This window comes from Vipera ursinii (assembly GCF_947247035.1).
Source record: "Vipera ursinii genome assembly, chromosome: 4".
Lineage (NCBI taxonomy): Eukaryota > Metazoa > Chordata > Lepidosauria > Squamata > Viperidae > Vipera > Vipera ursinii.
In genome coordinates, this window is record NC_139514.1 from 29,906,072 (window position 1) to 30,043,837 (window position 137,766).

Here is a 137,766-nt window from a genome sequence, read left to right on the forward strand (position 1 = left end):
ATAATAATAATAATAATAATAATAATAATAATAATAATAATAATAATAATAATAATAATAATAATGATAATAGGACCTTCGCTCCTTTCGCCGCGAGCTAAAAACATACTTTTTTGAACAAGCTGGCCTGGCCTGATGAGGGGATTAGGGGGGGGGGGTTGTATTGTTTTTACTGGGTTTTTAAGATGTATTTTAATATGGGCATTTATTTAATCTTGTTTTAACTTTTGTAATTTTGTATTTTTATTCTTGCCCTGTTCACCGCCCTGAGTCCTTCGGGAGAAGGGCGGTATAGAAATATTATTAAATTAAATTAAATTTAATAATAATAATAATAATAATAATAATAATAATAATAATAATAAACCTTTATTGTCAAAGTACAACATGTGTACATTGAGATTAGCTGAGCCTCCCCCCCCCTGCTCTCTCCCCCCAACACACAGTGACAACAAACCCTCCATCCCACCACACTATGTGAACCAACTACACCACACACCGGCCTCCCAAGTCAATTCTGCATAAGATTATGTCCCATTTAAAAGCCTAACAGCCCATGGATAAAAGCTATTTTTCAGCCTGTTGGTACGGCTGGCTATATTCCTATATCTCCACCGACTATCAATAAGGAGTGCGGAAGTACAGTCTACCGCCAATTTACCTTTTGGTCTCGCGTTTGGAGCCGACCGGTAGTTAAAATGACGTTGTCAGGAGCTTAAAATACGTTGGATTAATGCACGATTCGGCTTTTATTACTTTTGTGCCCCAAAAGTTTTTGCTCCCGGCTTTCGCCAACCGATCAAGGTCCGCTTATTTTGGCTGTCTTGCATTTTCTCCCCCCCATCAGATAAGTTAGGTTTATCGATTGATGCTTAAATTACTTCAGCAAGTTTATATACTATGCCATAATTACAAGAAGGATATTGGACCGATCGATTACATCTGTGACAGGCAACAAAAAAAACTTTTCACGCGTAGTTTGCTAGTGGCGGGCAAAAAAAAAAGAAATACTGTAATTATAAGGAAGAACAAACAAACCTATTTATATGCACTCAGTAGTCAAAACGTGAATTTATTCTCAGTTCTTATTCACGCATAAAGGCAAAGCTAATGGTATGTCTGCACTTTGTCCATTTCCTGCCACTAAGATGCGCTAAAATAGAAAAATCAATTTCTTCTAAAACAGTTCAAATTATAAACTAGTGATAGTTTTTAGCCATGCCTTTGATAATGTCTCATTTGCTATTTTATGAATCCTTTCAAAAGAATTAAAAGGTCTTAATGTACGTTTTTTTTTAAAAAAAAGTAATTATAGGTTAGTTGAACAATCATTATGTTTATACAGGTAGTCCTTGGCTTATGACCACAACTGAGACCAGAGTTTCAGTGGCTGAGCAAAGCAATAATTAAGTGAGTCACGCTCAATTTTATGATCTTTTTTGCCATGGTTATTAAAGTAAATCACTGCAGTTAGGTGAATCATATAGTAAGTAAATCTGGCTTCCCCCATTGACTTTGCTTGTTGGAAAACAGCTGGGAAGGTTGCAAATGGCAATCACGTGACACCAGGATGCTACAACCATTGTAAATACATAAGGTAATTTACAACAGCTGTGTCCTACTCTAGGGGTTAGGGTTATGGTTAGCTGAGGAAGCCAGCATTGGCCAAAGATGCTTCTGTGGTCATGTGGCCAATATGACTATACATAAGGGGTCTCAACCCCCGGTCCATGGATTGGCACCAGGCCTTCAAACCATTTTTGACTCATGGCGACTGCCTAGACAAGTCTCTGATGTTTTCTTTGCAAGATTTCAGGAGTGGTTTGTCATTGCCTCTTTCCTAGGGCTGAGTGCATGTGACTGGGCCAAGGTCATCCAGCTGGTTTGGTGCCTAAGGTGGGACTAGAGCTCACAGTCTCTTGGTTTCTAGCCTGGTGCCTTAACCATTACCCCAAACTGGTTTTCTGAGAGCACCTTTCATTTAGAAGCAACTGTTTGTTATTTTATTAAATTATAATCTAAGAAATTGCGTAGTAGTTTACCCTCATTAATACATTGCCATCCACATTAGTACAAGTTGCACTGTGATTAATAATAATTTTTCAAAATCCCTTGGGTCTTTCTGGTTGGTCAGTTAAAACTTGTTTTATATATAAGAACTAAAAAGGCACTTTTGACAAAAGACAAATGAAAATTAAGGCTCATAAACAGAAATCTTAAATAAGATTACTTCCTCTTAACAAAAAGTTACATAGCATAATCAAAACTACAGAGTACTGTATGTTCATAATTTTATTTGCATCACATTTTCAATGTTTTTATTCTTTTTTATCAGAAGTACAATTAGAACATTTTTATGGGATAGTTTTCTTAATCAGAACAGAACACGTACATATCACAATCTGCATCTCTAATTGTTACAAGGGATATGATCCCCCAGGCCTTGAAAGCTATAAAATTATAAATCTATTCTTACAAAGAACTCTCCAAAGTTGTAATATGTAAATCAGATTATACATTAATTACTTTTTAAAGATATGTAGAGTTTTAAATATGACTTCCAGGCATGAATGAAAATTCCCTGAGAAATTCTGAGAATTGAAATGATAGTGACTAAGAGGAAGAAGTATTATAGTACATAAAACAAACTCCACCCCAAACAGAAAAAGCTACATGCAAAATTAGATTTATTGGTAGATATCTGTAACCAATAAGCCAAATGTTGCAACAATTTATTTTTGAAGATTTGTTACATAAATACAAGGAAGAAGATGAGAAAAACTCTGCATGTGATAAATCAAACATTTTGTATTGCATCTTTTATAACACTTAAGATTGTTCCCATCTAAATCCACTGTTTATTTCTTTATACAGTGCAGTGCTTTGCTGAAGTGTATATCTGCAATGTATATATAATTATTAGCTCTCATTGTGTTCTCAATCAGTCATTTCCATCAATATTCACAGCTCAAGAAAGTGTTTTCACACACACACACACACACACACACAAAAGAAACACATATAAGACATCAAGTGGGTCAGGAACATTCACAAAGATTCACAAATTCACAAGAAAATTCTTTTTTAAAGAAGCTTATTCCAGAACAATATTTATTATGTGTGAAAGTATTGTGATGAAAAGAAGCAGCTTTACTATCACAGCAATATATTTTTTATTGTATTTTTATTTCTTAGTAGCTGGTTTTGGTGACATCAACTTTCAGACTTCCCGTCTTTGGTTGTGTTTAGATGATCAAAACTACGCTGGAGCATAGACAATGAGGTCTTCAGCTGGAGTGATAAAGATTGCACAAGGATTACCCAACAAATTATACTTTAAATCAGAAATGTTATTATTTCCAACCCAAAGCAGTTCTAGGTTTCATGGAAAGTATTTTTTACATTCTATTTTCAGTTGGAGCTCTATTTTAATTATCAACAGTGTCTCAGACTGAGATAACAGCATTCTTGCCCATCATATATAATGCCAATGAAGATCAGCCAGCATTTATTTAAGCTCTAGGTTTCTTCTGTACTATTATTGGTACCAAGGAAATTGTCTATTAAGAGTTCAGAACCTTTTAAGAAATCTCCCTAATTCTAACCAACACAAAATGAAAAAGGGAAAGAATAAAAGCTCTGCCATCTCTCTGAATTTGGCTTTAGCAGTTTCAATCTCCTCCTCCACCGTCCTGCTATTGATAGACTCTCCAATATTCTCTGTGCTTAAGGACTCCTCTAGATCTGCTTCCCTAGCCTACCTTCTTATTTGTCAGCATAATCAGAAAGAAGACCTTTGATTGTTGCAAGATCACTATATTGATAGTTGGTCACCTCATATCCAAACTGTTTTTAAAAGCTGTCTCTTTCTGATATTGACTGGTTCTATGCCATCCAATTCTTTTGGGTGGATCACCAGTCATAGAGCACTGAGCTTTTCAAAACCCTTTTCTGCCTTTCACCCAAATCACGCCCTCCATTTTATCAGTTAGGCGGGCATCTGCTGAGGTCATTTAGCCTCAGATTTTAGCAACTATTATTGAACCATAGGAACTTTCCTGTTCATCCCCAAAGAAGATTGTACAATGCAGCCTTCAACATTATTCTCAGATCAGTGGATTCAGTACAGCAGTCAGTTCATAATGTTACAGCTAGGCCATTCTTGCTGAATATAATAAGAAACTTCTGAACTAAGACAGTTTTTATACCATTAACTTACTATAACCATCAAGAATTTTTAGAAAATAAATGAAAAGGTATGTTGTTTCTTAATCCTCTAGATCAGAGGTCTTCAAACTCGGCCCTTTTATGACTCATGGACTTCAACTCCCAGAATTCCTCAGCCAGGCACGCTGGCTGAGGAATTCTGGGAATTGAAGTCCATGAGTCATAAAAGGGCCGAGTTTGAAGACCCCTGCTCTAGATCAATGTTTCTTAACCTTGGTAGCTTTTAAGAAGTGTGGATTGTAATTTCCAAAATGCTAATTTGGGAATGCTGATAGTCCATATGTCTTAAAATTGCCAGAATGGGAAAAACTGCTATAATTATTTATAATGATCTCTGTCCTTATATATACAATGGCTCAAAACAATAAGGACCAGAATACTTACCTGTTCAAGCAATGCTATAGACTCCTTTAACACCCCTTTCATATGTTGGGCTTGATTCACATTATGATGAGTTTTCTCCTTTGATGCCACATTAAGGGCTAGACTGAGGAAAGAACAGAACATTGAAATGTAATATATTTGCTTCATCAAGCATGTAATTTAATCATGCTCTCCTCTCTATATTAATTTTACTAGAAAATCAACATTGAGACGGTTGCTAGATTATCACATGGTGGATAGAATTTTAGTTTTCTTATCAAAAGTACTAAGGAAGGCTGAAAACTTTCAAAGAGAGAATATTACCATTTTGTACATTTTTTTCAAACCAAAGATACTGTTCTTTTATGAGTACCATATGGGTATACCATCATTTCCCATATTGCTGTGAAAATAATTGATTATAGGTCATTCAAAATGACAGGTGACTTCCCAAGTGAAGTGCCAATACTGCCATAAAAATAAATATTATGTATTCAAATCTTCCATGAATTATCTAGTGAATTCATGTTAATGACAGCAGTTATACTCTCTGTCATGACTTCCTGGCCTTCCCCATTACTAAGGACTTTCTCACTTGTGAAAAAAATATACAATCCAAGCACTCTAAGCATGCAACTTTTCTTTTTTAATAAAAGCAAAGCTTAACTGAAAAGAAATTCCCCTTAGTATGCTTCCCCAGAATGGGGTTGTTGTTGTGGCCCCAACCCCTGAGCCTGTCCTACCCGAGGAAGAGGACTCTGAGGATGATGGGGAGGAACTGGCAAGGCCTCCCTCTCCAGGGCCCTCCCTTCTGGCAAGGCCTCCCTCTCTGGGGCCCTCCTCTCTGGCAAGGCCTCCGTCTCCATCTGAAGGCCGACAGGAGTAGCCTGTAATTAGCCAGGCTGGGAACGAGCCCGAGCAACTGCAGCAGATACAGACTAACGAAGATGAATCATGGCTAGACCCCTGAGAATGATGCAGGGCCAAGCGTTTATGGCAGCATAGGAAGAGTAGGAGGGTCAGGGATTAGCTGAGTCACTGAGCCACACCCCACAAGGTACAAAAAGGGGGTGTGGCTGCTCTCAGAACTTTGTGATGAACAATAATTCAAACAGCTTCTGGTCACACCTTTGAAACTCCATCAGATTTTTCTACCTGTGTGCAACCCTGGTCTGGATTCGTAACAACGCTTATTCACTTCTGCTTTTGGTTTGCTTGCCTCGGCTTCCTTGGATTAATTGTTTGGCAGTTATCTCATTTCAGCGAACGTTTGAGATAACTAGCTTATTTTTGGCTGACTGTGGGTATCTTGCTGCCAAGGCTTTATCGGACAGCAATTATATTGTAGTATAAAGATTTAACCCTTGTGAATTGTGTCTGTTTGTACCTTGAGGGAGGGGGAACAGAACAGTCGTTTGAGTGTGGCTGAATCAGAATTTACCTATGTATTTATACACTATTTCTTCACTATCTCAATTTCTCTTAAGTAAGAGCAATTTACAAAAAATAACAAACCAAAATTAATACAATAAAATACACAAATCAGTCCCAAAAGGTTACTGGAAAAGAATGGTTTTCAGAGCGTTGACATGTGAGCAAAGTGGACGAGACCTGTATCCTGACAGAAGAAAGGTCTAGATCAGGGGTAGGCAACCTCGACTCTTTTATGACTCATGGATTTCAACTCCCAGAATTCCTGAGTCAGCTATGTTGACTCAGGAACTCTGGGAGTGAAGTCCATGAGTCATAAAAGAGTCAAGGTTGCCTACCCCTGGTCTAGATAATGGGTTTAGAATCTTCTATAGTTAAAGCCCCAATACCTTTTTCAAATTCTTTTCCCCAAAATGGAAGGTTAGAGATTGTGGATGCTATTTAATACAGCTGTATCAAGAGATAGTTACTTTAGGAGAGAACGAATCTCTGCTCGTTCAAGGTAGATGTACCTCCCCTCTCTCAAAAAGGTTTAGATCACCTCTCAAATCTAGGCATATGCATACTATCTGGCATTAGTTTTCAAATGAATGCAAGTCCTTTTATCCATGAAGAACCTCACATAAACATCATAGTGGCCATTCTTCCTCCTTTCTACCAATAAAGAGTAAAGGTAGCACTAGGGCCACTAGACTCAAATTTAAAGATGCAGTAACAATGGACATTAGTAAGAATACTTTGCCAATATTATTGCCAAAGTATATTAATAATCTTGAGTACCTAACCATGTTGATTGCAATCACAATTCATTTTCTGCCAGCATTGATCTAAGCTTCATTTTCTGGAACTCCTTATAGAGATGAGGAATCCCTTTGTTATCTGTAATCCAGGACAGATGGCTTGTGGCAATTAGTCGCCTCTGAGTTCCAAAATACAATCTGGTGTGCAGCTGGAAAAAGAATCTAGACATCCCCCAAGACACATCTGAACTGATTAGGGACCTTCAGTGAAATATTTTAACTGGCCCACCACCAATCAAGCAAAGTGGCAATATGCAGATACACCAGGGAATATTAACAGTTTTCTGCTGTGGACGGACCAATGTCCTTAATTTTTATGATAAATCATCAACAAATGCCAAAAATTAACAAAACTCTGCAATATCAGTAAGAGAATATGGTAGTATTAAAGGAGACAATGCTTTTCTTAGATGATTGCACAGCAAATCTCTGACAAATAAAATACCGTCCAGAGGGCATTTCTGTTGAATCTTAGTGGAGAAAGTTATCCATTAGATATCCTGATTGAAGAGGTTGATGAGCTTAATATGTCTAAAACCACCTGGAACTGGTTTGGTAGCATTCCAACTTCAATACAGATCATTTGAACAATTTTAAAGTATTTTTGTTAAGTTGTTCATTTTTCACTAGCTTCAATTTTCAGGTGAACTGCTATTTGTAAATCTAATGTTTCCAGTAACTAGATATTAGCCCACTGTGGAGGAAGAGACAAATGACAAAAAAAATAAATACTCACGTTGTCGACACTTCTTCCTGAAGCTGAACATGGTACAATGACTGAGCTGCATGTTCGATCATTGACAATTTCAGGAACAGTGCCACATTCAGAAAAACCAGTAGAACTAAACTGAAAGAAATCCAGACATAATGGACACTATGGGCACTACCATTTCTAATTTTTGCAAAAGCATTCTTAATAGCAAGAATAATATAAATATTTACAGCTTCATGACAAATTGAGCAAGATAAATAAAGCTTCAGAAGCATAAGGTGTATATAGTACTATAAAACAATACAAACTGTTCTCACAACACATTTAGTCATCTCACATTCAGGCTTAGTGTAAATTAAATTGTGGATAAAAATGTATTTAAAGAAAACATAATCACTATTCTGATAGTTGTTTTGTCATGATTTGCTTACTTACTTTGGACTACCAACTGAATTGTCCAATTTGTGGTTAATCCCTACCTAATTCCCCATCCTGCTTTTCAACCTCTGGATAGAAAAATAGGGGGTTGGAAAGACCACAGAATAAGCTATATCCAGCTGCAGCATGTTTTTACTTTCTCTTCCCCCCCATAAGGTAAATAGACTGAGAAAGCAGAGACAAGCCCAACTATTCCCACCCAAGAGACTCTCTGATCATAATCAAGGGTTGCTTTTTTTAAAAAAAGTGTTTAGAAAAACAGGGAGGCCAGTAAATAAATATTCATGAAGGAGCCTGAAACAATGGACAAAAATGTGAGTTAACTAATGAAGAACAGTTTGTCATAATAACTGTCTTTTTTCCATAATTAACACTGCATTGGATTTAATTATTGTGTGAACATGCTAATAACATGAAGAGTTTAGACCAGGGGTGTTAAACTGCTGGCCCGCGGGCCGGATGCATCATCCCGATATGTTGCGCAAGGTTGACACAAACAAGTCTCTAGGTGAGACGTGACATCACAAGTTTGACACAAACAAGTCTCTAGGTGAGACGTGACATCACAAGTTTGACACAAACAAGTCTCTAGGTGAGCTATGAAGCATCAGCATTCCCACATTGAATTGGGAGATGCATGGGTTGATCACATACTGTACAATCTGTTTGCAGATGATACAGAATAGAATAAAATTCAGTCAATTAAATATGTCTCCCTTCACCTTCCTGGACCAATCCACCTTATATACATTGTCAGGATAATATACGGCAACCATGACTATAATTGATTTTGGTCACTTTGGAGGAAAGACAGAATGCAAATCTACATGGTATGTGCCATACGATATTGACAGTGAAGATAATGTATGTGTGAAATTGAAGAGAGCGAATTCCAAAACATTCTGCCTTTTCCTTTGTATAGCTTTTAGGTGTGCTTTATTTCAGTATTATGTTTTTGTTCAGAAGCTCAAGGGAGTATACAGGGCATTCCCTCCTCCTATTTTTCTCATAATAATCACCATGTTCATGTAAACTGGACTGAGAATGAGCGGCTCAAAATCATCCACTATACAAGGATTCCCTGTATAAATTGTTGTGATATATAGACAATTTTTCCTGTTTTTTTCTGGCAAGCATGATGTTTTCATGCAGACCTTTTATAAGCAGTCCTGAGGCTTATTTGAAAAAAAATAGGAGTCTCTCCCTTTTGCAGAGAGATTCTGTAGCCCAGACATGTCAAACACAAGGCCCGGGGGCCAGATCTGCCCCGCAAAGTGGTTTCATGTGGCCCCTGAAGCCATTCTGGAAACAGTGAGGGAACGGTCCCCGCTGCCTTGGCCCTGGCCCAGAGACCCTCCTTCTGCCAGAGACCCCCAGATCTGTCCCACTCCTGCCCAGGCCCCCATAGGCACCCTTGATGCCAATGATGTAGAGCTGGCCATGCCCACCCAGTAGGCCATATGCACTCCAGCTGCGCCCACCCAGTAGGCTGCGCCCACCCTGGCCATACCCACCCGGCCCCCCGAGGGCAACCACAATGCTGATGTGGCCCTCAATGAAATTGAGTTTGACACCCCTGCTGTAGCCTGAAGAAAACACCTCCCAAATCAAACAATGGCATGGACCAGTACATCTGTGAGAGATCTGGAAGTAATTCTGTATCTTAATTACAAATTCTTAGGTTTTCACTTGGGGCAAGAAACAGGATCCTGCAGATAAGAATGGTGAATAGCTAATTATCAGACTAACAACTACAAACCTTTCTAGGCATTCCAAACACTATTTGAAAAGTATGGGGAAGGAAGACACAGCCTATATTTTCACTTTCACCACTATCACCATCCTCATGTCCAATGAATGTTTAAAGCACAGAGCTTCTTTTATTTCTGATGCCTTTATGTACAACACAGGACTCTGTGTCATTTCTTAAGTGCACTATATCCACATAACTGGGATATAGTGCACTTAAGTCTTAAGTCTTAAGATTTATTTATCTTTTTAAGGAGAGAACAAACCAGATTCTCCTTAAAAGATCCCGGGAATGTCCCCTCTTGCAGTGAGGAATTTATTACTGCATGAACCCACTTACCAGTCACCCTCCTAGAGGCTCTCACCAGACAGAAGGGATAAGGTTCTGATTGACAAGGGGTTGCATTAAAATTGCAGAGGACTCTGTCTACTTCTTTAGGTCCAACAAGGTCAAACTGTTACCATATTACTGGGCAAGATATCCCCCTAGGCATCTCATGCAGACTTGCACTACGAAACCAAGCAATCTTATCTGAAAGTGTTCAACAAATTCTTCTGCACAGCCCTGAAGATGATTATCTGAGCCCCACTGGCCTAGGAGGGATTGGGTGATCCACAACAGGGTTGATGGGTAATACCCTGCAGATGCAATAGGAGCAGAGAAAAGGTGTTGTTTCAGCACTTTTATCGCCATGCGAAAGGTCTTAATAGCAGTTCTAAGAGTCAGAGTCAACCTTCATTTAGCTGCTATAAAAAGGTAAAGGTTCCCCCGCACATGCATGCTAGTCATTTCCGACTCTAGGGGCCGGTGCTCATCTCCGTTTCAAAGCCGAACAGCCAGCGCTTGTCCGAGGACGTCTCCGTGGTCATGTGGCCGGCATGACTAGACGCCAAAGGTGCACAAAATACTGTTACCTTCCCACCGTAGTGGTCCCTATTTTTCTACTTGCCTTTTTACGTGCTTGCGAACTGCTAGGTTGGCAGAAGCTGGGACGAGTAACAGGCACTCACTCTGTTACGCGGCACTCGGCATTCGACCCGCCAAACTGCTGACCTTCTGATCGACAAGCTCAGTGTCCTAACCCACTGAGCCACCACGTCCCTTATTTAGCTGCTATAAGAAGGGTTAAACAAAAAAAGTATCAAGCAAGTACTTACAAAATACTCATTGCCACTATGATGGTGATGGTTTTATTTGTAGCATTCTTCTTTATTCCTGTTAAGCAAGGAAAATATCTTTGAAACATTCTAATTTTGAAATTCAATTAACCTGATTTTACTAAATCCCTTTACTGAAGATTTGTCTCACCCAAAGCAGAAAAACAGTTAAAGGTTTTGGCTGACCTGGATGCTTTTTGAACATAAGAAGCTAACAACTTGCTTGACTTAAACTTGAATCTGGTGACTATATGGACAGGCCCGTGTGGTTTGTCTCTGACTTTTTCTATGTTGTGTTTTGTTTTTAAATTTCCTACTCTAGCCTACAGCTTCATATTTTGGTTAGCCTCCCACCCATAAATTAGGCCAGAATTCCTACTTTGTGTTTTTCAGAGCAGCCAAGATCACTAAATGCTGCTACTTAAATTGTCTAAAATTAGAGTTGAAGGGGCAAAGGGAGATAATACATTAAATTATGCCATATGGATTTCAACACATTCAATGATCTTTTAAAGCAGTTAATACATGGCCAAATCTCATTCAATCTGCTAGAACCCATGTAGCAAGAAAAGCTTCAGTATTCTGGAAAGTAAAATATCTTTCAGTTTGACAAAAAGGTTCATAATTATTTCAGAATTTAAATATGGTGGTACTAGAAGGAAAAATACACATCTACATAAATAATATACCAAGTAGTTTATGTCAATTATTCAAAATATAAGGCTTTGTATGCCAACACATTTTCCTTGAACTTTATTTACAGTTAGCTGCACCACACACACTTATGTTAAAATATTCTGGATTTTTGCATAGGGACAAGCAAGAAAAGCCTGTATGACATTTGTGCAGAAATACTATGACCTCTAGTACTAAAATGAAAAACACCTTCAGTTTCATAAATTTCTGAAAAAAGAAGTATTTCTACTTTAACTCACCTACATTCCCAAGAGCTATTGTTCTTTTGTCTTCTATAGAATCTTGTATAGCGTGTTTAGGAAGTATCTCTTCTGCATTCCGCTGTAAAATCCATCTTCTCCTTCTTAGGACTTCAAGTTTTGCAGGATCCTCAATAGGTTTGTTTATTGCATATTCTTCCATTAGTAATTCTGATTCTACAAATGACTGAATCAGTTATTACTTTATAGTTTCTATTTTTTTTATTTTAAGCTAACCTTCTGAAACAGTATCCATGTGGGTTGAGATTTCTGTTGCCAGAAATCGTAGCTAAATTTAATGCCAGCTAACAATTGTGGGAACTTGGTTTGATAACATCTGGCAAGCAAGTGGAAGGAAAGTGTTTTATGACATTTACAGTTAGAATCATGATGTGTTCCACTTTAATTATATTCTATTGAGTTGCAGTTGCTATTTGTAAGTCAAGATACTTTTTCCCAATCCTCATTATCTACTTAGGACTCCGTCATCTCTCTTAAAAGCTGCTTCTGTGGCTTAGTACAGGGCTTTTCAACCTTTCCACCCGTTGTACCATTTTTAGGATATGGCAGCATCCGAGTACCACCAGTCACCTAGCTCCAGCCATCTCTCGCTTAGGCTTGTGCGGTGCTGCCACCGGTTCAGCTCATTCCCCTCCCCCGCAACCACTTTTCTAGGATGGTCGCGTACCACCTGCCAGGTGCCAATGTACCACAGGTGGTACCCGTACCACTGGTTGAAAAGCCGTGGCTTAGTAGATCCTCTGGAAAAGAATGGGATACGCAGGAGTTCATAGGCAGTGGAACAACAGTATTTGTAGATTGTGAGTAGAGCTGAAAAGGGGATTAGAAATTTGGGAGATTTGCTCATGCAAAGCCAAATCATTGTGAAAATGTGGTTTCACTTTACTTAGAAAAAATGACATCCAGCAAGGTTCCATCTTTGCATGTGTAAGCCATGTCCAGGACACACTGGTATCTATATACACTTCCTAGTCCCCTGCTTCTACACAGAGGATTTTAGAACCTGCACCAATTTTGCCTGGGAAATGGGTCAGCTGACTGTCAGAAGTAGGTCAGATCACTGGATATGGAAAGAGAAAAGCTGTGTTTGATGTTCTCTGAGCTTAGTTATTTGTTTACAGATGTTTCATTACGTGAGTGATGATGTTACCTAGTTAGATAATGGGTTCTGGAAATAAAGGTGGTGGGATGAGCTGATTTGTAGAGTCCCTGCTTTTTTCTTGCCTTATTCCTGTTAGGCATATGGTGTTAGCCTACAATGTTGGGTTGAAAATATATTAACCATAATGTTATGACTTTAAGAAGTTAATTGGCCAATGGGTGTGTAAGTGTTCTCATGGCCATAAGAGGAAGCTAGTAACGTAGCTTCTCTCTCTCTCTGAATTCACTGATCTCTACTATTACTGTTTTTGCTCTGCTGTTGGTTTACTACTGTTGTAAACCTGAACTGTGTATTGACCTCTGGACTGGTAAGAAGACTTTGTAGTTTGGATTACTCCTTGGACTGTTGCTATTGTTTAAGACCTGGACTGTTTATTTTTGACTGTGCATTTTTGTTTTTACACCACCCTCAAAGTAAAATACTTTTTGCTTTTACAACTCAGTGTATTCCTGTGTGTAACTCTTACTACTCTCAGTACCCTTCCTTGTCTGTGCAACTCTTTGGTAGCACAAGGAGACCTCTGCACAACAAATTCCTTAACAATTCCTTTCAATGATCCAGGATTTCATGACCCGCAAATTCAAGAAGAATGTTTCTGTCATGGATTAAGATCCCATGTGGGAGAGGAATAAAGTATTCTCTTGGCTCATTTGTCATGGCAGAAAATGTTGGTTCAGTAGTCCCTATTTCCATAATGTACTTACTGTGGAAACCTATAGTTGCTGCTTTTTTGTAGCAGCCCAACTAATGTGGACTAGGCTCCCATTTAACTGACGTTAGCCCCTATAGTTCTAGCCTTTCAGAGCTGTTGGAAATCTATGGTGACTTATGATGCCTAGGAAGGATGAGTATGGTCTGAGTTTTATAATTCTATAATTAGGTGATTTAAATTTTTTTATCTTAGAGATACACATAAACATATTTCATTACTCTAAACCACCAAGATTCTGGTGATTGAGGCAAGTTATACTTTGAATGAAATGAATTTATAAATTCATGCATGGGGAAGGTAGACTTGCATGTGTGGCTTTCTGCAGCCACTTGCTGTTCTCTCTTTCTGCTTCGTGCCCCAGATGACAGATGATTGAACTGGGTGGGCTAACAAAGTTTTTATTTAATATTTTGGCATGCAAGCGTTTGACCCACACGCTCAAGTTTATAAGACATCACCTTCTCCAACTGGAAGGTTGGACATGGGAAATGTACTCTCTGTATGGCACTCCCTACATTGTTCAGTGTGCAAATGGGCTTGCACACACAAAGTTGAACTGCAGCCAGAGCTCAGTCCTATTTTGTATGGACAAGATGGCAGCAGAAGTGGGATCTGGCAAAATTCCAAATTTTCATGTGCTGTGGGGATAAGGAACTATTTGAACCTGAACTGATGGCCAGCCCAAGTTCATGACAAGAATTTGAGGTAACATTTTGAAATTAATTATAAAACCTTCACCTGGGAAAATGTTATTTTAAATTCTTAAAAGAAAAAATGGTAGCTTGGAACTTTGAAGGATGGACACTAGAGGGATCAGAATGAGTAAAAAAAATTACAATAAAGAACAACATTTAAATTTGACTTATTAATACTGAATGGAGCAAAATACTTTCGCATTGCTGTATTGAAGAACATTCATGAACAATGGACCCAGAAGTTGATTTTAAGAATGTCTGTCATTAAAGATATGCTTTGTTTATAAGATGTTATGGAAGAGGAACTTGTTTTACTGAACAACATTGAGCTGATGACAGGCTAAAAGAATATATTATAAAAGATGTTACACTAGATATACAAATGAAACTGACTGATGTCTTCATAAATTAAAAGAAATGTACAAATAGCAAAATCAAAGGTGTGACTTGAATAGCTTTCCTTTTTCAGATTTAGAAAAAAGACTTGAATTTGAAGAGATTTTGTGAGAAGGGACAAAGAAAATGATGAAAAGAAATAAATTTCTAGGATATTATTTGAAAGGATAAAAGATCAAGATCGTTAAAAGTAAATTTGTATAGTTTATTTGATCAAGGTTAAAATAGATATGTGTTATCTCTGGTAACTTTTTATGAATTTTTGCTGATCAGGATTAAAGAATGGGGCTTTAAGGATTTTATATTAAGTAAGAGATGAAATATGGGGATAATTTTTTGTATTTTAAGAGAAGGTAATGCTACTAAAATTGTTTATACTTGTGATGAAGGGAATATTTATATATTCTTTTTTCTTCATTAAATTATTTTTCCTTTCTTTTCTATTGATACTTTCTTTTTTTCTGCATGTAATATTTTAACTTGTAAGCCATAATGATTATTCTTTCTGAAAATAAAAGCAGAATGTAAATAAAGTAAAGAAATAAAATAACAGATGTGCTGGAGTAGACACCTATCTGAGCATTGAAGGGCAGAGTACATAGGTCATAAAAAGCTATAAATTACTTTAAATTAATTTGAAAAACTAAGTACATTGTTCTTTGCATTGTTTCTTTTAAAAATATAGCAGTTCACTTCACTATATCTAAATAGCCAAGCTAATTAAATATTGTCAAGAATGATGGCAAAATACTCACCAAGTTGTTTAAAATTTTCCTGGATACCTCCCCATGTATTCTTCTCAATTATATTTTTGACAGGCCCCCATGGTTGTTTTTTGTATTTCACATCTGAGGAAATCCTATAACAAAGAAGAATAAGTCTAGCGACTGATTGGAATACAACTATAGGTAAGGTCAGCATTTTCACCCATTTTGAGAACAATTTTTTAGGTCTTCAGTTTCAAGTAAGAAGCTGCATACAGAAAACAAAGCATGATCACTAAGGTAACATCTTGAACACAAATGCTGAGAGCTGAATGAGGAAATAGAGAAAATACTTAGTTGTTTCACAACTCTCTGTTGTAATGTAATTTTGGGTGACAGATGTACAGTACACCTACAAATTTTTAGGGAATATAGATCACATAGCCAATATTACTTTGTTGAAAAAATTCTACTAAAACTTTTGTAGGGGAAAGAAGTGAAACTAAAAAAAACAGCAAACATTTTTTTTAATCAAGAGATAATTTTCCAATCATCCAAGTGTACACATTAAAGTCTGGCATTTCTACACTATCTTGCTCTCCTTAACATATGAAATAAAAACATTGTGAAGAACCAGAATTTTACCAAACTGAGGAAAGCTGTCTTTTATGGTTTCCAATTTTTCTACTTTCATTAAATGAAATGTCTCACCGGAGTCTGCATTTCTGACTGGACATATGAGAGATACTATAACTGTTCACAATGTAGAAGTAATTGTGGTAAGGCACATCGTGTGTCACCACCTCCGAGTCTACTTGGTATGACCGACCTTTGTGGCTTCGTTTATGCAGCATCTATTAAAGAAGCACAGAATAACTCTTTTTTTAAAAAAAAATATTGGTTCAAAAGCTGTGATAATTATTGCACCACAATAAATATAGAAGACCTGAAAGAAAATATACTTTTAAAATGATCATACTATGTATCGGTAGTTGTGTATATATTAACATGGCTTTTCTCAATCTATTGTCTTTAGTAGAAATTGGTCTTCACTTTCTATAATTCCAAGTCAAAATACTGATCAGAAATTATGGGAATTGTTGCTCAAGGACAGCTGGAGAGCATTAGTCTTGGGGAAAACAAGTATAGAACAAGATTAATGATGCCCAACTTTTTCTATTTCCCCCCCTGATATTCTGTCAATGGATATCCAAAGATAGATATCTTATCTTTGCAATCCTTTCTCTTAAAGCTTCATCTGCAACAAAATGTGATGACATGAGCAGTGATGAGCTTATGTCCACATAATGCCTACACTGCACAAACTGTACTGTTTCTAATTTGCTATCGTGCAACTCAGGGTGCTGGCTATTGCCTATAAAGATCTACATAGCATAGGGCCCAACTTTTTGTATACTATAGTTTCTGCCAGTTCAGTGCAATCTGACACAATTGAGTTTTATACCTGTTTTTCTGTTGCAGTTGTAAATTTTCCAATAAGTGGATTATTAAGTATAATTGTGTAAGTCAGGGTCCTGAGTTGATTGCCTCTATTATCTTGGTTCCAAGTAGTTGATACAATATCTAAAGCCAAAAATATAGGTCATCATTGCTGTTCATTTATACAGTATCATTTAAACCATGCATTTCCATCCATGCAAAGCAAAGTGAATTAAACTATGAAATTAAACTATGTGGCATACAGTAATGAGTTTTAAATAGTTAATCTTCAAGTTTATCTTTCTGAAACTGGCTTGAATCATTATGATAAAGAATGAGAAGTATGCCCACAAATTAGTGTGGGTCAGGTTTTCTTTTGATTTTTTTATATGTATATTAAAATAAAATGTTTTTCTATGTACGGTATATTAAAATGTATTTTATGTACATAAAATATACATGTTTTAACCCCATCAAATGTCAGTAGTGGTTAATTCAGTGGTTAATTCTGTGGTTAATATGTGTGGTTAATATGTGTTGTGTTGAGGCAGGAAAATATACAACAACAAAAGAATAGAAAAGTAAATATATAACCAAGCAAATAAAATAAAACAGTAACCACTCGGAAGCTTCAACTGGTGCAAAGTGCAGCGGCACGGACACTCTTGGGAGCCTCCCGATACTCCCATATCACACCTCTCCTCCGTGCGCTGCACTGGCTTCCGGTTGCCTTCCGTGTGAAGTTCAAGGTGCTAACAATGACATACAAAGCCCTACATGGCATGGGTCCGGACTACCTACGGGAGCACCTTCTGCCAATGTCAGCAATATGTAGTAACACTTCATGTGACGTGGCGAGTTTGACACCCATGACCTATTGTATCCAGCTACATTTTGTTAATTCAATATAACTTGCAAGAAATATCAAATTGTGATTTCAGATCCATATATGCTGGTTGCCAATAAACCTTAACTTGTGAACATATTTATATTCTGACAGTGACTGTGTTCAGATAATCACTTCCTAACTTAAAAAAAGTCAAGATATGTATCTTTCTGAACAGGAAAACAAAGCCAAAATACTGCAGTTAAAACCACATTGCATCCAAATGTTCAGTTATATCTAAAGCTGAATAGCCTTCTCTAAAGCCAAGATCTGAGGTAAATTTAAACCATAGTTTGTTTCAGAATGATTATTAGTTATTAATAGATTCTCAATTCAGATGTTATCCAGAAGATATAATTGCTTATGATATTTTTCCCCAAGTCAAGCAAAGGGAAAAGCAAAAGAAGTAGCATTTAGTTGCATGAAAGTAGGCAAGATCTACTCATCTGAATGCAACCATGAAAAACATGGGTTTGCATTATATTTGAACCCAGCCTTTGTATCCGTTGCTTTTAACACAATATTCATCTTGTTAAAAAGGAAAGTAACTTTTTTTCCTCTCAATGTAAGAAGTACAAATTAAAATAGTTTACCTGTTATATTTCTAGTCCTGAGATATGTCTGCATGAAATGAGAATTAGTGAAAAGCATTTCAAACATCTTCTCTGCAGCAATACAGAAAATGCGATTAATAAAGAGTTTTCCATGGAGTTCACTGTTGAGGATGGCTTCCTCAGCTACTGGAGAAGAGTTTAAAACATGGGTTAAGAACTCTAGAACAGTTACATCAGAAAAATATATATCCCAAAAGATGAAACTGTCTGCACTACTTTAAAGGACAACAAAGGTAGAATGGTGTGAGACAATCTGATTGAAGATATCAAATGTAGGTAATGGCCATAGTAATTCCTCTTCCCAGCAACTTTCCTGACTAAAATTCTCTAAATGGAAATCTCAAAGTATATTTTAGAAAACTTCTTAAGCACTTATGGCCCTTTAGAATTAGAGTACTTAATGAAAATTTGTGAGTTTACTTGCCTATAAAATGTGTAGAATTCTAGAAATTTCAGTTTGGAACATTATGTGGGCTGTTACTGAAACTTCACTGTCTGTAAATGGGCTGATGGCGGTATCGTCCCTATCTGCATCACCACCATCATGTGTTGAACAGTGCCTCTCATCCATGGCTATAACAAAGGTTTCGTCAATACTATAATTGGTTGGCCTTGGAGTAGCCAGGGATACTGGGGGGACAATTGATGCTATGTCTGCAGCAGCTTTCTTTCTGATATATTGTGCAGATAACATAATGACATCTTGTTGATGCAAAAGATAAAATAGCAGTCATTGGTAGAGTATGATCTTTGAGTGGTGAAGCACCAGGCTAGAAGCCAGGAGACTGTGAGTTCTAGTCCTGCCTTGGGCATGAAAGCCCAAGGCAGATGATTTTGGACTAGTCATTCTCTCTCAGCCTAAACTCAGTGCCCGGGGTTGTTGTGCGGAAAATAGGGGAAGGAAGGTGTACTGTGGGTGTTTATCCTTCAGTTATTTATTTAGCTATTTATTTGATTAAGTTATATCCCACCTTTACCGTTTTTACAAATAACTCAAGGCAGTGAACCTATCAGCACATCTTCCTCCTATTTATAAAAATAATAAAGGCGGGATATAAATAAATCTTTTTAATGATCTTTAGACAATATTCCCACATTCTTGTTTGTACAGAAGCTCTCCAAACTGACCCTATTGTCCCTTTCTTTCAAACTTGATGGTAATAAACTACTGAAGGAGAAACAGGATGAACAGTTTACCTGTACAGTGTCCTCCAACCTTACACTATCAACTCAAGGTCTTTAGGATCTGTTGCCTAAGGCAACCACAACACTAAGCCATTGTCTATCAGTTTTACTAACTGTAAGATAAGCAAGAGCAGATTACATAGAACATTTGAGCCATTTTGATATATTCACTTAATTATCATGCCATCTACATACTGTACCTAACTTGCTGATAAGAATGTCATGTGGTACTTTGTCATGACATAGAACATTAAGACAGGAACATTATTTACCATCTTCATCACTTTCAGAGCCACTGCTCTTCTCCTTAGGAAAATTCTCATTTACATCCAAGGATTGTACTGAAACTTTGTGTGGTACAACATCAGAAAGCTTCCTTTCTAAAGGAATCAAATAATTTCTCTTGTCTTGTTTATCATAATGACATTCCTCTGGTTCAGCAACCTAATAAAATAGAAAAGCCATTTATTTAAGTAACATGACAATTCACAATCCCGGCTTTCCAAAAGGAAAATACAAAAACCTTCTAAAAGCTTCTAAAATCACTTACAAACTCCTGAAAACACACATATCTATCCATATTTCAAATGTAAATAGTCCTCATGACCACAATTGAGCCCAAAATTTAAGCAAGACATTTGTTAAATGAGTTTTGCTCCATTTCACAACCTTTCCTGTCACAGTTGTTAAGTGAATCACTGCAGTTGCTCAGTTAGTAACACGGTTGTTAAGTGAATCTGGCTTCCCCATTGACTTTGCTTTTCAGAAGGTTGCAGAAGATGATCACATGACATAAATATGAGTCAGTTGCCAAGCAGCCAATGGGAATGCTGCAATGGTTTTAAGTATGAAAAATGGTCATAAGCCTTTTCTGAGTGCCATCATAACTTAAAACTGTTGTATGTTGAGGACTACCCGCAAACATAATTCATTAAAGGGCTTGAACAAATGTGTTTACAGAACTATGAATACTACAAAACTCCATGCTATTTCCATGAGTTCCACTGAAATCAAAGTTCCACAGTAACTACTTCTGAAGTACAGTTATTCCCTGTCTTTATCGAACCATCCAGATACAGTATGCAAAACAGCCACAATGAAAACCAAACAAAAAAGACCTATAAATGAACATCATAAGCCTGTTTCTACCATGTCATTTGTAGCTTTCTGAACGACACGACTGCTAATATTTTGGCTGGTGAAAATGAATTATGATCCAATAAGATCCCATTTCAGCTTTTGTAATGACAGAGAATGTTCAAATTTTCAACTTGATTCTATTTTGCCATATAGTAGGGTGAAATGGAAGACAAACAAATTTAATAAAAAATAAAATCTTTAATTTATAACAGGGATATTATGTTATTGTCTTAGTTGCACAAATTATGTAAATTTTATATTGGGTATACTCAAAGTCAGGCCCATAAGCTAATCACAATACGTCTTACTATTTTTCAGAAAGAAAGTATAACTGTACTTAGGAATGCTAGAAGTTCATGCATCAAATGAGTAAAGAAGTAAATGAGTAAAAATGACAAACAATTCAAACAGTTAATATATTTTGTATAGTATTATACATAAAGCCTGACATTTGGTATACCATATCATATATAGAGATTTGTGGTTGTGTGTGTGTATTTTAGCAGCATCAAATGCCAAGAAAAAAGCACTTGATATTCATGTTTGAGTGAAAGTATAGTGATATAACAAGTAATAACAGGATTTTGTTATATATGACAATATTTTGAAATCTGTTAAAAATCTAAATTTCTAATTATATACAAATTATCGTCATGCTATAATGCTACATATTTTCAGTATATCCACAATAATAAGAATTTTAGTCTACAAGAACATGATAATAATTCACTGCTTGCTTGATTTCAATTTCTCATTTGATTTTGTAGGTTACTTTTTAAAAAATTCACTGAATAATAGGAAATATGTAAGATTAGAATTCATTTCAAACAGAAAATAATGGCTATAAGTAACTCGCTATCAGAAAACGTAACAATAAAGAATATAGCAACAAAAATGTTTTAGAAAGTACACTATGTGCTATTAATTCAGAAGGACTTATTTATGAACCAGCAAGGAATTCATTGAATTACTTTCAGTCTATAAATCTATTTATTTTATTTATTAAATTTGTATGCAGCCCAATTCACTAATACAGTAACTGGGTGGCTTACAATATAATAAAAAGTTTAAAAGTGCTGAAAACAATTAAAATTAGAATAAAAATATTAAAAGTAAAGAACCAAGATGATGGGCAGTCTGGGGATGAGAATCTTCTCTATCTCATCAGTCATCCCCAGTGTGTAGGCCCTGTCAGCCTGCAAGCCAACCAGCAGAACAAAATTTTTAGGCTCTTCCAGAAGGCCAGGAATATGGGTGTGGATCTCACCTGTGATGGGAGAATATTCCAGAGGATGGAGGCCATAGCAACTATGTTATCATAGTTTGGATATAATTTATAACACATTTCATTTAACCAAACTGATTTCTCAAAGAATGAGAAATCTATTAGCTGATAGAAGGCAATATGTATTTTTGTAAATATATAGCTTGCCTTGCATTAAATTATTTGAGTATATTTTTATATTCAGTTATAAAGTTCTAAATATTCTACACAAGTTAAAATATTCCATCCAAGTTTAAACTATGGTGTTTAAACAATATACATTCATATGCAAGAATATGAATAAGTTAATAAAGTTAATAATGCATTTATAGTGAAAAGGAATGTTTTAAAAGCTTACTTCTGAAAGTGAATTTCCAGTAAGAAATTCTGTCTCATCTTCAGTCTGAGCAGTGGATTCTTGAACTAGACCAACAGCTTTAGCTGGTTCCTTATCTCCAGATTCATCACTAAGGCTAGATCTATACAAAAATAAAAACAGTGTTACTTCATATTTATTCTAGAACCATTTGTTAATACAGTGTAATATTGGGTTTAAAGCATAGATTGGAAAAATGTTTGCCTTAAAATATTCAATCATTCTACCATCAAATGATGTCTTTATCTTAGAGGCATCAGTTTATAGAACTTGTCAAAAAGTAATACCATTGTGTTATATAAAGATGAATACTGCTATTTTGTTGCATGAATGAGGAAAAAAATCCTTTTGCTTATCTATAGTTTTATTTTCCCAAACATCTTCTTTATAATTACTCACAGCTAAGATGACTGTTGGGTTTATACGACCATCTCTTAAAAGATTCTGTAAAATGAATCTTCTGTATATAACTGAACATTTTGCATATTAAAAAATGTTTAAATACTACTGCTTCATTATATAGTGACACCAAAGATAAAAAGTTTTCACCAACCTGGATAACAAGAATTAATACATAAAATATCCCTGACAGAATAATTATACCAAATTTATAGCGATAGATGGTCCTATCAACAAAACACAATCTGCAAAAAAGCAAAAATCACAACAACAGTGTGGCAATCTATAATATTTCCTTACCTTAATTGTCCATTCTCTTCAGATGATGAATAAATGTTTTCCATCTCTTCTATATTTAAGCCAAGCTCAGAGCCATAGCTCTGGTGTACAAGCTGCCAGAATTCCTGTTTGGTTAATTTCTAAGAAACAGAGAAAAAAAGTACACTAAGAACAATGGCAAGTTGTTCACAAATTAATTATTGATTATCTAAGTCAAATCATTCTATTAATATAAAAGGACTGCTTCATAACAGCATTCAATAAACCCAGTATTAGCATACACAGCTTGTTTTGGGGCTGCCGGAACTATTCGGTTTTGCCATCTCAACAGTCTTACACACACCCCCATCCAATTCCTGAAATAACACCCCAAGACATTTTAACTATTGAGAACAGCTGCAACTTCTTAACTCATGTTAGTTGTACAAGGTCACATTAAGTCAGCTGTCTTTGGGTTAGAAGCTTCTCTCCTCAAATGTTAAAGAGGCCCTGATCAAAGAACTGTAGCAAAATAGCAAGTGAAGCAGAATGATGTAAACCTAAGAGCAATGTCTTCTCTAAATCAGCAATTTCAGAATATTCTACTGTTGCCCTAACCGCTACTAGATTGTTTTCCTCTGCCTATCTTGTCAGGAGAACATCTGGTCTCGTGCTTCAGAATAAGACAGGACATGTATTTGACCTTCTGTAATGTTACATTTATACCAAATTATCTTTCAGTAGTCTTGTTTTAAGATTAAATATATCTAGCTACTTAGATCCCTTTTCCAATACAGCACTTCATTATTTCTTTAACCACCCTCATTGCTGTAATGTGGGAATGACCTTGGGAGACTTGGAGAAGAGATGCAGCCAAACAAATGGTCAGATAAAAGGCAACTTAGCCCACAACAGGAATGGGATGGAGCAAGCAGCTCAGAAGGGACCCCTAGTTTTGGGGGCTGTAAAAAAGATGTGAGGAGGGCACATGTTATTTCAAAATTTGCAAGTTCCTGTTAATATAACCTTACAATAAAGTAGACTTAGCTCATCTTGCCATGCTTCCTATCTGGTTTACCTCTAAAGATGATTGCCTTTCTCTGAACCCGTTCAAATTTCTCTGACTTCTTCTAAAAACATAATAAGCAGAACTAGAATTTGAGCTCAAAGTTGGGGCTAACCAAAGTACAATAAATATTATGACCCTTTTGATTCATATTCTCTTTATAATGTACTATTGTTTCAACTTTTTCCCCAATTACCAATATAAGCCAATTTAATATGTAACATGAGCTATATGTGTGTTTTTCATTTTAGCTTCCTACATGAAGAATTTTGCACTTGCTTCTGTTAAATATCCTTCAGTTACTTTCAGGCTATTTTGCTAAGTAATGAAAGTTTTGAATGTTATTGTTCTTTTCTAGGATAGTTATCCCAGTTTCGTTCTTTTAAAAAAACTGATAAGGATTCCCTCCATTTCTTCTTCCAAGCTGTTAATAAAAATAGATGCTTAGAGGGCCCACAACTAATCCTTGGAGACGCACGCTCAAAAATCTCTCAAATTTAATGAGGAATTATTGATGAGTGATATTGAGCTATTTTTGAGCCATTTTGATATATTCACTTAATTATCATGCATCTACATACTGTACCTAACTTGCTGATAAGAATGTCATGAGGTACTTTGTCAAATGTCTTGAAACTAAGATGTATTGTCAACAGCATTCCCCCAATGTATTAAGAATATTATCTGATTGAAAATGAGTTAAGATTAATTTGGCAAGCCTTCTTCCTACAAATTCATTCCACTTCATTAAATAATCTTGTTGTTTCATAATTACAAATAAGGATTCAGGGAAAAGAAAGTTGGATTTAAGCTTCTTTCCAACTACATAGAACAAACAAAAAGCATACAAAAATGATGCTTAAATTGGGCTTATTAGTTTAATAGTAGCGCTAAACCATAAACCACTTCCATGTCCACAGAATAAAATGTACCCTAATTAATAATAGTGAATATGCCATGAATGCTAATAGTTTATACGAGTTAAGATCTATTTGAAGACACATATAGTTAGCAAATGTTTACCATGGATGTTCTTTATTATTTATTTTATTTATTTATTTTATTTATTTTTATTACATTTATATCCCGCCCTTCTCCGAAGACTCAGGGCAGCTTACAAGCTTAGTAGCCTTCATTCTATGTATATGCCTGCTTGTTAGGGATTTCACACACACCCCCAAGCGGCATTATTACAAAGTCAGCTTATTGCCCCCAACAATCTGGGTCCTCATTTTACCTACCTCGGAAGGATGGAAGGCTGAGTCAACCTTGAGCCTGGTGGGATGCGAACCTGCACTAATTGCAGGCAGCTGGTGTTACTTAAGGAGGCATTAGCCCACTGCTCCACCAAGGCTTATCCTATGTTTTTATGATTGCAACATAATCCTACTATCAGTCATAAAATAATGAAAGCAGAGCAAACAAGCCATACAAATGACATGTAAGCAAAAATGCAATTTACACAGTATTACACTAAGCCATCTTAGTAGAATTAGCTAGGAATTTTTTTACAATAAATTCTAATACAGTGGACCTCATTATCTCCAGGTTTTGAGTATCCATGGTTAAAAAACAAAGACTCAAATAAATTGTCTATAGTAAATGGTTTAGGTATCTGCATTTTTAGGTTTGCAGTTTTGTTTCATCCATTATTTAGCACATTCACAGAATTCTCCTTAGATTGCCTGGTGATCCTACCAAACTGCTACATTCTGATGTTATATTGTCATCCTCTTTCTGCAAGTTACTTCCCCACAGTGACAATGAGCAATGCACAGGGGAGAACTCTGCTGAGTAAAGTAGCATATGATCACAGAAAATATTGCCATTTAACAACAAGATTAAGCAGATGATTTTTCCTTAATTATGGAATTTAAGCCCCCAATTAGCTTAGGCTCAAACTCCTGTTATCTGCAGTTGCACTATCCATGATTGCATGGGGCTGCATTGTATGCTGAAGCAAAAACAGGCACAATTAGTAGGATCCACTTATACCTAGTTATGTAATAATTACATTATTCCAAAGAGATTCAACAACCATTTCACTGAAATGGTATGAGGTTTCTTGCCTGAGCAAGGGATTGGACTAGAAGATCTCCAAAGTCCCTTTCAACTCCGTTATTCTGTTATTTTCCTGAGATGTAAAAACTGTCCTTCAGCCTCAGAATACAAAAGTCAGCAGAAATTGTGATAAAGATACCCTTGTATGCAATAGTTAACAGTCTAATATAGAGAGATACTAAGCAGGATAAATAGGGAGCACTTTAAAAAAATGTATATTGGCCTTCCCATTACAGATGAAAAATAGAAGAGCAATATAAGAAATAAAGAGAATATAAAGTATTTTTGTCTCTTCTGAATAAAAAGAGAAGGAGAAATACATAAAGTTGAGACTCTACTCAAATTTCGCTGAACATGCAACAAATAAAGACTCATTTGAATGCAGGTGGAACAGATTTAATCTTGTGTTGTGCTACAATGTTCACCACCCTTGGTGTTCCCTGGATATGATGACTTATTTTGTCATGGATAAAGACAGCTATTTTTGCTTTGTTCCCACAATGCAAATAGTGTGGCTTTTGTTGCCACATTGCAATACTGAAAATGGTTTAGTTTTCACTAAGCATGATGTAGGAAACAAACCATTGCTATAAAACTTGTTTTGAAGTTAGAATTACACATGATTCAGGACAATTTGGCTTATTCAATAAACCACAGTAAAACCTAACAGTAGCTTAGTGTATTAAATGAACCCAATAGCAACACTGCTATTATTCTGCAAAGATACTATATAATTAATGCATGACATTCAAGAAGGAGGATGTGATATAACCAGTCACTCCATAACTTTTTCTAGTTTCTTAATAGCTATCAACAAGCATTTCAAGCAGAGATCTCCCATTTATATTTGGAGATGTTAAGAATTGAATCTAGAGCTTTCTGCATTCTAAGCATATATCTACTATTACAGACATGTCAAACACAAGGCCTGGGGGCCGGATCCGGCCCACGAAGTGGTTTCATGTGGCCCCATGAAGCCATCCTGGAAACTGTGAGGGAACGGCCCCCACTGCCTTGGCCCTGGCCCAGAGACCCTCCTCCTGCCAGAGACCCTCAGATCTGTCCCACTCCTGCCCAGGCCCCCATAGGCACCCTTGATGCGAACGATGTAGAGCTGGCCATGCCCACCCAGTAGGCCATATGCACTCTAGCCACGCCCACCCAGTAGGCCACGCCCACCCTGGCCATACCCACCCAGCCCCCTGAGGGCAACCGCAATGCTGATGCGGCCCTCAATGAAATTAAGTTTGACACCCCTGTACTATTAGGTTACGCTCATCTTTTAATGATTCCCTAGTTGCAAAGAAGCAGCATCAGTGCTTGCTCAAAGGCAACCCATACCATCATGTCAGTTCTACACATTAAAACACTATGGCTATGTTCATACAACTTGCTTATCTTAATTATTTACCTAATCACTGTCTGGATTTGCACAATCACTAAACCAAAAACCTATTAAATGTCCATAAAAAACAAAATTAAAAGTAACCATAATTAATATACAAATATAGCTATGTTAGTAAAGTGTTGGTTAAACTTGACTAAGCCATGCAAATATTTTTCTTCAACTCAAATAATGATATTCTTTCTAACTTAAGAATAAGAAAATCTAACTCTATAGAAAAAAATCTATTGAGTCTAAAGAGACTATGAATTTAAGAGCAACAAGTTTCTCATATAAGCCTGAAATCCTTCTTTCCTTCCACATTCATTTACCTGCAATCGTCTGCTTGAAAAGAGATCACATTCATAGATTTGCAATACCAAAGTACATTGAACTTCAAACTGACGCTCAGGAAACTGGACACATCATCAGAACAAAGTTAACATAAGCAACTTCAGGGTTGAAGCAACTTTCCGTCATTGAAAATCAGCACTTCCTGAAGTGTCAGAATTCCTTCTCCTCCTCAAGCCATTTAACTAACAAAGCAAACTAGAAGCCGGCAAGGTAGGTAAAATTTAATATAAGCTTACCTTGCCTGCACAGAAGTTTCTATCAAACAGTGGCAAAATTTACAGAGAGACCCCATTTAAAAAGACTCAAAACAAAATTCCACTTTGAGAGAAAAGTGTTGCACTTATACAAATTCTACTCCTGGCACTCAGAAAGCTGTTAAAAAGTGGGCAGGTCTGATTTTAGTTCTTAAGTTGTTCCTTGTACCAGCCCAGTTTCAGCTCCTCCCATAAAGGAAACAAATCAACAGTCTGTGAAGCACACAGATTAAAATTTCTAAAGATCTAGCAACTGAGGCTTTTTTCTGTCTCTTCCACAGGTTACTGGAATATGCATAAGACTGAACAGATTCAAAGGGAATTTTCTCTTTTGCTCCTCTCCTAAGAACTGCACTAAGTTATTACAGCATCTCCTGGGAGCGATTTTAAAGCTGCTTGTGTGCTAATGTTGCTGATAATTCCACTCAAAATTGGTCAAGCTGTACTTCACTGCAAGAGAAGAACTCAATCTACATTCCTAGGTATAGCCTCCTTGTCAGATTTCTCTTTAACCCTTTTGCTAAGATGCACATAGATACCAGCTTGGTAACCTGTCCCACAGCTCAGGAGAAACAAACACCTTGAATTTTCTCCTGAAAGTGATCAGCAGTAATAAGATGCCATTTGATGTATCTGTCCCCTACCTTCCCATTTTCTTCCTGGATTGATGCATATTGTTGATTGTTGACTTTTCATTGTTTTAAATGTGTGCTTATATTCTACGCTTGATAACATTTGCTTCAAAAGTATTTTCTTTCAGAAAACTGCTAACTCTGAAATTCTGTGCAGATCATTTAATAGAATAACAGAGCTGGAAGAAACTTTGTATGTCTTTGAGTCCAACTCCCTGCCCAAGCAGGAGACCCTATACCAGTGATGGCGAACCTTTTAGAGACCAAAAGCCCAAACTGCAACCCAAAATCCACTTATGTATTGTCGGGTGCCGGGTGGGTGTGGCCCATTGGGTGGTTATGGCTGCGGTGGTAATGGCAGACTGGGTGGGACTAAAAAGTTCAATCAATCAATTCGAACTTTGCGAGATCTTTCCCCCCCCGCTAAAGTTGAAATTGATTAAACCTTTTTTTTTTTTGCACACGGTGGCAGAGGCCTAAAGCGAAAAGGTTTTATAAAACCCAGCTGAAGGCCTAGGACTTGGGTGATGCCGCACGTGCCCACAGAGAGGGCTCTGCGTGCCACCTGTGGCACGAGTGCCATAGGTTCGCCACCACGGCCCTATACCATTCCAGACAAATGGCTGTCCAATCTCTTCTTAAAAACCTCCGGTGATGGACCACCCACAACTTCTGAAGGCAAGCCATTCCACTGACTAATTGTTCTCACTGTTAGGAAATTTCTCCTTAGTTCTAAGTTGGATCTGTCCTTGATAAGTTTCCATCTGTTACTTCTTGTCCTGCCCTCAGGTGTTAAGGAGAATTGGTTGTCCCCCTCTTCCATGACAGTTCCTCAAATATTGGAACATTGCTGTTATGTCATCCCTAATCTTTCTTTTCACTAGACTAGACATACTGAGCACCTATAACTGATCTTCACATGTTTTAGTCTCCAGCTCCCTAATCATCTTTGTTGCTCTTCTTTGCCCTCTTTCTACCATCTCAACATCTTTTTTGTATTGTGGTGACCAAAATGGATGCAGTATTCCAAGTGTGGACTTGCCAAAGTAGTATAAAGCGATGCTAACACTTCATATGACCTTATGATTCCTAGGACCACATTGGCTTAGGGGTTTTTTTAGTTAGTTTTACTGAAAGGTAGTTCGTTTCACTGTTAGAAATCTTTGTGGGAAGAATGTACGTGTTTGCAAGCAAGATTGTTATAAACCTGCACACCTTAAAGGATTATTAATTACCTGGAAACATCTGACCCTGAAATCTATTGAAATTTTTCTTTTCCTATTTTTTCCAGCCATGAAAATCTTAGAATATAACAAAATATTATAGTTTGGGAGTATACAATACCACACAAGAATTCTTAATTATGTATCCAATTTCATCTAAGTACTTACTTTCTTATTGTGTAACCTATTGCTTTCCAAATATAACCAACCACTATAATAATGACCATTTTTTTTTTAAAAAAAGGCTGCGTTACTGTCTTTTAGAATTCAAGTGCAGTAACTGCATAATGCATTTCAAATTCTAGGGTTAGGGTTCACAGACAAGGTATATATATTGCCCGGTGACCCCTAGGATATGCCCAAATAACCCATTTGGAGATAATTTCCCACATCCCTAGTTTTAAGAACCACTAAGGGTGGAGATAATGTTTTTGAAGTCTTTTCTGAATTGGGAAAATCCTGTGCACATAAAGGTTTATTCAGGGAAGGTATATTAACATTATTTTACTACTATGTAGTTTTTATGTCAGCAATGTTTCAAACTTGTGATCGTCTATACACAGAACACCATCTGAAAAAATACCATTTTTGTTTCCATCCAACATTTGGATCTCAAAATGTATTACTGGTACTCCTTGACTCACAACTACAGTTGAGCCCAAAATGTCTGTTGCTAAGTGAGACAGTTGTTAAGTGAGTTTTACCTCATATTACAACCTTTCTTGCCACAGTTGTTAAGTGAATCACTGCAGTTGTTAAGGTAGTAACACAGTTGCTAAATGAATTTGACTTCCCCACTGATTTTGTTTCTCAGGTCACAAAAGTTGATCACATGATCTCAGGATACTGCAACCATAAATAGTCATAAATATGAACTAGTTGTCAAACATCTGAATTTTGATCACATGAAACGTGGAGATGCAGCAAGAGTATTAAGGTTGAGAAAGTCATGTCACTGTGCCATTGCAACTTTGAATGGTCACTAAATGAACTGTTGTAAGTCAAGGACTACCCGAACTTAATTGCAAGTGTTAATATGACAGTAGAGGAATGTTATTAAAAATGTTATTAACAAAAGTAACTATAGTAACTATATTTAACTTTAATTACAGGTACATATAAATATATTTTGGGTTTTGATCTGGCCCCATCCATTACTTTTGAAGTTCTATCTCACCTAACCCAGAATAAGTTCTTCACTCATAATTGTTGGTTGAAATAATACATCTGATAGAAACAAGGCCATGCAATATTTCTGAATTTGGATCAGGTAAAAAATCTAGCCTAAAGATGCAAGCAGAGAAGGATAGAAAGCTGCTTGTTTTTGATGAGTGATTCTGGAATTTCTCCAGCTAAAAGCACTCTAAATCAACCTAAAATTATCTACATAAAAGTGTTTAAAATCTATATCAGTCCATGATAAAGGGCAGATAATAGATGTAAACATATAGAAAAACATACATATTAGCTATCTTATGTTTTCCTTTTTCTTGAACATAGATTATTCCTTGCAGAACCCAGTCAAACTGTTAAATCAAGATAAGGTTCAAAATTTTCATATGGTACTAAAACACATTATATATTGAAGCCAGGAAAATTCTCAAACAGATGTCTAATTTTTTTTTAAATAAACTTCATTTGTCCTTATTTTGTCAGATGCTAATTTGTGAATAAATAAATAAATAAAAATGTGGCAATTTAAATTTAAATTTAAAGAAAGATTTTAACTTTGGGGGTTATATCTAACTCAAAATATTTTTAAATAAATACTCAGGCCAATTTCATGTATTTATAAAGTACATCAAGTCTTCTACCCCTGCCGTCCATATTTATCCATAGATTATAGAGCTACAATTTTAAAATAATTATGTAAGAAAAAAAATCTTTAAAAAGCTGTGAAATATTAGTGCAAATTACCAGTGTATAAATACAAATGGTAAGGCAACAGTTTCAAAGACATCTGACTAGTATTTTTTACTGATACTGGTACTGTTTCATTACAGCATCCAAAATAAGTCAGGACCTTAGATATTTCCCAGCTATATAAAAACTTACCTTCTCCAACAATGCATTTTGCCATAATCGAAACATATTGAGGTAGGTTCGGTCTCTGGCACTGAAGGAAGTGAAGAAAAACTGCAAAACAAAATGGTAATTTGCATGAAAAATATTAAAAGTAATCTACAAATCAGTCAACCTTATTTCAAATAATAAGACATTAAGTCAGAGCCCATGGATCTAAGAAGGACTACATTATACACTGTTTAGCCATTTACAATCCTAAACATATTTACTTATATAAAAGTTTCATTAAGTTCAGTCAGGCTTACTATTATTCTATCTGTTTTTTTGCCTTTCTGGTGGTTACAGAGTATTTACTCCCAAGCAAATGGGTATACTCCAAATGTATATTCACACTACCATAAAAGTAAGTCTCAATAAACTTAATAGGTTCATCAGATCTAAATGGTATATAAAAGATATAGCATATAGTCAAATTCTAACATGATTTGCAAACTATTACTATTATTGTTATCCAATTTATTTGAGGGCCACCTCACAGCAAAATTAAAATTCATAACTTTCCTTTCCAGGTGCAACATAATAAAAGCATTTTTTGGCCCTTACATGCACACACCCATTCACATGTTCTAAAAGCCTAGATGCATTCCTGATTGATAGAGGAAGAGCCTCAATGCAAAGTAAGCACTCATACTTTTCCAAGTATTACTTTATCCTTCCTCTTACTATTTTCCCCAAAGCAACAATCCCCTTAGATGGGTTGGGCTGAGAGAGTGACTGGCCCAAGGTCACCCAGCTGACCTTCATGCCTAAGTCAGGACTCAAATTCAGTATCCTGCTTTCTTAACAGCATCTTAACTGCACACCAAACTGGTTTTGTTTAGTTTAGTTTTGGACAGTCTTCTCCAGGCCCCTAGACATATAGACCAGAACAGGAGTAGGCAACCTTGGCTCTTTTATGACTTGTGGACTTCAACTCCCAGAATTCCTGAGCCAGCCATGCTGAGGGGAAAAGGAGAGGTTTCCAAGCGGAGCCATGGTGGCTCAGGAATTCTGGGAGTTGAAGTCCATGAGTCATAAAAGAGCCAAGGTTGCCTACCCCTGGACTAGAACATCCTTCATCAGGCACATAGTACAGGTAGTCCTCGACGTACAGCAGTTCATTTAGTGACCGTTCAAAGTTAGAATGGCACTGAATAAAGTTACTTATGACTATTTTTCACATTTATGACTGTTGCAGCATCCCCATAGTACATGATCAAAATTGAGATGCTTGGCAACTGACTTACATTTATGACATGATCTTTCCTGCAGAATCAACTGCAGTGATTCACTTAACAATTGTGGCAAGGAAGGTGGTAAAATGGAGCAAAATTCACTTAACAGCTGTCTCACTTAGCAACAGAAATGTTGGGCTCAATTGTGGTGATAAGTTGAGGACTACCTGTAATGGCCATGTCAAATTAGAGTAATGGGAACTGAAGACCTATAACTTTGGAGAGCATGGTGAAAAAAAGATAATTTGGTGTCGTGGTTAAGTCACCAGGCTAGAACCCAGGACACCATGATTCTAGTTCTGCCTTAGGCACAAAGACAGCTAGGTTACCTTGGGCCAGTCACTCTCTGTCAGCCCAAAGAAGGAGACAATAGCAAGCTACTTCTGAAAATGTTGCAAGAAAACTTCACTGACTAGTCTAGGCAGTCACCAGGAATCAACACTGACTCAAAGGCATATGCACACACACCCTCACAGGGAAAGCTAACTAACAAGAAAGACTGGCTTTTGTCTGTTGGAAGGAAGGAAGGAAGGAAGGAAGGAAGGAAGGGAGGGAGGGAGGGAGGGAGGGAGGGAGGGAGGGAGGGAGGGAGAGAGGGAATTGGCTGCCTCAAGAAATGTCTCCATTAAATAGAGATACAAGTAAGAATATTGTACCTTCTCCCCTTCTGTAGCAATTTGGATAGCATTTGGAATAAGCCGAGCCGTCTTCTCTTTTGTCATGAAGGTTATGTCCTTCAGAGCAATAGAAATCTGAAGTTTGAAATACACACAAAATAAGCCATCTAAAAGCTAACACTGAAACTACAGAAACAACATATAAAATGAATATAATTAAAGCAATAGTTTTCACATGGTTTCATTTAATTCAGCATTACTACTCATATCAAAACCCTTCCTTTAAAAAAATTGGAAGAGTTAAAAACAACCTAAACATGTTGGGTATCTTTATGGGTTTCCTTATGAAAATCATACAAACTAATATAGAAATCTTATCATAAAAAGGCAAACTTAAAATTCTTAGTGTGAAAATATACTACCTATGCCAATACTGTCTGTGCATGTGTATGAATGTATGTAGGTATTTATGTGTACATAGAGACAGGGATTTTTTTCTCATAGAACGCTCAAAACGGAGTTCCGGCACCTTTTTTGGATGGAACCTTGTAGGGTAGGCAAGGTGGTTTGTATGACATGGGTGAGTTCCGGCACCTTTTTCTTTTACAAAAAAAGGCACTGCATAGAGATATATGCAATGTATTTTGGATACACACATTTCTTAAAGCAAACATGCCTTACCATAGTCTCCCATCTGAAGATGTTGCTGTAGAAACAGATCCAGTTTTCAGACAGATATAAGCGTCCTTGAACGAGGATATCTTTTTGGAGGGCACAGGCATAATCTAAAGAAAAGTATTATATTTTTATAACATTTTAAAAGTGTAGCCAAATGCTTAATTAAGTTCATCAATAATTATTTTTATTCATTATTTATTTGTTGACTATTTTGTTAAATGATAAAATCATTCCTACATTGCCTGTGCAAATACAGATCCCTGATCTTTACATGCATCTTAAAACATACCTTGATGTTAGCTTAAAGTCAAGATTGCCTAGAGGCAAAACTAATCTTGAATGGAGAGCTTATTATGGGCACAAACCCATTGGACATTATTATAATGTGCAATCTTCTCTCTCATAACTAAGTTCAGGAGAAACTAGATTTTTTTTTAACAGCAAATGGTGGGTGTGTACTATAATTGACACTAATGATTCCAAAAAGGTGACTTCACTGAAACTTCTCATTCTTTCCTAAATAGGTTTGTTAAATGATTTGATTTTCTCACCTTCTATCAGCTATGACATTCTTAGACATGCGAGTCTAAATTATTATCAAAAGCAATAAACTAAGCTTTAGACCTAAATTACTCCTCAAGAAAGCTCTGTAATTTTAACAATTATATTAATTTCAAGAACCTTTTCTAAGCTATATTAGAAAATACTATAAATATTAAGTAAAAGAGTTTTTAATTACAACTTTCAGCTTCTAAATTCTTGCTGTGTTATTGTTTGGGAAAATTAGTACTGTGAAACATGATTCAAAGGATAAAGTCAAAGTATTAAAAATACATGGAATAAGACAAAGATGCACACCTGCTTACATAATTTAATTACAGTATTTGTAGGAAATGGTTACAGATGTACTGGCTGGGAACATGAGTGTGTGCATACTTTTGGATGCAAAAATATCATATTGATTGAGATTTGGAATGATTTGCAGTCTGTGATTACATCATGTAGTTAGGAACATAAATCTATCAAAGACCAAAATAGTTGTGTTTGATGGAGAAATGGAATGGGTAACTGCAAATTATATACAAATGGTGAAAAACTAAGCAAGTAGACAAATGCGTGTTTCTGGAAATATTTATTAAAGATGGAGAAATACAAATGCTGGTAGAAACAGCATTAAGGAAAATTAATGGCCTATGTTGCTGGGAATGTAATGGAAATGAGTTGCTGTGTAAAAGACTCAAGAATGAATTTGCACTGAAAGAAGGTGGGTTGAATACAAAAGTGAGTAAACCACATGAAAACAAATAGTTTAATCACATAGAGAAAATGAATGCGAGTCAAGTTATGAAACAAACACATCAAGGAAAAATGATATACAAGGTCAAGATAAAGGGAAAGATTTGGAAACTCATGATTGGATGGTCCTGAAAAAGAAAGATCAGCATCTTAAAGAAAAGATAACATACGAAGAAATGTATAGATATGGTGGTTTTCAAGAATGGAAAGATATAGAGAAGTATAAGAACAGTGTTGGTATAAATTAGATATATTCCTTCTTTTTTCTTATCTCATATCTTAATTTGTTTGGTTACTATCTCTTATTTGTTTTGTACATGTTGCACAATGTCTTTAACCCAAAAGGGAACAGCATGATGAAAATGTGTGTGTGTGTGTGTTTCTTTTGCAGTAGGTGGAATCTGTGTTGGGCTTCCACATTTTAAAAGTTCTAAAGTGGCATGTTAACCCATCTATGTAAGTATTGCTAGTTAAAAAATATCAGCTATAAAAGAAAGTTTTCTGCCATTATATTTGACATAGTTACTGTTATGAATAAAACAGGACATCAAACCTCTTGTGAGTTTTAAGATACAGAGTCAGGATTTTAACAAGTTGTGGATCCAGAATCATAAACCCTGTCTCCTTTTACCTTGGAGCTACACAGGTTTCATATTCTTTCTATGCTGTATTGTCTCTATCAAAAAAGAAATTACTTCTGACCATTACACAAGTGTTTAAGAGGAAGGACTGACTTCAGGGAATCCTAAATTTTTCTTATTGTTTCTAAAATGGCTACAGCTCTTTTTGTTCTTGAAAATACTTTAAAAACACAAAAATAAATACAAGTCCTTAGGAATTTCAGAATGTATTTCTTTTTTTAAAAAAAATCACCTGTAATAACCTCAGACTCTGCATTACATGTTAAATGGCTGATGAATATGGTTGTGAAACTAACCCAGATTCACAACAATCCTGACTGTCAGCTGTATGTCTAGCAGACTGCATGCATTCTCAAAACACATTCACTTATCTCAAATATAGAATCTACATCATCAGAAGAGAGGGTGATATGCTTTGAATCATGGTCAAAGTCAGATTACATGAGCCTTTTTAACAAAAAGGAATTCAAGTTGTTGAGGTCTGTTTTTGTTTTAAAAACAAGAGAAACTTTGAACCCAAGGCTGGACATCATGGAATTCAACATTTCTCCACAGCTTTAAAATTAGCTGATTGGCATTTCTAATGGAGGAAGGGAAATCCAGATACAGTAGAACCAGAAATATAACTGTTTCAAGAGTTATTTTGAAAGAAATATAGAAAGATTTGGTTAGGAATCTGCAATTAGTCATTTGATTTATTTTGATGTATCCACATTAGTTAACCTCTTAATGGCCTTTTTCTTCCTATCTCTGAATAAATTGGGAAATAGAATATAGAGCATTATATTTTGAATTATGTTAATGAATATAGATTTACAGACTTTAATGAGTTTTCCTTGATAAGTCCCAAATGTGCTTTTTCAAGAGGTAACTGGACTTTTTTGTTTTTCTTTGAAGATATTTCGCTTCTCATCTAAGAAATTTTTGAGAGCTGAAAAACTTCTTGGGTGAGAAGCAAAATGTCTTCAAAGAAAAACAAGACATCCAGTTACATCTTGAAAAAGCATCTATGCCCGGATGACTGAGAATCTCCATAGACATTTCCTTGATAAACTGTAATTCTGTAAAATTTGAAATCAAACAATAAGCAGTTTGTAGCAGACTAGCACCATCCTGTGGTCTTTGAATAGTATTGCATATTATTTTAAATTTTGTACGTTCTACTAAACTAAATTAAAAAAGTTGTTGCCTCTCTGTGAGTTAATCAGATCTGAAAGGTTTTTTCCCTTAACTTTGAATATCTGAATAATGATATTTATATATAAGATATGTACATAATAGACTTAATAATGGTTAATTTTGTTTCTCTCTTGTGAAATTGGCCCATCTGCCTTATCTGTGGGAAAAATGGGCTAATATCCTCCCTACATGCCTCAATTCTACAGGGTCAGAGGCAGAACTGTATAATTTATTTTCCTTTTCAATTATAGTTCATATTAATAAATATTTACATGTCAGGTCCAAAACCAAGAATGATACATGGTATTCTTACAAGCAGAGTTCAGATTGACCATTCTACTACGTGCATCTACAATATAATTTGTGATTATTGGGGAGGGGGGCTGTCTTCACCCTCTTTTTCTCACACATAATACCTGGACTGAGTTGTCTCTTACTCCTCTGGAATGCAGCCCCTGCCTCCTGAAAATCCGCCTCCTTATTTCATTCCATCACATCACCTAAACTTTTGTATTGGAAAGTTCAATTGTATTTTACTGCCTTTCTCCTCAGTAATGTCATTTTTCTTACCCACTACGAGCCTTTCCAAATCTGCCAGGTGTGAGAATTGTTTCTTGAATTCTTCATTCCGATATTTGTAAGTAGAACTTGAGATCTGCAGAAATAATGAACTTTAAGAATAAATGCAGCTTTCCTTTGATTTATTAGAGACAATGCTATATTCAGAGTATTGTCAGGAAGGGTTATAAAAATTATTTTGGACCATGAGTTTTTTTAGTTGATAATTTAGTATTTTCTAATATCATCTATTTTTCATTTATACTATTGCTATTGAAAGATGATATAGAAAATAAGCTTCAAACATTAGTCCAGGCTAAATTTTCTCTTAGATGACAGAGACAGTTAAGAACATGCCTTATACATTCAATAGAAGAATATAATTAATTTCCAATACTGCAAGAAAGATTCTTTCAAATTAAAGGCTATTTTATTCTTTTAATAGACTGATCTGGCTGTTTTTCTTGTGTCTGGGGAAAAATATCTGCCCAGCCCAAGGAAATATACTGTAGGTAAAAATAAAAAATCTGGGGAGCTAGTATTCTAGATGTCCAGATTTGTTAGCTCTTAATATCCCTATTATAATATATCATACCCTAAGCCTTTATAGCATTGTCTTTTTTCCAGTGAGCTGAATACAAAAACATTTTTTTTTAAAAAAAGTTAATTTATATAAGGATATGCTTCTTTTAAGTCAGACATGTCAAACACAAGGCCCGGGGGGCCAGATCCGGCCCGTGAAGTGGTTTCATGCAGCCCACGAGGCCATCCTGGAAACAGTGAGGGAACGGCCCCCACTGCCTTGGCCCTGGCCCAGAGACCCTCCTGCCAGAGACCCTCAGATCTGTCCAACTCCTGCCCAGGCCCCCATAGGCACCCTTGATGCGAACAATGTACAACTGGCCATGCCCACCCAGTAGGCCATACACACTCTAGCCATGCCCACCCAGTAGGCCACACCCACCCAGGCCACACCCACCCGGCCCCCTGAGGGCAACCGCAATGCTGATGCGGCCCTCAATGAAATTGAGTTTGACACCCCTGTTTTAAGTAAAGAATACAGGTTATCCATACTTATCTCAAGAAAAGATTGTGGAATGGGAAGTAGCTCAAATTAAGCTTTTGTTTTCTTAGAGACAAGATACACACATACCTTGAGAGTAATCCACAAGTTGATTTTTCCATACACAATAATTTTTAGTAAAAAACCCCATACAGATTGGAAGGACAAGGAAATAATTCTTAACACAACTGCTTGAACAATTAAAAGGCAACTTTTTCATTCCTAAGTATAAATATTTCCATCTACCTCAAGGACACATGAATAGAATTAAAATGATGTATAATTATATTCTCCCTTTTTTTTACAATCATAGCTATACAGAAATGAGACCTCCCTCATCTGCCCTCTTCATCATTTTTTCTGATCTTAGTGCACTCTTAAACTTCCAATAATCCAAGAAGGGAAAAATGCAAGCCTTTGTAATTTTGCTTGGAAAATAGGAAATCGCATCCCAAGAAAAATCAGTTTCAAGCAAACTGTCTCTGCTCTGTTTACTCACAAAGCTTAATGTGCTTTTCCTTCAAATAAAAAGAAAACCACAGAATGAACACAAAAACCAGGCTAAAGATAATCCTGGGTAAATTTCTCTGACCTCACTACCACAGGAGGCTCTGCTCTACCTCCCAAATATCCCACACTGATAGGTGCTAAAAGGGACTGAATCAGCATCCAGAATAATCTCATGGAGTATGTAAAATGGCATTCCACCCCCACACAGCTATACAACATTTATTTTGGCCAGTGCAGAAGCAAGCCTGTTTACACATTTGAGACAGAAACAGCAATATGTAACTGGGATAACCTGACTTGTTTTTTCAGAACATTCCGATAATGAGGGTTGCGCTGAATAAACAGTAATGGCTAAAGATCAATCCACATGCTGGCTATAGATGAGACATATATTCATATTAATGGAATCCAAATGTGGTGCAAGGTCCTTGTGAGATACCTGGAGAAAGATCTTGCTCAGTGATCCTGTTGAATCTAAGTAAACATTCAGGCTTCTCAGTGTTGTCAATGCAACTACCTTTCAATCAGACCCTTGTTCCTCCTGGTTGGTAAAACCTTCTAGGACAGTGATCAGCAGGGTTCATGCAGTGATAAATTCCTCACTGCAAAAGGGGACATTCCCAGCACCTTTTAAGGCGGCCCTGGTTTGCCCTGTCCTTAAAAAAAAAATGATTCCACCTGCCTGGACAATTTTTATCCAGTCTCCCAGCTTTCCTTTTTAGAGAAAGTGATAGAAAAGTTGGTTGCTTGGCAGCCTCAGAGGGTCCTGGATGAAATGGATTTCCTAAACCAGTCAGGTCAATCAGGTTTCAGACCTGGCTATGGGACAGATCATCCATTGGCCACACTTATCTCTGGCGAGGGCGGGATGGTAGTAGTGCAGTCATCCTGGGTCTTCTTGACCTCTCAGCAGCCTTTCATACTATTGATCATGATAACCTTTCTCCAAGGCTGATCCCAATTGGTATTGATAGGGAATAAGAGATCCAGCCCTCAGCCACTCTCTTATGGCATACTGGAGGGCATGGCCATAAGACTTGGCCATCATCTTAGTGATTAATATTTAGGTTATATCAGGGGTAGGCAACCTTGGCTCTTTTATGACTCGTGGACTTCAACTCCCAGAATTCCTGTGCCAGCACAGCTGGCTCAGGAATTCTGGGAGCTGAAGTCCACGAGTCATAAAAGAGCCAAGGTTCCCTACCCCTGGTTTATATCATAGGTAGAACTAATTTCTTACCAACATAGTTATTGGACATTATGGATGGATCATGCATGGAGACTTACAACTACTTGATGGCTCATAAACTTTATAATATTTGCTATCAGTATGGAGATTCTGGGAAAGAAGCGTATTCTTGAATAATATATCCCACACTTTATACTACATCGCAATTTAGATGTTGTGTATAGGGGTGCTATTTGCTTTGCATTAATATTTTAATATATTTTATTCTTAAGTCTATATTTTAAACTGAATTGTTAATTTCCTTACTGGAATTTGGTGCATTTTGGTTGTGGTGCGTAGAAATCACTTGCTTATTTTGAATGTATGTGGCATGTATGTGCTGATCTCAGATCCTTAAGACCAGTTGCTCTTTATAACCTACTAGCTATGGACTAGAGGGACGCAGTGGCTCAGTGGGTTAGGGTGCTGAGCTTGTCGATCAGAAGGTCGGCAGTTTGGCGGGTCGAATCCTGAGTGCCGTGTAACAGAGTGAGCGCCTGTTACTCGTCCCAGCTTCTGCCAACCTAGCAGTTCGAAAGCACGTAAAAATGCAAGTAGAAAAATAGGGACCACTATGGTGGGAAGGTAACAGCGTTCCGTGCGCCTTTGGCGTCTAGTCATGCCAGCCACATGACCATGGAGACATCCTCGGCTTTGAAACGGAGATGAGTACGGCCCCTAGAGTTGGAAACGACTAGCACGCATGTGAGGGGGAACCTTTACCTTTACCTTTAGCTATGGACTAATTATCAATTGTTTGGGTTCTCTTCAGTTTATTACTTTTTTCATGGCTATTTTGCCAGAACACTAAAAAACATTGTGAAATATTCTCTCTCTCTCTCTCTCTCTCTCTCTCTCTCTCTCTCTCTCTCTCTGTGTGTGTGTGTGTGTGTATTGTGTTTGTGTGCTTGATTTGCTGCATTTCTGATAAGTATCCGAGAAAATTATGCAAGCTCAGCTAACAAAATATATTCAGGAAATATTTTATGCAGCACTATAAGATATGTATTAGTTTACACAAATCTACAGTTCTGTGCAACAATGAATGTAATGCCCCACACCCAAACAAAAACTCTTTTAGGCACTTTTAGCTCAAAAGAAAGAAAGCAGCTCTACCCATCTTCTTCTTCTTGTCTCTAGAGAATAAATCAGAAAGTTTTTTTACCTAGTTATTAAAGATAATTCTCCATACCATACCCAGTTTTTCTACTGACAATATTCCCTTGGGGTACAGCCATCACATATGCTATGAGCAATGTGTTTACTTCCTTGCTGTGCCTAAATAGAGGAATACTTTAGACAAACAGTCAAATGTTCCCAACTTTCTGGGAATGCTGCCCAAATACCATAGTTCTAAACCACAGTTCTTTCCACAGTTCTCCTCAGGTTACCTCCTTCACCATAATTTCCTTCATCTCTAGCACTCGGACAAAAAATCAGGATGGTATGTAAAGGGCATAGAGAATAGCTTAGAAGGACAGGAAGAAGAGATGATACCAGATCAAGAAGCTCAGGTCAAGGAAATTATGTGAACGCAGCAAACATCTCAGACAAGCCTTCTTCCCCCAGTTCCCAAAGATAAAATGAGGGAGGGAAAGCACTTTCAGAGCTGCATGATTCTGTTACAATAGCTGTTACAATAAAAATAGTACTGACCCACATGGCTGTCAGGACCCACCCCAAACCACGTCTTAGGAAGACAAAATTCTTGGAGTCAAATCTATTCCAAAAAGAATCTTTACTATGACATACTTGGTTGTAGGAAACGAAACAGGACTTAATATTTCCACGAAGTAAACCCTTATAAAGAGTTCCCGGTTTAACCCCCCTTAATCCCCATTTGGTCAGTCCCCCATCCTTCCTCTCGTATCATCCATCTCGTGGGAAAAAGGAAGTTAGGACCCTTCATGTTTATTGTTCTCTTCCGTGACAAAAGCCAGATGCTAGCCCCCCCTTTTGTTTCCTCAGTTCAAAAGGCTTCTCCTTTCCTTTGAAATGCCTATTGCCGGTTCAATACACATTTATTCTCTTCTCTTCGGGAGATGGCAGAATCCATGGGATAATGTTTGAAACATTCCATTTATGAATATGATATAAATGGATTCTGACAGGCATTGCTTTCTTAGCTTGGTTTGCTTTATTGTGCTAACACGCTCCAATCATGTTTGCTTAAATTCTCACCGTTTAACAATTTGGTGAGGGCTGGAACCCAGCAACAACTGGAGAACAATCCATATGTTGCCTTTTGTATATTGAACTGATTTGTAACATCCATCTTCCTCTCAATCGCTAATGGAAAAGTGTTTCAAGAGTTCAGTCTGGATGCTTTACTTACAGTCATTTTCCATGGCTCTTCATTTCCCCAGAGTTCCTCTGGGAAGAGCAGTCTCCTAAGCAGAAGATATTCTTCCTGTGGGGCACTGGCAGACAGAGGTCTGGACATTAGTGAGATTGAGTCTCCGTCTATGGCCCAGCCTCACTCTTACTTGTCGAGACTGGAGAAGAAAGATTTTGAAACATTTCAGATTAACTATGTACCAGTTGGGCAAGCAAGAGTTTTTGCCTTCTGTGTGACTAGGGAAAACAATGCTCAATGGAATCAGATACTTCTATGACATTATTTTTCCAAGATGCAGGTTATCGGATTAGTAATGCAGAAGCACGATTCTTCACCCAGTAGCAGAGATGCAAAATAATTGATGTTGAATTGTAAGATATGGGCATTAGGTATTGAATAAAATGAAAAGAAGGGGTTATATATGTGTAATAATAATGGAGAACGGGACATTCCTTGTATATTAATATTAGTATTAGTCTTCTTTCTTAACATCCTTACCTGTAGTCCTCTGCTAAATGTCCCAAAGACATCATAATAATTCCTGAAAATGGATGTTTTCAGTAGTGCAAATGTGTTAATAGTTTGGTTGTATTGTAAAATCCTCCTACTGTGTAGTAAGTAAGTTAGAGTAGTAAGTCTGACTTAATTCTGGAGAAAACTTTTTGGATTAGTTTCTTTGAATGCTTTTTTATGACTCTCAATTTATATGGACTGTTTTTATAGATTTTTTTCATAGAATCATACAGTTGGAAAGGGCCAGAAAAGTCATCAAATTCAACACTTTCAGTGACAGATCCTCTACAGTTTATCTGACAAAAGACTATCCTGCTTCTGTTAAAGACATCTAATGAACAACTCACCACATTTGCGGCAAGCAGGTTCCACTAGCTGACTGTGTATAGTCAGGATGTCTCTTCTGAACCTTCTGTTTGTAGCTGTAACTCACTTGTTTTGATCTTGTTCACTGAGGCAATAGAACATGGGTGTCAAACTGCTGGACCACGGACTGGTTGCATCATATGGAGGCCACGCCCACCCCAGCTCTGGCAATGCAAAAAAAAAAGTCATGATACATCATGACGCAGCAAGTTTGATACCCATGCAATAGAGAATACTTTCATTCATTCAGATATATCAGATGCTTGAAGAGTTATATCTCTTCTTAGGCATCTTTTCTGTACACAGATTGTTTAACTATTCTTCTCAGTGCTTCGTTTCAGGCCCTTCATCTTGCTAGCCTTCTTCTGAACTTACTCCAATTTGATACTGTCTTTTAGAATTGGAGGCAGCATGGTACTCCAAAGGGATCTGAACGAGGCAGAATTTGGAAAAATTACTTCCTGCGATCTGGACCCTATGTTCTTGTTATTACACCCCAAAATAACATTTGCCTTTTTAGTAACTTCATTGCTCTCTCTTACACACCTTACATATTTTTCTGACAGTTAGAACAATTAAATCAGTGGAGCAACCTGCCTCCAGAAGCTGTGAATGCCTCCAGAAGCTGTGAATGCTCCAACACTGGAAGTTTTTAAGAAGAGACTGGACAGCAATTTGTCTGAAATGGTATAGGGTTTCCTGCCTGAGCAGTGGGTTGGACTAGATGACCAACAAGACCCCTTCCAACTTATTATTGTTATTGCTATCATATTTTATCTATATCTTAAATTTGTATTTTATTACTATTTCATCTTAAATTGTATTTTATTTTAATTCCATTTTAAATTGTATTTTATCAAATTCCATTTTGGATTGCTTTTATCAAGTTTTGGTGACAGTTTGTTGCTGGAACTTTGCACTTTGATATGGCCCAAGGGCTAATCAATAAAGTTGTTGTTGTTATTGTTATTGTTGTTGCTGCTGCTGTTGTTGTTGCTGTTGTTATTTCCTATTAAGATGTGATACTTGACATTTCTTCTGTTGAATTTCATCCTATTCATTTAAGTCCACTGCTCAGACCAGCCTTGGTTTCTTGAACATTACATTTTCATTTAATACATGAGCTGTCCCTTTCAATCTTATATGATTTAAAAATTTAGCAAAAAAATTAAAAGCACAGGGCCCAAAGTAGAGAATTGTGGTGATCCACTTGATAATTCCTTCCAAGTTGAAGTACAGCTACTAGTGAATCAAGTGTGATTCTATCTAACAGTAGTATCATATTTTACTATTTTCTTAGCCAAAACATAAGGCATTATTGAAAGTTTTCCTGAAGATCAGATATACTGTGTGTATTATATTATTGTTACCGTCTTCAGTCAGTTAGATACCTTGAAGTCTCTCAGGTTATAAAATCAATCCCAAGAAGGGGGAGATTGTAATGATTTACCAAACAAGAGCAATATAGATGATTAGGGGACTGGAGGCCAAAACACATGAAGAATGGTTGCAGAAATTGGGTATGTCCAGTTTAATGAAAAGAAGAACTAGGGGGTGACATGATAGCAGTCTTCCAATATCTAAGGGGCTGCCACGAAGAAGAGAGGTCAATCTATTCTCCAAAGCACCTGAAGGCAGCACAAGAAGCAATGGATGGAAACTGTTCAAGGAAAGAATTTAGAATTAAGGCATAATTTTTGAAACAAGACAGCTGGGGTCACAATGATGAAAGCAGAATTGCTCCACAGGTTCTGTCCATTTTGAGCAGAAGTAAGACATTACAAAACTTGCAGAAAAGGGAGCTTTTACTCATCTCACCCCTTTCCTTACCTCCCCTTGGGTGCCTAATGTATCAGGGACAATATGTGCTCAAATTTCCAAGCACTCCATTTTATGTGTTCCAGTTTTCTCTCAATTACTTAGCATTCCACATTTGTCCCATTATCTATTCCCATTGTGCTATTTTGGATATATTAGAATTTGGCCTTATACGAGGGAATCTTCCTTAACAGAATTGAATAGTCTAGACCAGGGGTGTCAAACTGACGGCCCACAAGCCGGACACGTCATCCGGAAGTTGTGCCCACCCCATTGTCAGCAATGGCAAAACTGTCCCGATACGTTGCATGACGTCACGTGACATTGCAGGTTTGACATGTCTGGTAGAGCAGTATTTCTCAACTTCGGCAACTTTAAGGTATAAGTTGCCAACTAAACTAATTGAAAAACTTTGCTTGTTGGGTGAGAGGCAATAGAGTATCCTTACAAGTCTGTGTAGCAAATATCCAGAACAGAAAAAGTTCCCATTGCAATGAATATTATTGCACCTAGCCCTTGAAGCCTGGAGGCTTCAACTGGTGCAAAATGCGGCCGTGCGGGTGCTTATGGGAGTATCTCAATACTCCCATGTTACACCACTCCTGCGCGAGCTGCATTGGCTTCCGGTTGCCCTCCAGGTGCGATTCAAGGTGCTGATAATCACCTTTAAAGCCCTACATGGCTTAGGCCCGGGGTACTTGCGAGACCACCTGCTGCCAATGTCAACCTCCCATCGCCTGGTCCGTTCCCACAGAGTCAGCCTCCTCAGGATGCCGTCGGCCAGGCAATGCCGTCTGGCAACCCCCAGGGGGAGAGCCTTCTCTGTGGGTGCACCGACCCTCTGGAACGAACTGTCCCTGGAGCTGCGGACGGCCCCTGACCTTCAGTCCTTCCGCCGTGACCTAAAGACCTGGTTATTCCAACAAGCGGGCCTGGACTGATCATAGTTTTTAAATTTGGTTTTTTCTTGGTTTAAATTGTTCTTATTTCTTATATTGTTCAATCCTCTTTTAATTTTTGTATTTATATCTTTTAACTTTTTATTGTTGTGACCCGCCCTGAGTCCTCAGGGAGAAGGGCGGCATATAAATTTAATAAACCTTTAAAACCTTCAAACCTTTATAGAAATTAATCTCAAAGATAATCTGAAAAAGACTTCAATTAACAGAAGCCTTTTATTTCCATACAAGTCCCCACATAAAAGATTTAAACTAGCAAAACTAGCCTTCTCTAAGTACCCTTTAGAGGTTTCCATCCTATAGAAGTTTCACTTTTAGTTCCTTTTTTATATTTTAACCCAATATAGTATGGAAGGCAAAACATTGGAGGGATAAGCTGCTAGTGGCTATGTAACTTAATTTGGACTCTAATTTTCAAAATGCCATCCATCCTTTATTATAGTGCATGGTATCTGTTGCTTTAAGATACACATTCACACGGTGCTTCCTCATTCCTCCTCTACCTGGTGGGTGGATGTTTTGTCTCTTGGTTTTGTTTCAACCAGTCATTAAAGTTCTGGATTTGGCATGAGAAGATGTAGTGTTTAACACCATCTTAATAGAGAACGTAGTTGAATTCCAAGGACTTTCTTGCTGTCTAACCTTCAGGTAGACTTCAGCACCCAAGAAGCTCAAAGTGAGTATAAATGAGTAGGCTAAGCCAGAGAAAAATTCTGTCTTTATTGATTAGCATGGTGAAAATGTTAAAGGAGATGCCTCTAACTATTCACAGCTGGAGATAGCAGGGGTCTTCAAAGTTGGCCCTTTTATGACTTGTGAACTTCAACTCCCAGAATTCCTCAGTCAACTGGCTGAGGGATTCTGGGAGTTGAAGTCCACAAGTCATAAAAGGGCCAACTTTGAAGACCCCTGCTCTATAGCCTCAGTTCTTTGTCACTGCCAGTCACTTGACATTCCTCCAAAGTAAGGGGTGACAAAGCCTAACTAATTTTTTTACTTCTTGAGGTAGTCTTTGGATAGTGTCAGGATAAGGGGGAAAAACACTAAGTCTATCTCACTCATGGGCTGAGGAGAAGATAAAAGCAACAGATAGAAAATGTTCCAACCATGCATTTTTGGGTGATAGGCACAAGTGGCATAATAGTGATAGCCTCTGATTAGCTTATAGTTGGCTACAAGTTACTCAGCCCACAGCCATAATGGCTAGCAAAGCTTTATTGTTTCTTGCAACTAGGAACAGGTTAATTAGAAAACTTCCAAATGTCGTAAACCCTATAAATTAGTTGATATAAAGAGGGGGGGAAATCTTCCACGCCATTCCTTTTTGACAGAGTAATACTTTATAAATGACCCTTTTTTCAATTCATATAATGGTAGATTATGTGAATGACAGTTTATTGAGAAATTGGTTAATTTTTAAAATTGCACAAAATTCTTTGCCCTTCTGCAGAGGTGAAAGGTAGTAGTGAAACTAAATCCTCCATTTTGGAACTTGTCTTCTTTCTAGTGTTGGGGGGGAATCATTACTAAGTGTTCACAAAATAACAGATGACAGCATTTTCTACAGAGGGGATTTTAATAAGGCAGAATTCCCATTTTTACTTAAAAGCCTGCGTGGAGTTGTCTTGGATGTGTAAGACATGGCAGAAAGACAATTTCAGGTAAATGTTTTTAAAAAATGAAAGAGAAAAGGTCTAAACATATTCAACAAGCAATCTCTTTGGTAATACAGTACAGTACTTCTATTTCTGGAGCATCAGAATCTATCCTAAATACAATTCAGTCATAGCAATCATGTTCCCCTATGCCAACTGAATGTGACAAGAGCATCAGCTGTGTGTTTTGCATAATGGCCGGTTGCTTAAGGAAATAAAAAAAACAAGTTCTTCCAGATATGCAGACGAACTTTGTCCACCTTCGCAAGCCTACTATTTTTTTTTTTTGCATGATGCAGAGATGAATAATCTCAAGCTCCAGGTTCACATGTCACTCTCAGATGTCTTTAATGCAGAACCAAAACCCCATCTGTCCAGGCACTTTAGGTATTCAGCAAATTAAAAATGTAATAAACACATCACTTTTCACCATTTTATGAAAGTGATAAAAGGCATCTGAAAATAACTTTTTAAATGTGATTCATTGTCTTAACAAGCTAGTATTACACACAGTAGCACTGTTGTAATGATGACACAATCACACTTCCTCCATAATATAATTATCTGAAAAAAATCTCATTTGGTTTCCCTACTTTATTTGCACAATAATTCTCATAAAACCTCTACATTTCAGAGAATACTGTGGAATTTTAAAATAAGATTTTTAAATGCATAAATTGATTTTAAAATGTTCTTTCTATAAATGGGACATGAGCAATAGTATGTTGGTTTCCATGACTGACTATTTTAGATATCTTAGCTCATACTGAATAAGTATGCTTAGATTTTGGCTATGTTTGTGGAGTACTGTCCCAAAGGGGTAAAATGGGTGAGTTTATGTCATTATCACCAGCAAAGAATGCTTCATATAAGATGGGTCAAAATGGTGTAACGTTCCTAACCTACTGTTTACTGTCCAATTTAAAGTTACATGAAAGTTGTTGTTTTTGTATAGATTTTATTAGTTTTTATAGGGTTAGGAATAAAGTGGGGTCGGGGTTGGGGTTGGGATTTGGGTTAGGGTTATGATTAGGGTTGGGGTTTTTCCAAATAACATTCTCAATATTTAGCAAACAGCATAATGTCTGGGTTCATGTGTTTAACAAACAATAATAGATAATAGTTAATTATCATAAACAATATGTTAATCACTCAATAGCCTTCTTCTTGCTAATATATATTCAAAATTACATATCACTTTCCTTTCTCTCTAACTCGTTTTTTTAGCCATTGATAGAAATTATCCCATGTTCTAAAATACACTGAGTCTTCTTTCTCTTTTATCTTTAAAGTCAATCTATCCATTTCTCACACTCTAGAATTTTCTTAATTAGTACTTCTTCAGCTGGTAAATTTTCATTTTTCCAATGTTGGGCAAATACAATTCTTGCTGCCGTTAGTACGTGAAGTATTAAATATCTGCAATCTTTCTCGTAATCAGCTCCTATTATTCCTAATAAAAATAATTCTGTCTTTAAAGTCTATTTGTTTTTTAGTCATTTTCTCCAACCATAAATGTATTTTAACCCAAACCCTTTTTGCTTTAGGGCATGTCCACCAGATATGATAATAAGTACCTGGTCTTTGTTTGCATTTCCAACAGTTGTTTGAAGTATTTTTAAACATTTTTGCTAATCTCACTGGTGTCATATGCCATCTGTAAAACATTTTATATAAGTCTTCTTTATATGCCACTGGTTTAGTTAATTTAATATTTCTTTCCCATAACTTTTGCCAATCTTCTAATTCTATATTATATCCAAAGTTCTTTGCCCATGTTATCTTTGTTTCTTTTACTTGTTCTTCCTCCACCTTTAAGTTTAACAGAAATCTAAAGAGTTTCTTAATCAACTTTTCATCTGTTTTTAGCAGTATCTGATCAAGTTTTGTCTGATCTCTATAAAATCTCATTGTTTTAACATCTTTTTCATATCTTGTTTGAATTTGCAGATATGGCCACCATGCTAGATCAATACCTTGTTCTTGTAAATCTTATCTGTCTTTCAATTTTCCTTCATTGTCCAAAATATCTTTATAAGTCACAACTTTATCGTAATTAAATTTGGCTTGGTAATTAAATTAAATTTCCATTGTTGAAAGCCATTCAGGTATCTTAATATAATTTTTTTCTTTTATTTTTTCCCATTCTGAAAGAAGTGCATTCCTTATAAAATGGTTCTACAATATGGGTGCTGTGGAATGAATCTCCCTTCCCCAAGCCCGATTTCTACCAGCTGGGGAGACCAATAGGACCGAAAGTCGCCCCATAGAGGCGACTGGCCAAAGGGTGAAACTTTGCAGATGCAAAGGAGCCCTCAGGACTGGCAGGAAGACAGGCTGATCATACCCATGCAATCTGCCAGAAGCAGTTGATCGTTGGAGACAATAAATTTTAAAGCAGAAGGCAAAACAGCTGATCTGGGTGAGACTACTTTCCTAATCTCTCTACAAATGGAAATACTGGTTCTGGGAAACAGCATTCAAAAGCAAGAAATCTCCAAGCTCCAGGGAGGGGGGATTTTTTTCCTTAACCCTCTGTCCTGAACTATAAGCGGCGGTTTAAGCTTTGGGGAAATTAAAACTGACTAATAATAATATTGTGAAGATGACTGAGGCATAAAAGAAGGATAACTTGGAGAACTTTTGGATTTATAAATCTTTTTTTGTTTATTTCTTGTTTGGAAACCATTGGGTTTTTAACTTCTTAAACTTTTTTTAAAGTATGGTGGGAATGGACATCTAATGACATCAGGTGGCAAAACTGAGAACTACATGCAGCCTTACCTTTCTTTTTGTGTTTATTTTACTGAGTTGCTCTGATTGGAGTAAAACTTGGCTGTATGCCCAGACATAACTTATAGTTTAAACATTTTGGTGTCCTTGGAATTTAAAGTCCTGAAGATTATGGCTAGAAAAGACTCTTTTTGGATTGCCCTGTCTTACAGTATGGATTACAATTATAAATAAAAACTGTGAAGTCATTGGACTTCCCTGGATTACAAATACAGCTTGACCTGGAATTTTTACAAGCTGTTTTGAAAGACTGAATAACAAGAAATACCTCCAAACAGAATACTTTGGATTACAAATTTTGGTATTTTTTTCTTTTTTTTCTTTTTTCCCTTTTGTTCTTTTTCACCATTTACTATTTTTACTGTTTACCTCTCCTATTTTTAGGAGCCTATTGTATTATAAATTTTGACTTACTTGGTGGATTACAATGTATGATTTAAAGATAAAGATGAGCACTCCTAACTTATCTAAAGTTGGGGAAAAAAGGATCTTCTGCTCCCTCTTCGGCTTCTGCAAGTCCAGTCTATCAGAGATCAATTGATACAATGCTTCAACAAGGAAAGGCTAATACCTTCCAAAAGGACACTCAAGTGACCCTACAAGCAATTCAAGAGGCAATCATTATTCACATGGTGGTCACATTGAGAAACCATGAGGAGTTGAAAAGTGATTTTGATAAACCGAATAAAAAAATTAACAATATGGATTCTCAATTTGAAAATTTTAAACAGATGATCACAGATAATCAACAAAGAATTTAAAAAATAGCAGATAAATCAACTGAGGTTGACCAGAAACTAGAGGTTTTAAAAGATGAAAATCAGAAGTTGATCCAAATAAATGAAGAACTAGAAGACTATATAGCTGGGATGGAGATGGAAAGGGCCTCATACCTTTTAACATTTCAAAATATAATGGAAGATAGGGAAGAGGATCTCTTAGGCTTGATAACCTTGGCAGACGCATTAGGAACTGGGAAACAGCAAATGGAAGGAGACCAGATCTATCGAGTCAACTCAAATTATGCTAGAAGAAATAAAAGTCCCCAGGGAAGTACATGTTAGATTTCTTAAAAGATCTACAAGAGATGAGATTTTGAGAAGAGACGAACCTTTGAAATACAAAGAAAAAGAAATTATAGTCCTCAAACAAATTGCTAGGAGAACAAGAGAATCCTGAAGAGAATACCAGTTTCTAACTAGGAAATTAATTGAAAAAGGAGTGAATTTCAGATGGCTGATTCCAGAAGGGATTTTAATTTACTGGGATACGAAAAGATATAGATTGGATACGCCACTTAAAGTAATGGAATTCTTCAACAGCCATACAGCATTTTTGGAAAGAGGTGAGCCTGAATCCTGTACAAAGAGAGAAACAAAGAAACAGGAAGAAATGGCAGTAGAAGGAGCAGTCAAACCAAGAGAGGAGGAAGAAATTAAAAACACATATAAAGAAGAAGGAGCAAGACCAAGAGATCAGAGACAAATAAGATCGAATAGAAAATTAAGACCTACATATAATTGAAAGAGATGGAGGAGAATGGGATTTTGTCAATGAATATAAATGGACTAAATTCTCCTTCAAAAAGGAGAAAAATCTTTATACGATTACAAAAATTAAAAATGGATATAATTTGTCTTCAAGAAATACAGATTAAGAGACAACATTATAAGTTGTTAGAACAACCGAAAGTTGGTAAACTTTGCTTTAGCACTTCAAAAGAAAAGAGGAATAGCTTTATACATTAAAGAAACGATGAACCGCAAACAAATCTACGCAGATGAAGAGGGGAGAATATTCATGGTGGAAATAACGATGGATCAAAAACAGATACTGATGGTAGCAATATATGCACCAAATGATAAACAAGAACAATTTTACCAAAAACTATATAAAAATATTAGATTTAAACTATCAAAATCTTTGTATAATGGGAGACTTTCATGCAATAACATGGAACTTTGGACTACAAAAGCGCCAAACAAGGGAGGAAAAAAAGTAAATATATTACCTAAAGCGTTTTTTAAAATGATAGAAGAACTCTGTATCCAAGATATATGGAGAGAAAAAAATCCAAAGAAATTACAATATATATTTTACTCAAATAGACATAAATCATGGTCTAAAATTGATATGATATAGACATCTTTGGAACTTAATACGATGATACAAGAAATTGAGATAGAAACTAATGTTTGGGCAGATCATAACCCAATAAAGATGACTTGGAGAGGAACTAAGAAAAAATTAAGATGGTCCTTGAATAAATTTATATTGAAAGGAAAAGAATTTTTACAACTATCGACAAGGAAATGGATTTTTTTCTTCAAACAAGAAAGAAACATCGCTTCAAAATATGCTAAAGCATATTTCAGAGGGTTGGCTATAACTTATATCGCTAAAAAGAATAAAGAAAAGAAACAACAATAGTTAAAGTTGAAGAAAGAGTTCAGAAAGTTAGAATCAGAATTACAAAGAGATCCACAAAAGATTAAAAGGGATAAACAGAACTTCTTTGAAAATACCAACAGGCTGGGGAGATGGTTAGCATACAGACTGAAAAAAGAAAAAGAGAAAAAATTGATAAACAAGCTGCAAGATCAAAAAGGTGAATTACAGTTACAAAATGATACAATTAAAAAAATATTAAAGATTATTATTAGATACTTTATAAGGCAGAGGAAATTCAAAAAGAAAAAAATACATCAGTACTTAAAAAAAGCAGACTTACCAAAAATTCCAGAGAATATTTGAAACATATTAAATGGAAAAAATATCAATGATGGAGTTTATAGAGACTATAAAAAGGCACAAAAAAGGATAAGACTCCTGGCCCAGATGGATTACCTGCAGATTTTAAAATCACTGCAAGATGTATTAAGTCCGATCCTGAAAGAACTGTGTAATGAAATTCTCCTGGAGGCTAAAATACCAAATACATTGACTGAAGCCAACATTACTTTAATACCCAAAGAAGACTCTGATTTAATGCAAATAAAAAGTTATAAAAGTTATATCACTATTAAATGTAGATTACAAAATCTTCACCTCAATAATGGCAAAAAGACTAAAGAAATTTTTGATCGAATTTATACATACAGACCAAAATGGTTTCCTACCTAAAAGACAGATAAAAAATAATTTAAGAAAGATTCTTGATGTGTTAGAGTACTATGAAATTCATTCAGGAAAACAGATGGCTTTAATATTCCTTGATGCACAGAAAGCGTTTGACAATGTAAACTGGCAATTTATGTTTCAGCAATTTCCAGAAATGGACTTTGGAAAAAACTTTATAAATGTAATCAAAACAATTTATTGTAAACAAACAGCCAAAATAATTGTAAATGGAGATCTTACAGAAAACTTCAATATTAAAAAGGGCACAAAACAGGGATGCCCACTATCTCCATTACTATTTATACTAAAATTGGAAGTACTGAATAGAAACATTAAACAAGATATAAAAATTAAAGGACTGGAGGTAAAAGATGAAAAATATAAACTACAAGCATTTGCAGATTATTTGTTTTTCATATTGGAAGATCTATTGGAAACAAGCACTAAACTTCCAGAGAAAATAGAAAAAATTGGAGAAATGTCAGGGTTGACAATAAACAGAGAAAAGACTAAGGTGCTAACAAAGAATCTAACAGAAAAACAAAAAAATCAACTAACAAAAAAAATGAATATTCAAATAGTTAAAAACGTTAAATATTTGGGAACTTATCTAACAGCAAGATGTGTAACAATAAAAGAACATAACTATGTAAGACTGCTAAAACAAATAAAATTGGATTTGGAAAGTGGAAAAACTTCCAACTTTCAATGTTGGGGAGAATAATAACAGTGAAAATGAGTATCTTACCAAAAATACTCTTTCTATTTGAAACAATTCCTGTAAGGCTGAGAAAAGCCTTTTTTGATGAACTGAATACAACAATATTGAAATTTATCTGGCAAGGAAAAAAAGCTAGAATTAGAGTGAAAATGCTACAAGAAGCGAAAGAAAGTGGAGGATTTGGACTGCCGGACTGGAGGTTATATTACCAAGCAACTATTTTAACATGGCTTAAAGAATGGATAATGCTTAGGGACAAAAGACTATTGTACCTATAGGGGCATGACCTACAAATTGATTGGCATGCCTTTGTGTGGTATGGGAAGAATAAAATACAAAGTTATATGAAAGTTTTGATTGACTAAAGCCATGATGGGAGGCAGAAATCAATATTTATGGCCCTATATCTGGTGTTAATTTCTTTTTCTAGTTTTCTGCAATTCCTGGAATGCGGTTTTACACAAAGGGACTATGTGTATCTGTAAGAGAGAGCATGCACTGGTCCTAGAATGCTCCTTTATTCTTTAAAAAAGGGAGAGACAACATTGCCCTCTCAAAGTAATCTGATACTTTGCAATTTTCAGCATTTCTCAAATAAGAAAAAAGGGGGTTGCGAGACAATCAGCAAGTTCCAAAGAAGTTCTAGAGATTGGAACTCATATGAGGTAGACAGATAATTCCCTGATAATATATCTACGAAGTTGAGCTTGAAATCCAAGCTTTAAAACGTTCCTCTTTATAATCCTCTCACTGAGCAAAGACAAGGCTGGACACCTGTTGACGTAAAGAGCACAACCAAGGCTGTTTTCTTAGCAACAAGAGTGGGGTGGTTTGCACCTGCCTTCTAGTAGGACTTTTTCATGGCTTCTCAGTCCAGTTTAGAGTCTTCAGCTTTCCTGGACAGCTCTCCTTAGTTCCCATTTTAAAACAAGGATAGCCATAATAGAGGAGAATATTTGTAGCTTAGGGTTGAAATGTGGAGTTGCTAATGCTCTTTGTGCTTGGTTGTTTTCTTGCAGTGCAAGATGACGTTACCTAGGTTTGGGTAATGAAATATCTGCAAGAAAACAACTATGCTCAGAGACAACAAGGAGCCCTCAAGGATAGCCCCACCTTGCTGCTGCTCTATATCATTAGTTCTTTTCTAAAATTCTCGCCTTTCACAATCCTGTTAATAAATTAGTAAAAATAGCTGTCTACCAATAACAGAATTAAAAAGCATTTAAAGGGCAGAGTATTTATAGCAGATGACACTAGATTCTTACCTTCCCCAATTTTTAAACATCCAGAAAAGCTAAATGTATATCAACAGACATTCTAAACTGACTTCAAATTTATCTGTTTTCTATATAAATACAGTAGGCATGGATCACTATTTTGCAGTTTATTATTCCTAATACTGAATTAAATACTATGCATCCAGATAAACATTTATAATTTATGCATTACAGATTGAATATTAAATGTCAGAATTTCTCAGAGCTTTTGCCAATTATGATGCTGCATCAAAACACAGTTTTAGATATTTATGTCTCGAATTATCTAAAATATCCACATCCAAATATTGCCAAAAATGCTGTATTTTCCACCCCCATAAAAAGTAACAGTATTAAAAGCTTCCTCTAAAATATAAGAAACAATAAAAACAACATGCAACCAGCAGAGAGAATAAACGATCAGCAATATTCATTATCACATAAGTATACTCTCATAAATACCGTTTTTAAAAAAACAAAAAACAAATCTTATTTAGAACATTGGGAAATTAGTACCAGGTATGCTTGTTGGGTAAAGTGAATTTCTGACTTGGAATTCCCCTACTAAGAAGGCTCTATCCCATCCAATGTACTTCTAATGGCCTGACAACAAGCTAAATCCCCCTTCCTCATTTGAGAACAATGGCTGATACAGAGTCATAAGATTTCACAGAACCTACCTTGAAAAGTGGAATATGTCTTCTAAAAGCAAATCAGCAACAAATCCAGGGAAATGACACAGCAAATATTCCAATACATAAACATAAGGTAGTGTATGTGCAGTGGTAGGCATGTCAGGGTTCTAGAGGCATGCTAAGTACCAGTACACATAAGAATTGGGAATATATTCTTTTTTTGTTTTGTTTTTTTCACCAGATTGACCAGAATTGCATTTAGGAACAGCTGAGCTTGCCATAAAACAGCATACAGTTTATAGTTTATTAGGAACTGACTGCTTTTTATGTTTGAGAACATACAGTCAGATTATTAACACTCATGGGTTTGTTATGAATCCATTGGAAGAACATGCAGTAGTCAGCATCTAATCATCTGGCAAATGTTATGGAAGCATCTAATTAACATCATGTAAGATGAAAGAAATTAACGGTTTGCTACAATTAGACTGAGTTTAAAAGTTAATACTGTATTTTAAATGAGGAGAGTGTTGGCACATGATCTAACTCATGCTAGCTCATTTCCTTCAATCTGTTTTTATGACCAGTCTAGTCATCAGCCACATTGTCAGGCAAGAAAGGAAATAGAAAAGAAATCATTCGTGATTATCCCTTGACATCTCTTTCGGTCAACAGAGGGGTGAGGCAAGGGAGATGGGGAAATAATCAACACAGGGGCATGGTTTGGTGACTTATATGGAGACCAAAAATTTGCATTCTTGTTTCATGGTATGATGATAACATGGACAACAATTAAATACTTATAGAAGAATAAGCTGTTTGCAATGGAAAGCATAAATATATAATTGGCCTTTAATAATTAAATTCTCAAATGGATCTTTTATATTTTAGATAATCAAAGAGTAATGATATATCATAAACTTAGTCTCATCAACAAGGCACTTTAATAAGCCATTCATAGTCTTAGACAAAATAAAACTTTCTATACAGTAGCCTCAGAAATATAAACACACACATATACACACACCAAGCAGAAGACAGTTAGCTTGTCACTTATTTCTCATGATTATTTCAAAATTCTCTTTTGAAAATTCATATCTGTTAGGTTGGCAGCATTGTTTCTTTCTAATTTCTAATGGACTAAACCACAGTAAGTCTCCAAGGGAGCAATTACAGTTTTATGAAAACTTTTAAAGACAGTCTAGCCTACCACTAGGACTTAATTAACAATTCTTGTTCTTAATTAACAATTCTTGTTCTTCCTTTCCACACAGTTATATTGGATAGCTGAAAACAATGTTCCCTGCAGAATGTTTTCCTAGTATTCCATTCAAGAATCAACATTAGCAAACATGCAAAATTAAACAAATCTTTTATTATCCTTCTAAAGTTCAAGTTGACTTCAAAAGATCTAGGCAGTTTTTCTGAGTAAATACTTTTAAAATTTTAAGAACTTCTCAGGGGTATCTCAGAAAATGGCTACCACAGAGCGGATGACTGGTCACAGAACATTTATTACTAAAAAAAACTGTTTCCCCTGTGATATGTGTACTCCATTGTTGTTACTTACCTCTGATTTTCTGGACAAAGCATGTTTCAACCATTTTTATTTTCAAACTGAGTTGACGTGTCCTATCAAGTGGATCTCACAGCATTTTAGGAAAATAAAAGTAATCCTTTTTGTAGCATGCCAGATTCTAATGTATTATTTTAAAAAATCTTTTAAAAACATTGCTGGGCAGGGAGCTTGGTTAACATTGGGGACACACAGTATCTCCAAATCAGTGTTTCTTCACCTCAGTAATTCTAAAATATGTGGATTTCAATTCCCAGAATTCCTCCAGACAGCCACTAACTCTGAAAATTGAAATACATACATCTTGGAACTGCTGAGGTTGAGAAATACTGCTGCGAACAATCCTAGGCTCATGGCTATTGCACTGCAATCCCATATAAGATATTGCTTTTATTTTAAAGAATATTGGTAGTCTCATTTCTACATATTAGCCCAACATAGCTTAAGTAAAAGGCCCACCTGGCAGGAAAAAATGACTAAAGATGAGGAGCTTTCATAGATGGGCATTTCTATTAATTCCCTAGCATCATTATCTCAAAAGCCCAACTGTGCTCCCACCTGAAGGTTTGCTTACCTGTAGCTTAGATTCAGGGAGTAAAATAGTTCTTACTCTTAATCATCTCATTCCAGCCCAAGAGCAACTGTGGGATGCTAAGAAACAAGCATGGGACTAAATCCCAAATTGCAGCTGATTCACTTCATCAACTCGGATAACTCACTTAACTACTGACTCAGATTTCCCATGCCCAGAGTATGATTAATAATTCAAAACTCTAATCAACAGATAGCTGAGATAATGCTTCAATGTCGGGAGCAGTTCAGCTTTTGCATTGTTAGAGCAAACAGATCCTGGGTATTGCATGGTTTACAAAAAAATACATATTTTAAACTTGAGAGATTCTTGCCATCTTGCAAATGTAAATCATTTGGAACTTAACATTTCAAACTACAGCTGACATTTATATAATCATGATTTTTTAAAAATATAATCATCAGGGCTAGGATAATAGTATTGGAGGGCTGAGTTAGGAGAGATTAACCTACTGCCTGTTAATCATATATATATATGTGATATAGCCTATTCTGTAATAATAGTAGTCTATAAGAGGAATCCAATTCCATCAAGTTTGATTAGAAGCTTTCAGCAAAAGATTTTTGTCAACAGATTTGTAAACGCTTAAGTATATGAAACCTATTGAATCACTTGTACCCAGTGCTTGTTAACATATTAAATAACTCTAAAAGGTTGTTGCAATCATATCACAGAAGATATTTATTATGGAAAGGCAGTGTAGCAGTATTGCCCCCATTTCCCCCTTGGCATAACGTTTCTTTTTTAGGGCTTAGATCTTTCAGGGAAAGTTTAGATTTTTCCATTTTATTTCTCCCTAACTGCTTAGCTGCTTTCAGTCCATCAGCTCTTACTTCAGCTTTTCTCTGCTTTACAAACCTACGAAGTTTATCAAAGTGAGGACTTGGTCATAAGTTACTTTTTTATCACCATTTTAACTCCAAATGGTTGCTAAATGAGGTAGTTGCTGAACAAGGACTATTTAAAGCTATTCGACCCTGGTTAGGTACATGTAAAAGATCAACTAAGAAAGGCTCATTCTGCCACCTATAATGCTTTCCAGTTATTTGTCTGAAACAAGATAGTATACTCTGAAGTTTGTAATTTTTTGTCTCCTCCCAAACATGCAGGTATAGTCTATTCATGTTCTGTTAAATGTGAAACTGACATTCTTGGAATTTCATATCTTGACAAATAGATTTCTATTAACTTCTCAAATGCCTCTCCTTCCCATCCCCAAAATGTTCAGATTTGGATATCAATGAAATTCTTTTACATTGGAGATTAAGACAAATATCCCTACTTCTTCTAGAAATATCTATTACTTTAGCAGTTCCTTGAAACATATGTTTTCTCTGTTCCAATGTTTCTTTAGTTTGTTTGCTGCTTGAGAAATATTTAACAGTCTATTTTTATTTTTGTAGCTGCAGAATTATATTTCATAGTTTTAGTTTTCCATAAACTAGAGATGAAGTAGCTAATGCTATGATGTTGTGAAAGTAGGGAGGTAAAAAAATCTATTTTTGAACATTAATTCAAAATTATTGGGCTTCTAATATGCCTAGCAGCTCCCTGAAACACCTGACTTTTGTTTGGGGCTTTCCTTCGTCCATGACAGCCATTTTGTGAAAGGACAAGCCTTCTCCCATGACAGACATCACAAAGGTCCATATGATTGATTATTCCAATCTCGTTTCTCCTGCAACAAAGCTAATAACTTAGTCCACCTTGGAGACAGCTATCTGTAATCCATGAACCTTAATATTCTTCAAGGAGAACTATTAATTACTTTATTGTTTAAATGAGATGTATGGTATTGGTTTGTTTTATCAATTCTGCCAAAATTTTAAAAAACAGTAATTTTGAACTGACTTGAGGAACAAAATATACATTTTAAGCATTGCAAAGACTTAAGGCAGCCACTTTGCCCCTTAAAATCTTTATTTTCCAACATAAAAAACCCCTGAAAAATAAGCCCCACCCACTTCAAGGCTGTTCTTGGAGCCCAAAGAAATCCTAGGGTCCATATTCTGCTAACTCCTGTTCTTTAATTTACAATATAATCCTTGACTCCATATGACCTTGAAAATGCTTAGCTCTTTTTCTGTTCTCATTTGACCATAAATTAAAAATTACCTTAGTTTTTTTTAAGGACCCTTAGTACCTTCTATTAATTACTAAGTAACCTTTTAAGGTTTTTAAACATGCTGTGAAATTTTGTTTTAGTTACTTGGAGCAATACCCTCTTAATCCTCTTTTTCAGTGGAGGTTTACTTGTATCTCACTGCCAGGGACATTTTGTTCTGAAGTCTCTGTACCAGTTGGCTATACTGTAACTCTATATCCAGGGCTCACCTGACCATGATAATTTATATAGAGATGAATCTCGACAACAAATAGTAGATTACTCAATAATGTGAGTTACTATGATTACAGGTATTTCAAAATTAAATCCCAAATTCAGGGGAGTGTATCATTCTATCTATCTAAATTCAATAAGATAAAAATCAATAGTGTAAGAAAAAGAAAAAAAATTATACAAAGAAGTAGCTTCCAATCTTTACAGCAATTAAAAGTACATTTCTAAATTTATCTCTTGCAGTGGAGTGTATCATAGTGTGTTTAAGATTATAACCTCAGAACTGATGGGTACATTTTATTTATTTCAGGTACAAGCTGTACAATTGTCCATAAACTTCAGTTATCCGGGATATAAAAATATCTACTCAGAAGTTAATTTCAATTCTTAGTATGATAAAACATGCAGCCTGAACACGTGAGGAAAAGTCACAAGACAAGAAAGGGTCAGTTTGGTCTAGTGGTTAAGGCACCAGGATAGAAACGGGGAGACTATGAGTTCTAGTACTGTCTTAGACATAAAAGCTGCCTGGATGACTGGGACAGTCTCTCTGTGTTCAACTCCCCTCACAGGGTTGTTGTTGTGGGAAAAATAATAAAGGTGGGATAAAAAAAATCTAAAATAAAAAAGGAATATTCAAGTGCAATATAAAAAACCAAGGTAAATAAATAGGAAAACAACACCCAAAGTCTCCCATCTCTCTGGAATAGCCAACTTTAACAATGACTTAGTATAAAATATAACAGTGAAGTCATTTCTTAGTTACTCAACAAAGAGACACACTAATACATTACTAAGTACACATTTTCTCCAAGGCAGAAGAAAAGGTTGACTAACTAAACAATGTAAAAAACACACATCCTTGAATAAGAAAACACTTCTCTAAAATGGGGGTGGCAGAGGGAGAATGTGAATTTACCCAGAAGCTCCAATCTGCATTCCAATTATATGGAGATGTGGGCTGCATTTTCTCAGTGCAAACACTAAGATTCTCTTCTGAATCCACCAGTATGTGGCTGATGAGGCCATGGTCTGCTTCATGAAGGGCCTGTAAACAAGGAATATAATATGGTATTTTAATGAGACAAAGGTAAAAATCCAGAAGTCCTAAATAAAATGAGAGGATCAAAGAATAAGCATCCCTTGCTCCCTAGATTAGAGCATTTAATAGGTTTTTCTCCTCCAGTTCAATGCATTTTATTATTCTTGTATATAATCAACAATCTACTATGTTCCATATTTTATCATTGTTTTCCTCAGTTGTTGTATCTTCAATTTTATTTTTAGTACACTTTGAAAGGCTTTAAAAGCTTATTGTATTATAAGTTTAATAAGTGAAACAAACACCTGGAGAAATATGTTTTCTTTCTAGACACCATGTTATTTTGGACAATCCAAAACTAAAAGGGTATGGGCATATCTTTCACACACACACAATATTTTTACATACCAAAGAAAGGAGACATTTTACATTTACTAGTTAAGTTTACAAAATATGTAGAATCAAAATATTCTAAATCACATCACACCCTTTTAAATTAATAGAATAGAATAGAATAGAATAGAATAGAATAGAATAGAATAGAATAGAATAGAATAGAATAGAATAGAATAGAATAGAATAGAATAGAATAGAAGCTGGAAGGGACCTTGGAGGCCTTCTAGTCCAGCCCCCTGCTCAAGCAGGAGGACCTATACCATCTCAGACAAGTGACCACTAGCCTCTTCTTAAAAATCTCCAGTGATGGAGCACCCAAGATTTCTGGAGGCAAGCTGTTCCACTGGTTAATTGTCCTCACTGTCAGGAAGTTTCTCCTTAATTCCAGGTTGCTTCTCTCTTTGATCAGTTTCCAACCATTGTTTCTTGTCCTGCCCTCTGGTGCTTTGGAGAATAACGTGAGCCCCTCTTCTTTGTGGAAGAAAGTACTGGAATACTGCTATCATGTCTCCCCTATTTCTTCTTTTCTTTAGACTAGCTAGCCAAACCCAAGCCCTGCAGCCATGTGTTAAGTCTCCAGGACTTTGATCATCTTAGTTGCTCTCAACATCTGTTTTGTAATATGGTGACCAAAATTGGCTGCAGTATTCCAGGTGTGGTCTTACCAGGGTTTCATGAATCAAAATATTCTAAATCACATCACACCCTTTTAAATTAAGAGTAGCTGACAACTAGAACCTGGCAAATCTATAGTTTGTTATGCTAAAGATACAGAAGCGAGTGAATGAGAGTCGAGGCCAAGACCCAGCGGGACAAGAAAAGTTTCGGCGATCCTAGCCGGCGACGGAAAAGGCGATCGAGAAATAACTTTCCGCCTTTTCCTTTTCGGTCTCCAAAATGACTCCGCCACTTTTTCAGCAACCGTCGCCGGGAGACGGAAACGCGGCTGCTGTCAAGAGGGCGGCTGAGAAGACAGACGCCCACTTTCAATCCGGCATCCCCAAAGGCCATCCGTTGTTTTTAATTGTACGCTAAAGTTTAAATCCAGCTGCCCGTAAAAAGACGCGGACCGGGGAAAGGGGGAAAAGACGGCGCCTCTTACCATGGAGAGAAGAAGAAGGATGCAGCCCGCAAGCGGACCCGAGCGCCATTCGCTCGCAACGCTTCTCTTCCCCCTCAGCTTAAAGGGCCAGCAGCACCAAAGCAGAGCGGCCTCGCAGGAGCTCTCTCGGCCGAAGCGGCCCGCTCTCCCGAAGACCAACCGGCGGGAAGGCACAATCGCACAGTAAGATTCCTGGACTCTGCTACGGCTACTCTGAAAAGAATCAGCCCTCACCCGGCCAAGTTAGAAGCTACTACTGTGTGATATGGGCAGCAGGCAAATTTAATAAAATGTTGCCAGTGAGTCTGAGCAGACAATAGAATTGAAATCAATCTGGAAGTTCTCCTTTTTTTTGATTTTGAAAAAGGAAGGAACGTACTGTAGGAGGTGTACCACTTTTTATCCATACAAAATTTTGGAAAAAAAATATTCATTCTTTGTTTTCCTGTCTTTTTTGCTCGTTTAGAAAATTAGTAAAATGAAAATTAATCCATCATTTTCAAGTGATTATCCTTGGTGAAACATAACGAAGAAGAGTTGGGACTACAGCAACAAGGTCGAACCTGTACGCTTTTTTGACTTTGCAGTTTGTTCTCCATCATTGGAATGGTGTATAGGCTAAATCAGGTTTGATGTATTAAAACATAAAAGTAAATTCTAGATTGTTTTCAGTCCACATGGCTTATATCTAGTAGTGAAAAGAATATTTCTGCATGTTATTTATTGTACAGTAAATTACATTTGCCCTCAAACTGCACTTAAGCATAATTAACTAAACAACTGTTTACTCAACCCGGTGTCCATTAGTTGTTCAACATGGTCTGATTATTATTTGATTGGTTTTTTTGGAAGGGAGGTGGGTTTCTCTGCTATGTTTGGTTCCAGATGAAACCATGGGTTTTTTCCCTAAGAATCTACTGGTCAGTTCAACTGAGGTATTAGTTTTGGCCTGGAATTGGCAGGTGACAAGGGCCTTGGATTGCTGCCATGTGACCTCTGTCTTTGTCAATCCGAGAGGGTTCCTTGGTTTTCTCAGCAGATCCAGAAGATAAAGCAACAGAGAGGTTTAGAGTGCCATTGGAGGAAGACAGTCAGCTAAGGTATGCTGGTTGGATTCACTGACTGGCTTCCTCCAATGGGGATTTCATTGCGGTGACAAGTCCAGCAAAACTTACCTTTTTTCCATTCTCACTGTACCCATAGATATCCATCCAACTGCACTCTTTAAAGTTATCATTCATTAGTATGGAGGGATGGGTCATGGAGCCATCTTCTGGGTTTCTGAGAAGAATATCCTAGGTACCTGGTGGATTAAGTTTCTCAAGTTCAGTCAGAGTTAGATTCATACTGAGCAGGTCTGGTTGAGATGACAAAATAACAGTCTTGCTTCACTAGCTGAGAAAAGTTTGATTGTGTGATTCCTTAGGAACTAGCAAGATCCTCAAGAGTATTAACATGACCACGTATTTGGTTAGATCCATGTCCCTCTGGATTGGTGAAAGCCTCCCAGAAGATAATGTAATGAGGTCCATTATATAATACAGCTTCTTTTAAAGAGGGTATAGTATATACCCTCAAGAAGCATACACTGAATCCAATAGTTCTTGACAAATTTTGTCCAGGCTTAAACCTCTCCTTTCTGGCAAAGTTTGAAAAGAAAATAGTCAAGCTGTAGCTTCAGAGATCCCTGGAAGATCTGGATAGACCTTTTCTGCTGGGTTTCAGGTTGGGGCATAATGTGGAGATTAGACTGGCTGCACTTGTGGTGGTTTTCTTCTTTCTCCTTACTAGTTCCTGTTCAAACTGATAGGAAAAAAGTGATAGAATTCAAAGCCATTTAATGTATTAATGGAGTGCCACAGGACTCAATGTCCTCGTGTTTAACCTACATGATGCTACTGAATAAAGTCATCCATTGGTTTAGAGGCATCAACAGCATGCCAATGATACTCAGATGTTTTCCCCAATTCAAGGCTGACCAAGAGATGCAAGATTTGTTCCAATGCCTGAAGGCTATTGAGGTCTGGGTGTGAAGTAGCAGACTCATGTCCAACCTTAACAAGGCCAAATGACTGTAAATGTAGGGTTTAGCCAGATTTAGGGAATGTTCATCGTTAGTTGGAAGGCATCCTTCTCCTTTCAGGACTGATGTAGAATTCAGGACTGGTGTAGAATTCTTCTGGAATTTCAGCTCCTGTTCAAAGAGCAGGTGGCAGCTGTGACAAGGAAGACCTTTATACAGATCCATCTGGCATATCAGATGTGCTCATTCTTATATTGGGAAGCCTTCCTCATGATTACCCATGCCTTGCTGTACATGGGGATGCCCTTAAAGACTGTCCAGAATGTGGGTGTGCAAGCAATAACAGGAATACCTCAATATAGTCATGTAACAAGCCTTTGTAAACTACACTGTCTGCCACTAAGCTTCTAGGCACAATTCAAGATGCTGGTGATTAGCCCTGCGTGACATTCATTAAGAAATGTTGTCTGATCAGCTCCTAGAAATGTGCCTTTATTGTTGCAGTATCTACCCTCTGGAACTGGAATGAGTTGAACAGAAGAGACCCTCTTGATATCTGAACAGCCCCCTACACTGCTCTTCTTCAAGCAAGCCTTAAATATCTAGAATTTCCCTCTAGACATGGACTATGGATGGCTCCTTTGGGGAGAAGAGGGTGTGGCACATGTTATGGGTTGTTCTCTCTAGGTTAAGTATTTCGCCTCCCTCAGTGGGTTTTATATACTGTTTTAATTCTCTCCTCACAATTGCCTAGAGTTGGACAGCCTTACTAATATAATTTATAAATACTTTCCCTAAAAACAAATTTAACAGCATTTCAAAGACCATTTCCTCCCAGTATTAAGTACTAATCATTCATTACTGCAGCATATTCTTCATATAAAAACTACAACAGAAAAAAAAAGTTTTCTGGTTACAAGTCACTGAGCTAGAGAAGTCTTCCCTAATATGGCATCCATAGACAGAATTTCAACTTCCCAAATCCCAAAGTGGTATAGTAGCAAAAAGGTTAAGATCTATTGTCAGTATCTTTATGCAGATTTTATTTCGTGGGATTTATGAAGCTTACTAATAATTGAACAAGGCATGGTGCTGCATTTTTATAGCTCAGCACATCACTCACAACTAGCTTTAAGAAAAGGGTGCTAAATAAATAATTTGCTAATCACCCTAAGATGATTTTAACTAGAATTTTAAAATAACAAACAGTATTTAAATACTGTATATATTTGTACTGGGAGCATTTTTCTGCTCTCATTTTGTTCACATTCTTCATGGGTTCTCCCTCCCCTTCTATGAATGCATTATGGCTAGAATATATTTATAGAAAAGCTGGTATTCACAGTTTTATCAAAAAATGTGTTGCCAGAAGCTTCTCAAGTCATAAGACTCTGTTGGTGAATTAATTGAACTTAATAAAAAACCTGCAAATATAAATTTAGACCTGGAATACTGGCATTTGTTCAAAAGGGGAAAATAATGTAAATGTTTCCAGTAAATAAAGTGCTGCTATTATGTTGACGTAAACTCCAAGGTAACCATAGGTTCCTATCCACTATACCAGAATATTTCACATTTTACACTATTCATGATGACCTCCCCCAGCCCTCTATAGTATATAAAGCATAAGAAAGCATTGGTTTGAGAATAAAACTGAAATATGGTAAAGAGAGATTTTCTTCCCATGTTTATCATTTAACTGCTTTGATCTTCATATACCAACAGCACACCAACACTTTTTCTCCTCAGGTAGAAAAAGGTTGTGTACAAAGAAGAGGGAGCCAAGCTATTCTCCAAAGCACCTGAAAGCAGGACAAGAAGCAATGGATGGAAACTAGTCAAGGAGAGAAGCAACCTAGAACTAAGGAGAAACTTCCTGACAGTTAGAACAACTAACCAGTGGAACAACCTGCCTCCAGAAGTGGTGAATGCTCCAACACTGGAAGTTTTTAAGAAGAGACTGGATAGCCATTTGTCTGAAATGGTATAGGGTTTCCTGCCTTAGCAGGGGGTTGGACTAGATGACCTCCAAGGTCCCTTCCAACTTATTATTATTATTATTATAACAACTTTTCATATTCATAGAACTGATATTAAATACGTCTCGGGCTATTGTGAGGATTATATTTCTAGGATGGCCTTATTCGTAATAAACTAGTGTAATTGTGATTTTTAGAATCCAGATCTCTGGGTTCTCATATCATACTTATCTGTAAATTTCCACAATGTGAAGACTAAAATGAAGAAAGGCTGAAAAGAGAAATGCAGGTGTGCATTTTTTGAGGAATGTCAAAAAAAGAAATACGATAAGAATCTGTGGAGAATGTCAGAGGAATATGAATTTCTGTATGTGAGCTTCTGTGTGTTCAACTTCAAATGATTATAGCAATCCACTATGTGGACTTTAAAATGAGCCACGTCTAAGAGTCATTTCTTTGAAAACTGCTGTGAGCTCAGCAAGAACCACAAAAGCTACACGTTTCTATAAGTGAGGGACAAGTGAGTCAAGGATATAATAAAGAGGGTTTTGCTCTATCTTAAATAGCCCTACTAAACCCGCCCTCTTCAAAAGTATGGAAACTACAACTCCCAGAATTACCTATGAGCGTGAGACTTTTGGGGTGTTGCGATCCCAAACTGGCTGAAGAAAGGGAGAGGGGATGGCAACGCCCCAAAAGTCTTGTTTTGGAATGCTGGGGTTGGTAGTTCAGCAGAAGCCCAGACCAAACAGTCTAGTGCGGTGGTGATGAAACTATGGCACACGTGCCACAGGTGGCATGCAGAGCCCTCTCTATGGGCACGCACGCCGTCGCCCCAGTTCTAGGCCTTCAGCTGGGTTTTATAAAACCTTTTCGCTTTAGGCCTCTGCCACCATGGACAAAAGAAAAAAGGTTCAATCAATCAATCAATTTCAACTTCTCACGGGGAAAAAAAAGATCTTGCAAAGTTGGAATTGATTGATTGAACTTTTTAGTCCCACCCAGTCTGCCATTACCACTGCAGCCACACCCACCCAATGGGCCACACCCGCCCGGCACCCAATGATACATTTGAGTTTTGGGTTGCAGTTTGGGCACTCAGTCTCTCACTGGTCTAGCGGGAAGGCGCCCCAGCAGCTTGTATTCAGGGCACCACTGCAATGTTGTCTGAAGGTGTTGGACCTCGGCATCCTGTCATGGGCGATCCGAAGACACTTGGCAGGCTGCGGGCATCTTGAATTCAGGGTAGTCCTCTGGGAGACTCACCGTCAGAAGATGGCGCTGTTACATCAATGTCACAATAGGACTGCGTATCTTCCACCAAGTGGCAGTTTGTGATAGAAACAAGCGCCTCGCACCTCTGCCTTCGTAAAAAGCCTCCGTAGTTTCCTCGCGCTGGAAAGTCCTGGAAAGTTTTTATTCCTTCCCCAGGCAGAAAGAGGCTCTGCTTAAAGATTGTGTTGCTGATCCCATTTGTAGTTACTACATGAAAACTACATGGACCTTGTAGGTATCTTTGTTTATACTGTGTCATAACCTTACCAGAATGGTTATGTTCCAACACTTTGTCACCTTCAGTCAGTCCTTCTGCTATAAGAATAACTCTAAATTAAATTGGCTTAGTTGTAATATGTATTTAGAATTGTCATAATGCTGCGAGCAAGTATATTTGAGCAAATTACACTAGTCTTGATGGTTAAAGCATGACTCAAATCTCAGGTCAGCAATAAAAAGTCACTGCTGTTATTGTGAATAATTTATCAAATGAAATAATTATTGGTATTGACCAGCCAATACATGGGCAATTGGCAGCTAAATATAGTACATTACAATGCCAGGAAGAAGAAATAACAAAAGTTGTTGCAGAGGCTTAAAACTAAAATATTACAAACTGCAGTTTTAGCTTCCCCCCAAAACCCCATCATTCTAGGAAAGCAACAGTACAAATATGAAGCTTTTAGAACAGGGGTGTCAAACTCAATTTCATTGAGGGCCGCATCAGCATTGTGGTTGCCCTCAGGGGGCCGGGTGGGTATGGCCAAGGTGGGCGTGGCCTTCTGTGTGGGCGTGGCCAGCTCTACATTGTTCGCATCAAGGGTGCCTATGGGGGCCTGGGCAGGAGTGGGACAGATCTGAGGGTCTCTGGCAGAAGGAGGGTCTCTGGGCCAGGACCAAGGCAGTGGGGGCCGTTCCCTCACTGTTTCCAGGATGGCTTTGCGGACCACATGAAACCACTTCGCAGGCCAGATCCGGCCCCCGGGCCTTGTGTTTGACATGTCTGTTTTAGAAGATAAAAATACCAACTAACTTTTATAGCTCAAGCAGAAGTGATTATATAAGACCCTCTATAAGGAAAAGACTGTTCCCTAACAAGTGTAAGTGGATAGTGGCAAGAAAGGACCATGAGTGGATAGATCATCCTCTTTTTCAGAAGGAAGATATTGTGTACAGGAAATCCTCAACTTACAACTATTTGTTTAGTAACCATTCAAATTTACAACGGCACTGAAAAAAATGACTTATGACTGATTTTCACACTTTTGACGGTTGCAGCATCCCCATGGTCACATGATCAAAATTTGGATGCTTGGCAACTGGCATGATTATGTGATTACCTTTTGCAACCCTCTGACAAGCAAAGTAATGAGGAAGCCAATTCATCTAACTAACGTGTTCCTAACTTAACAACTGCAGTGATTCACTTAATAAATGTAGCAAGAAAGGTTGTAAAACGGAACAAAACTCACTTGACAACTGTCTTGCTTAGCAATAGAAATTTTGGACTCAGTTTTTGATCATAAGTTGAGGGCTATCTGCACAGTATGGAGTCAGAGAATATTCTGGCAGTGGAGGAAAAGTGGGAGCAAATTGCAATTTTATAGTTTCAGATCAAATTTACAGAAATTTATAAAAATTCTTGCCACTGGCCCAGTTTTAAATTACCAATCAGAGCAGTGTGCCTATAAGAGCACCTTGTATGGCAGTGGTGTGAGGTGAAGTTTGTTTCAAGATAGCCTCATGTAGTCATTGTAAGTGCTACCACTTACAATTTTACCAGGTAACAAACAGGTAATTTCTTCAGCAAAAGAAATTGATTTTAAAATATGTGCAAATAATAATTGGCAAAGAATAGTTTCTTTGGGCAAAAGATTCTATTCTACTAAACAAATATTTTTTTAGAAATAAACAAAAACTATGGTATATAATATTTGAAATTATCTGTAGATTATAGTATTATAATGCTAAAATATAGTGGAGTCTCAGTTTTATATTGATATTGTATATGCTGATTGTAGATCTATAGATATACTATTTTTAAAGGTAAAAGTGATAATGCCTCACCATAATTGTATACGATAATGCCTTTCTAATAAAATCAATGCCAGGTCTGATTATATTGCAATAATGCACACTCTTTAAACAAGTTCTGATATTGCAATATAATCACACCTGGCATTGATTTTATTAGAAAGGCATTATCATATACAATTATGGTCAGGCATCATCACTTTTAACTTTAAAAATAGTATATCTATAAATCTACAATCAGCATACACAATATCAGTATAAAACTGAGACTCCACTATATTTGTAAATTTGTTCTTATAGTATAGCACAGTGACACTAAATTTGATAGAAGACCTAAAATCTCTTCCAGAATTAAAATCGGAGTGAAACATTTAATGCTAAGACATCTTCCTTCTCTAGGATTATATTTGGGGAAACTTTTCAGATTTCACCCCAATTTTAAATCCAATGGATATCAGGTTTTTACAGCAATTTTCATTGGGTTTACTCCATTTAAGCAGAAAGTGGAAAAATGTTCCTTTGATTATACTTATGTATAATTAAGATACAGAAGTCTCCTGAGAAGCATATTTGCCTGCTTTTCATGGGGTCATTATGGACATGAGATCTTCAAGAATTTGGAGCCAATGTACTTTTTAGATTCTTTATAGAGTACCTACTTCCAGGAGTACTTTTAATCTGATAAACTGAGCTCCTACCTGTTGAATGATCTATGCACAGTTATCCCTTGACTGGTAATTTTCTTTATCACAGATTATAGTGTACTACCTGGAAAATTTATATTGCAGCAGCTCATTTATTATAAGGGATCCTAAGTAGGATCCTATATATTTTGCATGAGTCAGTCTGTAATCACTATATATCTGCTGTTTGGCCTGATTCGAGTTACTAACTTCAAAACCAAGGGTAACAATTTTTTTGAATTATATTTCTTCTCTGTGTCCAGAGAAGCCACATTACAAAATAGTGAGAAGGGTACAACCAAGTGGAAACATAACTTGAAAATCATTTCCAGCTGATTGGTTGCTTCCTTCCCATCTTCATATTTGTCCCCCCTTTCTCCACCCATAATTTCCTCCTCCCTCACCTGCCCTACCTTCATCACATCTTCCTCTTCCTGGCAGTGCCACCATCCACTCATCCCATCAGTTTGCCCTGTCCTGTTTTATCTTGCCTCCTGCCTTGGCCAATTTGCAACCAATGTCCTCTCCTCCTTCTCATTGGTGATCAGCAAAGGAATTGCTGCTTTGGCCAATCAGATGCTCCAGTCTACACTGGGTAGCTTTAAGCTGGCCAATATATATATTGCAGGTGTCAGGTCTTTTTGGTGGCTGCCCCCCATACTACAACTTCTTGTCTTCTGAGTTATGGAATCCCCTGGACTCGTTTAAGAAGTGGCTATTCCACAGAGGGTTTGAATCTAATGGGATATGGGTTACTTTGCAGTTAGTATAAGACCATGGAGGACTCCAAGAAAAAGATGAGTTGGAAATTATGGTCATATTCTATCTGTAGGGCTAACAGATTTGAACTGTAAAAGTCTTGTGACAATTAAATGACAAGTAAAGTGTTACAAAAAACTAACTTTCTGATGAACTGGAGTTTTTCAACCAGATCTGATTACCCTGGATACAATCCACAAAGATCACTGGATTACCAATAAATAAAAGTGTCCCAATTTAAATCTTGTTTTTTGAGGGAAAGGTTGATAATGCAGAACAGGGGTTCCCAACCCCCAGTCCATGGCCTATTGGAACTGGACCGTGCAAGTAGTGGGTGAGCATGCAAAGTTCTCTTTTAAACAAACAGCAGGCATATGCACAAAACCATCACCTCCCCCCCCCCCGGCAACTGCCACTGCTGTCCACAGAATCAGAAAGGTTGGGGACTGCTGATGTAGAACATGTTAAGTAGAATTCAAATGACTAACCCAAGGTTTGTTTGTCACTTGGGTGCCTGACCAATGAGAAATGGGCTTCTGATGCACTAAAGCAGCGTGCCCAACCTTTCTGCTTTGCAGACAGGTGGGGGAGAGAAGGGATGGTTTCACACGAGTGGCAGGTGAGCACACGTGCAGTTCCATTTGAAGAAGTGGCCACTTCTGTGGCCCAGGGGTTGGGGACCACTGCAGTAAAGCCTGAGCAGTAATCTTGTGATGTAAAATTGTGATATTCATGAGACAGTAAGTACTTTCAAAAAGATTGCTGCTTTTGATCAAGCTAGTGAGATTGCTAGCCACTAATCGAAAGATCTGACAAGGTTAGTAGCAATAGCTTGTCAGTATGGATGAAAACATAATAGCTTTTCAGGTCAATATAAGTTAATAATTATATTAAGGTAAAGGTTCCCCCGCACATGCGTGCTAATCATTTCCGACTCTAGAGGCTGGTGCTCATCTCTGTTTCAAAGCCAAAGAGCCAGCGCTTGTCTGAGGATGCCTCCATGGTTATGTGGCCAGCATGATTAGACGCCAAAGGCGCACGAAACACTGTAACCTTCCCACCATAGTGGTCCCTATTTTTCTACTTGCATTTTTTACGTGCTTTCGAACTGCTAGGTTGGCAGAAGCTGGGACAAGAAACAGGCGCTCACTCTGTTATGCGGCACTCGGGATTCGACCCGCCAAACTGCCGACCGTCTGATCGACAAGCTCAGCGTCCTAATCCACTGAGCCACCACGTCCCTATAATAATTATATTACAGACTTTGAAAAACTGAGACTGGGACACCAAGTAAGTGATCTGAGAGGAAAGGGACAGAAGATGGAGGAAGGAATAAGGATTGCACCACTACTACTTCTCTTCAGAATATCCTCTCCTGCTATTACATTTCTGACTACACTGACAATTAGGGCTTTTTTATAAATGGATGTTCAGTTCTGTACTATGCAGGTTACTATTTACAAATTGTATGGGGAAAATGGAGTAAAGGTGGGGAAAGGAGAATAAAACTTTCTGAAGAGTATTTTACATGCAAATATTTTACTACTTAAAGCAGGGACTTAGAAGCTTGATTAGAACCAATCATAAATACATACCTTGTGTCACATATTAATAGGCTTGGGTAGGATAGTCAAGAAATGGCACCCATAGAAACCACATTGAAGTTAAAATGGTGATATATATGATGACATGGACACAAAATACTGCCAAAAACATCAGTTTAAAATAGTATCGACAGTTTATTAAGAGAATTACAATAACCAAAAAAAGTCACAAGGTAGGTTTAAAGAAAGTAATTGGGTCATAGTGGGAACAAATTAAAATTGGATAAAGCCAGCGTGGGAAAGCAAATATGCCTGAAAAAAGAGATTTATTTATGCACTTATTTATATCTAGCCTTATTTATTTTTATAAATAACTCAAGGTGGCGAACATATCTCTATTTTTCCTAATTTCATAGCCAAGATTTTAGTTAAATACATAGAAAATAAAAATGTATCCTAGTGTTCTTCTATTTAAGTAGTTGCTTTGCCTAGAATTCCAGGGTATTATATTCCTGCCTGTATCTTGGAAGTTGGAGGTTTAGATTCCAGGTTCGCCCTCGCAGGCCTGCTCACTAGCCAGCTGCTATTTCAAGGGAAAATTCAACAAGCCTCCCAAACTTTTTTCTATAAATCTATTATGGACATTTTCTGACATGACAGGATTCATCAATGGTCACAGTGCCCAATGTAACCACAGCCACAAAATAAACTTTTTACAAAAGTTTTTTTTAAAAATCCATTAACACACTCAGTCATATGGACATTCCTGGATGCCAGCTACTGAAGGGCTGAACTGAACAGTGTCTGACATTCATATGGATTAACAGGACTACGACAACTTAAAGAATCTACAGTGGCAAGCATACCTAGTAGTTGTGAAAATGGATTTGATTTAGAGCAGCATCCCCCTTCTTATATTTTTGACAGATGCCTTGGTGACAATTGTCATTCCTGATCTTTTGGTTACTTTGGCTAGCGATCTGTAGTAAAAAAAGATTGTTGAAGATGCTACATTGCACGGGGCTATTTTGTCATCCTTCTGTAGATCTGTTTTAGTTTCTAGTGAACCTTTTAAAATTTACTGTACAAAACCATATCCAATAGAAAATGAATTGTTTACTAGCAAGAGAGCACTTATCTTCTACTTTTGCACTTGTTACATGAGTAGTCCCAATTCCCCCCCCCCTTTTTTGGTATTGTACTGATTTCCATTGCTGTTTTGCATTGTTCTCTCACTTTCCTCCTTTTTAAAACATATTTTATATTTGTATAAAATTATACTGTTTTTCAAAACAGTAGAATCATACAGTGGGCATATATTTTATCGTGTTAGCTTCTTAAACTGGTAGATGCACATCAGTAATACAAATGTTCATGTGCACATTTTCCAAGCTTTCAGCATACATTTCTAAATAAATGATTCTGCAACACTGAAACCCCTCTGTATCTGCCTGATGATCACCACAGGGCAGGAATGCTATATTCCTCTGCTGACATCAAATACAGTAGTCTGAAGTATGATTCATAATTTCAGAAAATGTGCAAATAAACACCGCCATATTAAAAACAAAAACTCATCAATTTTAAATTGTTTATTATAAAAATCTATTAGTGCCTATAGCCACATGAAGGATATATTTTACCACAAAGATAATCTGGCCAGAATGTATAGCTGTTATTGTATGGTGCAAATCTCCAACACTGAGCTGCTTCTTTGTCACACTGGCAAATTATATTCTGACATCTGTCTAGAACGGCATCTGAAAATAGGAATGAAAAAGATACTACTGCTTGTTTTGATGAAGTAAGCACAAAAATGAAGCAGTCCTGCTTATCTATGAAATTGGCATTTATTAAGATACATAATCTCAAAAGATAATGGATTTTTCTGTTTGAACCTTTTTTGAACACCTCAAAATGGTTAAAATGAAATTCATACTGCTTGAAGGCCATTTTGGACATTAAAAAAAGAAAAACAAAATTCATGATTGGGCATTAAAGCATTGGCTGGGTATAACAAGTCTGCATTAGCCCTCTATATCTTACAATTACATACAGTAATGTGTTTTCAATGTATATGTTAAAACAATGCACTGTACACTCCCATATTCATTTTTATTTGTAAAGCCCTATCTCACATATCCTCTTTTAAAAACAAACATTTTTCTAGACATTTCTATGAAAACTCAGCTTGGAATTTAAGAATCAAAAGAGTCATTCAGGAGGAGAGGGTCCCAGCAACAGAAATCTCAGTCCAGAAATCTAAACTTCTCAGTTTTATGAAGTTTGAAAAACTAAACACCTCCAGTATTTGAGGTGTTGCCACAAAGAAGAGGAGGGTCCAATTATTCTCCAAAGCACCAGTGGGCAGGACAGGAAGCAATGGTTGGAAACTAATCAAAGAGAAAACCAACCAGGAATTGAGAAACTTCCTAACAGTGAGGACAATCAACCAATGGAACAGCTTGCTTTCAGAAATCATGGGTGCTCCATCACTGGAGGTTTTTAAGAAGGCACTAAACAGTCACTTATCTGAAATGGTATAGGTTCTCCTGCTTGAGCAGAGGACTAGACTGGAAGACCTTCAATGTATTCTATTCTATTCTATTCTATTCTATTCTATTCTATTCTATTCTATTCTATTCTATTCTATTCTATTCTTCTATTCTATTCTATTCTATTCTATTCTATTCTATTCTATTCTATTCTATTCTATTCTATTCTATTCTATTCTATTCTATTCCATTCCATTCCATTCCATTCCATTCCATTCCATTCCATTCCATTCTATTCTATCCTATCCTATCCTATCCTATCCTATCCTATCCTATCCTATCCTATCCTATCCTATCCCTAAGTGGGCAAAGGATTTTAATCCTGGCTGCTCCTCTGTACTCTGAGGTAAAACTGTAATTTTTAAGAAATCCAAGTCATGGTACTCTGTTAAGAGTGATGGTACGGTGTTTAGAAAGCAGTATTGTAGCTAACTCTGCCCACAGCCAGGAGTTTGATCCTGACCAGTTCAAAGTTGACTCAGCCTTCCATCAGAAGGACCAAGGTCAGTAAAATGAGGATCCAGATTGTTGGGGGCAATTTTCTGACATTATAAACCACTCAGAGAGTGCTTTAAAATACTTTGGAGCAGTAGATAAGTCTAAGTGCTATTGTTATTACTGGTTACGGAGGTTGATGATCAAAAGTTGCTCTTTATGTTGAGAAGTGTCCAAGAGGAAGGGCCACAGTAGGCAGGGCACTGGAGAGGGCTGGGGTTTTGCACAGTTTTCAGAACTGGTTCGTTTTTGAAAAGTTCTGTGAACCAAATCCTACAGTTTCAATGTGTCATGAGCCTCAAAAAACAAAACTGTATCATTATTTTTAGCCATCACAGTCAAGGTGTGGCTACAATGAATGGCCTGCATCCCTGAAATCACTGGATTTTGCCCACCTGTGGTTTATGAATTGCAGCATATAAAAATCTATAGCAATTCAACACTGTTTATATATTTTACATATTTACATATTTACCAAACTTTACCGTTCTATCTTCAAACTAATCACAAACTTTGGAAAACTGACAACATGCTACAAAAAGCTTAACTAAAAGTACATGACATAATTTAGCATAAGACAGTATATATCTGTAGTCAATATTCAATATAGGCCTTTTTCTTACCACTACTCTCCACAAAAAGATTGAGACTGCTTTAAAGTTATATGTATGTTAACTTTCCCATCCCAGTAGTGGCCTGGAGAAAAGAACTGGAATGTCCTAGCATCAGGCTTAGCAAAATGGGGAAAAAATGATACTTTGGCTAGGCTTAGGATAGTAGTACAATACTGTTTTTGATCAAACCTCATTTAATTAATTAAAATACCCAACAACAAAATAAATACCCTTCCACAATCACTTTTAGCCTAGAGAAAGATTTAATTCCATTACTATTACACTGCATCTCTGTAAGCTGAAACCTTCAGGCAGCTTTGCAAAATTTTGTTAGCATTAAAGTTGCTTACAATAATGCAATGAATCTTCCAAGATCTCTGAGAAAAACAATAGGATCTTCTAAAGTTAAAGATGACTTTTTCACCTCTAGAACATCTGTATGTACTTGTGCATCTCTAAGGTAAGGTAAATAAAAATAGTGACATTCAGGTTGCACCTTACCACATATCACAGTATTGTTCTGACAAGTCCATTTATATCTCTGTGTTTTGGGGTAACAGCCTTGTCGTTGTGCAAAGTCGTAACAGCAGTCATGTCTATGGCAGCACCTTTCAGCAACAGAGACTGATTAATACCATTGAGGTGAGCCCTGAACATCAAGCAGAATGTGCAGCAGTGTGAAACTCTATCTCTAGTTTTACAGTTCTCTGGTGTGTGAGACATTTTCAAGCCCAATCAAGTACTTCCATGAAGCTCATGAATCTGGATATTTTAAGAACTAACCACTTCTCTGAATTCAGTTTCTTAGGAAAACATAGCAACAACGTTTATTGTTTACAAATACATATTATTATATATGTAAGGGGAAAACATTAAGTATAATATTTCAAAATAAATGCATCTCTGGTTCCACTGCCCTTGAGGACCACTCGGAGGCTTCAGCTGGTGCAGAATGCGGCCGCGCGAGTTGTGATGGGGGTCTCCCGATACTCCCATGTAACACCTCTACTCCACGAGCTGCATTGGCTTCCGGTTGCCCTCCGGGTGAAATTCAAGGTGCTGGTGATGACCTATAAAGCCCTGCATGGCTTGGGTCTAGGATATCTGAGGGAACACCTGCTGCCGGCATCAAGCTCCCTTCGTCCAGTGCGCTCCCACAGGGAGGGTCTTCTCAGGGTGCCACCGGTAAGAGATTGCTGGCGGATGACACCCAGGGATAGGGCCTTCTCGGTGGGGGCGCCTGCCCTTTGGAACCAGCTGCCAGTGGAGCTGAGGACTGCCCCCGACCTCCGTTCATTCCGCCGGGACCTGAAGACCTGGCTCTTCGAGCTCTCTGGCCCAGGCTGAGGATTAATTTATTTTAATTGGGGTTTTACTTATACAGGGATAAATTTAATATTTTTTTAAAACTTGGTTTTTTAACTTTTGTATTTTGGTTTTTAATCACCCTGTAAACCGCCCTGAGTCCTCCGGGAAAGGGCGGTATATAAATGTAATAAAATAAAATAAAATAAATAAATAAATAAATAAATAAATAAATAAATAAATAAATAAATAAATAAATAAAATAAGAGATCACATGGTCATACCTTTTCTTCTATTGCCCTTTCAATTTAGCGACATTATGACGACATCCAGCATAATAAAGGACAGGGTTTGTACTAATCATGTTTCTGCACTGAGTGCTCACAATTATTTTGTTATTTCTATACTATTATTTTCCCAAATAGCAATAACAGTTAGACTTATATACCACATCATAGTGCTTTACACTAAGCGATTATCAGAATCAGCATATTGCCCTGAACAATCTGGGTCTTCATTTTACCAACCTCAGAAGGATGGAAGGCTGAGTCAATCTTGAGCCGGTCAGGATCAAACTGCTGGCAGTCAGCAGAATTAGCCTGCGATACTGCATTCTAACCCCTGCGTCACCGTGGCTCTTGACTTCATTAAAATGTATTAAATAGAGTGGAATTAATTAATTCAGCTGAAGAATGTAATGGAAATATGAACTTAACAGAGAAAGTAGTAGTGTACGTACCAATCTGTTTCATCTACAGGCCATCCACTTCCTCCTAGACCACAATAGCATCCGTAACTTGCATAGAGGAAAGGAAATCGGTTTGTACCACATTTTATGGTTCCGTATAATTCAATTAGTCCTCTTTTATTCACAAAGTGTTTTTTTCCAAGAACGCTATTCCATGCTGCAAAGGCAGAAATTAAGATTTTACTACACTTGAATAGCTCAATAGTTTTTTTAATCTGTTTTTACATAATCTGCTTCTGCATTAATATATACAGTATACAGTATTATATGTGTTTGGCTGGAGCATTGGGCAGCTGTTAGAAAGAAGAGGAAGTTTAGATTAAGCTTTGGGTTGGTGTTGCCTCTCTCACATCTGAGGCTATTTAAGATAGCATTTAACTATAAATCAAAGTATTTTAAATAACCTACTTGAAATAGTACTTTAGTATGACCGGGAAATGTGCAGCAATGGGAAAAAAGACATTTGAGACAAAGAAAGGGAGAATACTATAAATAATGAAAATGGAAGGGCCAATCAACTTTTTGTGTCATCCCCAACTTCCACTGGCATATGGTCATGAGGAAATGCATCCCTTTCAGAAAATAAATTGCCCATTTATGTCCTCAATATTGCTCAAGGCTTTGAGCAAATCTGCATACAGAAAGATGCACAGCAACATTGCTATTTTGAAAGAACCAACTTTTTCCCCATGCAATAGTTTTCAACAAACTCCCTTCCTGCACATGGTGAAAGATGAACAGGGTGTCAGGACCCACCCCAATCCACGTCTTAGGTAAACAAAAACTCTTGGATTCAGCTCTAGTCCAAAAGGAATTTTTTACTAGGACATGCTTGGTTGTGGAAATACAAGACAGGACTCAGTATTGTTTTAAAAAATTGAAACTCTATAAAGGGATCCCGGTTCAACCCCCCTTCCCTCAACCCCATTTGCTCAGCCCCCATCATTCTACTTCGTGTCATCCCTTTCGTGGGGAAAAAGGAACTTTGAATCTTTATGGTTATTGCCTTCTTCCTCTACAGAATTAAACAAAGACACAGGCCATATGCCTTCTTCTCTAACCCTCCCTTTTGTTCCCCCAGTTCAAAAGGTTCCCTTCGTCTTTGAAATAACCTAAGGCCGGCTGAATCCACATGTGCTCCTCCTTCCTCGGGAGATGGCAGAATCCATGGGGGGGGGGGTAATGTTTTAAACATACATTTATGAATGTGATATAAATGGATTCTGACACAGGGCTTTCAAGGGACTCCTTATAGGCAATATGAATATACTATTTATCTCATAACATTTGCTATAAACTATGTGTATTAATTTTAGCCTGCACAGTTATCAAGAAATGTGAAAATTAAAACCATGTTGGGCATGCAGCAAATGATTGGGAAACACAACAAAGTGGAAGGAGCAACCTTTCAACCTCCTGATTTGAATAGAATTCTTTGCTGTTTATCCTGGGCACATTTCCAAGACAAAAACAAAATTCAAAACTGAAGAACTGTTTTAAAATTGACTTGCTTGTTTTTCAGGACATTCCTTGACTATCAAATATGCATGCCTGAAAATGCAATATTCTATTTTTGTTACACATTATTCAACCTTTATTTTAAAACTAAAGACAAATATGTGATTTTTGCTGTAAGATGAAAATAAAAAGCTTAGTAGCAAATGCAACATCTGAGTCATAACAGGCAGGCATATATATGCTTATGCTTATACAGAAATAGTCAACTTCTACTTCCACCTAAATCATATTATGGTATTAAAGTATTAAAATTTTAAAGCATATAAATATACATTGCAGAATTGCTCAAAAGTCATAGAGAGAAATACATATGTGTGTGGGTTTCTGTACAATCTCAAAGCCTAGCAAAATCTTTCAATTTATTAAAAGAATTATATCCACATTGAGATAGGCATGGTGATAATTATTAGTACTGAATACTCAATATGTGAATATTTACATATTGCAAATCACAGATTTTGGCCTCCAAAGAATTAAAAAGAAACAAAGGCTGAATTTATTTTATTTTTTTACTGATTCCTGACACCCATCAGTTAAATTCAAAATCAAGTATCATCTCAGAAAAGTTTCAGTTTTTTAAATCAGCAAACTTTTTCTGCTAACATTTGTTCAGTCCATTTCAGCCTACACATGAAATAAACCTTTCTACAGAAACATCACTATAGGAAGATGGAAAAATAGGTACACTGATATTTAAAGAGACACAAATACATAGAGGTGGGGTATATATTCAATGATGAGAATTGTTATTTGCCTTTCTGCTGAAATACCTATTGAACTAGTTTCACCAAAGTGATTTTAATTGTCTAATAAAGTGTTTAGATACGACACCCACCTAACTGGAATAAGTATAATCTTCAAGTAACAAGTCTCTCTCAGTTTGCAAATAAAACAGATGTACTATTCCCTTACTGTTTAAATACCCAGACAAGTTATTCGGACATCATGAAGTGTTTTCATGACTGAGGACAATATGAAAAAAGTGTGCTTACTCATCTATTCATGTCTTCCTTGCTTCACTTGAATATAGCAATGTAAGGCTCATGTAATGCATCGTCAGCATTAAATGAGGAAAACAGAAGGGGGGAAGGATCAGCATTTCTTTCAGACCAGCACTTCCATCATTTTACATTTCACTGGTACTCACCTGCCTGAAACAGCAGCAGTCTCACCAACTGGTGTTTCATATGGAGATCAACTCCATATGACCCCACTCTGTCTGCACACCTACAGTCTGTGTAGACTGTCCCTGTAGTTCTGCTGTTAAACTGAGCCAAGGAGTGGGTGTGTATAAACAGTCTTACTGGATGCTCCTTTATAATTACTCTCAGAAATAAATATATGAATCCATAAATTTCAGACACTTCCTTCTGAGGAAAAAGAGATCATTATTCAGAGGCTGGAGGAAGGACAATTCTCTGATGCCAGGGCTTCTACTGTATTTGCAGATTGTTCCTTTCATCAAGTCTTGGTAAAAAGAAATTTGACTGGATCTGCTAGACAGGTCAAGATATTACAACCACAAAGCTGGGATTCTTTTCTTTGCAATCTCCAACTGACCTCACCATTTGTTTCACAGCTCTTAGTGTTAAAGACTTACTTCTGTAATAGGTATTGCCAGCATTTAAGCTAAAGAACTGTTAAAATAAAGATCTTTTGTCTTAATGCTTGAGATTTTAGCAAGCTGTTTAAAGTGAAAAATGTAGTTCAAAATCTATTTTTGAACATTAATTCAAAATTATTGGGCTTTTAATATGCCTAGCAGCACCCTGAAACACCTGACTTTTGTTTGGGGCTTTCCTTCGTCCATGACAGCCATTTTGTGAAAGGACAAGCTTTCTCCCATGACAGACATCACAAAGGTCCATATGATTGATTATTCCAATCTCATTTCTCCTGCAACAAAGCTAACAACTTAGTCCTCCTTGGAGCCAGCTATCTGTAATCCATGAACCTTAATATTCTTCAAGGAGAACTATTAATTACTTTATTGTTTAAATGAGATGTATGGTATTGGTTTGTTTCTTCAATTCTGCCAAAATAAAAAAACAGTAATTTTGAATGGATTTGAGGAACAAAATATACATTTTAAGCATTGCAAAGATTTAAGCATTGCCCCTTAAAATCTTTATTATTTTCCAACATAAAAAACCCCTGAAAAATAAACCCCTCCTACTTCAAGGCTGTTCTTGGAGTCCAAAGAAATCCTGGGGTCCATATTCTGCTAACTCCTGTTCTTTAATTTACAATATACCGGTAATCCTTGACTCCATATGGCTTTGAAAATGCTTAGCTCTTTTTCTGTTCTCATTTGACCATAAATTAAAAATTACCTTAGTTTTTTTAAGGACTCTTAGTAATTTCTATTAATTACTAAGTAACCTTTTAAGGTTTTTAAATATGCTGTGAAATTTTGTTTTAGTTACTTGGAGCAATACCCTCTTAATCCTCTTTTTCAGTGGAGGTTTACTTGTATTTCACTGCCAGGGACATTTTGTTCTGAAGTCTCTGTACTAGTTCGCTATACTGTATACCCAGGGCTCACCTGACTAAGATAATTTATATATAAATGAATCAAATAGTAGACTACTCAATTCTCCTTCCTATGCTTACAGATATTTCAAAATTAAATCTCACGTTCAGGAGAGTGTTTCATTCTATCTATCTAAATTTAAAAAAATAAAAACTAACAGATGCTAATACAGAGTAAGAAAACAATGATACAAAGAAGTAGCTTACAATCTTTGCAGCAATTAGAAGTACAATTATAAATGTATCTTTTGGAGTGTATCATAGTGTGTTGTAGATTAAAATCTCAGAATTAATGGGTACATTTGATTTATTTCAGGTACAAGCTGTATAATTGTCCATAAATACCAGTGATCCAGGATATAAGACTATCTACTCAGAAGTTAATTCCAAATTCCTAGTATGATAAAATGTACAGCCTGAACATGTGAGCAAAAGCCACAAGGCAAGGAAGTATCAGTCTGGTCTAGTGGTTAAGGCACCAGGATAGAAACGGGGAGACTATGAGTTCTAGTACTGTCTTAGACATGAAAGCTGCCTGGATGACTGGGACAGTCACTCTCTCTGTGTTCAACTCTCCTAACAGTGTTGTTGTTGTGGGAAAAATAATAAAGGTGGGATAAAAAAAATCTAAAATAAAAAGGCATATTCAAGTGCAATATAAAAAATTAAAGGTAAGTTAGTTGGAAAACAACACCCAAAGTCTCCCATCTCTCTACAATAAACAACTTTAACAATGACTTAGTATAAAATATAACAGTGAAGTCATTTCTCAGTTACTCAACAAAGAGACACACTAATACATTAAGTACTATTACTAAGTACACATTTTCTCCAAGACAGAAGAAAAGGTTGATTTAACTAAACAGTGTAAAAAACATACATTCTTGAATAAGAAAACACTTCTCTAAAATGAGGGGTGGCAGAGGGAGAATGTGAATGTACCCAGAAGCTCCAATCTGCATTTCAATTATATGGAGATGTGGGCTGCATTTTCTCAGTGCAAACACTAAGATTCTCTTCTGAATCCACCAGTATGTGGCTAATAGGTTTTTCTCCTCCAGTTCAATGCATTTTATTATTCTTGTATATAACCAACAGTCTATTATGTTCCATATTTTATCATTGTTTTCCTCAATTGTTTATCTTCAATTTTATTTTTAGTACACTTTGAAAAGTTTTAATAGCTTATTGTATTAATAAGTTTAATAAGTGAAACAAACACCTGGAGAAATATGTTTTCTTTCTAGACACCATGTTATTTTGGACAATCCAAAGCTAAAACGGTATGGGCATATCTACACACATACACACACAATAAACAGACTCTAAAAAAGATGTTGAGATTCTAGAAAGAGTACAGAGAAAAGCAACAAAGATGATTAGGGGACTGGAGGCTAAAACATATAAGGCACAGCTACTGGAATTGGGTATGTCTAGTTTAATGAAGTGAAGGACGAGGGGGGACATGATAGCAGTGTTCCAATATCTCAGGGGCTGCCACAAAGAGGAGGAACTCAAGCTATTCTCCAAAGCTCCTAAAGGCAGGACAAGAAGCAATGGATGGAAACTAATCAAGGAGAGAAGCAACCTAGAACTAAGGAGAAACTTCCTGACAGTTAGAACAATTAATCAGTGGAACAACCTCCCTGCAGAAGCTGTGAATGCTCCAACACTGGAAGTTTTTAAGAAGAGACTGGACAGCCATTTGTCCGAAATGGTATAGGGTTTCCTGCCTGAGCAGGGGGTTGGACTAGATGACCTCCAAGGTCCCTTCCAACTTTATTATTATTATTATTATTATTATTATTATTATTATTATTATTATTATTATTATTATTATTATTATTACATCCCAAAGAAAGGAGACATTTTACATTTACTAGTTAAGTTTACAAAATATGTGGAATCAAAATATTCTAAATCACATCACATCCTTTTAAATTAGAATAGAATAGAATAAACAATGATCTTTGCTGAACTCACTCGCCTCATCTCATCATTGAAGCAACGAATCCAGTATTTAACACTGGTGATGAAGGTGGGGTCCTGCTCCTCCAACTGAGCTAAAGAGTCACTAGGGGAGAGGCCAAACACTCCTGGCGGGAAAAGCAATTCCCCCCCTTACGGTCGGCCTAGCACAGCCATGCTAGCAGCCTAGCACAGCCATGCTAGCGACCATGCGCCCAGAGGACCAGTCCCTGGGCAACGGAGGAGCAGGATGCAAGACAACTAGCCCCAGCCGCGAAGACCAGCAGCAATGGCCAAGGTTGGAAAGCTGGAAAAATTTGACATAGCTCACCCAGAAAGATGGTCCTCGTATCTATCCAGGGTTGAGAACTATCTTTGTGTGAATCAAGTTGCCGAGGACGGCCTGAAGGCCACTACGCTACTGTGTGTGCGCGGCCCAGCCACGTTCGACATCGCGGAGAACTTGTTCACGCCAACGCCATTGGAGTACATAACGTTCACAGACCTGAAGAAGAAGCTCAGAGACTACTTTCAACCCAAGCTGTCGGTAATCACTTGGCGCCATGCATTTGAACATAGAGATCAGCAACCAGGTGAAACAGCATCTGAATTCATCGTGGCCCTGAGGCAGGCCGCACATCTGTGCCAGTGCTCCGACATCGAGGAGAGGCTATGAGTCCAGCTTGTCTGCGGTCTCTGGAATTGAGAGTTACAGCAAAAACTCTTTGCCAAAGAGACTCTGTCATTCCCAGATGCGCTGAAAGAAATCATGGCAGACAAAGCTGCCAGTGGGGCCGTACGAGCCATGCAGCCCGCCAAAACAGCACAACACAAGGAAGCCCTCCACCACGAGGACGCCGAACACACAGAAGACCCCGAAGACGACACAGAAGTCGACAAGCTACAAAGACACAATGACCAACAGTTTCACAGCAACAAGCAACAAGGGGCAACTTACAAGGCAAATCCCTTCCTTAGGTGCCCAGGGTGTGGCGGCCGCCACCAATGCTTGGACTGTAGGTTCCAGACAGCCACGTGCCAGGCCTGTGGAAAGACTGGCCACATCGTGTCCATCTGCAGAGGTCACCAGAGGGATCGGCCATCGAATCGCCAGTCAGATATTCTGATCAGGAGAGGTACCAGGGCCCTGGGACAGTATAGCATGGGGTTTTGCTCCAGCCACAGAAGCATTTGCCGTACAGGAGCTTGCTGCCCTATTAAGCCAAAGTTTAGACTTCAGGTGGAGCTGCAAGGGGTTCCGTGCAAGATGGAGCTGGACACGGGCTCCACCGTATCTATTATTTCACTTGAGACATTTAATTTTGTCTGTAATCGCAGTAAGAGATGGGCCAAGCTGAGGCCTTCTGATATTATACTAACTGATTTCCAGAATGCCAGAGTCACAGTCAAGGGTGAGGCCACACTAGCTGTTAAATTTAAGGGGTTTTCTGGGCAACTGGACTTGTCATAGTAGGGGGTCAGTGAATGAGCCTGATTGGGCTTGATTGGTTTGATGCACTATGCATCCAAGTAACCAGAAACAACCGGACGCAAGTCGCGAGTCTAACAACAGTATGCAAGGAATTCGCAGATGTGTTTGATTCAGCTCTGGGGACATACACAAGCCCATCAATAACATTTAAACTAGATCCTACAGTAGTGCCAGTCAGGATTAAACCTCGTAGGGTGCCATTTGCTCTTAAACACAAGATAGACGCTGTGTTAGATAAACTTGTTGAATAGGGTGTACTGCAGCCAGTAGAAGGGGGTGAATGGGAGACCCCAATCGTAACACCACTAAAAGCCAACGGGGAGGTCAGAATCTGTGCTGATTACAAATGCACAATTAGCCGTGCACTCAAACAGCATGCATACCCGGTGCCAGTAGTAAGCCACATCCTGGCATCTTTGCAAGGTGGTACAATCTTTGCAAAATTAGGTTTGGCTCAGACCTACCAACAGCTTCCTGTTGATGAGGCCACAGCTGCGGCACAGACAATTGTAACCCACAAGGGGGTGTTTAAAGTAAAGCGCCTGCAATTCGGGGTCAGTGTAGCCCCCAGCATTTTTCAGGGCATTATGGAACGGACGCTCAAGGGCATTCTGGGGGTTTGCCCCTATTTTGATGACATGCTCATCGCCGGTGAATCCACCGAGGTGCTAGCAAGGAGGCTCAGAGCCGTCCTTCAAAGGCTGCGTGAAGCAGGCCTCAAGCTTAAAAAGAATAAGTGCAGTATTGGAGTACCTTCAACTGAGTTCTTGGGTTTCCGTATAGATGCTGACAGCATCCACCCTGCCGAGTCTAAAGTAAAAGCCATTCATGCGTTCCTTTTTAACAAGGCCGCAGTGGCAGAGCCGTTACGCCGGCTCTTGGACAAAAATGCTGCATGGAAGTGGACTAGTGTTCATGAAAAAAGTTTTCAGGAATTGAAGGCTCTTCTGTCTGTCAGTTCCACGATCACCCACTTTAAGGAATCGATGCCGATATGCCTTGCTTGTGACGCGTCCCCATACGGGGTGGGGGCTGTCCTGAGTCACTTAGAGAGCAATGGAACTCAAGTTCCAATTGCTTTTTATTCAAGGATGCTGTCCTCCGCTGAGCGTAATTACACTCAAATCGACAAAGAGGCCATAGTAGCTGGAGTAAAAAAATTCCACGACTACTTATACAGCACAGACTTCACGGTCTTCACAGACCATAAACCGCTATTGAGATTATTCACTACAGACAGGCAGACACCCCATATCTTATCCCCTAGGATGCTAAGATGGTCCATTTTCTCATTGGCAGAAACAGCAGCAGATAAGACCCTAAGCAGAGTACTATCTTGGGTACACACGGGGTGGCTAGATAAAAGCCCAGGTCCTGAGTTTCAGAGCTATTTCACATGAGCTCTCAGCTCATAAGGGCTGTATTCTTTGCGGGAACAGGGTCATTGTTCCCACCTCATTATGGGACAGGGTATTGCAATCACTTCATGAAGGTCATCTGGGTATTGTTTGTATGAAAGCTTTGGCTAGAAGCTATTTATGGTGGCCAGAATTAGATAAAGCCATTGAGGCTCAAATGCATGGGTGTTATACATGCCAGCAATCGAGACCTGAAATGCCACACACTCCCATCCACAGGTGGGAGGAGACACCCCCTCCAGTTGAGGATTCATATAGACTTCGCTGGGCCCTTTCAGGGACAGCTCTTCCTTATAGTGGTCGACAACCACTCTAAATGGCTAGAAGTTATACCAATCGCAAACATGATGACTGCTAGGACCATCCAGGTGCTTAGGAAACTCTTTGCAATGCACGGGCTGCCAGACATGGTAGTGTCTGATAATGGGGCCCAATTTACTGCGGCAGAATTTCAGGCTTTCCTGAGGGCAAACCTCATTAGGCATGCAACATCGGCTCCATTTCACCCATCTAGTAATGGTCAAGCCGAACAAATGGTGCTCACCATGAAAGAATCATTAAGGCATATAGTGACTGGGGACTGGCACCACAGACTAGCCGACTTTTTGCTCTGCCAACATTCCACGCCATGCACAGCAATGGGTAAAAGCCCAGCAGAGCTGCGCTGGGGGAGGCAACTAATCACGAAACTGGACAGGTTGCACCCAGACCGGGTGTTGCAGCGGAGGCCTCTCGCCCCAAACCGAGGGGGCTGCAAGTGGGCGATGGGGTGTGGGCCAGGAACTATGGACATGGGAACTTGTGGGTGCCAGGGAAAATCACCAAAATGTCAGGCCCTCCCTCATGTGAAGTGGGCCTAGAGGGCGGGCGAGTCGTCCATCGCCATATTGATCAGCTTAGGAAGCGTTTTCCAGAACGGCCACAAAACGAGGACTTCATCCCAGGTCCCATCCACAGACCACAAACCGGCAGCCAGGCCGATCAATCCATAGGCTCTGAGCTCCCAGGCAGTCAGAACAATGGGGAGGTGTCCGGAGGGGAGCAAAGCCCAGGAGTGCAACAGGGGGCCTCTGACGGAGCAAGCCAACCAGAACACTACAGCCACTGTGCTAACTCTGCGGAGCAATTGGACTCTGGAGTGGGCCAACCAGAAAGGGCCAGCCAGAGAATTCCGAGTCAGCCAGACTTGCTTGAACTTATGGACTCTGGTCTATCCAGCACGGCGGGCAAGCTGGTAGGCCAGGGAGTGCCTGGCTCTCCCAGGCATTCCACGAGGGTTCACAAGCCTCCTTCATATCTACAAGATCTTGTTCTGAAATAACTGAGCTATAATGTTGTTTGTATTATTCATGTGCTGCTAGCCAGGAGACTCTCTGTATTAGCCAGTATGGAAAAATATGGACATTGCATATTACTGTTGTACCTCTGTTAAACTTGTATTGCTGTGATCATTCTCCTTTTATGTTATAATGTATGTACATTCTAGGGGGGAGGGGTGTAATGTATTGGGCTTTGTCTTGCTAAGGGAATATCATGTGGGGTTAATTGCTGGAAGGTTGCTCAAACAGGGAAGCTGGCTAATGGCTCCCAGCTCTTCAGACAACCCATCTCCAGCGCTGCCATTGGCTGCTTCTAGAGCAGCAATAGGTTGCTTTAAACCTATTGGCCGCTGCCTAGAGGCCAGGGTATAAACTGCTGCATTCACAGCCCTGTTTCTCAGTTCAGTTCCTGCAACCAAATAAACAATGATCTTTCACCTCGTCTCGTCATTGAAGCAATGAACCCAGTATTTAACAGTGCGAATTATATAACTAAAAATCAAAAATAGTGGTTTACATTCAGGGCACGTGCATCTGAGATTCCTTTCATCTCAGCATGTCTGGCTTAGTTCAGTGCAACACTTGTTTTGCAGCTGTCTTTCACAGCATTCTTTTCAAACTGGGAAACTGTCCTATCTGTACACAAATCACTAGTCTACAAGGACAGATTATTTCTAGGGTCTGTAATCTGTGCTCTTCAGGCAGAAATTAGGTGTTCAGTTCAGCCCTTCTACTCTACTGAGCTTCTGCGCTATCAGCCCCCTGTACCACAAAGATCCTGCAGGAGATTGTCGGATCTCGCAGGGTGTGAACCATAAACACAAAGCTTTTGCTGTGTCCCTGCATAACAAATACAGTGCCCTTGCTGACCTTAATAGGGACATTAAGGAAACAGATCAAGGGAGTTGTGATGATAACTCAAATAAGCAGGGGACTATGGTCCGAGATGAACTTGTTTTTGAAAGGGAGAAGTGCGAATCAGGTATTACACATCAGTCATGCAAGAAGAGAAAGGTACCCAAAAAGAGAAGCCACCTTCTGGTTAGTGATTAAATTATAAGGGATGTAAATTTAGGAAAGGATACAGAGGTTTCAAAAGAGGTCAGATGTCTTCCAGGTGCTACTGCCAGTAGGGACAAGAAGTGTATTTTCAAAATAAGTCAACAATTCCAGCAATGACTGTAATGTGGATGCTATTGTACATCTTGGCACTAACGATCTGTCCCAAAAAGATGTACTCTGTGTGCAGAATGATTTCCAGAGCTTGGGGCAGGAACTCAGCAGAATAGGCTGTAGGCTCACTTTTTCAGAGGTCTTCAGTGTATAAGGAGCAAAATGGAAAAGGCCAGTATATAGCAGAATTTAATATGTGGCTAAAGGAGTGGTGTAAAGGAGAAGGCTTTGGTTATATTAGTCACGATGTCTGTAGCTGGTCCAATGAAAAAATGTACAAAAGAGATGGTCTGCATCCATCCAAGAAAGGGACTGAGTTACTTGGCAATAAGTTAATTTAATTTTAAATTTTAATTTGTTTTAATTGTGGGCTAGTCTTAATTTAATTCTATTTTAATTGTATTTATTTGTATTGTTTCAATTCGCCCTGTAAACCGCCCTGAGTCCTTCGGGAATAGGGTGGTATTTAAAATCAATTAAATAAATAAATAAATAAATAAATTCACAGCTTTTCTGGAGGAATATTTAAAGTAAACAACGGGGACAGTGAGTTAATTGATACAGAACATCACTGTCCCCAGCAATCTAAGAAAATAGGGGAACTCAGGCACCAAAGAAGTTATATAGCAAGTATACACAGGGTCAGTCATAAAGGACTCAAATGTCTATACATCAATGCGCAGAGTTTGAACAGTAAGCAGGGTGAACTAGAGATTCAGGTAAATGAGGGCGGATATGATATTGTTGCCATTACGGAAACATGATGGGACGAAACCCACAAATGGAACACACAGCTTTAAATTATTTAAAAGAAACAGACTAAATAAAAGAGGAGGAGTTGCTCTCTATATAAGAAATAACTTTATCTCTACAGAAATAGAGTACAACAATGATGAAGACTGTAAACTTGAATGCATTTGGGTCAATATAAAAGGGGGGAAAATGACATTGTCATAGGTGTATACTATAGGCCGCCCAACCAAGCAGAGGAAATAGATGAACTTTTTGCTAGTCAGCTAACTAAGGTATGTAGGAAGCACATCACAATAGTAATGGAGGACTTTAATTACCCTGATATCAACTGGGAGACTGCTGTGTATTGGAGTGTGTATTGTATTAAGCAATAGCTTAACAGATGACAACTAGAAGAGGCTGTACATAACTGCCGCAAGGCGTGGCTTAGCTTTCGGCGGGAAAGCCTGGTTAAATTGATTGGCTGTTAGCTCAGCAGCCAGAGTATATAAAGGGCACAGGCAGCGCATTCTTCTGCTGGTTCTTCTCTACAAATAAAGAGCTGAATTCACTGCCTGGCATCGTCTTGTGTGTGTTAACCCACTACACTTCAGAGACAAACTGTACCAAGTGGAAGATCAAACAGATTCCTGACAAACCTAGCAGACAACTTTCGCTCCCAAAAAGTAGAGAAGGGAACTAGGGGATTAGCTATATTGGATTTAATTCTCACTAACAGAGATGAAATGATAGAAGGTGTTGAAGCCACAGGAACCTTGGGGGGAAGTGATCATGCAATATTGGAATTCAACATTCTGGAAGCACAAGCAATAGAACACAGTCAAACTAGAGTCTTGGACTTTAAAAGAGCTAATTTCAATAAACTTAGAGAGACCTTGGAAAGAATTCCATGGATGAGAATCCTAAAGGGGAAAACAACTCAAGAAGCTTGGGAAATTTTGAAAAGTGAGATAATAAAGGCCCATTCTAGCACAATACCAACAAAGAAGAAAAATAACAGCTCTCAAAAGAAACCAGCATGGCTGCATAAAGAACTCTCTGATAAATTGAAAGATAAAAAGGACAAGTATAAGAAGTGGAAAAAGGGGCACATAACTAAGACAGAATATCAGCAAATAGCATGTGCCTGCAAAAATGAAGTGAGGGAAGCTAAGGCTCAAAATGAACTAAGGCTTGCGACCAAAGTCAAAAATAACAAAAAAAAGCTTCTTTCAACATATAAAAAACAAGAAAAAGGTTAAGGAAATGATTGATCCATTAGTGGGGGAAAGTGGCAAGAAGGTGACAAGCAACAGGGAGAAAGCAGAACTATTTAACTCATTTCTTGCATCTGTCTTTACACAAAGGGAAAAAACAGTCCAACCTACCAAAAACAGTGCCATAAAAAACAGAATAGAAACGCAAGTTAAGATAGGCAAGAAAACGGTAAGTGAGCATCTGTCCAGTCTAGATGAGTTCAAATCACCAGGACCAGATGGATTACACCCCAAGGTTCTCAAGGAACTGGCAGACATGATCTCAGAACCACTGAACTATATTTTTCAAAGATCCTGGAGCACTGGGGAACTACCAGAGGACTGGAAGAGAGCTGATGTAGTTCCCATCTTTAAAAAAGGAAAAAAAATGGATCCAGGAAACCACAGACCTATCAGCCTGACCTCAATACCTGGGAAGATTCTGGAAAAGATAATCAAACAACAAATCAGCGAACACCTTGATGCAAACAAAGACATCGCTAAAAGTCAACATGGGTTTGTCAATAACAGATCATGCCAGACAAATCTTATTACATTCTTTGACCAAGTGACAAAATTAGTGGACCAGAGGAATGCTGTAGGTGTAATTTACTTGGACTTCAGTAAGGCATTTGATAAAGTAGATCACAACCTACTACTTGATAAGATAGAAAAATGTGGGTTAGATAGCATCACCACCAGATGGATTTGTAGCTGGCTGACAGGCCATACTCAGCATGTGGTCTTCAATGGAACTGCATCTACATGGAAGGAAGTGTGTAGTGGGGTGCCCCAGGGCTCTGTTCTGGGCCCAGTGCTCTTCAACATCTACATCAACGATTTGGATGAGGGAATAGATGGGGAACTGATCAAATTTGCAGATGACATCACAGGAATAGCCAATACTCCAGAAGATAGGCTTAAGATACAGGAGGATTTGGACAGACTTGAACACTGGGCGCTATCTAACAAAATGAAATTCAATGGTGAAAAAAGTAAGGTTCTACATTTAGGCAAGAAAAATCAAATGCACAGGTATAGTATAGGTGGTACCTTGCTCAATAGTAGTAACTGTGAGAGGGATCTCAGAGTCCTAGTGGACAATCACTTCAATATGAGCCAGCAGTGTGCTGCAGCTGCCAAAAAAACCAACACAGTGCTAGGCTACATTAACAGAGGGATAGAATCAAGATCACGTGAAGTACTAATACCACTTTACAATGCCTTGGTAAGGGCACACCTGGAATACTGCATCCAGTTTTGGTCACCACGATGTAAAAAAGATGTTGAGAGTCTAGAAAGAGTACAGAGAAGAGCAACAAAGATGATTGGGGGACTGGAGACTAAAACATATAGGGAACAGTTTCTGGAATTGGGTATGTGTAGTTTAACGAAGAGAAGGGTGAGGGGTGACATGATAGCAGTGTTCCAATATCTCAGGGGCTGCCACAAAGAAGAGGGAGTCAAGCTATTCTCCAAAGCACCTGAAAGCAGGACAAGAAGCAACAGATGGAAACTAGTCAAGGAGAGAAGCAACCTAGAACTAAGGAGAAACTTCCTGACAGTTAGAACAATTAATCAGTGGAACAACCTGCCTCCAGAAGTGGTGAATGCTCCAACACTGGAAGTTTTTAAGAAGACACTGGACAGCCATTTGTCTGAAATGGTATAGGGTTTCCTGCCTTAGCAGGGGGTTGGACTAGATGACCTCCAAGGTCCCTTCCAAATTATTATTATTATTATTATTATTATTATTATTATTATTATTATTATTATTATTACAGCAGCCTATTCTTCATATAAGAACTACAACAGAAAAAAAGTTTTCTGGTTCCAAGCCACTGAGCTTTATTTTGTGGGATTTATGAAGCTTACTAATAATTGAACAAGGCATGGTGCTGCATTTTTATAGCTCAGCACATCACTCAGGACTAGCTTTAAGAAAAGGGTGCTAAATAAATAATTTGCTAACCACCTTAAGATGATTTTAACTAGAATTTTAAATAACAAACAGTATTTAAATACTGTATATATTTGTACTGGGAGCATTTTTCTGCTCTCATTTTGTTCACATTCTTCAGAGGTTCTCCCTCCATTTCTCTGAATGTAATGACCAGAATACAATTTTTATATTTATATATATACAGAAACTTCTCAAGTCGTAAGATTTTGTCTGTGAATTAATTGAACAAAAAAAATCCCTGCAAGTATAAATCTAGATCTGGAATACTGGCTTTTGTTCAAAAGGGGAAAATAAGATTATAAAAACTAACGTAAATGTTTGCAGTAAAGTAAGTGCTGTTTTATTCATTATATTGACATAAATTCCAAGCTAACCATAAATTTCTATGCACAGTACCAGAATAACTCACAGTTTACACTATTCATGATAACCTCCGCCAGCCCTTTGTAGTACATAAAGCATGAGGAAGCATTGGTTTTAGAATAAAACTGAAATATGGTAAAGAAAGCTGTTTCTTCCCATGTTCACCATTTAATTGTTTTGATCTTCATATACCAACACTACTCCAACACTTTTCTTCCTCAGATTGGGAAAAGATTGATGGAGCAACTCTGCACATTCATAGAACTGATATTAAATGCATCTCAGGGCATTGTCATGGTTATATTTGTAGAATAGCAGTATTTGTGGTAAACTAGTATAACTGTGATTTTGGAATCCAGATCTCTGGGTTCCCATATCATACTCATCTGTAAATTTCCACAATGTGCTGGGCTAAAATTGAAGAAAGGCTGAAAAGAGAAATGCAGGTGTGCATTTTTTGTGGAACGTCAAAAAAGAAATACGATAAGAATCTGTGGAGAATGTCAGAGGAGTATGAATTTCTGTATGTGAGCTTCTGTGTGTTCAACTTCAAATGATCATAGCAACCCACTATGTGGACTTTAAAATGAGCCATGTCTAAGAGTCATTTCTTTGAAAACTGCTGTGAGCTCAGCAAGAACCACAAAAGCTACAAGTTTCTACAAGTGAGGCAATACGCTCAACTGAGGGACAAGTGAGTCAAGGAAAATAATTAATAATAATAATAATAATAATAATAATAATAATAATAATAATAATAAGAAGAAGAAGAAGAAGAAGAAGAAGAAGAAGAAGAAGAAGAAGATGATGATGATGATGGAAGGGACCTTAGAGTTCATCTAGTCCAACCCCCTGCTCTGGCAGGAAACCCTATACCTATACTATATAATAAAGTGGGTTTTGCTGTATCTTAAATAGCCCTCCTAAACCTGCCCTCTTCAAAAGTATGGAAACTACAACTCCCAGAATTACCTATGAACGTGAGACTTTGGGGGCGTTGCCATCCCAACCTGGCTAAAGAAAGGGAGTGGGGCTGGCATGCTTGTTTGGGAATGCTGGGGCTGGTAGTTCAGCAGAAGCCGGGACCAAACAGTCTAGCGGGAAGGAACCCTAGCAGCTTGTATTCAGGGCAACACCGCAATGTTGTCTGAAGGCGCTGGACCTCAGTATATCCTGCCATGGGCGATCCGAAGACGCTTGGCAGGCTGCGGGCACCTTGAATTCAGGGTAGTCCTCTGGGAGACTGGCTGCCAGAAGATGGCGCTGTTACATCAACGTAGTCACAATAGGACTGCGTATCTCCACTAAGTGGCAGTTGGTGATAGAAACAAGCGCCTCGCGCCTCTGCCTTCGTAAGAAGCCTCCGTAGTTTCCTCGCGCTGGGAAGTCCTGAAAAGTTTTTATTTCTCCCCCAGCCAGAAAGGGGCTCATTCTGGGCAACCTGGGTTTTAGCTCCGTCGAAGGAGTTACTACGGCGAAGAAGCATCAGGACGCCTGCAGAGCTCTTTTTTTTATTTTACCAAAAAGGAATGGAAAAGATTTCCTAAATCTCTGCAATAATACTTCATAGGTTTTAAAGTACACACAAAGTAATACGGGCAACGAGGTAAGGTTGATCCTCGTCTAAACTCTTGGAAGAGGAAATGACAACTTAAGATACAATACCTATTTTTGCCATTTTTTTTTAAAAAAATACTATGATAAACATCAATTTATTGCTTCTTTGAATACTCATTGAGTTGTTTGGCTGCAGTCTCTGTCATCTGTTGCTTCATAGTATATAGAAGGGAGTCTTACTAGTGATTCTTCTTTCCTGAATTTTAATCCTGAGGTTTATTATCATCAACAGTAAATCAGTTCACCCCATTAGTAGGCCAAACTATGGGTGGTTAGTAATGTACTATATTGTGAAAGTTCAACCACTGGATGGTTTATGGTTCAGTGTGATTTGCAACTCAGGTTAATTCAATAGATCATGATTCAGTAAATTATGAGTCACGTTCCTAACACAGCTAACTAGTTCATGATAAAGACCACATTCAAAATTTACACTGTAGGCCAGGGGTGTCAAACTTGCAATATCACATGACGTGTCACAACGTATTGTGACTTTTTTTCCATTGCCGGCAATGGGGTGGGCGTGGTTTTGTCATGATGCATCTGGCCGGTGGGCCGGTACTTTGACACCCTGCTGTAGGCAGTTCAGTACAGGTAGTCCTCATGAAGGCTCACGATTGGATAGAGCACCCTGTTTTTCTGAAAAAGGAAGGCATGGAGTACAGGAAATCTTCAACTTACAACTATGTGTTTAGTGACCATTCAAAGTTACAATGGTACTGAAAAAAGTGACACATGACTGATTTTCACACTTAGACAATTGTAGCATCCCCATGGTCACATATTCAAAATTTGATGCTTGGCAACTGGTATGATTTATAATGATTGCAGTGTCTTCTTTTGCTACCTTCTGACAAGTAAAGTAATGAGAAAGCAAATTCAGTTAACAATCATGTCACTGACTTAACAACTGTGGCAAGAAAGGTTGTAAAATGGGCTAAAACTCACTTAAGTGTCATGCTTAGCAACAGAAATTTTGAACTCTCTTGTGATCTTAAGCTGAGGACTATGTGTAGTATGGAGTCAGAATATACTGGCAGTGGAGAAAAAGTAGAACAAATTGCAATTTCACAGTTTCAGATTAGATTTACATAAATTTATGAAAATCCTTGCCACTGGCTCAGTTTTCAACTACTAATCAGAGCAGTGTGCCTGTAGTAGCAGATTCTACTCTGCTACAAAAATGTATTTTTTGTAAATAAAATATGTGATATATTATGTTTGAAATTAGCTGTAGATTATAGTATTAACATGCCAAGATACAATTTGAAAAACAGAATTTAATAGCTCTGCAATAGTCATGACACAATTTAGGATTTATCCAGAATGAGTCTGTTCTGTCCCAGCCTATGTGATTCCTTGTTATGCTCACAAGGAGAAACCCCTCTTCCAAGAAACAGGCAGGAACCACAAGAAAAAAAAGACCTTTTATTCTCACAGACCTGAGTCAGTGTCCAAGGCAAACAAACACAGTCCACAGAAACTCAATCCTCAACACGAATGGTTGCCTTCAGCAACCAGCATCTCCCACACCTTCCCTTTTATAATTTATCCAAGGCGTGGCTTCCTAATGCCTTCTCCTTTGCCTTTGGAGCCACCCCATTGCATTCCTGAGTCCTATTCACTTCTCTTGCCTGTGCTTTTGTGCATCCTGGATTGTCCCAACTGGTCTTCATCACTGTCCAACTCAGGCTCCCAGCACAGCTATGCCTCAGCCAGAGCGCGAGTAGAGGGGCCAGGTTCCTTGTCCGACTGTAAGTCTTGGAGCTCCTCAGAGCCTTCCTCTGACTAATGTCACTCCAGGCCCCTTCTCCTCATCTGATTCCTATGACTCAGCTGTTGGATCCATTGGCTGGCGACGAATCACAAAAGAGTCAACCTCAATTTTTTCTCCAAAATAATTTCAATTTAAACCTTAGAATACATAGCTAAAGTTAGGGATTAAATGCATGAAAATTTGTATTGATGCACAAATATAAGCCTGCCAAGAATTAGAAGCTGTGTCTTCTAGGTCACAAGATACAACCTCCAAATAGGCTTTGAATTAACAACCATTTGCTGTAAATGATGTGTTGGATGGAGAGGTGATTATATGCCATCTAGAGCAGGGGTGTCAAACTGCCAGCCCACAGGCCGGATGCATCATAGCGAAACTGTGTCCACCCCATTGCCGGCAATGGCAAAAACGTTGTGCTACGTCACGCCACGCCACGTGACATCACAAGTTTGACACCCCTGATCTTGAGTAAGAGCCCAGGCATGTCAGCTAGTTGCAATTACTTGATGGTAAATAAAATGCATTGTTAAAGCTCTGACATTGAAAATAAATTGAAATTAAGCCGCAGCTGTTCCTTTGGGCAAAGATTTTTTTAATAATTACTATTGGTCCTCCCTGGCAATGTGCAAGTTTACTTGAGCTATTTTCAAAACCTCAATTGGATAAAGGCAAAATTAAATCAGGAAGGTTGAAGAAAATTCATTCTAGGAAGCTAAAAAGTGTTATTCAGGCCTACTCTTTGAAATGTTACATCTCATCTTTCCTTCAAAATTAGCTTACTTTATATGCCCTATAGAATTACAATAACATCAAGAAATGTGAATCATACTTGTTTCATTTTAAGGCCCCAAATCCATTATAATTCTCATGATATAAATAACTGGGACAAATGTATTTTCCAACAAATTTAGGGGATGAGCGGTTTTGAGAAGAGACTACTTGAAAATCTATTTTTCAAGTGCAAATTCTGGGTTTAGCTGAGAGACTGTTCTTAACATATTCCCCACCTCTCCCTGCAGCTTTGCTGATAGAGATTAGCACTTTTCCAGGCAAGGAGCTTCAGCAAGTCCAAAAGTGGCACTCCTTTAGGCAACAGAGAGCTATGAAGAGAGCTGTGGTAACATTAGTAAGTGTGACATTTGCTGGGCAGAATGTGAGTTCCTATTCTTCTGCAATACCAACAGGCAAACTTTTTTTGTTTGCCCACATGCTTGGTACAAAAGGCAAAAAAATAATGGGTACATACTCAGCTGTGTATCAAGAGATCCCCAAATGTTACCTCTGGGCAATGCCCTCTCTTCTGATCTCTCTCATGTTAGGTAAGTAATTATTTTAGCAAATATTTCCTTTTATTTAAGAAAAATGACAATGGCATTTTCTTCTCAAATTATTGCTAATGATAAACTTAGGCATTTTTACCTTCTTGGGAGTAAGCACCACTAAACATAGGGAGATTAATTTTGAATAAGATCAGGTGTTAAGTGTATGTGAATCTGATTTCTTCACCCACCTGTCTCATAAATTATTGTATAAAAGATTACTTGAACAATGTAGAAAACCTTTTGGTAGATAACCTTTGTATTTTTCACCTCTATCATATACTTTCTAGTTTGCACCTGTTCATTTGTTTGCATGTTCTTCTATAAAATCTAATGGCTTCATTAGAGACGTTCATGGAGACCTAGAAAGGAGAGAAAAAGGAGCAAGTTGGTCTTTGTATCCTTGGATTAAGGGGATTCTGAGAGGGTTAGCTGCCTGTCTAGGACTAAGAAAATATGCAGCCTCTATTTAGGCTGAAGTATAGGAGCATTAATATCTTTGAATGCTACAACCCCAGTGCTTTCATAAGACAGAACAAGCTACCTCAGGAAGCTGGTTTTGGATGTCATGAAAAAGCAGCTATTTGCTATTTCTTCTCACAGTACTTTTATATTTGAGATGTTCTGTTTCGGTTGCCAGAATAATTTGGCTAGTCTTGAATAGCATGCACTTTCACTGGTGAGCTGATTGAATATTCCATTTTACTTCAAGCAAAAACAACAACAAAACTTGAATCGGCTCTGGGCATTTTATCTTCAGATTAAGCCAGGGGTGTCCAAACTTTTTTCAAAGAGGGCCAGATTGGATGAAGTGAACATGCTGGAGGGCCGAACATTTTTCCGAACATTCTTTGAACAATTACAATTAAATGCAAATGAATTATTTTATGCCAAGTTAATTGAAAATGGCATACTTTTCATTTTATAACATAAGATCAACTGACAGCTGAGTTTTCACAATGTATTTTAAATAAATTTAAAAAAAAACTTACTGTGTGAGCTGTTACCAGAGAGTCTGACCTTGTCAAACTTACTTTGACTGTCTGGTAACAGCTCACACACTTCCACCACTTCACAAATTAGCACAGGGCCCTACCTACCCCTGTCCAGCTCCCCACATCCCAGCCCATAAAATGGCTGTGAAACACAGAATGCGCGCACATGCACACACACACACACACACACACACACACACACACACACCCGCCCTTCCCTGGATGTCGCCAAGGCCCAGGGGAGCCAGAGGGCTTCGAAGCCAGGGCAGCTCCAGTGGCAAAGAAGGCGCGCCCTCGCTGCACCGGCACAGACGCCGCGCCAAGCCCGCGGCGGGGGGAGGAGCGTGGCGGTTCGGCCAGACAGGAAAAGGTGCGGGAAGTGGCCGCCGCCTGGTAATGGCGCCCGGGCTCACAACGTGGAGGCGGCGAGCAAGCACACGCTCAGGGCGAGGCGGCCGCGGTCCGGTGAGGGAAGACCGCCGAGGGAGTGGCTGGCCGGGCTGCGCTGCTGCCGAGCGAAGCTCGGCCGGGGTGCCCGCTCTGCTCTGCCTGGTGCCAGCTCAGAGACTCCACCCGCCAGGCACTTCTCCCGCTCAGCCAGGCCAGGCGCGCACCGTCAGCCTCGCTGCGCCGGCACAGATGCTGCGCCAAGGCTGGGGCGGGGGGGAGGATCATGGCGGTTTGGCCAGGCAGCCGGCCCTTCAACCCACTGGAGGAGTGGCAGATCGGCGCGCCCGGAGTCGGGAAAGCCACTAGAAGGGGGAGGGGAGTCACCTCTCCCCGCCGGGGGGTCGCCCAGCCCGTCCCGGGAGGCTGACATTTCTGCAGCTGAAAAAGTCGTCTCGGATTCCATGGCGGAAGGTCACCCCCGGGAGTCCAGCGCCAGGCAGGGCTGAGAGAGGGAGGGGGGGAGAAAGGGAGGGAAGGAGAAAGAGAGAAGGAAGGAAGGAAGGAAGGAAGAAGAGAGAATGGAGGCAGGAGAGAGGAAGAAGAAAAGAGAGAGAGAGAGAGCAAGAAAGAAAGAAAGGAAGGAAGAAAGAAAGAAAGAAAGAAAGAAAGAAAGAAAGAAAGAAAGAAAGAAAGAAAGAAAGACTCGGGGGGGAGTCTTCTGCAGGCGTGCCCTGGCCCCCTCCCCTCCCCTCCCTCCCTCCTGCGGCCCATCCCCAAGGCGGCGCCCGCGGGTCCCCGGACTCACAGCATGCAGAGGGCGAAGGCACCGGCCACGCTCTCGCTGTCGCGCACCAGGAAGCTGCCGGCCCGCCTGGCCCACGCCAGCAGCTCCTCGGCCGCCGCCCGGCTCAGGTCCTTGTGGTACCAGAGCGGCCAGCCCAGCACCGCCAGAGCCCCCACGCCCGGGAGCCCCAGCGCCGCCGGGGCCGGAGCCGCCGCCATGGGCAGCCGCGGCGTGCAGGGAAGGTGCTCAGCGGGATGGGCGGGCAGGCCAAGACCCCCGCTGGCCACCCCCGCCTCGCCCACAGTGCCGCATGGCCCGACCGGAGACCCCCGGCCGCTCAGGGCATGCCCGGCCCAGCGGCTCCTCCTCTGGGCTGCGCTCCGGCCAGGATGAGGGCGCGATCCGCTTTCCGCGCGCTTCCCCTGCGCACTGGAGCCGCCCTGGGCCCCGAGCAGGCCTGGTGGAGGAGGAGGAGGAGGCGGAGGAAGCCGCATGGAGCCCCAGAGCCTGGCTGGCGGGGTGGGGGCGGCAGCTGGGCCGGCCTGCGCTTCCTGGGGCGGCCCCTCAGCGGGGGAGGTGGGAGCAGCTCCCAAAGGGGCGGCCCTCAATCAGAAGGGAGGGCCGTGGGAGGGCCGCATTTACATACAGCAGGGAGGGCTGTTGCGGGCCGTATTAAACCGCCCCGCGGGCCGCAAATGGCCCGCGGGCCGGACTTTGGACATGCCTGGATTAAGCCCATAAAAAAGTTCTTAACATATAAAGTTAGAGGTTCTCTTTCATGTACAGTACTTTGTAAATGATGCATATAGAGCTGTCATTTCAGCTTTATTCATTGTCCATAATAAGTAATATTAAATATTTTACACATCAAAATTCTATACACTTTTCATCTATGCAAGAGGATTTTAATTGCTGATAACTGTAAATACTCAGATACTACAGCAGCAGTATTTGCTATATTGATATGCATGATGTGGTTTTAGTTACTTGTAATCTTAGTAAACTCAAGTCAGATAGATTGCTTGTGCCAATGTGGACACAGCCATGCTGTTCTTGTCAATAGAACAAAAGTAGCTTGCCAATGCATTTTTCTCTGATATTGTTGCCTTCCCATCCAAATACAGGTAGTCCTCGACTTACAAGCACAATTGAGCCCAAAGTTTTTGTTGCTATGAAAGACATTCATTAAGTAAGTTTTGCCCAATTTTACGACCTTTCTTGCCACATTTGTTAAGTCAGTCACTGCAGTTGTTAAGTTAGTAACATGGTTGTTAAGTGGATCTGGCTTCCCTATTCATTTTGCTTGTCAGAAGGTCGCAAAGGGTGATCACATAACCCTGAGACACTCCAACTGTCATAAATACGAGTCAGTTGCCAAGCATCTGAATTTTGATCATGTGACCATGAGGATGTGGTCGTAGGTGTGAAAATCAGTCATAAATCACTTTTTTCAATGCCTAAGTGTACTAAACAAATCAGAGCCTATTTAATTTCCGAATGCGACAAAGTGAGCCAGGGACCGCCACCTGTACAGAAAGTGATTTTCTAGTATTGGCATTATGGACTTATAGTGAGAATTACCTAGTGCTACATCCCCCTTTTGCCTTATAGTACATGAACAACCAGCACTTTCATAGATAGCGCTGGTGGAAGAGAAGCTTTTGCTTCTGACTGCCTGTGTGATTTCTTAGAGCAAAGGATTCTTCTTCTGTGATGAATTAAATCTTAGAAGGAAGAAGGTAAGAGCTGGGAAGAGAGTCCGGGAGACTAAGAATAAAAGGAACAAAGAATGAAAAATCTCAAATCAAGATAAAATAATCCCGGCTTCTGGTTTGCACTCGCAGCGCTCTTGGACACGCAGGAAGAGCTCTCTCCCTGCTGTACAATCCTTCTTCATTGGAGGACCCTGAAAAGGGTCGAAAGTCGCCCTGGAGGGGCGACCACCTCAAGGAGACCCTCCTGTGATCATGGAAGGGCGGCAGCCCTCCACATGAATCCGGAGCAGCTCCTTTTGGCCCAAAGAAGAAGAGACTGGCCATCAACATGGCCGATCATTAAGCCCGAAGAAAGCAACATTAAGAGTGAAGATATCAAAGGACTTCAAATACAGTATGTTGAGGATTCAGCTAATCAGACAATAACAACATTAGCTACTACTTTCTACCTAACCCAGATGGAAATGGAAGAAGAAAAAGATCAGACTGAATTAATGACAATTATATTACATTAAACATCAAAAACTGAGCTATTAAAGCAATATTTCAATGATTATAAAGGGGACACAAGCTTGGCAAAACTGTCATTTGGATGGTCTGCTTGGATTCAGATAAGAGGTGGAGGAAGAAGGGGAGACACATTTAAAAATTCAAAGGCACTAAGATGGAAGTCTGATTGGCACAAAAGGAAGGCGAGAGTTAGATTTAAAAATTTAGACATCTCTTTTTTGGGATTTGCAAGGACAGAGCTTAAAAAATCTCTCTTGATGGACTAAGGGGAATCTTTAAAATTATATAAACTGATTTTACATTTAGGTTTTAGATCTTTAAAGGAAAACAAAATTAAGCTTTTAGAATAAAATTTTGAACTATACTATAGAATTTAGAATCTTATAACAAAAGATAGTATTTTAATAATTGTTCAACGGTTAAGACAAAAAATATTTTTCTAATAATTGGTGATTTGTTAAGATGAAAACTAGACTTTACTGCTAAATCATAAGAATGTTTTGTAATGAACAATGTAAGTTTTGTAGACGAGAATTATTCTTTATTGAAATAGGGAATTGTGGGTTCCCAAAAATTAAGCTTTTTTCTCTATATTATAGGCTACTTTAGAATATTTTATTGCAATTAGGTAAAACTTAAAAACAGGATTTTGATATGTATTAGTGAAATTATATTGAAATTTTTGTCAATTGACTAGGTCACAACTAGAAATGTATTAACTTGATTACTTTGACTATGTGAAAACTAAGAGAATCAGAGAGGGAATCTTTATTGATGCAACCTGAACTATTTACAAACAATTTGTTATTTGTTACTTTTGACAACCCAACCGCCATATTGCTTCACAAATATATGTATAGGTAAATATTAAAAACCAATAAAACTTGTAATAAAAAAAGATAAAATAATCCCTACAAAAGGGATCAATGAAAAGGAACCGACTAGAAAATAATGTCTATAGGAAATAGAAGCAAGAAACTGCTAATGAAAAAAAAGTGCTGTATCGTGTGAGGAAGACGAGAAGATGAAAAATGTTGTGAGGTTAATCAATAGATAGAACAATTAAAAAATTATATAAAGTTAACACTGTCAGGAAATCAAGAACCTGAGAAAAATATTTTTTCACAATATTAGAAACTGAAATGATTTACTTAAGTTAAATGCAGGGAGACTCTGGATTGAAGAGAGAAACTTTGGAAGTATGCTTTACAGAGAGTATGCTTTAAAAATGCTATGGAGGAACAACTATCATGGCCTGCATGTATGTTTTCTGGATGCATTTGGATTAACAAATGTTTCTGGACTAAATGGGCCTCTGGACTGATCCAGTACAGCTCTTCTTATCTTCAAGAATGATGTAGAGCAGGGATGTGAAACTGCCAGCCCACAGGCCAGATGCATCATGGCGAAACCATGCCCACCCCTTGCTGGCAATGGGAAAAAAAGTTCTGATATGTCATGACACCTCACATGATGTTGCGAGTTTGATGTAGAGCTATAGATGCAAGGAAGAGCTGTGTGCTAAGGACAAAAAAATAACAAACAAGGGACAAAAACCTGTAAATAACTGCCTCTGAAATCTGACAGAGGACTCTTTCTCTTATAATCAATGGTAGCAGAAAAGATTTTTCTGTGGCCCATTCTCTCTGTCTCTCTCTATGGTGTGTGTGTGTGCGTGTGTTAGTCATATCATTGCATGCATCACAGATGAAAATAGGATCCACTAGCTTGCTTTTATATTTATAGGAGATGGACAATAGAAATAAATACCTCTGGTCTACTGACCTTTTGCAATATTAAAAGCCAATCCTGCATTGTGACCTTTATGATGAAGCCCCAAGAGAAAGAGCTGGAATATGATATCACAGATGTGAATCACAAGCTTCCTCCAATGCTAAACACAAATACACACTCTTCAGAGAAATCCTGATATTGCAACATAATCAAAACTGGTATTGATTTAACTATTAGAAGGGCATAATATATAATTATGATCAGGCATCACTTCTATATTTAAAAATATTACATCTATAGAGACATCAGTATACATATAAGGAAGGGAGGAAAATTTATGATGGTCCCTCCCAGCTTCCCCCAAGCAACTCAGTCAGGAAACTGGCAGAAAGTTGGAAGTCACTCCTGCTCCCACTGCTTTTTTGCCTGTCCATGATCGTTCTCTTTCTCTGTTTAGGTAAGGAAATATCTCTGATGACACAGCAGGGAACAGGTTGTCTAGTAAGGATATAAAAATGTGCACCCGCAAACACGTGTATATATAAACAGACATCTACAAACATTACGGGATGTGAAAAAATATCATAATTTAAATACATTTGTGCTGAGTCACACCACAGTTCAATAGTCAGAATAATGCTATTGCTTTGATTTACTTTGAAGTTCTTGGTTTTTTTATTTAAAATGCTTGTTATAAGATTCATTAGCTAAATGTGTTATTTCTTATTTCATTCTGTTAAAACTGTCTATAAGAGGCATTTGGAAGAAACTGTTTTAACTATTTTCTTTTTCAGACCCTGCAGTTTCTTCTTCCTGCCACATTACTCCTACCTTACCTCCACATGCAAATTTTGAATTTGCAAGAGACTGACAAAAATACAAATGTACTGGCAGTTCAGAACAAATTTTACTAGCAGGGCTACACAGAGTTGCACAGATGATCCCTCATGACTTTTGATTGAGCTCTTTGGAAAGAACCAATTTAAAAAGTTGTTGTAGTGCAAGGAATAGCCTTTTCCAAATGGGGAACAGTGGCAACATTAAACTGAAATTAAACACACACTTCAGCTTCTATAGTGATTGATAAAATATGCCCAGAACACAGTAACTATCATCTGAGAATAATATGTCCAGGAAGGAGGGGAATCAGCAAACGGGCAACAAATTTTATGTCAGGATAATTTTCTGCTGGTTAGGAGTGGATCAATGCTACTTCAAATGCCCCTTGAAACAGTGCTTTTACTCCAAATGCCTTCCTCAAATTTTGCTTCATTTAAATTGTGTAGCCAAAATAGGGGATAACAATACAGTTGGTTGTCTGCAAATGCTCTGAGGATCTTTCCTGTGAAATCCTGAAGATGTAGGTTAGACTTACGTTTCAAATATATTTCTTTCGTAAACACATATAGTGTAAATCATCACTTTCTCATCCCTTCATTTCTTGATTTTTCTAATCTACTCTGAAAGAGATCTTCCATTGAACCCCTAAACTATATAATAAATCCCCCCCTTTACAAAAACTTCCCTCTGAAACACATTGCTTTGCTGATTGGAAATAATGGGAAGGGCTAGATAGGGGAGTGTCAGTTTGAGGAAGACTACATTCTGAAAGAGTCCAAAATGTTGATCTGTCTGTCTACCTTTGCAGTGCATTATGCTGGTGTTTCTAATGCCACACAGGAGAATACAGCCACTTCAAGCAATTCCTCTTTCCATCCTATAGAGTTTTGGATGGAGACAATGACTGCTGAACCATTTCTGTCTCAGACTCCAGAAAAAGAGAAAGCCAAGGAAGGTGAAACAGTGGTCTTTGGATGTCAGTATCACAGTCCCCAAGGATCGTCTTTGAATAACCTCACAGTGAAGTGGTATAAGCGGGACGGAAAAGGACAGAAGGATGTCATGGAAAATAATGTCACTGCCCTGGAAAACAACACTAGAATTTTCATGGCTGGGAATTTATCAGAAGGTGATGCTTCACTGACTATCTTAAAAGTGACAGCCAGTGATCATGGCACTTATTACTGCCAAGTGATTCTTTCCAATGGTGATGTGGTGACCGGTGATGGCACAAAACTTAGAATCCAGAGAGCACTAGGTAAAATTTTGTTCTGCTTTAAAAAATAAAATGATTTCAGAGATTTTCTAGAATGCTTGCAGGTAGACTATCTGTTAAATAAATTATGGTGATCTTCTCCTCCTCCTGACACAAGGATAGCCTAACAAAAGCCTTTTCTGAAAACACCTGAGGGGCATTGAAAAAGTAAGCCACTTGGCTTTAAAGATCGTAGTCTGAGCATACGTGTTTAATCATTTATTTTAAATACGGTAAGCTAGCTTCACAAAGCTCATTAAACCATAAAATATGGTTTACAAATTACAATGAGAAAATGCACATAACTTAAACCATATAAAATAAATCATAATGTGTAAATCTAGCCATTGCACTCTGACTACAGATCTAGGCTCCAAAGATCTGGTAGACTATTAGATGAACAGAATAGAAAATATCAGGACATTTGGGTAATATTTATTTTCCCATAACAAAGTGTTTAAGACTTTACAACAAATAAACAAGAGAACAATGCAAATGCAAAACAAAACCATGTATGCTCCACTTTGTGTTCCCTCTGAAGATGTGACCAAAGGTTTAGTTGATTCAAAGTGCAGCATCCTGTTTGGTGGTAGCAGATATAATCACATAACTAATGCTATGGTCATAGTGCTGGCTACTGGTTTGCTCTAGGTAAAATTAAGAATACCAGTTTTTATCTTTAATGCCCTAAATGACTTGGTTTCCAGGCATTTGTAAGACTATTCCTTCTGAAATGATTTGGAGTTCTTGAGAGAGAGAGATGCAGTGAGGATCCTCAAATCACATGAGTTAAGGGGATGGGGGCTTGGATGTCAGGTCTTCTTGGTGGTTGCCTTCTTTTGAGGTATGGAATCCCCTGGACTCACTTAAGATGTGGCTATTCCACATCTTGGATCTAATGGGTTCTGAGCTACATTGCAGTTCGTTACTTTATTTAAAAATAATCTTCCTTAGTTTCATGAAATAGAGTTTGTTCAAATAGAGGTTTGGTTGTTTGTAAACTGCCTTCAGTTTCAGGAAGAAGTCAGTTTATAAAACTATAAAATGGAAAAGCATGAAATGTTGTACAAGCAATAGACATCACACTTCAAAATAAATGCAGATATTTTAAACTTAATGTCCTCAGCTACATAAGTCAATTAAAAGTTCCAAGTGAACAGAATAGTTCATACCAGAAACAGCTTGGAAATTGATACAACTGAAAAACAGATATGATATTTTAAAACCTGTCCATTTTCAAATTAGTGGTCATTATCTTTCAGTTGTGAATAATTTTGGAAATAATTTTTCCATAAAAATATCCATATGTCTAACACGTTGGAGGATTCCAAGAGAAAGATATGACTTGTGCAATTATGCTTATATTCTATCAGTAGGGCTAATAGATTTGAACTGTAATAGTGTTGTGACAATTATATGACAAGCAAAGAATTGCAAAAACGAACTGCTTTGCTGCCATGTTCTGGTGCATTGGAGTTTTGCAAACAGACTTGTTTAGCTATAATCCACAAAAATCACTGGATTACAAATCAATAAAAGTGTCCCAATTTCAATCCTGGTTTGGGATCAAAATGTTGACAATGTAGGACATGTTAAATACAAATTCAAATGATTAATCCAAGATTAGTTTGTCAGTTGTATGCCAAACCAATGAGAAAAGGGCTTCTTATATGGTAAAGACTTGGAAATAATCTTGTGGTGTAAGATTGTGTTGCATTAAACTCCCTGCACATCTACGGGCCGCAGCCCAGCAAAACTAGGATGGAGACATCGGCTGGCCACAAAGCTGGACCGTCTCCATCGGGACCGAGTCGCACTGGACACAGTGCAGCCCAAGCCCCCGAGGAACTTGCAAGTTGGCGACCGAGTTTGGGCAAGAAACTATGGACAAGGGATACCGTGGGTGGTAGCTGTGGTTTGTAAGTTGTCAGGACCACTGTCATACGAAGTGGTCCTGGAAGATGGTCAGGTGGTTCGCTGCCACATCGACCAATTGTGCCGGTGGCAGGCTAATCCCTGGTTGCCGACAGGGAGGAGAGCCAGGAGCTGCCTGACAGCTGCGATGCACCGGAGCCTTCTGTTGCTTGTGAGACAGAGATATGGAGGATATGTTAGCCTCGAGTGAGTCACCCCTGAGCGTAGGAACTGCACCCATAGGACAAAACGTGCTTGCGGACCAGTTCCCCAGTCTGTCTGGAACTGCTCCGTCCACAGACTTAAGCACAGGTCTACCCATCCAACCCAGCCGAGAAGACACTGGTCTACCCATAGTGAGCGGGTTAAAGAGCCCCGGTCTACCCAGCCAGTCAAGGGGGCTAGTAGACCGGGAACCACTAGCAGTAATGCGGTGATCAGAACGGTCGCGGAAGCTTCCTATTTACAGGACTATGTATATTTTCTTGATATGTGAGTCATTTAGGGGGAAGGGGTGTTGTGTATTAATGTAAATTCATAAAGGAAGTTATAAAGGGTTAACTGTGTGTAGTTCAAATCCTTAACAGTCTGTCTGTCTACGACTTTGCAAGCTTGTGTTTTAGGTAAGAATGTTCTCTTTAAACTCATTGGTTGCCACCTAGTGGTGGTCCATATAAATAGATGTCAAGTGGCTGTTAGAGCTGCTTCTGAGTTGACTCAATAAACAAACTGTTACTTTCACCCTCATCTCTTCAATGCCTCACGGATCCCAGTATTTAACAGTTACATTTGTAAAACAATCATTAACAATTGATTTCAATAATCCATAATCCACATAATGGTTTCAGTTTATTTCCTCTTTTCCCAAAATATCCTCTTTTGGAAACGCTGTTAATACAATTCTTATTGTTTTGATAGATAATTATATATATATATTTTTCCTAATATTCCTAAAAATAATCACATCAATATAATATTTCTTTTCTATCCATTGCCTTATCATAGATCCTGTTACAGTCCTTATTTTAGTTTGTTTCTCCCACCAAATTCTAGGTATTCTTACTGGTTAAGTTTTTTTTCCAAAAATTAATTACATTTAAAAACTTAATTCTATTTTTCCACATGAACCATCTCACACTTTTACATTTCATAAGGAATAGATAAAACAATGAAAAAAGGAGAGTGAGAGTAAAGAAACATAAAAAATAACATACTACTTAAAATATATATCCCTCCTAAACTAATCTATATTTATTTCCTAAATTTCTTATTCTTTTTAACCATAATTTAAAATATGTTTAATCTTTAAACATTCCATTTAATACATGTAATCATCTAATCCTTTAACTCTTATTCAAAACATTTTTATCCATTATAATTTTCTTAAATTCAATCACATTTAAGTATCTAAAACATTTCCTTTCTCTAAGATTTCAACTTTTTTATATTACTCATATCAAGAAAGAGAACAAAAATGGAAAAAAGCATACTATATTATTTAGGGAATTCATCCCTCTTAGAATGACATATATATTCCAAAACTTTTCTATTTCTTTAACCATATTCAAACAAATGTTTCTTTTTTAAGTATTCTCTCTGGTGTAAGTCCCATCATCTATTTTCTTGGTTTCCACTTTACTCTTTTTTCTTTCCCCAGTATCTTTCTTAATCAATGTATTTTGCTGAATCAAAAAGTTTTTTCCATATGTTCGTAAATATTGCTGTAGATATAAAAAGTAAATCAGGTGAAGTGACTTTGTACAGAGCTTCTGCTTTTCCATGTTGTTGAAAATCTTTTTCTTTCTCTCCGCTTCTCTTATCATTTCCTTTCTCTCCAATGTTCCTGACATCTCTACAGTCCATTTTATCCAATCTGTTTTCTTATCCTCAGATTTATTTTGTAGTCTTAAGGGTTAAGTTCTTTTTTTCCAATTCTTGTGAATTTTTCCCCACTAGGATTAAATCATGTTTCCTTGTTTTGTTAAGTTCCATTTTTAAATCTCTATTCTCAATTCTATATCCATTTATTTGTTTTATCTGCTCCTTCTCTGTTGTTGTTTTCTGGGAATTTTGTTGTAGCGTTAACTTAGAAATAGATAGATTTATATTTTCAAAGTTATTTTGGATTTCTTTGTGGTTTAAAGTCATTGTTTGAATTAGTTGCAGTATACTATATATCTCCTCCTGTGAAGTATTTATGCTTTCTTGGTATGTTCTTTCTACATGTCTCTGAGAATTTGAGTTTTTCTCTTCCTTTCTTTTCTCTGCAAATAGCTTTAGAGTCCCAATTAAATAGATATTTGTAATCCAAATATTTCAAAAAAGATTTTTTCCCTGAAATTTATAATTCTCTTTTTGTCTTCAGCCCTGATTATTGTCTTTTTTTGTCACAGCTGTTCTTTGTAGTATTGCTTCTATTTTTTTTCTTTTGGTTGGCAGGGAGGAAAATATGGTGGTAATGAATACTAATGAAAACATTAATTGTGGGTTCACTCTGGACTGCCCTAATTGGGTAGATCAATCCTGGCATTAACTTCTTATATAAATATGAAAAAACATCAAAGCTTGAACAGAATAATACTTCAATATTTAATCAAGTTCCTGTAGTGATCCCACAGAAACATTTTCAGTAGCAACATTTTGCCATATGGACTCTCTTGTGGAGTTTTATGTTGAATGCACTACTTTTCTGACTAAGCCATGAATTTCCCCTTAGGATGGCTTGGTATAGAAGAATCGATTGGAACAATCATTGGTGTGGTGGCTGCTGGTATTGGAGGCCTGATAGTTCTGATTGTAGTCTTAATTCCTCGACTGCGAAAGTGTCTTCCATGTGCTAAAGCAACAGTCCATGAAGGTAGAGTATGAAATGCATGATCATTTAATAAAATGTTTGTGATTCTAATAAATGCAGGGCATCTGTGTGGTCCAAGCACTTTTTTGGCTTGTTCAGAATTGTGACCTAAAAAGTTATGTAAACATATTTTTGTTGTTTCCTAAAGATGTTTTGCCCATTTATAACAGTCTAAGTGTAACATTATTCTTCAGTATATGATATCTTGCATGTGAAGTGTTAATGAATACTAAAATATAGGAGCATGCCTTTACCTAAATAAATAAATCCATTCATTTATCCAGGGCAGTGTTATGGAATTTCCTCCCTGCTGAGCTGATGTCCTATCTGCCCATCCATGTGTTAATATAAACAAAGCCAGCATATCAATTTCCATCCCCTTTGCCAATCCCTATATACCATCTCTATTCTGAAATGTTTGTCCTGTTTTATAAGTATGATGATAATTATAACCAAAGTGATTTGTTGCCTTCCTCTGGCTTTGTTGCTATCTCCTTTCCAATTATCAGCCAGCAAGGAAAAGACCCATTAATCAGGATCCAGCAATAGATATGGCTGGGTTGTATTTTAAGACTCACTATCTCTTTTCTAGCCTGGATTGCCTTTTGCTCCTTCTATACCCATTTGGACATTTCCCAAGTTGAAATAATGTGATTTTAAACATGTATAGGAAAATGCCATGGTCAAAAGTTGCCTTAAAGGCAGACATGGCTTTATTAATTTGAACTATATGCACTTATATGAGAACTGAATTCAGGAAACCCAGATTCCAACACATTCTCTGCCATTGAAGTTCTCAGGATGATGTGGGGCCAATCTCTCTCTCTCTCCCCCCTCTCCCCCCACCGATTCCACCTGGCTGTTATTCTGAGAAAAAGAAATAAGAGGAAGGAATATGATGCATGGCAATTTGGATTCCTGAAATGAAAGTGGGATGTAACTCTAACAGATAAATAACTTACAATAAATTGGAAGGTTCACAGATATTTTTAAAGAATCTTTCGTTTGAAAATGTGCTCATCTCCCAAAGAAATAAAAAATTAAAAGCTACAAATAAAATGGAGAGGTAGAAAACAACTTGGGTATTTTGTAACTGAGCACCCCAACATGACAGCTTCTAATAAACAGAAAATCTTCTCCGTGGCAGACATTTTAAGAGAGCAGCCATAACATTTCAGAAGATCCAAACATGCTAAAGGTTTTCCAGCTCCAAGGTGACTACCCTTAATCTATACATAAAAGTAGATTATAACCTGTTTATTTTATTCTATTCTAAATTTGATTTTAGTTGCAATTGCTTCTGTTTCTGTGTGTTTCTGTATCACATTTATATGAATGGTTTTGGGGTGGGGGAATACATTTCATACCAGTTTGTATGTATTTTTAAATTGTTGACAACCTAGCAAATATACTGCATTTAAAATAAAAGCACTCTGATAGCAAGAATATCTTAATATTATGAGGAGGAAGCCTGGATATTCTGTAACAAGTACAGCACCCAAGCCACAAATAATAATAATAAAAGAACTTGAAAAGCTGCATCTTAAATAATCTTAAATACCTGGAAAGGATGGGACTGTAAAACAAATCCTCATAGAGCAGGATTACCCATTGTTTAACTGTGGTTTATTGACTAAACAATAGCTGATTAAAGCATTTTGCAGAGTTTACAATCAGCAATGACTGGATTCATAGAAATGTGCTAGCATCTTCTGGCTAGGAGCTTCTCCAGGCATGTCAACATCCTTCTGTCAAAGGAGCTGCACTACTGCAAAATCCTGATGGGGTCTGTAGAGGAGTTTAAAGCCTGCTGTGAAAGCTTCAAAGATCTTTTCATGTTATGCTATATTTCGTCCTCCCCACAAAAACTCTAAAAGTATGCTGCATATTAAAAAATAATTTTTCAGTGGTTTATTTTGTTACTGCAACTGTTTTCATTCCATTTTTTAAAAGTGCCAATAAAATATTAGCAACAGTTTTGAAGCAGAATAAAGACCAGTACAAATACTCAAAATGCAAACAGAGTGATATAGATTTAGTTCATGAATGACATGCACTTTGAGGTGGTTTCATATGTTCCATTTATAAATGCTGGAGAGTAACTAAGGATTACTATTTCAGTTTCCACAACTCAGATATGTTGCTACAATATATATTATCAGTGTAGGCTATAAACAGTATATTTTATCTTAATTAACACATGGTTAATCTGTAAAATTAATTACCACAATTATGGTCACTAACTTGGATGGCTTTAAAAGGGAACAGGAGAACAAGTCTCTTAAGAGCAATTAATCTTGAAGAGTCAGTGCTACTGACAACCAAGGCAGCAAACTTTGAAATATCAGGTGCAAGAGGACAATTGGAGAGGTGTATCTTCATGTCTTTCTTAGCAACCCTGAGACTTTTGATTGGCCACTGCGAGAAACAAAATGCTGAACTGAAAAGACCCTTGATCTGATCAAGACTATTACATTCTTAACTGTAAGTCTTAGATCATAGCGGTATATTAATGGATAAAGAAATAGACAGACACATGCCTGTGAAAATTCACTTGAAAATGCTTTGGGTATTTCTAGATGGGCTTTGACTTCTTTATTTGTAGAAATTGAATTTGTCTCTGACTAATTCCATGCCTAATTTTCTTCTCCAATTTTTTTCTCTTAATAATCACAAAGAGAAGAAAGGCAAAATTATTGCAAAATGCATTTTGATTGGCATTGATTCCTACATCTGGAAGAATTTTCAATTCATTTATATTATTTGTCACTATTTTATCTTTACTGCTCATTTACTTTCTTCTTTTTCTTCCCCCCTCAGCATAATTTGGAGCACTGGACTAAAGAATAATATCAGTTATGTCAAGAATTACATAGTCAATCAATAGGAGAAAAACTATATGTTCATATATTTTATTTTTTAAAATAGAATAAAATGTTTTAGCATTATTTTAGATCATATGATTTTTTTTAACAAAGTATGAAGTTTATTCATAGAATGAGTGTATGAAAAAAGTTTACACTTTTAGGTTAATTTTAATCAATGACTTACTTGTCAGTATGGATGAAAACATAATGGCCTTTCAACTCAATATAACTTAATAGTTACATTACTGACTCTGAAAAACTGAGACTGGGAAACCAAGTAAATGATTTGAGAGGAAAGGGACAGAAGATGGAGGAAGGAATAAGGACTGCACCACTACTACTTCTCTTCAGAGTATCCTTTCCTGCTATTACGTTTCTGACTACACTGACAATTAGGGCTTTTTTATAGATGGATGTTCAGTTCCGTACTGTGCAGGTTACTATTTACACATTGTATAGGTCAAATGGAATAAAGGTGGGGAAAGGGGAATAAAACTTTCTGAAGAGTATTTCACGTGTACATATTTTACTACTTAAAGCATGCATTTAGAAACTTGCAACTGGTAGAAGCAATCATAAATACACACTTTGTGTCATATATTGATAGCTGAGGACTGGAATATTTTACCAAGATAAACAAAAAAAATGGGAGCAACTGTGCACGATCATTTGCAAAAGCAACCTCATTTCTGCATATAGGGGAACAGGCTTGGGCAGGATAGCCAAGCAGTGGCATAGAAACCAGATTGAAGTTAAAATGGTGATATATATACTGGTATATTGATGCAGACATAGAAATGCTGCCCAAAACATCAGTTAGAATAGCAATGACAGTTTATTAAGATTATACAATAGCAAAAAGTCATACAGTGTTAGGTTTAAAGAAAGAAATTAGGTCATGGTAGGAACAAATTAAAATTGGATACAGCCAATGTGAGAAAGTACATATGCCTGAAAAAAAGATTTATGTATTTATTTATATCGTCTTATTTATTTTTATAAATAGCTTAAGGTGGCGAACATATCTCTTCCTTTTTCTCCTAATTTCATAGTAAAGATTTTAGTTAAATATATAGAAAATAAAAATGTATGCTAGAATTAATCTATTTAAGTACTTGCTTTACCTAGAATTTCCAGGGGGTTAGATTTCTGCCTGTATCTTGGAAGTTGGAGGTTTAGGTTCCATTCATAATAGTAAAGTTGGAAGGGACCTTGGAGGTCATCTAGTCCAACCCCTTGCTCTGGCAGGAAACCTTGTACCATTTCAGACAAATGGCTATCCAGTCTCTTCTTAAAAACTTCCATTGTTGGAGCATTCACAACTTCTGGAGGCAGGTTGTTCCACTGGTTAATTGTTCTAACTGTCAGGAAGTTTCTCCTTAGTTCTAGGTTGCTTCTCTCCTTGATCAGTTTCCATCCATTGCTTCTTGTTCTGCCTCCAGGCGCTTTGGAGAATAGTTTGACTCCTTCTTTGTGTCAGCCCCTGAGATATTGGAACACTGCTATCAGGTCACCTTTAGTCCTTCTCTTCATTAAACTAGACATACCCAATTCCAGCAGCCATTCCTTATATGTTTTAGCCTCCAGACCTCTAATCATCTTTGTTGCTCTTCTCTGTACTCTTTCCAGAGTCTCAACATCTTTTTTACATCGTGATGACCAAAACTGAATGCAGCATTCCAAGTGTGGCCTTACCAACGCATTGTAAAGTGGTATTAATACTTCACGTGATCTTGATTCTATCCTTCTGTTAATGCAGCCTAACACTGTGTTGGCTTTTTTGGCAGCTGCAGCACATTGCTGGCTCATATTTAAGTGATTGTCCACTAGGACTCAGAGACCCCTCTCAGTTACTACTATTGAGCAAGGTACCCCTACCTGTACATTTGTGTGTGTGTGTGTGTGTGTGTGTGTGTGTAGATAGATAGGTAGATAGATAGATAGATAGATAGATAGATAGATAGATAGATAGATAGTGTTTTAACTGCTGTATTGCAGTTCTACTATTATAATGTAGAACGCGGCCGCGCGAGTTGTAATGGGGGTTTCCCGATACTCCCATGTAACACCTCTACTCTGCGAGCTGCATTGGCTTCCGGTTGCCCTCCGGGTGAAATTCAAGGTGCTGGTTATTACCTATAAAGCCCTACATGGCCTGGGTCCGGGGTATTTGAGGGAACACCTGCTGCCAGCATCAAACACCCTTCGCCCAGTGCGCTCTCACAGGGAGGGTCTGCTCAGGGTTCCGCCGGTAAGAGATTGCCGGCGGGTGACACCCAGGGATAGGGCCTTCTCAGTGGGAGCGCCTGCCCTCTGGAACCAGCTGCCGGTGGAGCTGAGGACTGCCCCCGACCTCCGATCATTCCGCCGGGGCCTGAAGACCTGGCTCTTTGAGCTCTCGGGCCCAGGCTGAGGAGAAAATTATTTTAATTGGGGTTTTTAATAGTACAGGGTTGATTTAATATTTTTTAACTTGGTTTTTAACTTTTGTATGTTTGATTTTTAACTCCCTGTAAACCGCCCTGAGTCCTCAGGGAAAGGGCGGTATATAAATGCAATAAAATAAATAAATAAATAAATAATCACTTTTGCCTTGCAGCCCCAGGCTAGGAGCATTAAGCAGGCTCAAGTCGCAACTGCCCACTACAAATTCAAATTTCTTTTTGCTGACAGTTAAACATTGTGAAAGTTTCACATTGCACGTGGCTATTTTGTCATCCTTCTGTAGGTCTGTTTAGTAAGCATTAAATTTACAGTACAAAAACATATACTATATAAAATGAATTGTTCACTAGCAAAGAAAGTGCTTCTTTTTTTTAACTTTTGCACTGAAGTTACATTACAGTCCCCGTTCTCTCTTTTTTTTGTGATGTACTGATTTCTCTTACTGGCCTCCTTTTAAAAAAAGATTTGATATTTGTGTAAAATTGTATTGCTTTTCTAAACAGAATGGAATATATGGTGAACATATATTTTTTCATGTTAGCTTAAGCTGGTAGATGCACTTTAGTAACACAAATGTTCATATGCACATTTTCAAAACCTACTGCATATATTTCTAAATAAATGATTCTGCAACACTGGAGCCCCTCTGTATCTGGCTGATGATCATTAGAGGGCAGGAATTCTAGATTCCTCTGCTGATATCAACCGTTTGTTAGATATTTGCAGTAGTCCAAAGTATGATTCATAATTTCAGAAGCTGGAAAAGTATAAACGATCAGGAAACCTGTAGCCTTTAGGTTGAAAAATGTGCAAATAAACACTGTAATATTAAAAAAAAACTCAACAGTTTTTAATTGTTTATTATACAAATCTATTAATGCCTGTAGCCACATAAAGGATATATTTGGCCACAAAGAAAATTTGGCCAGAAGGCATAGCGCTTATTGAATGGTGCATATCTCCAACACTGAGCTGCTTCTTTGTCGCAGTGGCAAATTATGTTTTGACATCTGTCTAGAACAGCATCTGAAAAAAGGAATGAAAAAGATACTACTGCTGGTTATGATGAAGTAGAGCACAAAAACAAAGTAGTCCTGCTTATCTATGAAATTGGCATTTATTAAGATGTATAATCATAAAAGATAAAGGATTTTTCTGTTTGAAATTATTTGAACATCACAAAATGGTTATAATAAAATTCATACTGGTTGAAGGCCATTTTGGACACTAAAAAGAAACAAAATTCATGACTGGGGATTAAAATATTGGCTGGGTGCAATAAATATGCATTAGCCCATACTATCTAACAATTACATAATATCTTTTTCAATGTATATGTTAAAACAATGCACTGTACACTCCATGTTCATTTTTATTTGTAAACCCCTATCACACTCATCCTCTTTTAAAAGCAATCATTTTTCTAGGCCTTTCTGTGAAAACTCAGCTTGGAATTTAAGAATCAAGAGAGTCGTTCAGGAGGGCAGGGTCTCAACAACAGGTGACTCTCCAGAAATCTAAACTTATGAGTAATACGAAGTTTGAAAAAGAAAACACCTTTTTCACTAAGTGGGCAAAGGATTTTAACTCTTGCTGCCCTTCTGTACGACATGCTACAAACAGCTTGATTAAAAGTTAGTACAAGACAGTATGCTTTTGTATTTCTTGTTTTAATTACCCTATAAACCGCCCTGAGTCCTTCGGGAAAGGGCGGTATACAAATCCAATTAAATAAATAAATAAATATAGCTGTATTCAATACACAATATAGCCGTTTCCCTCACCAGTAGTCTCCACAAAAAGACACAAATTGCTTTAAGTTAAAGTCATATGTGTGAACTTTCTTGTCCAGTAGTGGCCTGGACAAAAGAACTGGCATGTCCTAGCACCAGCCTTAGCAAAATGGAGACAACAGAATGATACTCTAACTCACAAGTCTGCAGCCCGCGGCTCCAGAGCCGCATGCGGCTCTTTCAGCCGTCTCCTGCTGCTCCCAGTCCTCTGCCATGTGCAGTCCAAAAAAAAAAAGGGACTAAAAAAGTTCAACCAATCAATTCAAATGTGCAGGGTAGGTGCATATTTTGCCTTGGCTCCACTCTTCAGTCAAACCCTGTTCTGCGCAGGTACACGCATGCGCACACATTTTTTGCGGCTCACAGTTTTTCCTTTTGTGAGGGAACCAGTTCTAAGTGGCTTTTTCACTGTTTCAGGTTGCTGACCCCTGCTCTAACTAGACACAGGATAGTAGAAAATACTGCTGTATTTTAATTAATTAAAATATCCAACATTAAAATCAACACCCTTTCACAAACACTTTTAGCCCAGAGAAACCCTTAATTTAATTACTATTACATTGTATTTTTGTAAGCTGAATCTTTAGGCAGCTATGAGAAATTTTGTTAGCATTAAAGTTGTTTAAAATAAAGTCTGCTAGCAAGCAGTGTTATGAATCTTCCAAGAGAAAACCTTTCTCGCTGAGTAAACCAATAGGATATTCTAAAATTAAAGCTGAATTTTTCACCTCTAGAACATCTGTATCTGCTTGCGCGTCTCTGAGATAAGGTAAATAAAAATAATGAGATTCAAGTTGTACCTTACCACATATCACAGTATTGTCTTGACAAGTCCATTTATATCTGTCTCTTATGGGGTGACAGCCTTGTTGTTGTGCAAAATCATAACAGCAATCATGTCTATGGCAGCACCTTTCAGCAACAAAGACTGATTAATACCATTGAGGTAAGCCCTGAACATCAAGCAGAATGTGCAGCAGTGTGAAACTCTATCTCTAGTTTTACAGTGCTCTGGTGTGTGAGACATTTTCATGCCCAATCAAGTACTTCCATGAAGCTCTTCGTAGTCTGGATCCTTTAAGAAGTAACCATGTCTCTGAAGTGTCTTAGGAAAACACAGCAACAGTGGTTTGATGTTCATAAATACATATCGTGTATATATGTGGGAGAAAACATTGTGTAATAATTGAAAATAAATACTGCTCTAGTTCCACTGCAGCAAGAGATCACATGGTCATACCTTTTCTTCTATTGCCTTTTCAATTTAGCAACATTATGATGTCATCCAGCATAATAAAGGAGAAGGTTTGGACTAATCATATCATGCTATTCTTCTGAGTGCTCACAATTATTTTGTTATTTGCTTCCCTTTTTCTTATCACATTATACTATTATTTTTCCATATATTTTTGTCTCAAAGTAAATCTGACCTCATTTAAAGTGTATTAAATAGAATGGGATTAATTCAGTGGAAGAATGTAATGGAAACAGAGAAAGAAGTGTCGTACATACCAATCTGTTTCATCCTTAGGCCATCCATTTCCTCCTGGGCCACAATAGCATCCGTAACCTACATAGGCCAAAGAAAATCGGCTTGTACCACATTTTACGGTTCCATATAATTCAATGAGTCCTCTTTTATTCACAAAATGTTTTTTTCCAAGAACACCATTCCATACTGCAAAGGCAGAAATTAAGATTTTACTGCATTTGAGTAGGTCCATACAATAATTGCTTTATCTCTTTTTATACAATGTGCTCCTGCATAAATATATACATTATGCCTGTGTTTGGCTGGAGTGTTGGATAGCGGTTAGAAAATAGAGGAAGTTTAGATTAAGCTTTGGGTTGGTGTTACCCCTCAGCTCTTTCAGAAAGCAAATTGCCCATCTACGTACTCAGTATTGCTCAAGGCTTCAAGCAAGCCTACATGCAGAAAGTTGCACAGCAAGATTGCTGTTTTGGAGGAACCAACTTCTTTTTCCCCCCATGCAATAGCTTTCAACAAACTCCCTTCCTGCACCAGATAGTGAAAGATAAACAGGACTTTCAAGGGGAGTCCTTATGGGCAATATGAATATACTGTCTATCTAACAAGATTTGTTATGAACTATGTGTATTAATTTTAGCCTGCAGAGTTGTCAAGGAATATGAAAATTAAAATCATGTTGGGCGTGCAGCAAATGAATGGGAAACACAACAAAGTAGAAAGAGCAACCTTTCAGCCTCCTGATTTGAATAGAATTCTTTACCGTTTATCTTGGGCATATTTTCAAGACAAAATCAAAACTCCAACTTGAAGAATTGTTTTAAAATTGACTTGCTTTTTCCCCCAGGAGATTTCTTGACTATCAAATACACATGCCTGAAAATATCCTATTCTCTTTTTATTACACAGTATTCAACCTTAATTCTAAAACTAAAAACAAATACGGTATATATGACTTTGTTGTAAGAAGAAAATAAATAACTCAGTAACAGTTGCAACATCTGAGTCATAACAGGCAGGCATACGCTTATACAGAGTCTACTTCTACCTCTACTTCTACTTAAAGCATTAAAACTTTAAAGCATATGGATATATATATTACAGAATTGCTGAAAAGTCAGAGAAAAAAACTACTCTCACTGCTAGAAAAATGCATGTTTCTGTCTCTCCCTCTTATGTGTAAGTGTGTATGTGTTTGTGTGTATGTAGAATCTCAAAGCCTAGGGAAAAAAACTTCCAATAGTCAATATAGTTCTTTCTTAAAAGAATTAATTTTTAAAAGAATTATATCCATATTAAGATAGGCAAAGTGATAAATTATTAGTACTGAATTCAATCTGTGAATCTTTACATATTGCAAATCACAGATTTTGGCCTCCAAAGAATTAAAAAGAAACTAAGGCTGAATTTCATCTTTTTTAATTGATTTCAGCCACCCATCAGTTAAATTCAAAACCAAGTATCATTTCAAAATGGTTTCACATTTTATATACTGTGGTTTCACAATTGGCTTTTGAGTAACAGTATTTGTTCAACAAGGCAGTTTTGCTGAAACCTTAGCAGTTTAAGAATTCAGAGAAGGCCTTTTCTTTTACCTGGAAAGATTATTAAATAGTCTCTTAGAAAAATATCTGGAATTATGTTGGTCTATAAGGGTTCTTATAATTTCATCTTTCTTAACTCTGGAGTTTGGACTGATGTATTTTAAAGTCCATTAGTTTAGAAATCTTCAAATAATTTTAAATACCTTGTGGTAATGGTCTTTTGTTTTTTATTTTTAAACTCATATGTCAGCTATCTTTCCAGAGGCAGCTCTGGGCAGCTTACAATCATTCAAATAAAATGCTATATAAAACATTAAAACAATAAGTAGGGATCTTAAATTTAAATTTAAAATTCAGTTAAAATAAAATTGACTAGTATTGAAAGGGAACGAGCAAAGTGCATTCGGGGAGGAGATGGAGTATTATGCAATCCATTAAAGGTAAAGGTTCCCCCGCACATGCGTGCTAGTCGTTTTCAACTCTAGGGGCTGGTGCTCATCTCCGTTTCAAAGCCGAAGAGCCAGCGTTTGTCCAAGGACGTCTCCGTGGTCATGACTAGACCCCAAAGGCGCATGGAACGCTGTTACCTTCCCACCGTAATGGTCCCTATTTTTCTACTTGCATTTTTACGTGCTTTCGAACTGCTAGGTTGGCAGAAGCTGGGACGAGTAACAGGCGCTTAGTGTTACGCGGCACTCAGGATTCGACCCGCCAAACTGCCGACCTTCTGATCGACAAGCTCAGCGTCCTAACCCATTGAGCACCGCGTCCCTATGCAATCCATTAGTTACCCCAAAAATGGCCCGCCCCAATTAGGGCACCAGGCCAGTTGGTGCAACCAGGTCTTCAAGGCCTTTTAGAAGGTCAAAAGGGTGGGTGTGAATCTCACCTCAGGGGGCATGATGTTCCATAGGGTTGCAGCAATGGCAGAAAAGCTGCTTCTACTGGACCCTTCCTCCCGAAATCCCTTCATTGACAGGGTTCACAGTATCTCCCTTCTGCTAGTGCAGGTGGGCAGGTCCCATCGGGGTGAGCCAGTTCCTTAGATCAGTGCCCCCCAACCTTTGGGCACCTGGGACCAGTTCTGAAGAGAGAGGTTTTTCTGCAGACTGGAGGTGGCATGGTTTCGTGTGCTGCCTGCATCCCATGAATGGGGCTTCACTTGTTTGTGTGGACCGGTTTCTGGCATGCCGCGAACCAGTTGTGGTCCATGGACTGGAGATTGGGGACCCCTGCCTTAGATAGCCTGGACCCATGACATGAAGGACTTTAAAAGTGATAACCAATACCTCGATTTGTACCCAGAAGCAAAGTGGCAAGCAGTGCAGCTTGCGGAACAGCGATGTTACATGGGTCATCTTAGGGACCTCAAGAACTGTCTATGCAGCTGTGTTCTGCACTGGCTGAAGCTTGCAGATACTCTTCAAGCGTTAGCCCCATGTAAAATGCATTGCAGCAGTCCGGGTGTGAGATGACCAGGGCTTAATTGACGGAGTGTAGGGACTCCCAATCCAGGAAAGGGTGCAACTGTCATACTACACAAAGTGCTGCAATGGGTCTCAGCCAAAACTGCCAGCTGCTCACTGAGTAGGAGTCATGAGTCCAGGAGAATCTCCAGACTGTGCATCAGGTTTGTCTGGGGGAGTGCAACCTTATTCAGAACTAAAGATGTTAAAGTCCAGAACCAGAAGCTCCACATCTTACTGGGTTTATTAACCTGCATGCAACATTTTGGAATCAATGTCTCTAGTATCTGATATTATCGACTGTCATTTTTTAAAACAACATTTTTTTCTGCTGACATTTGTTCATTCCACCTCAGCCTACATATGAAATGAACCTTTCTACAATAACATCACTGTAAGAGGATAGAAAAATAGGTACAGTGATGTTTAAAGAGACACAAATACATAGAGGTGGGGGATATATTCAGTGATGAGAATTGTTATTTGCCTTTCTGCTGAAATACCTATTAACCAGTTCCAGCAAAGTGGTTTTAATTGTCTAATAAAATGTTTAGGTGTGACACCCACCTAACTGGAATAAGTACAGTCTTCAGGTAACAAGTCTTTATCTCAGTTTGCAAGTTTTCATTTACAAATAAAACAAATGTACTTATTCCCTTATTATTAAAATGCTCAAACAAGTTATGACATCATGAAGTGTTTTCATGACTGAAAACACTATGAAAAAAGTGTGCTTACTATCCATGTCTTCCTTGCTTCACTTGAATATAGCAATGTAAGGCTCATGTAATGCTAATCTTTAGCATTAAATGAAGAAAACAGAAGGAGGAAAGGATCAGCATTTCTTTTAGACCAGCACTTCCATCATTTCACATTTCATTGGCACTCACCTGCCTGAAACAGCAGCAGTCTCACCAACCGGCGTTCCATATGGAGATCAACTCCATATGACCCCACTCTGTCTGCACACCTACAGTCTGTGTAGACTCTACCAGTAGTTCTGCTGTCAAACTGAGCCAAGCAGTGGGTGTGTATAAACAGTCTTACTGGATGCTCCCTTATAGTTACTCACAGAAATAAATATATGAATCCATAAATTTCAGACACTTCCTTCTGAGGAAAAAGAGACCATTATTCAGAGGCTGGAGGAAGGACAGTTCTCTGATGCCAGGGCTCCTATTTGCAGATTGTTCCTTTCATCAAGGCTTGCTAAAAGGGAATTTACATGCAAGTGAGCAGAGCGCAGAGTGGTAGGAATGGCCAGGGACATACCATTTCACACACCCCACTGCCTCCGCAGGCTATTTAGCAGCAGTGATTTTTGGGCCATTTGGGGTGGTGGTGGTGGTGTGAGGGACAGGTGGCAGGAAGTCAGCAGAAGCCAAGCTTTTCATACCCCCTGGGATCTCAGTGCAGCAGCAATAGGGGATGTGAAAATGACATGCTCCTGGCCCATTACCTCTCTGTCACCCATCCCAGCCACCACAAAACAAATGGCTCAAACATCACCACTGCATCCAAATGGCATGGCAGCAGCAGTGATGGTATATGTGTGTGAAAATGGGAAGCTTCCAGCTGCCACCATTGCTGCTCTGCATTCTGCCCACCCAGTCTGTCTGGCTCTCCTTCTAGCTGCCTAAAACTGGGTTGAAAGGAAAATAAGCTTGTCAAAGAAGACTTTAAACCCCAAGATTTAGAGTTCCCAGAATGTCTTGTTACTGTCCACCACACTCCCTGATCCACTTGATCGCTTATATTTTAAAATAATAATTCTATCATCATCATCATCATCATCATCATCATCATCATCATCATCATGAAACTGGCATGCTGTAATGAAAAACAGTTTTCATCAACATCTGTATTTCCAGGAACGTCACTGGATTCTTAATGAGCTATATAGTTTTTCTCCTGAATTTTTAAAAAAAATGATAATAAAAGTCAATACAAACAAAATTCAGAAAGGAAAAGAAAAATAAAGAAAGAAAGAATAGAAAGTGAAAAATAAAAATAAAAAATAAAAAAATATTTTAAAAAATAGTGAAGTGACTTCTGATGTTCATTATAAGTAAAAGCAAACTTAGTAGTTCTTCGCTCCCCTACAAGGTAGCCCTACAATCTTTCTCAGAAAATTAAATTGATTACTAATTACAGGCTAGTTCTTTGTTCTGAAGTATGGCACTTGCTTAAGCAAAATACTACTCTAATAAAGCAATAATTGTTAAAATAGGTATGTCCTTCATGGCAAAGAGATTTGCCTCTCCTGACGCTGGTAATGTGTTCTCTAAATTCCCAACATGTTCACCAGCCACAAAAGTTGGTATCTCTGAGCTAAATGCAATAAGACAATGACAATGAAGGAAACAAAGAGAATTATACAACTTTTAAAACACACACATGCCCAGGCCCTTTTTTTGCCATAAAACGCTCAGAACGGAGTCCCAGCACCTTTTTTGGATGGAACCTTGTAGGGTAGGCAAGGTGGGTTGTATGACATGTGTGAGTTCCGGCACCTTTTTCTTTTACAAAAAAAGCACTGCACATGCCCATGCACACAAAAGAGAATTTTTAGGACTAGAATGGACAGATCAAAAGCAGACTGGAAGATGAGACAGAAGAGTTAAGCCTGCTTACAGTACAATTGAGTTCTGCCCGGAAGCCATTGTAAGAAGTGGATTGGTTACCTAGTAACTTCTATATGCATCTATCTGCCTTCTAGAACTGTTCATGTGAATGGACTGAAGGTAGGAAACAAATTGATGTTATATTAAATACTGCAAAAAATAAAGTACTAAGAACAAAATATCAAAGATAGGAGGGTATAGCCTGATTTTAATCCTCTGACAATGCAGAATTCAAAATAATGGTTTTAAATTGTAGGAAATGAGATAGTGACAGAATGTTTGGAAAGTGAGTATCTCAGATGATGGTTTCCCTACAATTTTTGGGCTCTATGCCATGATCAATAACGTAGACATGATGTTCTATAAACTAGTACTCTCACAATGCACATTGCCAAAACCTGACTCATCCCACCTAAGAAAATAGATGTGCATGTTGTCACCCTCACTTAAGATTGGATGAAACTTGCATTACAAGTTCAGACTGCATTAGTGGGCCTTTTCCTACTGGAAAACCTGCCTGCCATGTCTCTTCAGTACCAGCTCCCAGTTAACACTTCATTTACCTAGCCAAAGGAATGCCTTCAAAGTCAATTTTGCTGGCATATGCAGGATTTGCTGGATTAATATACCTCATGGCTTGCTAGAACAATGTGTGCATTGCTGATTAAGCACTAAAGTGAACAGAAAACCTGTAAGGCTTTTCAGTTTATTTATAAATAATTTTTAAAAATTACTTGCAACCATACCTCTAGCAGCTTAATGAGGAGAATGCTTTGCAGATACAACCACATGTGGACAAGGCTTGGGCACTGGGTGTGTTCTTGTATAGGGGTGGAGACCCTTAAAATGTATGTTCATATTTTTTTGTGAAGGAAGGAAAAAAGCTGTTAGTTCAAAGAGCAATGAAAACTCAGTTTGAAACAGAAAGTGAGAATCAATCTGCTGAAGGGTATTTTCTGCAAGGTGCAGACAAGGAAGCATATTGACATCGTTCTGAAGGCATTTGAGATCTGCACTTAATAAGAAAAATGTGAAGAAATTGTGCATTGGTTTTACATGATATGATCAGAAGTTTAGTACCTAGAAAGACTGGTAGCACGACTGACCTCAGTAAGGTAGGAGAATCAATTGCCCATGTAAGTGATGGGCTGATGTAATGCAGAGGTCCCCAACCCCCAGTCCATGGACCAGTACCGGGCCACAGCCTGCCAGCAACCAGTCTGCACAAACAAGCAAAGCCCCATCCGCAGGATGCAAACAGCACCCAAAACCATGCACCCTCCGGTCCATGGAAAAACCTCCACGTAACCGGTCTCTGATGCCCAAAAGGTTGGGGACTTCTGCTCTAATGTGTTTGATAAACCGCTTAACAAATTCATTACATCCCTTATTTTACTTGCTGAAGAACATAGTGATGAAACACTGACAACAACTTATATTCCATTCAGTATTTTCTATATGTATATTGGAAATGATTGTTGTTGATGTCCCTTTAGGTTTCTGACAGCTCACGCTATTTTTTAAAATTGTTTTCTGACAAGTAAAGTAGAAAACGGTGTCTCTGTTGTTTGGAGTTTGCCACTAAATTTTGTTGACACCATTTAAAAGACCCAGGATAGCATAGTGATTAAGACCAGGACCAAAGCTGAAGTCTATCATCAGCTATGCAAGCCAACTGAATGATTCTGGAGCAGTCACTCTCTCATCCTAAATCTACCTTAGAGTGTTTGCTGGGGAAAATGAGGAAGGAGTGTTGTACATGCTACTTTCAGTTACTGAATAACATCATTAGAGTGAGGGGAAGAGCAACAGCCCTATACGTTCTATTTGAATGAGGACTGTATTGCAGTTTGAGGCATACAAGAGTCTGCAGAAGGTTTCTGCAAAGCCAGTTCCCTCATCTGATCTAAAACACTCTCATTTCAAAGATATATTTGATGTTGTTGAGAGCTGTTTGTCCTTCCCTTCCTAGGTTTCCTTAGCCACCTGGAAAGGATTCATGACTTTTCAGTCAAATAGTAATTTAAAAGGGTGTGGATGGTTTTTTTTGGTGCACCTGAGTTTCTAGTTTGCCATCATACATCCAAAAAATCTCAGAAAAGACCAACAGACTATTACAAGCACATCAACCAACTAAACCGCTCCAAAACATTCTGAATATCCAAAAGAGTCAGCAACTTCAGAAGAAAGAACGTGTCATCGACAACATACAGTGTAAAGCAGGGGTGTCAAACTCAATTTCATTGAGGGCCGCATCAGCATTGCGGTTGCCCTCAGGGGGCCGGGTGGGTATGGCCAGGGTGGGCGTGGCCTACTGGGTGGGCGTGGCTAGAGTGCATATAGCCTACTGGGTGGGCGTGGCCAGCTCTACATCATTGGCATCAAGGGTGCCTATGGGGGCCTGGGCAGGAGTGGGACAGATCTGAGGGTCTCTGGCAGAAGGAGGGTCTCTGGGCCAGGGCCAAGGCAATGGGAGCTGTTCCCTCACTGTTTCCAGGATGGCTTCGTGGGCCACATGAAACCACTTTGCGGGCCGGATCCGGCCCCCGGGCCTTGTGTTTGACATGTCTGGTGTAAAGATTGCAACAGCCACTACGTAGGACAAACAGACAGAAGGCTAGCAGAACGTACGCGAGAACGCCAACTAGCAGTCATATGAAAACTCTTTAATTTCACAACATAGGGAGAGATGTAACCATAGTTTCAACTGGGAAACTTACCATCCTAGATCAAGCCAAATCCAAAAATACTAAAGAAATTCCTGGAAGCCTGGTACTCTGAAAAAGAATGACCTTCAATAGACACATAAACAACAACTATATACTGTGCAAAAGAGATAGTCAACAAGCCAAAAAGGGAACAAAAAGACCAAACTACTTCCCCACCAGCAACCTCCAGATGAGCAGAGATTAACACCAAGATTAACATCTGACCAAAAATCAAGAAGTAAACAATATCCCAGTCAAGGAACTATCAAACAAGCTAACAGTAAACAGCCCAACCAAAGAACCTCCAAAACCACACCCACAAATACAGACAGGGCAATCCACTGGAATATAAAATGAATGCAAATCCCACTCGATATTAGCACTGATGATGTTACCTGGTTTGGTTAATGAAATGTCTGCAAAAAAAAACAACCAAGCTCAGAGAGCACCCAGGTCCCCTCTCAATTTAATTTTGCAATACACAGTATTTCTTTGCATGTGTGCACTGTGTACACTATATCTATGCAAATGTATGCACTAGATACTTATTTATGAGTTTTATGGTTATAAAACCAATTTGGTAAATTATAAGATATTCACAATTTGTGGTGAATTCAGGGAGCAGTTAAAATATTTTGGGACATATATTTCATATGTCAGTCATAGTTTTGTCTGGTTGGAGGTTTTGAACAGAATGGGCTTATTTTCAGCAGCTATAGTTACTTTAGAGATATCTTGAAATATTGCAATTTATTTCTCCAAGGTGATGTTTTCAGCATAAGAACAAGACTTTAGTTTCTAGAAGAACTAAAATTTACTGATACAATCTCTAGATTGGAGATCATTGTAACCAGCTGCTATAAAGCAAAACTCTGTTTCCACCTAGTGCAGGGGTGTCAAACTCAATTTCATTGAGGGCCGCATCAGCATTGCGGTTGCCCTCAGGGGGGTGGGTGGGTGTGGCCTGGGTGGGCGTGGCCTACTGGGTGGGCGTGGCTAGAGTGCGTATGGCCTACTGGGTGGGCGTGGCCAGCTCTACATCCTTCGCATCAAGGGGGCCTATGGGGGCCCGGGCAGGAGTGGGACAGATCTGAGGGTCTCTGGCAGGAGGAGGGTCTCTGGGCCAGGGCCAAGGCAGTGGGGGCCGTTCCCTCACTGTTTCCAGGATTGCTTTGCGGGCCGCATGAAACCACTTCGCGGGCCGGATCCGGCCCCCGGGCCTTGTGTTTGACATGTCTGACCTAGTGGAAATTACCAGAAAAGTTTTAGAATGTGCTTTACAATGGAATGTAAATTTACAGTCACTGATCTATGGGATATACTGTACTCTACACTACAGTCTTTTAAAAGACAATACTAGGAAAATGTGAAATGTGTGCAATACCCATCTACAAGTATGAAGAACCAAAACAGGGATATTTCACTATACATTTTCCAATTCTATTTTAAGGTTATGTTGCCAACTGTGATAGATGTTTTTAACTGTACCAACAGTAGGTATTTATTTCTATAAGGGAGTGAAAGTACTTATGTACTTATATAATATATAGGTTATAAGAATTATAACTGTGAGCTACAGGGATTTTTTTAATATGAAGAATCCCATATAAAACCTTACCTTGAATGCAACAACGAAAACTATTCTAGAATACCACATTAACAAGCAACTCACCAATAATCTGCAAGATAAATTGCTTTCTAAAGTTTCATAAAATGTTTCCTGGAATATCAATGCTGAGTCTTCAGTTGACTCCCCACTGTCTACATTTATTTATTCCTTGAAAAGCTGAGAAGGGTTGGCTCGCACACTTAGCCATTGTTTGGACTGGAACAAACAAAGATGTATCAAAGATCCAAACTTTGGTAGAGAAGTCAAAACACTCAGGAAGAAGCCAGTGGCAACCCATTTTCATATCAGTGCCAAGAATATTGCATGAAATCCTAGCAGTTCGTTTTTACTCAATTACTCTCTGCCTAAAGAAAGGCGATCACATTGTGATACTACTGGATTTGCTCCTTCTGCAAGCTAAGCCAGCCTTTCCTAACTTGGATCCCTTCAGAACTGTTGAAAATGTAGCTGGAGTTGCAATCTCAACTTTTGGAGGCTCCCAGCCAGAAAAAAAAAAAAAAGACAGAGGTCGATTGTTACTTTGTTCTATTTTTTCATTGGGCTCAGTGTGTGTGAAACAGACTCAGCCCAGAGCATTCGTTGCGTTTCACCACACACTACGGTCTTTGTTGAATGAAAAAACAGAACTCGCTAGAGCAGGGTTTGCAAACTTTTCCATTTCTAACCTTTTCTACCTCTCTCTCAGAGCTGTACACTAGTAAGCATCTGCTTTGTTGAGTAGCTACCAATTCTCCCCTTATTCCTCCCTCCCCCTCAGTGTATATCACTGAGAGAAAAATAGGAAGGAAATCGGCAGTTACTTTGGCGTGTGCTTAAAGTTTCTCTCCTTCCTTTTCCAGACCTCAACAGCTGCCCCTTTGGGTAGAGGTTTCAGGATGCATCTTCCTTTGGTTCTTGTCCCAGCCCTCCCCTATTTAATTTAATTTAATTTAATTTAATAACATTTATATACCGCCCTTCTCCCTGAGGACTCAGGGCGGTTCACAGGGCAGAATAAAATAACCAATACAAACATTAAAAACAGATTAAACAATTGCCCTAGTTAAAAACAATATAAATACAACGCTAAAAACCCCCAGAAAAATTAAAAAACAAAAGATAAAACAACCCCAACACTCCCCCTCAGGCTAGGCCGGCTTGTACAAACAAAAATGTCTTGAGATCGCGGCGAAAGGAGCGAAGATCGGGCGCCGTCCGGAGCTCTACCGGTAGCTGATTCCACAGCTCCGGAGCGCCCACAGAGAAGGATCTCCCCCTGGGGGCCACCAATCGACATTCTCTGATCGGTGGCACCCTGAGGAGGCCCTCTCTGTGGGAACGCACAGGGCGCAGGGAGCTTGATGCCGGCAGCAGATGTTCCCTGAGGTACTCCGGCCCCATGCCATGGAGTGCTTTGAATACCGTTACCAGTACCTTGAATCTCTTAGGGTTTCCCCATCGATTCCAGGTGTCTGTCTGCAGGCAACCACCTCCCTCTGTTTCTGACTGCCGTGAGGTTCAAGTGAAGCCTCTCTGCTGGGTTTTTCACTTTTCTTCTCCTTCTAGGGCCAAAACCACTCTCTGCCTTGATGCTTCAAAGCATCATAGGCTCAAATGTAGTAACCGGTTTCTTCAACTGCCCCCACCCTTCTGTTTGCAGCTCAAGCCACCACATTTCCTCTAGCAGCTGAAGAGACAGACTTCCCTCCAAGGTTGTAGTTCCCATATTCTAGGTCTAGTCAATGAACAGGCTGCCTCCATCTGCCACCCATAGTCCTGGGAAGCAGTCAGGGCAGCTCGCCTGTCCTTGGGACAGCACAGTGACCCTGCAAAGCCACATCAGAGTTTCTTCTCTGTGCTTTCTCTCCTTTCTTTGACTTGTGCCAGCATAGCCACAACCAGCTTGGCCACAAAACCCATATGCCATATGCATACCACATACCACAGCAGGAGATAAAAATAGACAAAAATTGTGATGCCTTTGAGCATTAACAAAAGGATATTAAAGGGAAAGGTGTACATAATCAAAGGGCATGTGTGGTTTCATTTTTACAGAGCGGTTTCTCCAAATTGCTCAACAGTATTTCTGCCAACAAAAATATTACTTTCTTAACAACTCTCCTGACTCTGGTGATTACAATAAAATCATCTTGTACAGATTAGAAAATCGGCTGAATCAGTCTACTGGAGCATAAAGGTCTTTTCATGGAAGGTTATGGATTATAATCCATCATGCTGAACTACTGTGAGTTGGTAAATGAATGTGAGTTTTTGTTTTTTGACATCCCAGCCTGAGAGGAATGACTGACCCAAAGTTAACCATGAACTTCCTCTCACGTGTTCATCACAAACTGAATAATATTTTAATACATTTAAACTAAATACTAAATTCTTTCAATTCCTAGCAGTGGCATTTCACGATAGATAAGTCAGTTGTTATTTACAGAAGGCAGCAAGTTGCAAAAGTTGTGTCTTAAAGAGACCCATTTTAAGTACAAAGGGGAAGAAAGGATAATTTGTTTCAGAAATCCAGATTCATTACCGTTAGGACAACTGAGGTGGACATATACAGCATGTCTAAAAGTATTCACAAAATCTTACTTCTAGAGGCAATCACAAGCAGTTAAGTTACCAAACAATATTTTAAACAGTGGATTGAAACTTCTCTAGAACTGATGGTGACTGGATGTATCTTTATTATAAGCATAGAATTACACTCAACCCCACATAACCCCCCTCCCAAACAAGATCTATTCATGCATAGGAAGCAGCTGGTGGTAGGAACAGAGAACTATAAATGTCTCTCTGCTGATTTATAAGCTCAAATTTTGAATGAGCTGCATGTATCTCTTTCCTGGAAACATCCATCTTCCTTTTTTCCTGGAAGCCTAGCACTCCGACAAATTGGCCATCAATAGATACGTAAACAACATCTACATTCTATGCAATAGAGAACAAGCCATAAAGGGAACAAAAAGACCAAATACCTTCCCACCAAAGAAGAGGGAGTCAAGCTATTCTCCAAAGCACCTGAAGGCAGGACAAGAAGCAACGGATGGAAACTAGTCAAGGAGAGAAGCAACCTAGAACTAAGGAGAAACTTCCTGACAGTTAGAACAATTAACCAGTGGAACAACCTGCCTCCAGAAGTGGTGAATGCTCCAACACTGGAGGTTTTTAAGAAGAGACTGGACAGCCATTTGCCTGAAATGGTATAAGGTTTCCTGCCTGAGCAGGGGGTTGGACTAGATGACCTCCAAGGTCCCTTCCAACTTTATTATTATTATTAAGTCCAAGATGAGCGGAGATTAACACCAAGATTAACCTTAGAGTTAGACCATCAATCAAGTAAAGTGTACCCTATTAAGGAACTGCCAAACAAGATAGCAGTAAAGAGTTGAAGCAAAGTACCTCCAAGACTACTTTCCACCAACACCGACAGGGCAAGCCACTAGATTAGAATATATCGTGAGAGCAAACCCCACTTCCTACTAGTGCTGATGATGTTACCTGGTTTGGGAAATGAAACATCTGCTAGAAAACAACCAACTTCAGGGAGCACCAAGGTTCCTCCTTCTGTCTCATTTCTCACAAGTGTATCTCCTCAGTCATTCAATTTTTCAGAATAAAAATCTTTCCAGCAACTTACTAACTAGGAGTGATACAGAAGAACTATTAGCGGGGTCCATGGATAAGTTCCAAAACTACATTTGTGAACTGTGAGGAGTGGCTGTGTGCAATGTAGTCTTAATATTTTATCATTTAAAAATTACAAGTTTAATTTTTTAAAAAAACTTGAATTTTTTAAATTGTATAATTTTAGAAAAATCTGGCTTTTCCTGCATGCTATATATAAAACTCTACTTTTCCTAGTGTCAATTAATGTGTCTGGTGTCAATTAATGTCTACTAATATTAAACAAACTTACTAAATGCAAAAAACTCCAATCAACACAATGGGTGTATTAAGAGTGAAGTACCTCTGCTACTGAAAATACTAATAATTCCCAATACCACAATACCACAAACACACCCTTGTCAGTAGATTACTGAGCAATCCACCCAACAGTTTCAATAGCAATGTTTCAGTTTTATTTCAAGGCATCTCCACCCATTTTACCCTTCAAAAATTAAAAATATTGCCTTCTGTGTCCCAACATTGTACACATATATGCTGTTACTCAGAGTTCCAATTAATCCTTTTAATTCATTTAAATATTTGACCAATTTACCCCCTGCAGAACTCCTTTACATATTATGGAATTCTTAAATGAACAAACTTTTTTGGGGGTAATTAGCATAGATTTACTTAGATTACAAAAGCATATCCTATTTTTTATTCTGCTTCAAAAATAATTATTACATATTAAAAATTCAACCTACTGATGTATAGTTACTAGAGGGGTAAAAGGAAGATCTGCCTCTCTGAATTATTTAAAGTAATCCAACAAGGATTCCATATGAAAAAAAAGAAAACCATGACATCAGTCCCAGGTTAGGGACAGATCATGAAGAAAATGTATCTATGTAGTCAGTAAGAAATAATAATTTTAGGGCAGAGGTCCCCAACCTTCTGGGCACCAGGGACTGGTTTCATGGAGAAAGGTTTTTCCACAGACCGGAGAGTGCGTGGTTTTGTGTGTTGCCTGCATCCCACGGATGGGGCTTTGTTTGTGTGGACTGGTTGCTGGCCTGCTGCGGCCCGGTACCGGTCCACGTACTGGGGGTTGGGGACCCCTGCTTTAGGGCACATAATGAACAAACAAGGAATTGCTTAATAGTGGAATATAAAGGATCCCACAACACAATATTTGAAAAAAAATGTGAAATAAATCAGTTTTAATCAAAGATGTCTGAGAGAGAGGTGTAAAAAACTAATGCCAAGTAATATTATAAACTGCCAACAATTGATGGTGCTAACATGTTCTAACATGCTCTCTATATCTGTTCTTTTACTTCAGTTGACAGGAAGTGGCTGTGAGAAAATGCTGATTGTTTTGTGAAATGAAATCCTGAAATGAGTATTCATCAGTGTTTTAAGCAACATACTGTGATTAATTTTTTAACTGCTGTCCTTCCAATCAAAGTATGCACAGCCTTATTTTCTATAGTTTAGAGGAAAAATATATCTCAATTTGCATAGAAAATATATATTTAAAATCAAAGGATTTCCAATATCTTATGGTATTCTGAGATGTCTTTTTTAAAAATAAACTACCCATTCCTGTTCTGCCTAAATTCACTATATTCAAATGAATGGAAACCTGTTCTAGAACACAGCAAAGCAATATTTATTCAACACACGCTCTCATGTTTAGAACATATAAGTTTTGTGCCTCAGGCTAGAGGAGTTTAAAGTATGCAAATTATTAATCTCATCTATTTTGAAGTAAAGTAGGATGAACCTTTGACAATTAAAAACACACAGTAGGTTTCAACTAA

The 137,766-nt window shown here is 38.1% G+C and overlaps 2 protein-coding genes across 2 annotated transcripts; both read right to left on the bottom strand.

Moving 5' to 3' along the window:
* Positions 1-2,308: 2,308 nt before the first annotated feature.
* On the bottom strand, positions 2,309-65,590 carry GRAMD1C (GRAM domain containing 1C; the record flags this gene model as incomplete). The annotated part of the gene is made up of 18 exons (XM_083362610.1): positions 2,309-3,291; positions 4,612-4,714; positions 7,558-7,668; positions 10,879-10,936; positions 11,814-11,990; positions 15,555-15,658; positions 16,215-16,357; positions 16,969-17,087; positions 18,423-18,566; positions 19,901-20,072; positions 22,391-22,511; positions 23,108-23,226; positions 32,095-32,175; positions 33,995-34,090; positions 34,637-34,740; positions 38,320-38,404; positions 62,708-62,836; positions 65,504-65,590. The coding sequence occupies 18 exons, from the start codon at positions 65,588-65,590 to the stop codon at positions 3,214-3,216; spliced, it is 2,031 nt and encodes a 676-aa protein (XP_083218736.1). The 3' UTR covers positions 2,309-3,213.
* Positions 65,591-119,966: 54,376 nt separating this feature from the next.
* Positions 119,967-126,314, bottom strand: LOC310640402 (phospholipase A2-like; the record flags this gene model as incomplete). The annotated part of the gene is made up of 4 exons (XM_083362611.1): positions 119,967-120,118; positions 121,691-121,797; positions 122,398-122,563; positions 126,275-126,314. 4 exons carry the CDS (start codon positions 126,312-126,314, stop codon positions 119,967-119,969), a joined length of 465 nt encoding a protein of 154 aa, XP_083218737.1.
* Positions 126,315-137,766: the final 11,452 nt, after the last annotated feature.